Source organism: Chroicocephalus ridibundus, chromosome 21 (assembly GCF_963924245.1).
Source record: "Chroicocephalus ridibundus chromosome 21, bChrRid1.1, whole genome shotgun sequence".
In the NCBI taxonomy this organism is placed as follows: Eukaryota; Metazoa; Chordata; class Aves; order Charadriiformes; family Laridae; genus Chroicocephalus; species Chroicocephalus ridibundus.
Genome location: NC_086304.1, coordinates 1,600,057 through 1,727,914, shown reverse-complemented (window position 1 = coordinate 1,727,914; position 127,858 = coordinate 1,600,057). Strand labels below are relative to the sequence as shown.

At 61.0% G+C, this 127,858-nt stretch overlaps 9 protein-coding genes across 10 annotated transcripts; 5 read left to right on the top strand and 4 right to left on the bottom strand.

Annotated features, from left to right (window-relative positions):
- Nucleotides 1-6,256: 6,256 nt before the first annotated feature.
- Nucleotides 6,257-23,527, bottom strand: IQGAP3 (IQ motif containing GTPase activating protein 3). Its single transcript, XM_063357051.1, has 37 exons — nucleotides 23,446-23,527; nucleotides 22,481-22,637; nucleotides 22,060-22,137; nucleotides 21,813-21,889; nucleotides 21,576-21,643; nucleotides 21,218-21,331; nucleotides 20,198-20,376; nucleotides 19,790-19,877; nucleotides 18,943-19,106; nucleotides 18,662-18,749; nucleotides 18,351-18,514; nucleotides 18,039-18,199; nucleotides 17,709-17,833; nucleotides 17,355-17,518; nucleotides 16,691-16,781; nucleotides 16,413-16,580; nucleotides 15,588-15,730; nucleotides 15,337-15,507; nucleotides 14,935-15,018; nucleotides 14,042-14,113; nucleotides 13,421-13,490; nucleotides 12,866-13,074; nucleotides 12,454-12,606; nucleotides 12,183-12,346; nucleotides 11,794-12,018; nucleotides 11,566-11,706; nucleotides 10,973-11,057; nucleotides 10,461-10,693; nucleotides 10,238-10,370; nucleotides 9,820-9,922; nucleotides 9,516-9,660; nucleotides 9,277-9,364; nucleotides 8,352-8,564; nucleotides 8,086-8,249; nucleotides 7,812-7,913; nucleotides 6,982-7,090; nucleotides 6,257-6,715 (listed from the first exon to the last, which is right to left on the bottom strand). Exons 1-37 carry the CDS (start codon nucleotides 23,508-23,510, stop codon nucleotides 6,602-6,604), a joined length of 4,872 nt encoding a protein of 1,623 aa, XP_063213121.1. The 5' UTR covers nucleotides 23,511-23,527; the 3' UTR covers nucleotides 6,257-6,601.
- A 3,773-nt stretch (nucleotides 23,528-27,300) lies between these two features.
- On the top strand, nucleotides 27,301-30,625 carry TTC24 (tetratricopeptide repeat domain 24). The gene is made up of 8 exons (XM_063357610.1): nucleotides 27,301-28,033; nucleotides 28,113-28,325; nucleotides 28,406-28,534; nucleotides 29,557-29,678; nucleotides 29,797-29,941; nucleotides 30,173-30,246; nucleotides 30,370-30,502; nucleotides 30,570-30,625. Exons 1-8 carry the CDS (start codon nucleotides 27,301-27,303, stop codon nucleotides 30,623-30,625), a joined length of 1,605 nt encoding a protein of 534 aa, XP_063213680.1.
- A 2,554-nt stretch (nucleotides 30,626-33,179) lies between these two features.
- NAXE (NAD(P)HX epimerase) lies at nucleotides 33,180-36,039 on the top strand. The gene is made up of 6 exons (XM_063357305.1): nucleotides 33,180-33,427; nucleotides 34,641-34,749; nucleotides 34,840-34,950; nucleotides 35,077-35,190; nucleotides 35,276-35,423; nucleotides 35,506-36,039. Exons 1-6 carry the CDS (start codon nucleotides 33,258-33,260, stop codon nucleotides 35,706-35,708), a joined length of 855 nt encoding a protein of 284 aa, XP_063213375.1. The 5' UTR covers nucleotides 33,180-33,257; the 3' UTR covers nucleotides 35,709-36,039.
- Nucleotides 36,031-38,516, bottom strand: LOC134525966 (G patch domain-containing protein 4). Its single transcript, XM_063357304.1, has 7 exons — nucleotides 38,394-38,516; nucleotides 38,015-38,088; nucleotides 37,836-37,928; nucleotides 37,528-37,635; nucleotides 37,246-37,349; nucleotides 37,067-37,117; nucleotides 36,031-36,933 (listed from the first exon to the last, which is right to left on the bottom strand). The coding sequence occupies exons 1-7, from the start codon at nucleotides 38,467-38,469 to the stop codon at nucleotides 36,381-36,383; spliced, it is 1,059 nt and encodes a 352-aa protein (XP_063213374.1). The 5' UTR covers nucleotides 38,470-38,516; the 3' UTR covers nucleotides 36,031-36,380.
- A 7,226-nt stretch (nucleotides 38,517-45,742) lies between these two features.
- UBQLN4 (ubiquilin 4) lies at nucleotides 45,743-58,254 on the bottom strand. 2 transcript variants are annotated; one of them, XM_063357647.1, is made up of 11 exons: nucleotides 58,037-58,253; nucleotides 55,693-55,844; nucleotides 52,956-53,161; nucleotides 52,361-52,623; nucleotides 50,959-51,117; nucleotides 50,022-50,247; nucleotides 49,533-49,672; nucleotides 49,004-49,087; nucleotides 48,260-48,375; nucleotides 47,437-47,614; nucleotides 45,743-46,975 (listed from the first exon to the last, which is right to left on the bottom strand). In XM_063357647.1, the coding sequence occupies exons 1-11, from the start codon at nucleotides 58,193-58,195 to the stop codon at nucleotides 46,823-46,825; spliced, it is 1,836 nt and encodes a 611-aa protein (XP_063213717.1). In that variant the 5' UTR covers nucleotides 58,196-58,253; the 3' UTR covers nucleotides 45,743-46,822. The 2 variants fall into 2 exon arrangements, with proteins under 2 accessions (XP_063213717.1, XP_063213718.1); XM_063357648.1 differs by lacking the exon at nucleotides 49,004-49,087 and having other exon boundaries at nucleotides 58,037-58,254.
- A 1,123-nt stretch (nucleotides 58,255-59,377) lies between these two features.
- On the top strand, nucleotides 59,378-62,000 carry LAMTOR2 (late endosomal/lysosomal adaptor, MAPK and MTOR activator 2). The gene is made up of 4 exons (XM_063357095.1): nucleotides 59,378-59,571; nucleotides 61,153-61,315; nucleotides 61,449-61,538; nucleotides 61,844-62,000. Exons 1-4 carry the CDS (start codon nucleotides 59,378-59,380, stop codon nucleotides 61,898-61,900), a joined length of 504 nt encoding a protein of 167 aa, XP_063213165.1. The 3' UTR covers nucleotides 61,901-62,000.
- Nucleotides 62,001-62,264: 264 nt separating this feature from the next.
- LOC134525822 (ras-related protein Rab-25-like) lies at nucleotides 62,265-67,339 on the top strand. The gene is made up of 5 exons (XM_063357073.1): nucleotides 62,265-62,784; nucleotides 63,778-63,973; nucleotides 64,107-64,300; nucleotides 64,463-64,543; nucleotides 66,503-67,339. Exons 1-5 carry the CDS (start codon nucleotides 62,343-62,345, stop codon nucleotides 66,631-66,633), a joined length of 1,044 nt encoding a protein of 347 aa, XP_063213143.1. The 5' UTR covers nucleotides 62,265-62,342; the 3' UTR covers nucleotides 66,634-67,339.
- Nucleotides 67,340-68,410: 1,071 nt separating this feature from the next.
- LOC134525813 (ras-related protein Rab-11A-like) lies at nucleotides 68,411-74,071 on the top strand. Its single transcript, XM_063357050.1, has 5 exons — nucleotides 68,411-68,531; nucleotides 72,269-72,464; nucleotides 72,542-72,735; nucleotides 72,822-72,902; nucleotides 73,146-74,071. Exons 1-5 carry the CDS (start codon nucleotides 68,492-68,494, stop codon nucleotides 73,283-73,285), a joined length of 651 nt encoding a protein of 216 aa, XP_063213120.1. The 5' UTR covers nucleotides 68,411-68,491; the 3' UTR covers nucleotides 73,286-74,071.
- Nucleotides 74,072-87,897: 13,826 nt separating this feature from the next.
- On the bottom strand, nucleotides 87,898-101,077 carry MEX3A (mex-3 RNA binding family member A). Its single transcript, XM_063357206.1, has 2 exons — nucleotides 100,598-101,077; nucleotides 87,898-89,012 (listed from the first exon to the last, which is right to left on the bottom strand). Exons 1-2 carry the CDS (start codon nucleotides 101,064-101,066, stop codon nucleotides 87,907-87,909), a joined length of 1,575 nt encoding a protein of 524 aa, XP_063213276.1. The 5' UTR covers nucleotides 101,067-101,077; the 3' UTR covers nucleotides 87,898-87,906.
- Between the last annotated feature and the right edge of the window lie 26,781 nt (nucleotides 101,078-127,858).

The following is a 127,858-nucleotide window of genomic DNA, read 5'->3' as shown; positions in this document are numbered from 1 at the left end:
TCGCAGGACTCCTGCTCCAGCCCCCGAAGAGTTAACGCAGGTCTCTGGTGCTGCTGTGGCTGCTCCGAGCAGATCCTGGTCCCCAGGGACCTTCACCCACCCCCTGACTGCTGTGCCCTGGGGATGCCGCGGGGCACAGGCGGCTCCTGCTCTGACGGATGTCAGCGCTCGCACAGCTCCCCGGGAGGGACCCTGGCAGCATCGCCATCTCCCCGAGCCCAGTCTTGGCCCCTCTCCCCTCCCCTGGTGTGCCCCCCACCCCGACCCCATCCAGGCTCCATCCCTCCTGTCCGCACAGGCAGAGGCCACCTCCAGCCCGGAGCAGGGAGGAAGCTACGGGAGACAGAGCAGAGTTTAACCCTGCCTGCACGACGCCACGCTTTGGTGCCCCCGCTAGAAGAGGAATGATTCCGTTCCTGGCTGGATGCGGGTGCAGCCCCGGCGTGACCTGACGCCCCCGCAGCCCCTCCTGTGAGCTGTGCCCGCTGCCGCGCCGCAGCAGCCAGCCCTTCGCCACGCTGCTGGCTTTGCTGCCTTCCTTCCGGACCAGAAGGAAGGGGATGCCAAGCCCAGACGCTCCCCGTGCCCCTGGGGACCAGGACCTGGCTGCTTTCCCCACGGGCAAGGACAACCCGAGGACCCTAAAGCCGCTCTGCTTTTACTCGTCTCAGACCCGGGTCCCTCTCGGAGGATGCCGCGGCCGGGGGTGCAAAGCCAACCCCCGCCCCAGGCTCACCCAGGAGGGGGCAAAGGTGACCCCCATCAATCCCCCTGCCCCAAAGCCCCCCTGTCCCCGCCGGGGGCTGTCACCGGGCCGGCAGCGTCGCCCCACGGAGCCCAGCCCCGGCTCCTCGCCACGCAGCGCTGGTACCCGCCATGCTCCAGCCTGGCATGTCTTCCCAGGGTTGCCAAAGCAACGGCGGAAACACAACAAACAGCAACAACACACAGCAGACAGTCGGCAAACATTCCCCTCTTATTTTCTCCCCGGTTCGGTTTGTGCTTTTCCCCCTTCTCCCACGAGGAAGCTGCTGCCATCGGAAGGGAACAACAATATTATTCTCAAGCGCGTGAAGCCTGCGCCATCCCAGCAGGAGCAAAGCTGCCAGGAAAGCGCCGGCTTCTGGGGAGGAACCTGAAAACCCCCATTGCTGAACCCCGAGTCCCAGCCGGGGTGGCCGGAGCCGCTCACCTTACCTGCCAGGTGCCGCAGGCCAGGTCTGGCTGTGCCGAGCAATCGGGGCTGTGCCCAAGCCAGGTTGGCCGAATAAAGGGAATTCCCTCCTCCTTGGGCAGCCGCCGGTGTTTTCCCGGCCCGTTGGGGACCTCGGGGCTGGGATGCAAGCGGTCCGGCGTGACTCTATCCAACAGTGTGTTTTTTGTGTGTGTGTGGGGGGGGGTCGTCCGGGGCTCAGCACCCTTTTGCACAGGGCGGGGGGCCCAGGAGCATCCTCGAGGCTGAAGCAGGAGCGGGCGGAGGATGCCGGAGGCGGAGGGGCCCTGGGTGCGCGGACACCCCGGGGCTCGCCGAGGCAGCGCCGCAGCCGCCGTGGCGAAGGGGGATTAACGGGCGCAGCGTGGGGCGCGGGCTTTCAAAACGGGATTAGCATCGCCGCGGCACGTGACGCCGGGGGAGAGCGGCTCTCCGGGAGCGCTTGCCTTCGAGCCAGCACCAAACAACCCCGGCACCCGCTCCGCCAGCTGGGCAGCCCCCCAGCCGGCAGCATTGAGACGCGGCAGCAGCTTTCTGAGCCCAATTTAACAACTTTTCATCCTTTTTGGGTTTGTGGGCTCCTGCAGGCGTACTGGAGTAGGCAGAGGATGCTCCCAGGGCAACCAGCTTCCAGCCATGAGCCTTCCTGTGATCCTCCATCTCATCCCATCCCGTCCCGTCCCGTCCCGTCCCATCCCGTCCCATCCCATCCCATCCCACCTCTCTCTCCCCAAATCTGGGAAACCCCAGACCCAGCAGCCCCTTTCCCAGCCCGGAGCAGCCCCAGGCTGGGTCTGGTGGCACTTCTCCCCACTGATTACACTTGGCAGCTGCCTCCAATCTCCTTAACTCCGGCAAATGCCGAGTGCCACGGGATGCAGGGCTCTCTCAGATGCCCCGAGATCCAGCCTGATTAGACTGGAAACACTTCACGCATATCCCATACCCCGCGCCACTTTTCTCTCCCTCTCGCACACACGTGAACACACATGTGAATATACTTATACTTCTGTTAACCCTCTCTCATGCCCTGTAATGGCATCAACTGGCTGTTACATGGGTGCACAGCACTGGATGTGGCATGGGTGCAAGGTGCTGGGTGGTCCATGGGTGCATGGCATTGGACAATGCATGGGTGCGTGGCGCTAGATGGTGCATGGCTGCAGGACACTGGTAGGTGCAAGGCACTGGACGGTGCACGGTTGCATGGCACTGGATGTTACATGGGTGCATGGCACTGGACGCGGCATGGGTGCAAGGTGCTGGATGATGCACGGTTGCATAGCACTGGACGTTACATGGGTGCATGGCACTGAATGGTGCACGGGGACAAGACACTGGAAGGTGCAAGGCGCTGGACGATGCACAGTTGCATGGCGCTGGATGGTGCATGGGTGCAGGACACTGGTAGGTGCAAGGTGCTGGATGATGCACGGTTGCATGGCACTGGATGTTACATGGGTGCAAGGTGCTGGGTGGTGCATGGGTGCATGGCATTGGACAATGCATGGGTGCATGGCGCTGGATTATGCATGGGTGCAGGACACTGGTAGGTGCATGGCACTGGACAACGCACGGTTGCATGGCACTGGCTGTTACATGGGTGCACAGCACTGGATGTGGCATGGGTGCAAGGTGCTGGGTGGTGCATGGGTGCATGGCATTGGGCAATGCATGGGTGCATGGCGCTGGATGGTGCATGGGTGCAGGACACTGGTAGGTGCAAGGCACTGGACGATGCACGGTTGCATGGCACTGGATGTTACATGGGTGCAAGGTGCTGGGTGGTGCATGGGTGCATGGTGCTGGACGGTGCATGGGCGCAAGACACCGGAAGGTGCAAGGCGCTGGATGAGGCACGGTTGCATGGCGTTGGATGGTGTTGGAAGGTGCTGGATGGGACCCACCGGTGCTGGATTAGGTGAAACAACGAGCCACAGGGGGAGCCCAAATCTCTCCCTTTCTCCCCATCCCCAGATAACACCTTTCAGGACGGTTTTAGGAACAGGTTGGGGCAGGACCTGACTTTCCTCCCTGTCCCCTTTGGTGTCACAGTCTGGGCAAGCACCACACTGCCCCAGCGAGCCCAGGGCCCTGGGGAAAGCCCACAGGGCAGAGGAGAGCCCAAGGGCTGTGTGTGCGAGGACAGGCCCCTGTCCCCGGGTGCCTCGGTCTCCCTTTGTCCCAGATTTGGACTGTGCGCCCTGGGATCCGTGTGACCAAGCTGTCATTCCAGCCTGGGCTACACCAGGGGGCCAGCAGCACGGTCACATCCAGGCCCCCGCGGCAGGAGGCTGCTGGTACCTGCAAAGAATCATAAAATCACAGAATGGTTTGGGTGGGAAGGGACCGTAAAGACCATCCCGTCCCACCCCCTGCCCTGGGCAGGGACACCTCCCACCAGCCCAGGTGGCTCCAACCCCGTCCAACCCGGCCTTGAACCCCTCCAGGGATGGGGCAGCCACAGCTTCTCTGGGCAACCTGCGCCAGGGGCTCACCGCCCTCGGAAGAAGGAATTTCTTCCCCACATCTCATCTCAATCTCCCCTCTTTTGGTTTCAACCCATTCCCAACGTCCCGTGGCTCCCCTCCCTGCTCCAGAGTCCCTCCCCAGCTTTCCCGGAGCCCCTTGAGGGACTGGAAGGGGCTCCAAGGTCTCCGCGGAGCCTTCTCTTCTCCAGGCTGACCCCCCCCAGCTCTCTCAGCCTGTCCTCCCAGCAGAGGGGCTCCAGCCCTCCCAGCATCTCCGGGGCCTCCTCCGGCCCCGCTCCCACAGCTCCGTGTCTCTCCTGTGCCGAGGCCCCGGAGCTGGAGGCAGCACTGCAGGGGGGTCTCCCCCGAGGGGAGCAGAGGGGCAGAACCCCCCCCCTCGCCCCCCTGCCCACGCTGCTGGGGATGCAGCCCAGGCTGGGGGGGGGTTCTGGGCTGCCAGCGCCCGTTGCCGGCCCATGGCCAGCTTTCCCCGCCCCAGCACCCCAGGCCCGCCAGGGACCGATGCTGCAGGGTGCCCGCAGCACCCACGGCCGGGGCCGGGGCTCCCTCTGGCCCCGCCGCTTTCCCCCAGCTCACGCTGACATCTAGTGGAGCTGCCTTGGGAAATCGCTCAGCCCGACATCCCTCCTTCGGCAGCTCCAGGGCTCCACTTCCCCCTCCAAATCCCTTCTGGAAAAGGTGTGGGGAGGAGGCCAGAGCCAGCACCCCATTCCCGAGCCGGGGTCACCATCGCACAGCTTTCCGGGAGTCAAAAAATCCCTTTTTCCACAGCAACGCCGAGTCCCCTCCAGCCCATGCTGAGCCTCGTGCAAGGTGTCCGCTTATCGGAGAGCTGGGGGTGACCGCCGTCCTGCAGAGCCGTACATCAGGCTCACCCTCCATCCCCAAAATATCCCGAATAAATGGTTCCAGGGCGTCAAACGCTGCTCCCGCAAAGCCGACGGCTGCCGGTGGCAAAGAAACCCCACCGAGCCACAGCTGGGGAAGCGACAGTTCCTCCCCTGAAGGTGAGGAAGGAAAACAAGAAATATGGTAACCAGAAGAAAGAAAAAAAAGCGGCAACGCGTAAAACACACCAGCAGCTCCCAGGGACCACGTCCCCATCGACGGTGTGGCACCCAACAGGTTAACGGCAGGCCGGGTTTATTTTAAAACTGGAAAAGTGCTGCAGCTCGCTCCCGCTTCGTTCCTTCAGAGATATAATCATAGGCTTTAGGAGAAGTAATCATAGTATTTATTTAAGAATTAAGCGCGGCTGAAAGTGGCCTAAATTCCCCTTGCAAGAGCTGAGTCGATGCCTCAGCGCCTGACTCAGCCCTGCTTCGAGGCAGCCAGGCCCCGACGATTCCCCTCGGGAACGATGATTCCCGACAGGGTGCTGGAGGAAAGGCCAACGCGGCGCTGATTCCCATAGGGAATGACGATTCCCAACAGGGTGCCGGAGGAAAAGGCAAGAGCCCGAAAGCACCCAGTGAGTGATGGGGGTGGTGGTGGGGGGGGAAGCTGGTTTAAGGAGAAAGGACCCTTCAGAGCACTTCTGTATTTTCTTATCCGTATTTATTGAGAGTAAATGAGCGGAGGTGGCACAGCTGGACCACGGCACAGCTGGACCACGGCACCCTCGGTGCGAGGGGTAAGCGGCGGTTGCAGCTTTGAAGTGACAGAAAGGAAAAAAAAAAAAAACACAAACAACCCAAAAAATACATAAAAACCTCACGAACAAACGTCACCTTCCGAAGACAAGACAGAGGCCAAGACATCAGGGTAGCGCTGAGCTGCCAAGGCGGTTACCGAAGCAGCGATGGAGTTTCCCATTCAGGTCTCTTCCCCTCCCCCCCCCCCCCCCCCCCCAAAAAAAAAAAAAGCTCCTTTACGGGGCAGGTTGGAGACCTGCTGCTCCTGCGCCTGAAGGAGACGGGGCTGGGAAGAGGCTTGGGACCATCACCAGCTCCTTGTCCCTCCCGTAGAAAGCGTTTACGGGGAGGAGAAAGTGCCTTAAAAACAGCCATGGCCGCGCTTTAAAAAATAATTAAGCGTCAGAGCAGATCAACGGGGGAGGGAGCAGCTGCGGGCCTGGCAGAGCCAGGGGCTCGGGGCTGCTCCGCACCCGGCAGCGACATGGTCCGGATGGGAGGAGAGGTCCCCGCTCGGGTCCCGCCGCAGCATCCCCGGAACAGCAGCGGCTCTGAGCCGCTATTTCCGCCCCCAGCCTGGCTGGAGAGCAGGCAGGGAAACTCATTTTTAAAGAACAAAATTCTCTCCTATCGCACCTTGGTTGAGCGGAGAAGAGCCCCTGGGTGTCGTCAGGAGCCGTTATCGCCTCTGGGTTCTCCCTCTCTCCCTACCCCGACATAAAGCCCGATTCTGACATCTTTGACAATCACCTGACACCTAATTCTGACATCATCTTCCCCACGTTTAGTGGGAGGAAGAAAAAAAAAAATATATATATTAAAATATACCTTTATTTCATCACTAAAAACCTGTGTAGTGTCCAGAAATCCGTAGCGTCCCCCAGCAGCCGGCCGTTAGCAACGCGGGAACTAAACAGCCAAAATACCCACCAAAAAACCCGAGAATTTTTTTTTTTTTTTTTTCTCCCCCAGAAGCTACGTGCTCTGCAAAAGCTGCGGCAGCCGCATCCTTCCTGCGGGGAGGGTCGGGTCCCGGCTCACGCCTGCGCGAGCCGCAGGGGTTGGGGGGCGGGGGGGCTCCTGGCCAGCCTCTAGCCAACACCGATTCGGGGTTGCCCAAGGCTGAGCTCCGAACCCGCTGCTCTCCCCAGCCGGGCGCCGGCTGCTGCGGCTGCTCAAAACACGCGGGATGGGGGCAGGAAAGCTTCGCTTTGGCAGGTCTGTCCCACCCCCCCATAACCCCCTTTCCCCCCCCAACCCCGTTACTTCTTGAAGAACTTCTTGTTGAGGAGGAAAATGAGCAGGTTGACGTTGACTTTGGCCTTGTCGAACATCTTCATGACGGCTACGCCCTCGTATTGCAGCTGCAGCAGGTCCTGCGGGAGAGGTGGCCGTCACCAGCCTGGGGATGGGGGGGACGGACGGACAGACGGACGACTGTCCCACCCTGAGCACCCAGCTGCAGCATCCCCCAGGGCAGCGGGGAGCCAGCGCAGAGCTGGGTTTGCAGCAGGGACGCGCTGGGTGAAGCTGTCCCCAGCTTGGGGCAGGGGGTCCCCCCATGGGCTCCAAGTCCCCCCAAAACCAGCCAGGTGGGGAGACACCAGCCACCCCCCCGGCAGCCCCAGGATGGGCTCCCAACCTGGTAGTGCAGCTGGAACCGCTCCATGTCAATCCCCATGAATTTGGCTTTCACCTGGAACCTGCCCGATTCCTCGCACGGGATGATGTCGAAAATCACGTTCCTGAACCTGAAGGGAAAGGAGCCGCTGGCTACCAAAAGGGGCTTCACAGCTTTAATGCAGCCAAGGAGCAGGTCACCCACCCGGCGCAGCCCCTTGGCACACACGAGGCCAGACCCACAGCCCAAAAGCCCCCTTCCAAATCCCAACTCTCCCATGTTCTCCTGGTAATCATGGAATTCCAGAATGGTCTGGGGGGGAAGGGACCTGGAAGACCATCCCGTCCCAGCCCCTGCCCTGGGCAGGGCCACCTCCCACCAGCCCAGGTGGCTCCAAGCCCCGTCCAACCTGGCCTTGAACCCCTCCAGGGATGGGGCAGCCACAGCTTCTCTGGGCACCCTGGGCCAGGGGCTCACCGCCCTCGGAAGAAGGAATTTCTTCCTCACTTCTCACCTAGATCTCCCATCTTCCAGTTTGAGGTCATTACCTCTTGTCCTACCACTCCATGTCCTTGTAGAAAGTCCCTCCCCAGCTTTCCCGGAGCCCCTTGAGGGACTGGAAGGGGCTCCAAGGTCTCCGCGGAGCCTTCTCTTCTCCAGGCTGACCCCCCCCAGCTCTCTCAGCCTGTCCTCCCAGCAGAGGGTCTTTAGCCCTCTTACCCAAAACAACTCACCCCATCCGCAGAGTGATGATGGTGGGCCCACACACACCCTCCTCCCAGGCTATTTTCCTCCGACCCGCCCAAGCTTTGCTCTCCGGTAGCTCATCCCACGGACCAGTGGCTACGTACTGGCTGAGCGGCAAGTCCTCGATCTCCAGCAGCACCCCCTTCTCGAACAGCCGGGCCGCCGTGTAGTGCAGCGACTGCAGCTTCTTGTTCTTCCCGCTGACCCTTGAAGAGAAGGGACCACGCGCTCAGAGCCTGTCTTCCAGGCACACGCAACCCCTCGGAACCATCCCCCCCAACATCTCCAGGACCCACCACACGCAGATGGCAGTTAAAAAAAAAAAAAAAAATATTTTCTTAAAAAAAAAATTTTTTTTTTTTTTGTAAGAAAACATACTTGTTGGCTGCCAGGTTGTCGAGGCAGGTCTTGATGTACTGGTTGTAATAATCAATTTGCTCCTCGTAAAACAAGGTCTTGGCGTTGAGGCCCTCCAGGGTCTGTCTCAGCTTCAGGAGCTCCCCTTTGCGGTGCTGCCGGTAACGCCTCTGGTTGCGGATGTCCTGGAGGAAACAAAGCCGTCCAAGAAAGCCGATATAACTCATTCTGAGCTTTATCGAAGCACCAGGGAAGGTTTAGAGAGGTGACCTCCCGACCCAGCCCACCTTGGCCAGCTCATCGATGAGCTCCTGGTACTGACGGGCAGAGTCCACCAGCCCCAGGCTCTCCAAGCGCCGCAGGTTGCGGATGATCTTGCGCTTCTTCTCCTCCATGGACAGTTGGCTGTTAGCAGCCAGGGAGCGGTTGCGTTTCAGCTTGGCAGGGGTCTGGGCGTCCCGCAGCGCTCGCCTGTGCATGAGGTGGTCATGGGACGCTTCCTAGGGACAAGAAGCATGGAATGGTTGGAGTTGGAAAGGACCTTGAAGACCGTCCCGTCCCACCCCCTGCCCTGGGCAGGGCCACCTCCCACCAGCCCAGGTGGCTCCAAGCCCCGTCCAACCTGGCCTTGAACCCCTCCAGGGACGGGGCAGCCACAGCTTCTCTGGGCAACCTGGGCCAGGGGCTCACCGCCCTCGGAAGAAGGAATTTCTTCCCCACATCTCATCTCAATCTCCCCTCTTTTGGTTTCAACCCATTCCCAACGTCCCGTGGCTCCCCTCCCTGCTCCAGAGTCCCTCCCCAGCTTTCCCGGAGCCCCTTGAGGGACTGGAAGGGGCTCCAAGGTCTCCGCGGAGCCTTCTCTTCTCCAGGCTGACCCCCCCCAGCTCTCTCAGCCTGTCCTCCCCGCAGAGGGGCTCCAGCCCTTGGATCACCTCCGGGGCCTCCTCTGGACTTAAGCCTTGCACACGGCTGGAATGGGACACGAGGAGATGGAGCAATCAAACCCCCCTCACACACACACTTTGATATGAGTCTCTCCTGGCCCAAAATACGTGATTTCTCTGAAAAATGGAGCCCAGCCACTGCTGGAGCATAAGAGCAATGGCCAAGCCTTCAAGAGGAACAGGGCAGCTTTTAGCTGAGGGCTTGTTTGACACTTGCCCGAGGATTTTTTTAGTTCATCCCCAGCAGCCACCTCATGCATCCCACCTCATGCTCCGAGGCCTGTGTCCACAGGATTTCTGTAAGGGAATCTCCAGGCTGGGACTGGATGATGTCCACCAGCATCTGCTTGGTGCTAGAGACCAGAGGGAGAGCTCAGGCGTCCGCTGCGGACCACCCACCACCCTCCTCCACCACAGCAGCCTCCCAAGGGTTTCTTGCCCCCCTTGACCATCCCAGCTGGCACACCCCAACCCCCAGGAAGCTCCCCCAAAGCCCATCCTCACCTCAGCAGCAAGCTCCTCGCATCACTCTCCTCACTGCTGGCTGCTGGGACCAGCTTGCTGGTGAGGGTGAGGGACATCTCCATTTTGCTGAGCTGGGAGAGCGCCTGCTCGGCGCTGCCGTCCACCGGGCTGGCCACGCTCTCCCCTGCGAGGGCAGAGAAAGCCCAAGTAGCCATGGGGGGGATCAGGAGAGCTGGCTTCCCCATGCCCAAAGCGATCCAGCTAGAGCTTCATGCAAGGAAACCATCCTGATCTCCACCCTCCTCCTGCCGGGGTGGGTGGTGGGCCCCAGAGCTCTACCTACCGACAAGGGACTGGACCGTAGGAAGCTCCTCAAGGTCTTCCAGAAGCTCGTGCAGGGGGTCTCCGTGGTCCGGCGCAATGGAGTCCTGGTGCTCAAGCAGGAGCTGGACGGTGCAAGGGAGGAGAGTCAGTGGCAAAGGGACACACAAAGAAACAGGGAGCAGAGGCCAGTTGGGAACAATGCGGTGGCCTTTGCAGCCGAGAGGGGACTGCAGAGCTATGAGGTTCAGGGCAGGACAAGCAGCAGAGAACCTGCAGAATCTGCATTATTTCCTTGCTTAAAAAGGCAAAAGACCAAGGCCAGGAGGAGCTCTGCTGGTGGTGGGACAGAGCGGAGTGTGATGAAACCCAGCAGAAAGCCCAGGAGGTGGGAGGAGAAGTGGAGCCTGCTTGTTTGGGGATGAGTTTTACGCTCTTACTTTGTGCGTGTCGACGAGCTCCCCCACCGTGATGTAGATGACTGGTTTGGCCACTGCCACCATCTCCGAGTACTCGTCCATGTTAAACCTCTCTTCCGGCTCAGGGACACAGCAAGCAGCAGAGATGAACCTCCTGCAGAGAAGGACCTCTTTGGTCAGCTCCAAAAACCTTGCCACCAGCTCGTAGTTGCCCTCCCACCCCAATGCCATCCCCGGTGCCCACCTGAACTTCTTGTGGGTGTCCTCCAGGTACCGGTTCACCCCGCAGAGGTGCGCGTTCTCCCCATCAAAGGCCTTGTGGGCAGCCGCGTGCTGCAGCACTTTGGCAATGGAGCCCAGGTTGCGGCGGTGGTCGGGATGCAGGCTCACCCCAGCCGAGATGTCTACGATGTCAAAGCCGTCGGGGGCCACCACCGCCGGGTTCATGAAGCGGTAGTAGAGCAGGTTCCCCACAGTCTAGGGCACAAGACCGGCTAGGGAGCATGCAGGCTGGTGCCCCAGGAGGTGGTAGCTCATCAGGGAAGGGTGTTTTGTCCTGGTGGGACCCTCCCAGAGGGGACAGCAGCACAGAGAAGAGCCCAACCACTGGCATTTCCTTGGTGGCTCAAGGAAAATGTTGACTTGAAGGCTTTTTTAAGCCAAGAGGGCTTGACCTTCTGAGGAGGGATACTGGCCCTTCCCTTGCTCACACAGTTGAACACCACCAAGCCACAGAGACCCCCAGCCCCATGGTACCTTGTCAATCTCCTCCACCGAGGCCCTGGGGAATTTCTCAGCCAAGGATGTCCTCAGGATTTTGGCCACATAACGCATCCCATAGCTGAGGAGAGTGCAGGAAGAGGTCCATTAGTATGTGGGGCAGCACCAGGCTTGGCCACCCTGCCCCCTCCCTACTACCCATCACCCAAGAAGCATTAAGCCCCCAGCCTTGGAGTGATGGAGGAGCCCATGGGAGAGGCTGGCGACCAAAGCATGGCTCAGCTCCCTCCCACACCCCGCCGCCAGCCCAGACATCCCCAGAGGAAGCCTTCATCCTCCAAGATTACCACAAAGCTCAGCTTCTTCCTTGCAGACACCTCAACACCAGCAGTAAAGCACTCAGAAGTGGAGTGACAAGAGGAGCCACCCCCCCCCCCAGCCAGGGGGCATTGCTGGAGGAGCCGAAGCAGAGGCGCCCACCGATCTTTGGGTTTCCCCTTGGTGACAGTGCAGTAACTCAGTCCTGCAGCAGCTCCCATCACCCAACCTCCCTTTCTAAGGCCTGGCTGAAGCCACCTTCAAACCAACAGCGCTGCAGGGGTGCGCACACAAACCACCCAGATACGTACGGGATCTTGTCTACGGAAGAGGTGATGGCAGAGACGAACTTGTCCGTCATCATGAGGAGGTTGCGGACAGAAATATCCAGCCGCCTTTGGACCTCAGGGTGGCTGAGAGCCTGCTCAGGGCTGACCTCGTACGGGAGCTTGCTGCAGATGGAAGACAAGGTCCCCCATCACCATCCCAGTGCCTGTCACCCTGGTGGTTGGGCTGAGCCTCCTTGCCCAGGGCCTGACCTTTTCTGCCCGCTCTGTGACTCGGTCTGGTTGATCCATGCCTTGTAGATGTCCACAGGGTTGGTGCGGATGCTGAGGGTCTTGTCCTGCAGGACCTCCTGCACGGGGCCACCCAGGATCTGCCGCAGGGCATTCTGCCCGCGGGCGTTGCGGTAGAAGCTGACCACCAGCCGGATCACCGTGGCGTTCCCCGTCAGGATATCATGGACGTGATCCACCTTGGACCTGGGCAGAGAGACAGGATGGATGGGATGACGGGGATGGACTAGTGTGTTTGTTCTCCGACACAGGACACAGCAGCCAGGGGAGACAGGTGCATCCAAGTTGGTGGTTCTGGTCGAGCCTTTTCCTAGACCTTCCCCCAAACTGGGGCACCCACGGCCACCCACCTGATCTCCTCCTGCAGCGCTGCTTTGAAGAGCTGGAGCAGCAGGTAAGCCTCCCGTGGGTTGGACGCATAGTTGTAAAGTGTAAAGATCACCGACTCCATGAACTTGGTGGACTTGTTCTGGGGCATCTGGAAGATCAGCCTGGCCAAGTACACAGGCTGGGTCTGCAGGGATGAGGAACACCAAGCTAACCCCGAGTGGCGTGGGCGGGTGGGGGTGGCAGGGTCACCGCGCTGCTCCCCCAGCTGTGGCAGACACAGCAAAGCCCCACCTGCAGCAGGTAGAAGAGATGCTGGTAGGCCTCCAGCTTCTGCCGCTTCTCCTTGCTGAGCGACTTGAGCCCCTTCTGCTTGTCTATGGACATCATCTCAGAGAGCTGCTCCTTGTTCTTCTTGGTCAGCTTCTTGCAGTGGGACACCACCTCCTGGAGCCGTGCAGGCAAGGAGAGAGAAGCGCTGGGGACTGCCGGCAAGCTCCGCCGTTCAGCCCAGCTTCTGGGGAAAGGGAGTCAGAGGCACCTCAATGCTCTCCAACCCTTTCAAAAGCCAAGCGGAGAGAAGTTCTGCTCGAGCCATGCTGCCAAGGAGGGCAGGACCAGCTCTGTGCTGGCCGAACAGGCTGGGGCACCACGGTAGAGCCACACGAGGCGGACGGGGTCCGCCCACCACCACCACGCTCCCCACCTGCAGCGTGATCCTGTTCTTGACCAGCAGCCCGATCTTGATGTCCATGAGGTCCAGGTCACTCTCCAGCTGCCGGCTGGCGCGGATCCTCTTCACCACCTCCTCCTGCAGCCGCAGCACCTCCGACTCCTCCCAGAAGTCCTGCTGGCTCTGCTCCAGCAAGTGGATGAAGCGCCGGACGATGCTCAGCGGTGGGTTCCTGGCGTGGACTGCAGCAAGGTACGGCCCCGCCATGAACGCTCGTGGGGAAGGCTGAGCGGCCACCATCCCCGCCGCGGGCCCCCAGCATCTCGCCAAGACACCCCCCATCCTCCTCCCCAAAAAAGCATCTTCTTGCGGCACCGGGGCACAGGACAAGACGGTGCCGTGCTCTGCAACACCTCCCCGGGGACGCCAAGGGGCCACCAAGCCTCTCCCACTCCTGTGCTTGCCATGGGGACGCTGGTGGCCAGCCTGCCACCGCCTCCCCCCCACGCAGGGCCAACGAGGGAGGAGGCTGGGTCGCCTTCCCAATTAATTATAACCACTTCGGAGCAGAGACAAGCAGGCACTTACCCAGCATCCTGTAATCCCCACGGGCCTTGTTAGCTCGCACGAAAGCCTGGATTTTAATTACAGCTTTAATCTGCCAAGACAAACAAGGGGGTGGGGGATGTTTCCCCACAGCGACCCTGGAACAACGCGGGGAGAGCTGGCCTGCTCCCACCGCCGGGAATCTGCCGATGCCCGGGATGAGGGTCTCCACAATCCAGGAGAGGGATGTCAGGATTTCACCCTCCTCCATGGTGGTTTCCCCTCCGCTTGCCGGATTTCCCATGCCGCAGCAACTCCAGAGGCGCGGCTTTGCTTCCCGCAGCCCATACACCCCTTTCCCCCCCAGATTTCCTTCCTCTCTAATGGCCACCTTGAAGCCCTTGTTGGTTTTTGATGGGACTGGAGTGCTTTGGGGTTTTTTTCCCCTCTTCCTCGCACTTCACAGAGCCTGAGAGTTTGGCTTCCAGACCCATCGGGCAGCTTTTCCTTCCCCTTGCAAGGATGCCCCGATTTCTCCCTCCAGCTGCTCCACAAGCACGCGGGGGCAGAGCTCCCTCCGCACGCTCAGGATCGTCCCCTCCCGTCCCCGCTCACGGTGATGCGCTCCCAGGAGCCGTTTTGCTCCCCCGTCCCGTCACTCACGTTCTTCCTGAAGTAGCGCAGCCTCTCCTGGTACTTTCTCCGCGCCTGCCACATCCTCACGCCTGCCTGGATCTGGGGGAGATGGTCAAGCGGTTGGATACTGGCAGGACTCACTTGGCCGAAGCAAGTGGGTGGAAAACAGGGAGAACCACGGGGATTTTTGCAAGACATCAGCCCAAAATCATCCTCCCCCAGCCCCAATCTCCCCCATGCCCAGCCTTGCCCTGGTCCGTATTCTCCCCCGGCTGCCTCTTTACTGGGCGTTCAGCTTAGCTCCGGTCACCCTGATTTCAGCGGAACCGAACAAGCTCACGCAGCGCTATTTAACTCATTAAGAAGTCACGATCAGGCTGATTTATGCAACAGGCAAATCCACGTCCCTTACTGAGCCTGCAGTCCAGCCTTAAAAATGGAGACACGTGCATGTAGGGTTGCCCGTACAAACCGAGTTAGTGGAGAAAAAAAAAAAAAAAAAAAAAAGATGGTGAGGCAAGAGGAGACCATATTAAAGCAGTAAAACAAGCGCACGCTCGCACGACTGTAGTTTTGGAGCCGTGGTACGCTGCCTGTGTCCTGAGTGTCGATTTTCTCCCCGTTGCCATAAAACAAAACCCAACGGGCAGAGCTTGGGAGGAGACGGTGTGAACAGGCTGGGCGTCATTTGAAGCGCTGCTGGCTGGGGATGGGGGCAAAGGGATGAACAGAAGCACAAATCGCCCGTTCCCAGTTTTCCCAAACTCTACCGAGGTGTGGGGGTGGGAGTGTCACCTTTTTTCTTTCAATACTTTCCTCCCGGCTACTGGGACGTGCAGGGAAATGCCACGCTCGTTGCCGAGCAAGCCGGTGGCCATGCCCAAGGCAGGAGCAAAGGGTGAAGGAAGAGTTTTCCAAACCTTTACGGCAGCGTCTGCGTTGGCGTGCAGGTAGCGCAGCCTCTCCTGGTAAGCTCTGCGCTGCTTGTACCCTCTCCAACAAGCCTGGCCGGGAGAAAAGACAACCAGCTACCACCATCTGTGGCGTCTGGTTGGTTTTTTAGAGAGCGCACAAGAAGAGATGATAACAGCACGGTGAAAAAAAGAGAGGAAACGAGCACCTAAAGCGGCTGCTACGAGAAAAACAAGCCCCAAAATATCTTCTGCAGCACCTTGGGTGAGTCCTGGCTATTAAACGTATGGAGCAGCAAGCACCGGTGCTCCCTGGAAGATGCTGCGAGCATCCCCCTCGTGGTTTGCATCCCCCTGTGGTTTGCATCCCACCCCCTCCCGCAGAGGAGACACGGATTCTGGGTCTGTCACCTGGATCCTGATGGCAGCCGGCCACTGCTCCCGCAGGACATGCCGCCGCGCCGCGAATTCCCGACGGACCAGCCAGCCCCGCAGCCGAGCCTGCAGCCTCACCACGAAGGCAACGTTGGACACCCACAGGCGCTCCCGGTCGTGCGCCGCGGTCACTCGGGTGATGACCGACTGCGGGGACACGACGCACCGGCTCAGCCCCGGCAATGCCACAAGCGCCCCCCCCGCCCCAGCCCCATCCTCCCCGTAACCTGGATCTCCTCCCGGCTCAGGTGCGTGGTGTTGAGGCCGCCGTCGCGCGGGCGCTGCCAGCTGCCCTCGAAGGTCTGCAGGCTCAGGTAGAACTCGGCACCATCCGGCAGCTTGTGCTGGATCCAGCACGGCTTCGCGTTCCCTGCACGCCGAGATAGAGAGGGCGTCCTGGGGGGCGCTGGGGGATGCTTCTCCCCCTGACATGGCTCGGGCAGGGGTGCACCCCAGGCTCCTGGGGGGGAAGGTTTTGCAGCCCCCCAGGCTTTTTGTAGAATCCTAGGATCCTCAGAGCACGTCATAGAATCCTAGTAATGGTGGGAACCCCCCCTGCTCAAAGAGCTGGCTGCAGTCTCCAGTGCCCGGGAAGCCCCCGTGTCTCTCCAGCGAGCGCAATTGATCCAAAACCCGGGTGCTGATGGCTGGGAAGGGGCTGTGCCAGCTCCTGCGGCCACGCACGGGGCTGACGGAGAGCAGCCAAGGTGCCTCCAGTGCATCTCAGAGTCACAGAATGGTTTGGGTGGGAAGGGACCGTAAAGACCATCCTGTCCCACCCCCTGCCCTGGGCAGGGACACCTCCCACCAGCCCAGGTGGCTCCAAGCCCCGTCCAACCTGGCCTTGAACCCCTCCAGGGATGGGGCAGCCACAGCTTCTCTGGGCAACCTGCGCCAGGGGCTCACCGCCCTCGGAAGAAGGAATTCCTTCCCCACATCTCATCTCAATCTCCCCTCTTTTGGTTTCAACCCATTCCCAACGTCCCGTGGCTCCCCTCCCTGCTCCAGAGTCAGTCCCTGCCCAGCTTTCCTGGAGCCCCCCCGCCTTTTACCTGCTTGTCTCTTGGTGGCCATCACAGCCGCAAGCTGCTCCTGGTACGCCGCGGCGCAGGCGCTCACCACGCCGCACAGGGCCACGTCGGGGTTGTGCAGCACCCGTAACGTCTGCGTCGCCTTCCCCTCCTTGATGGCCTGGTTGATGGCAGCGGTGCCCAGAGCCACTGCGGGAGCAGAGGGGGCTCACATCAGCCCCTTCTCGCCTCCCCCCCCACTAGCAGCGCCCTGGCCAGGGGTGGGGGGGACCAGCACCCACAGTGGGGCAAGCACTCACTCCTCCTGGCTGCCACTGTGTCCTGGTTGGCCCTGCAGACCCCTTCCTGGATCTCCTCCCACCAAAGCACAGCTCCATCATCCTCTGTGGCCTACAAGATGGGGGGAGACGGGGTTTAGCAAGCTGTGCAGCCCCCCAGAAGAGCTTCAGCCATGCTCGTCTTGCACTACAGCCCCCCTCAAGCACCTTCTGCTTTGCAGGGTGCCAGGCTGCCAGGGGGATGCCACGCCACTAAGGGAGCGTACTGCATGGACACGGGGGATGCCGCACAACCAGGGGGGGTTCTACACGGTCGGGGGGGATGCCACGCCACCAAGGGAGGGTACTGCATGGACAGGGGGGAATGCCACACTGCCAAGGGTGGGTACGACATGGCCAGGGGGATGCCATGCTCCCAGGGGTGTGTAGCCATGCTCCCAGGGTGGGGGTACCATATGGCCAGGGGGGATGCCACACAACAAGGGGGGTTCTGCATGGCTGGGGGGGGATGCCATGCCACCAAGAGAGGGTACTGCAGGGACAAGGGGGGTGCCATGCTGCCAGGGGGGAATGCCACACTGCCAAGGAGCAGTACGACATGGCCAGGGGGATGCCACGCTGCCAAGGGTAGGTAGCCATACTCCCAGGGTGGGGGTACAACGTGGCTGGGGGGATGCCACCCCACCTGGGCTTTCAGCCTTCGTGCCCGGGCCAGGACGTCATGGTAGCGCCGAGCGGTCGGGAGGGCGACGTCAGACAGGGCGGCCGCTGGCAGCAGCAATGCCGCCAGCGTCTTCTCGGGGTCCACCTGCGCCAGCGCCTCGTTGATCAGCCGCACAGCGAGGACGCCTGCACGGGAGAGAAGGGACACACGGTTCAGCCCCCCGCCCCGATGCTCCAGGCACCCGGTGGAGTCGCAGCCCAGGGTGACGCGAGGTTCTCTAGTGTCTCATTGGGGCTGGGCTCCCCGTGCAAACTCCCTCCTGGAAAAGTTTGCAGAACCCCCTGCTCGAGCAAACGCCACGCAGGCAGGACTCACGGTCGTTTTCGCCTTGCACGGATGAATTGGTGTTGGTCACGCTGTCCTGAATGTCATTCCAGCTCAGGAACTCGGCTCCCACTTCCCGAGATTGGCCTTTCAGCTGCAGTAAGTCCTCAAAATACCTGCAGGAGAGACAGAGGGCAATGGCTCGGTGCATTTTAAGCAGGATCGGTGCCTGACAGAGGGCTTTCCAGAGGGGAAAAGGCAAGGCATGGGGCAGAGGGGCCGGTGAAACAGGCCCACAGCGAAGCCCAGGCCCCCTGACCACCCCCTCCCCAAGCGATTTCTCCACACCGTGGACCCCAACCACAGAGAGCAGCTTCTTACCGCTGCGCATTTCCATCCTCGACACCCGCGAGCCCCAGGGCAGGACTGACCAGGCTGCTCCAGAGCCCGTCGGCATCCCCGGCGTCCAAGGCTCGGTTAACCAGCGCCACGGCCGAAAGCATCTCCACAGCCACAAACAGCTCCTCCTGCACCAGCTCACCCTGCACGGGGCAGGCAGAGACGCTGACCCTCCCTTACGCCCAGCCCCAGACACCCCCCGAGGCAGGGGGGGAAGCACCCCCACTACCTCAGCAGAGGCACCGATGCCCCCGCTGCCGATGGGACCCCGAGCGCGTCCCCGGGAGCCCTCACCCGTGGGTGCTGGTGCTGCAGCAGGGCCAGCTGGAGCTGGTACAGGGGGGCGGCGAGCGGGTACACGGCGGGCAGCTGCGCTGCCGGGTCCATCAGCGCTTCCAATGTTTCGGCTGGCATCCCTCGACGGATGGCCGCGTTGATCCGGCTGACGGCCCCCAGCACTGAGGGAGAGAGCAGGCTTGCAAGAGGCGGCCGTGCCCCATGTCCCTCCCCTGGGGCACTTGGCCAGGCAGCCAGCAGGGCCACCAGGCAGCAGTACCAGGCAGCAAAACCTGCCGCAAGCCCCGGTGTCCAGCCCGGCCACTCACTGGCTCGCTCCTCCTCGCCCTTCTTGTTCGCCGCGAGGATCCCCGCCTCCACCTCCTCCGGCTCCAGCAGGTCCACGTAGCCCAGCTCCTGCAGCGGGCAGAAAGAGGGGCTTCTGGTCTCACGCCAGACCAGCCACGCTCAGACTCCTTGCCGAAAGCTGCTGATCTGCAGAACAAACCCCTGCCCAAGGAGGGGGGGGACCCTCCTGGGGACCCCTGCAGTCCTGGGGTGCCACCCCAGCATGGGTGCCCTGCACCCACAGGCTCCTGCCAGCCCCTACCAGCGCCTTCTGCTCCCGGTCCATGCTGAGCTGCTCCAAGTAGCGGTGGAGGTTGTCCCGCTGGAGGCAGCGCAGGGCCAGGACGGGGTCCTGCAGCGCGCGGTACAGCGCCGGAGCGTCCTGGCTCTCCAGAGCATCGTCCACCTCCTCTAGAGCCCCGTGCACTAGGAGAGAGACCAGCCCCCAGGGAATCACAGAACGGTAGGGTTGGAAGGGCCCTCTGGAGATCATCTAGTGCAAACCCCTGCCAGAGCAGGGTCACCCAGAGCAGGTGGCACAGGAACGCGCCCAGGCGGGTTTGGAATGTCTCCAGAGATGGAGACTCCACCACCTCTCTGGGCAGCCTGTGCCAGGGCTCTGCCACCCTCAAAGGAAAGTTCCTTCTCATGTTTAGGTGGAACGTCCTATGGTCAAGCTTGTGCCCGTTACCTCTTGTGAGCAGGTAAATCATCCCACGGCCCCGGGGAGCAACGGGACCTACAGCTGAAGCCTGCATGCCAATAAGTTTAATTTCTCCTTGGAAATGCACACCCAGCCCGGCTCCTCACTGGCTCTGAAGCTGGCCTGAGCAGACACAGCCCCTTTCTGCCGCACCCACCACCCTAGGCAGGATCCCCCCGCTGGCCTGGGGTACCACGGTCCCACTGATAAGCTCATGGGCAGGGACACCTCCCACCAGCCCAGGTGGCTCCAAGCCATCCAACCTGGCCTTGAACCCCTCCAGGGATGGGGCAGCCACAGCTTCTCTGGGCAACCTGGGCCAGGGGCTCACCCCCCTCACAGCCAAGAATTTCTTCCCCACATCTCATCTAACTCCCCCCAGGTGGGAAGCCGCAGCTTTGCTCACCATTCGCTTTGTTGATGTTCCCTTGGATTTCAGCCTGGGTCAGACACTGGTCGTAGATGTCCTCTCCCTCGGGGATCACCTGCAGACACTGGAATGGGACTCCCCACTCTGAGCTTTCCAGCCAACCTCACCCCAGCAGCACACAGGGGGGGGCCCCTGCCAATGCCTGGGCTCATTTCCCAACCCCAAGCCCGGGGTCAACCAGTCCCCAAAGAGGAATCATTTCCCCACCACATCCCCCCCATCTTATGACCAGCACAAGGGCTCCTGGACTGTGTTTTACCCCCCAAGCCTGGGGACGGTCTCTGACCCAGAGGGACCCCTCCAGCTGGAAGCACCCACCAGCACACCAGCTAAGGGGCTGATCCTCTCCCAGCCCCCCCCAGGCCCCCTCAGTGCCCTCCTCACCCTGTTCCTGGCATTGCTGCCCTTCTCCAGCTTCGCCCGGTGGAGCACCTCCTGGTAGGCACCCGCCAGAGCCTCACGCAGGTCGAGGAGCATCGCGTTGGGGTTGTGGAGGGCCACCATGGTCTGGGCCACCACCCCCCGATCCACTGCTTCGTTGATGGCCAGCACCGCGGCATGGACTGGAGGCAAAGCGGGAAGGAGGGAGGTGAGATGGGACACGGAGGGCTGCGGTGGACCATCCGCTACATCGCTGTGTGTGGTGGGACCAGCCACGCCATGCTCAGTGGTGGGAACCCCCCTGCTCAAAGAGCTGGCTGCAGTCTCCAGTGTCCGGGAAGCCCCCATGTCTCCAGCAAGCCCAGTTGATCCAAAACCCGGGTGCTGATGGCTGGGAAGGGGCTGTGCCAGCTCCTGTGGCCACGCACGGGGCTGAGAGAGAGCAGCCAGGTGCCTCCAGTGCATCTCAGAGTCACAGAATGGTTTGGGTGGGAAGGGACCTGGAAGACCATCCCGTCCCACCCCCTGCCCTGGGCAGGGACACCTCCCACCAGCCCAGGTGGCTCCAAGCCCCGTCCAACCTGGCCTTGAACCCCTCCAGGGATGGGGCAGCCACAGCTTCTCTGGGCAACCTGCGCCAGGGGCTCACCGCCCTCGGAAGAAGGAATTTCTTCCCCACATCTCATCTCAATCTCCCCTCTTTTGGTTTCAACCCATTCCCAACGTCCCGTGGCTCCCCTCCCTGCTCCAGAGTCCCTCCCCAGCTTTCCCGGAGCCCTTTGAGGGACTGGAAGGGGCTCCAAGGTCTCCGCAGAGCCTTCTCTTCTCCAGGCTGACCCCCCCCAGCTCTCTCAGCCTGTCCTCCCAGCAGAGGGGCTCCAGCCCTCCCAGCAGCTCCGGGGCCTCCTCCAGCCCGGCTCCAATCTCCCCGTTTGCTGGCCCCAGATTTGACTTTTGGGAGCTGACCCAAGCTCTCGCCACAGGCCGACGCACTGCGCCGCTCCCCCCATGGGCGCCCATTACCTGCTGCTTCGTCCACCGAGAGCTCGTTGGCCAAGATGCCCCCGATCTTGCTGAAGGCAGGCAGCTGCAGGCCGTACTTCTCCAGCTCCCGCTTCATGTTGTTGATCTCCTCCTCTGGAGCGGAGCAGAGGATTCACCGCTCACCACCGGCGCCCAGCGCCGGAGTGGGGCCAACCAGCAGAGCTCCCAACCCGAGGGGTGCGGAAAACCCCCACGCCGGGGTCAGCATCACTGAGGAGGCTTTGGAAAAGCTTGCCCAAGGTCTTCGCTCCCCACATCCTTCCCACCGCAGGGGTCGGAGCTGGCAAACCCCCCCCCTACCTCGCAACCCCCCGTTTCCCCCCGCCCGGTGCCGTACCCGTGAAGTCCACTTTCCCGTACAAGTCCTGGATCTGAGGAGCCAGCCCCAGCTTGAAGAGGTACAAGCTGAAAGACGAAGCAGACACATGCCATGACGCTGTGGCTTCTCCCTCCCGATTCTTCTGCAATACCCCGGGCCATCACCCCACCCCTGGGGTGACGCCACCAAAGGGCTTGCGGCCACAAACACAAGCCACAACAGTTTTGGCCCCGGGGTGGGACCAGGGACCCCCACCTGAGCGCGTGGATGCAGTAGATGACGCGGGGCATGTTCTTCTTGTCGTAGATGTCGGTGGTCTCCGGGTGGAAGATCTGCCGGCAAGAGAAGAGACGGCTCAGGTGGAGACGGTCCATGGGGAGGACGGTGCCCCAGGGCGGGGGGACAGAGACAAAGCCCCCCTGTGATGCCAGCCGAGCTGGTGGCATGCAGCCCCAAGTGTCCCTCGGCCCCGAGCAGAGGAGGGGAGGACGTGGGACGTTACCGAGGGAAGCCCCACGTGGCTCATGGCGTCGCGCCAGTGGTTGATGTTATCCGTGTGCCGAAAGTGAAGGCCGGCTGCCTGGAAGAGAAGAAGCCGGGGTGAGGCCGAACCCCACCGTCTCCCATCCCTGGGGTCCCCCTCTCCCCCAGAACCCACCCCCAACCCCCCCCCAGCCAGGGCACGAGGTTAAAGACAGAGGCAAAAACCCATGACCCCCGCCCCGGGGCAGCCCCCATTTGCAGCCCCGCTCTATTAAACCATCCCTTAACGATTGCGATCAGCATCGCCCCCCCCGCCCCGTCCCCCTCTCCCCCAGACTTCGCGTTCACCAGCGCTGGGAAAGGTCCCTGCGAGTTTTGGGGCGCGCCCTGAGGAACAGACACCCCCCCCAACTCCCCCTCCCCCAGCACCACAGCCGTACCTTGTACCGCGTCTGCTGGCGGTCGTAGATCTTCTTCAGGGGGACCACGGCGGGGGCGAAGCAGTGGCCCAGCTTGGCCAGGAGCACCCCGTTGCGCAGGTTCTCCTCCAGCTCCGTGGGGGGGGGCAGCTCCTCGCTCAGGCAGCCCTCCATCCAGCTGGCAGGGCGAGACGGGGGCGCGTTGGGCACCCCCCCCCGCTACCTCCCCTACCCAGAACCCTTCCGCAGGGGGAAAGGGGCACCCAAAGGAGATACCCCCCCGAATCCCCATGTGTTACCCCCATGGCAGGGAGACGTCATCCCCCCCATTCCCATAAATTCTGCCCCCCCATGGCAGGGACAGGTGACACTCCCCACCCCACCCCCCCCATGGCAGTGAGAGGTTATACTCCCCCCCCATCCCCATAAATCCCCCCCATGGCAGTTAGAGGACATATCCCCACCCCAACCCCATAAATCCCCCCCAAGGCAGGGACAGGTCATATCCCCCCCCCAAGCCCATAAATCCCCCCCATGGCAGGGAGAGGTGACTCCCCCCCCCCATAAATCCCCCCCATGTCAGGGACAGGTGACTCCCCCATCCCCATAGATTCCCCCCCATGTCAGGGAGACGTGATCCCCCCCATCCCCATAAATCCCCCCCCATGTCAGGGAGAGGTGACCCCCTCCCATCCCCATAAATCCCCCCCACAGCAGGGAGAGCGGTCGCCCCTCCACACCCCTTTGCTGCAGGGTTTAGCAGCACATCCCAGCACACCCCCCCCGCCCTCCCCCCCCAAAAAAAAAAATCAACCCCTAAAACACCTTTTAAGGGCCAGAAAGTGCCAGGAGGCGGCAGGATTTCGCAGCGTTAATCCTTGCAGCCTCCCCCCGCCCAGACCCCTGTGCCTTATTCCCCCCCCGCCCAAAGTTTGCACGCCTTTCCTCCCCCCCCCGCCGAGACGGGAGCTGGAGGGGGTCCCCACCGCTTGGCTTCCTCCAGGTGACACAGGTACTGGTAGGCGACGTTCTGCCTCCGGCGCTCGTCCATCTCCTCGGCGGTCAGGCGCTCGTCTGGGTGAGGGGGACACGCCGTCACACCCCGCCATGCCGGGGGACGGGGGCTTTTTTTAAGCCCCCCCCTCACCACGCAGATTCAGGTTTTTGCCAAGGAAAGGCGGGTTTTCCAGCCCTCGCGTGGGTGGCACCGAGAGCGACGGTGACAGTGACACCAGCCAGGCCCTTCTGGCGCTTGGAGGGAAGTTGCCAATTTCCCTTTTTTCCCCCCAAATAACTGCCATGGGGGGGGGGCCCAGAGCCAGCACGAGGCAGGGGAGGGGGGACAGGGCTGCAGGTTCAGGGTCCTTCGGCACCACTGGTGCAGGTGGCCCCCAGGGGTGCGGGGTGGCCCCCCCCTCCCCCCAGCAGCACCCCCACCAGCCACCTTCCCCAAAACACGTCCCCTCCAGCTGGAAGGGACCTCTGTCCCCCCCCACACCCCCCTGCCCCCCACATCCCCCCGCACTCCAACCCTCCTGCTCCCCTCATTCCCCCGCACCCCCAGACCTGCCTGTTCCCCCACATCCCCCTACACCCCACACCCCCCTGGCACCCCCAGACCTGCCTGACCCCCACATGCCCCCTGGGACCCCCAGACCTGCCTGTCCCCCATGCCCCCCAGCACCCCCAACCCTCCTGCCCCCCCCCACCTGCACCCCAATCCTTCTGCCCCCTACAACACTGCCTGCCCCCCAACACCCCCTGCACACCAATCTCCCTGCCCTGACACACCCCCCCGGCACCCCCAAACCTGCCTGGCCCCCCACAGCCACCCAAATGCCTACCCTCCTGACCGCCCCCCCCATCTGACAGCCTCAGACCCACCTGTTTCCCTCACCTGCACCCCAACCCTCCTGCCCCCCACCCCACTGCCTGCCCCCCAACACCCTCCCGGCACCCCCACACCTGCCTGTGCCCTCTCATCCTCCTCTACCCAAAACCCCCTGCCCCCCAACAACCCTCCTGCACCCCCAGACCTGCCAGCCCCCCACATGCCCCTGGCACCCCCAACCCTCCTGGTCCCCACACCACTGCCTGCCCCCCAACACCCCCCCAGCACCCCCAGACCCTCCTGTCCCCCACATCCCTCCGGCACCCCCAGACCTGCCAGCCCCCCACAGCCCCCTGACAACCCCAACCCCCTGCCCCCCACATCCCCTGCACCCCCAGACGCGCCTGCTCCCCACATAACCCTGCACCCCCAGACCACTGCCTGCCCCCCAACACCCTCAGAGCACCCCCAACCCTCCTGCCCACCCCCCGACACCCCAACCCTCTTGCCCCCCGCACCGCTGCTCACCCCCCAAATCCCCTGGCACCCCCAGACCTGCCTGCCCCCCTACGTCCCCCTACACCCCACACCACTGCCTGCCCCCCAACAGCCCCCCGGCACCCCCACATCTGCCCGTCCCCCCCCCACCCTCCTGCACCGCAACCATCCCCCACCCCCCCCGGCACCCCCAGACCTGTCCGCCCGTCCCCCCCACCCCCCTCTCCGGCACTGCCTCCCACCCCCGAGGCCAGCGCGGGGCCCCCCCGACTCACAGCGCCCCGGGCCCATCCCCGCTGCCGCCATGGCTGCGGCCGCCGCGGCCCCACCCGCGATTTGAATCTCCCGCCGCCCACGTGGGGCCGCGCGGGGGATGCCGGGAGTTGTAGTGCGGGACGGGCGGGGGTGGGGTGTCACACGGGGGGACACACACGGGGCTGTGGGCGGTCCTACGGGTGCGGGGGTGGCACACACATGGCGGGGGGGTCCCATGGGTGCAGGGGGGGGGCACACACCGGGGGCCAGGGGCGACCATGGGTGGGGGGGGTGGCACACACTGAGGGGCGGGGGTCGGGGGGGCTTGGGGGCGGCACACACCAGGGTGCAGGGGGTCCCATGGGTGCGGGGTTCACACACACCAGGGAGTCCCATGGGTGCGGGGGTGGCACACGCCAGTGTGCGGGGGTCCCATGGGTGAAGGGTGGGGGCCACACACTGGGGGGGGGGGGCGCCATGGGTGCTGGGGTGGCACACACCAGTGTGCGGGGGTCCCATGGGTGAAGGGGGGGGCACAAACTGGGGGGTGGGGGGGTCATGGTGGCGGGGGGTGGCACACACCGCGCGGGGGCGTCCCGCGGGTGCGAGTGGCACACACTGGGATGCGGGGGGGGGGCCCTGGGGACGTGGGAGGGGGCACACACTGGGGGGAGCACATGGGTGCGGGGGGGTGGCACACACTGCAGTGGGGGGGGGTCCCATGGGTGCGGGGGGGGGCACACACCGGGGTGCAGGACATGGGCACCAGCGCCCTCCGGGTGCCAGACGCTCAGCGCAGATGGGGACACAGGGGACACGGGGGGGGCTCTGCACACCGCAGGGCTGTCAGCGGGGGCACACCCTGGCCCCACCAGCCTCTGCCCACCCCCACGGGGGCTGCTGGGGGGGCCCTGCACCCCCGGGGTGCCCTTCGCCCTGGCTGCACCGTGCCCCCACCCCAGTCTGCTCCAAACCACCAACGTCCCCCCCCTGCCATTAAACGTGTCCCCACGCCTGTCACGGCCTCTCCGGAACCATCCGGCACACGGCTCCCACCCCGGCGCTCAACCAAGTTGCCATGGCACCGTGCACCGGCCGGCGACGGAGGTGAAACCGGAGCCAGCGGGGCCATCGCGGGAACCTGCCTCCCCCGGGAGACCTGGCTTTGTCCCAGTTTGTCCCTGCTGCGCGCGAGCCCGACGTCTTCCTGCCCCTGGGAATCTCTCTGTGCCCCAGCACCAGGCACCGGCGACCATCACCCGGGGGGGGCTGCGACCCGCTCTCGGTGCTGGTGGGACTCGGAGTCCCTTCGGACACCCTCCATCCCCGTCCGGAGCCCCTTCAGACATCCTCCATCTCATCCGGAGCCCCTTCGGACACCTTCTGTCCCTGTCCGGAGCCACTTCAGACACCCTCCATCCCCACTAGAGCCCCTGCGGACACACCATCCTCATCAGCGCACCATCGGACACCCTCCATCCCTGTTGGAGCCCCTTTGGACACCCTCCATCCCCACCGGAGCCCCTTTGGACACACCCCATCCCCACCAGAGACGGTTCAGACACCATCCATCCCATCCGGAGCCCCTTCGGACACACTCCATCCCTGTTGGAGCACCATTGGACACCCTCCGTCCCTGTTGGACCCCCTTTGGACACCCTCCATCCCCATCTGGAACCCATTTGGACACCCACTGTCCCCGTCTGGAGCCTCTTCGGACACCCTCCATCCGCACCAGAGACGGTTCAGACACCATCCATCCCATCCGGAGCCCCTTCGGACACACTCCATCCCTGTTGGAGCACCATCGGACACCCTCCGTCCCTGTTGGAGCCCCTTCAGACACATTCCATCCCCACCGGAGCCCTTTCGGACACACTCCATCCTTGTCACAGCACTGTTGGACACCCTCCGTCCCTGTTGGAGCCCCTTCGGACACCCTCCATCCCCATCCGGAGCCCCATTGGACACCTTCTGTCCCCGTCGGAGCCCCTTTGGACCATCCCCGTCCCCGTCCCCGTCGCGTGGTTCGGGGCAGCGTCGCAGGAGGCAAGCGCCGAGCACAGAAGCTGGGCTGGGATCCTCCGTGGAAAGGCCCTTTTCCTCCCCAAAGCTTTAGCAGCCAACGGGCTACCAGGCTTTTCTCATTTTATTTTATTTATTTATTTTTTACAAAATAATATCAAATAACGCTGCTCGTTTCAAGAAATCCCAGGACGGCGCCGGCTCAGCTGCCAGCAGGTCGCTCGCCCGGCCCATGGCGCCGGAGGAGGATGCTGACCTGGGGGCGCAGCCCGTGGTCCCCGCAGCCCCCGCCGGTGGGAAGAAGAGCCGGAAAAAAAGGAAGGAGAAGCCGGAGGCCGGAGACGATGCCCAGGAGCGGGGGAACGAAGCGGCGGCGGAGACAGAGGGGCTGATGCGAGCTGGGGGGCGGGCGCTGGCGCTGGGCGACGCGCGGGGGGCCGTGGGGTGCTTCAGGCGGGCGCTTCTCCCGGTGGGGGGCACGGCCAGCCCCCGGCTCCGCAGGGCTTGTGCCTTCAGCCTGGGGGCCGCCTACGTGGAGACCGGGAAGCCCGAAAAGGGCCTGGAGTTCCTCCTGCAGTCCCAGCCCTCGGAGGGCCACGGCGGGGAGCGCTGGGGGGACCTTTATTTCAACGCCGGAGCGGCTGACGAAGGGCTGCGGGATTTTCCGAAGGCTCCGGAATGTTTTGGACGCGGCTGGGAGGCGGGGGCCGGCGGCCGAGCGGGGACGCGGGTGCGGATGGGCTGCTGCTACCTGGGGATGCGGGAGCCGGCGCGAGCAGCGCGATGCTTCCTGGAGGCCGCGCGGGGCTACGCGGCGGCGGCCAGCCCCGAGGCCGCCGCCGTGGCCCTCAGCAGGGCCAGCACCTCCATGCTGCAGAGCCGACGCTTCGGGGCGGCGGAGATCGCGGGGGTTCTCGCTCAGTGCCGCTCGCTCTGCGAGAGCGTCCCCGACCCGGCCCTGCGAGGTAACGCCGCGCCGCAGCCGTCCCTCCCGGCGCCCGGCGCCGTGGCACCCGCACCCAGCGTTTCCCCTCCGTCCCGCAGGGAAGCTCTACAACGCCATCGGCCTGGGCTACTCCCAGCTCCGCATCTTCTCCCCGGCGGCTGAGAGCTTCCAGCGGGCCCTGGCGCTCTGCGGCGGCGAGCGGGACCGGCGCGGGGAGGCCGCGGCCCTGCAGAACCTGGGTGCTGCCCACAACGCCCTGCGCAGCTTCGGCACGGCCCTGGGCTGGCACCGGCGAGCGGTGGCACTGCACAGTAGGTCACGCCGGTACGGATCGCTCCGGGCACTGCCGGATGTGCCGGGCTGGGATGGAGCCCCGTGTTCCCCATTCCAGGTGCTCTCGGGAACCGGCGGGCGCAGGGAGAGTGCTTCGGGAACCTGGCGTACGCCTGCGGCCGGCTCGGGATGCACCAGGCTGCCGCCGAGAACTACCTCCATGCCCTGCAAGCCTTCCGGGAGGCGGGTAAGGGGAGACACGGGGAAATCATCCCTGTGCTGCCGGGCAGAGTCCAGAGAGGTGTGCACCAGATCCAAAGGGATCATAGAATCACAGAATGGTTTGGGTGGGAAGGGACCTTGAAGACCATCCCATCCCACCCCCTGCCCTGGGCAGGGACACCTCCCACCAGCCCAGGTGGCTCCAAGCCCCGTCCAACCTGGCCTTGAACCCCTCCAGGGATGGGGCAGCCACAGCTTCTCTGGGCAACCTGGGCCAGGGGCTCACCGCCCTCGGAAGAAGGAATTTCTTCCCCACATCTCATCTCAATCTCCCCTCTTTTGGTTTCAACCCATTCCCAACGTCCCGTGGCTCCCCTCCCTGCTCCAGAGTCCCTCCCCAGCTTTCCCGGAGCCCCTTGAGGGACTGGAAGGGGCTCCAAGGTCTCCGCGGAGCCTTCTCTTCTCCAGGCTGACCCCCCCCAGCTCTCTCAGCCTGTCCTCCCAGCAGAGGGGCTCCAGCCCTCCCAGCAGCTCCGGGGCCTCCTCCGGCCCCGCTCCCACAGCTCCGTGTCTCTCCTGTGCCGAGGCCCCGGAGCTGGAGGCAGCACTGCAGGGGGGTCTCCCCCGAGGGGAGCAGAGGGGCAGAATCCCCCCCTCGCCCCCCTGCCCACGCTGCTGGGGATGTAGCCCAGGCTGGGGGGGGTTCATGGGCTGCCAGCGCATGTTGCCGGCCCATGGCCAGCTTTCCACCCCCACCCAGCGCCCCCAAGCCCTTCTCTCAGGGCCGCTCCCCATCCCTCCATCCCCAGCCTGGGCTGGCACCGGGGGCTGCCCCCACTCCGGGGCAGGACCCTGCTCTTGGCCTGGTTGAACCCCATGAGGTTCACACAGACCCACGTCTCCAACCTGTCCGGGTCCCTCTGGGTGGCATCCCATCCCTCCGGCGTGTCACCGCTCCACACAGCGTGGCGCAGCAGCGATGCTCCCTCCCCGGGACCTCGGCTGGGACGTGCTGGGCCAGCACTGACGCTGCCCTTCTCCTCCCAGGGGACGTGCAGGGGCAGTGGCAGGCGTGCGAGGGGCTGGGAGCAGCCTGCTTCCACCTGGGAGACCCCCAGAAAGCCATCGGGCACTACCAGGAGGCCCTGACGTTGCTGTCCCACTGCCGGGTAAGACACACCGGGGAAGCCCCCGAGGCCGGACTCCCCCCGTGCGTCCCGGGGCGACTGTCCCAGCCCTGGGGACAATCCCCCTCGTCCCAGCCCGTGTGGGCTCTCTCCTGCTCAGGACACCCCCCGAGCTGCCCGCCAGCGGGTCGTCCGCAAGCTGACGGAGGCCATCCAGCAGCAGCTCTGCCTCCACGGCCACGGGGGTGGCTGGGCGCCCGCCCCGGCCCCGGTGAGCATCACCCCGGCGGCAGACCGAGGGGTTGGTGGAGGGAGGCAGCAGGGTTTTGGGGGAAGAGGGACACCCCAGGCCACCCGTCCCTCCTAGCAGGACCCCGGCCAGCCACGGCTTCGCTCCACGCTGCCCCACGCCAGCGGGACACGGCTGCGAGGAGGCGAGGCGTGAGTAGGAAAGCTGACGTCACCTCCACCCTTCCTCCGTGGAGGAGTTTTCCCAGCGTCACCCATGAGATAAACCTTCTTTCCTTCGACCCCAGGTCCTTCGGGGGGAACCCCCAGCCCGGGGACGAGCTGTACGGGCCTGCACCGGCACCACGTCCTGGCCGTTCAGGTAAGAGGGAGGGAAATAAAACCCAAACAAATTAATGAGCCGTTAGACCCCATTTCTGCCCGAGCCAGGGCCCCGGCGCGGGCCGGTACCGCACTCCTGCCTGTTTGTCTGTCCTCCCCGCAGGCACAGCAGCCGCCCCGGCTGACGGCCCCGCACCGCAGCCCCGCGACCCACGCGGCCGCCTGGACGTCTCTGGGGAGGATGAGGATGGTCCCAGGGCGGCTCCAGGGTCTCGCAGTCAGCCCCGCGCTAACGGGTGAGTGGGCGAGGGGGGCGCGGGGTGGGGGCACCCCAGTAATCCTTGCACCCACATACCCCTGCAGGAGCAGCGGATGGAGTGCAGCGAGTGGCATCGCCCTCGGGGGCTTCTCGTGGGTGAAGGTGAAAATCCAGAGATTTTAAAAGATGCGTCATTTCGAGGAGCACGTTTTGGGGGAATTCAAGCTGGAATTCGGGGAGGGCTCGGTAACGATGTGATAGGGGAGAGTTTGGCACGCTGGGAGAGCTGGGGGGGGTCAGCCTGGAGAAGAGAAGGCTCTGCGGAGACCTTGGAGCCCCTTCCAGTCCCTCAAGGGGCTCCGGGAAAGCTGGGGAGGGACTCTGGAGCAGGGAGGGGAGCCACGGGACGTTGGGAATGGGTTGAAACCAAAAGAGGGGAGATTGAGATGAGATGTGGGGAAGAAATTCCTTCTTCCGAGGGTGGTGAGCCCCTGGCGCAGGTTGCCCAGAGAAGCTGTGGCTGCCCCATCCCTGGAGGGGTTCAAGGCCAGGTTGGACGGGGCTTGGAGCCACCTGGGCTGGTGGGAGGTGGCCCTGCCCAGGGCAGGGGGGGGGACGGGATGGTCTTTATGGTCCCTTCCCACCCAAACCATTCCATGGTTCTCTGCTCTCCATCACCTCCACATGAGCCATCGTCTCTGCTTTGCTCCCAGGAAGCTGAACGCCACCCGCCCGCGCCCAGACCCACCACCCCAGCAGCCAAGTAAGTACCAAACTCAACCAGAGCTTTGCTTCCCCGGCGAGCCGGGGGGGGCTGCGGTTCTCACGCTGCGTTTCACAGGGCATCGTCACCGGCAACCCCCCCGGCGGAGGTCCCCGGAGCGGTAGGTGATGCACCAGAGGAGCGGGCAAGGGAGCAGATGGGAGGCCTGGGCTCCAGGGTGTCCTCTGAGGGGAGGGTTCAGGGACAGACACCCCCGGCAGGGCTTGGGACACCCCCTCTCCTCACAACGGCCGTGTCCCCAAGCCCAAAGCCACAGGGACTTGGCATTTTGGCACCTTGTAGCCAAGCCCAACACCCAGCCCTGTAGATGGGGCAGCAGATCCGAGGGTGGATTCAAGCACCCCTGGGTGAAATCCCTGCCCCCCGCCCTCTTATTCTGCATCCCACCGAGCACCCCCACACCCCCTAACGCCTCGGTGGACTTGCTGCCCCCCAGCCCCACCGCCAACCCCGCTGCCAAGCCCCGCACGGGGAGCAGGACGTTGTCCCTCATCTGCAACCTCGTGTGACGACGGAGGACACCGGGGAGATGGCCGCATCCCCCAGGGGTCGCCTGGCAGCGTGACAAGGCTCCAGGATCCTGCCTGGACCCACGGGGCAGGGACGAGCTGCCGCTGGGAGCCCCTTCGCTGTGCTCCAGTCATGGAATGGTTTGGGTGGGAAGGGACCTTGAAGACCATCTCATCCATGGGCAGGGCCACCTCCCACCAGCCCAGGTGGCTCCAAGCCCCGTCCAACCTGGCCTTGAACCCCTCCAGGGATGGGGCAGCCACAGCTTCTCTGGGCAACCTGGGCCAGGGGCTCACCGCCCTCGGAAGAAGGAATTCCTTCCCCACATCTCATCTCAATCTCCCCTCTTTCAGCGTAAAACCTCATCATCATTTACCCTTTTCAATGAATATTTCTTTCCACATACGGGTATACTGAAAGGACTACGCTGTCACTGGCGCTAACGTCACGGAACTCTAGAAGGCAGGTTTTGACTGTAGGAATTTGTTTATTATTAATCCAATAACTATTAATTCAACAATCATTAATTTTTGAATTAATTTATTACTGGGGGAGAAAAAAGCCATGGTAAATGGATTGAACGGATTGTGTTTCATCCTAAAAGGGAACATATGATAAAATTTTGTCCTGTATTCAGCGTAGAGTCAAATCTGTTGCTAAAGCCTTTTACTGCTAAAGCTCATTCTGCTGTTCAAAAGCGACCTCAAAAGAACTTCCCAAGAAGCTGTAGTTTATCGTGGGGAAGGGGAGAACTTTGTAGAGTGGGGTTGATGGTTGGACTCGATGATCCCAGGGTTTTTTTCCAACCTGAATGATTCTATGGCTCCCCTCCCTGCTCCAGAGTCCCTCCCCAGCTTTCCCGGAGCCCCTTGAGGGACTGGAAGGGGCTCCAAGGTCTCCGCGGAGCCTTCTCTTCTCCAGGCTGACCCCCCCCAGCTCTCTCAGCCTGTCCTCCCAGCAGAGGGGCTCCAGCCCTCCCAGCAGCTCCGGGGCCTCCTCCGGCCCCGCTCCCACAGCTCCGTGTCTCTCCTGTGCCGAGGCCCCGGAGCTGGAGGCAGCACTGCAGGGGGGTCTCCCCCGAGGGGAGCAGAGGGGCAGAATCCCCCCCCTCGGCCCCCTGCCCACGCTGCTGGGGATGCAGCCCAGGCTGGGGGGGGTTCATGGGCTGCCAGCGCCCGTTGCCGGGGCGTGTTGAGCTTCTCACCCCCCAGCGCCCCCAAGCCCTTCTCTCAGGGCCGCTCCCCATCCCTCCATCCCCAGCCTGGGCTGGCACCGGGGGCTGCCCCCGCCCCGGTGGGTTCACACCCCTGCGAACGTTCACAGGCCGCACCCCGGGTCTCTCCCCGCTCCGTCGCCTTCCCGAGCCGCGGACCGGGGGCGGTTCGAGCGACGGCGGCTCCGCCCCGGGGCCGGCCCCGCGCCTGCTCCGTGCCGAGCGCCGTGCGGGGCCTTACCGGGCCGAGCTCCGTGCGGGGCCGTACCGGGCCGTACCCGCCGCATGCCGGGCCCGCGGGCGCTGCTGGGGCTGGGGCTGCTGGTGGCGGCGGCGGCGGCGCGGGGGGGCGGGCGCTGCCCGGGCCGGGGCTGGGGCTGGGAGCGGAGCTGGAGCCGCCCCCACCGCGCCATGCACCGCGCCGGGCCCGGCCCCGCGGGGCTCCGCTTCCTCGGGTACGGCGGCGGGGGGCGGGGGGGAGTGCAAAAGGGTCGGGGGTGGGACATGGGGGGGGTGCGGAGGGGTTGGGGGGGACACGAGGGGGTGCAAAGTGGTCGGGGGGACACAGGGGAGGGACTGAGGAAGGACATGGGGGGTACAAAGGGGTCAGGGATGGGACATGGCGGGGGTGCAAAGGGGTTGGGGGGACACGGGGAGGTGCAAAAGGGTCGGGGGTGGGATGGGGGGGGTGCAAAGGGGTTGCGAGGGACACGGGGGGGTGCGGAGGTGTTGGGGGGACACGACGGGGTGTGCAGAAGGATCGGGAGGACACGGGGGGGTTCAGGAAGGACACGGGGGGTGCAAAGGGGTCGGGGGGACGCGGGGGGGTGGCTGAGGAAGGACGTGGGGGGTGCAAAGGGGTCGGGGGTGGGATATGGGGGGGGTGCAAAGGGCTCGGGGGTGGGATATGGGGGGGGTCGGGGGGACACAGGGGAGGGACTGAGGAAGGACATGGGGGGTGCAAAGGGGTCAGGGATGGGACATGGGGGGGGTGCAAAGGGGTTGGGGGGACACGAGGGGGTGTGCAGAAGGATCGGGGGGACACGGGGGGAGTTTGAGGAAGGACATGGGGGTGCAAAGGGGTCATGTGGGATATCGGGGGGGGGCGCAAAGGGGTCGGGGGTGGAATATGAGAGGGGTGCAGAGGGGTTGGGGGGACACGAGGGAGGCGCAAAGAGGTCGGGCAGGACACAGGGAAGGGGACGAGGAAGGACATGGGGGGGTGCAAAGGGGTCGGGGGTGGGATATGGGGGGGTGCGGAGGGGTTGGGGGGACACGGGGGGGTGCAAAGTGGTCAGGTGGGATACAGAGGCGTGGAGAAGGGTCGGGCAGGACACAGGGGGGTGGCTGAGGAAGGACACAGGGGGTGCAAAGGGGTCAGGGGGACACAGAGGGGGCTGCAAAGGGGTTGGGGGTGCAGAGGGGTGGGGGGGAACACGGTGCGGGGGGATGCAGAGGGGTCAGGCAGGACTCAATGGGGACTCAGAGGTGCACGGGGGGGGGGGGGGGGTTCAGCATGGGAAGCCTGTCCCCCCGCCCCGGCTCCATCCCCGCTGGTGCTCCGCCGAGTCAAGGGGAGCACAGTTGCCCCCAAACCCCCAGGGCCAGGGTCCGGACGGGTCTGGAGGCCCCCGGGGGTGCCACCCTTTCCCTCCCCCCCCACCCCAGGCAGGAGGAGGCCCAGGCCATCGACCAGGAGCTCTTCACCGAGTACAAGTTCAGCGTGGACCAGCTGATGGAGCTGGCGGGGCTGAGCTGCGCCACCGCCATCGCCAAGGTGGGCCCAAGAGAGGCGGGTGGTGGTCCTGGGGACGCGGGGGGGGTCCCCCTTCCCCAGCATGACCCCACGCCTCCCGTCCCACCCCAGGCCTACCCGCCCAGCTCCTTCACCACCAGCCAGCCCGCCGTGCTGGTCGTGTGCGGGCCGGGGAACAACGGCGGCGACGGCTTGGTCTGCGCCCGGCACCTGAAAATGTTTGTGAGTCTCTCGTGCAGGTTCCCCCCACCTCCCGCCGCCCTGTCCCCGTGCGCCCCCGGATCCACAAGCTCTGGGGTTCCCCCTCCTGCCGCCAGGGCCCTGCTCAGCTCCCTCCTGCTCTTGCAGGGCTACGAACCGACCGTGTATTACCCCAAGCGCCCCAACAAGCCCCTCTTTGAAGGTTTGACCACCCAGTGCCAGAAGATGGACATCCCCTTCCTGCCCGAGTTCCCGGCCGAGGTGAGGAGCAGCCCCCGGCCAGGGAGCAGCCGCCCTCAGAGCCATGGCGGGGGCTGTTTGTCACCCATCGCTGTCCCCGCCGCAGGCTGCGCTCATCGATGAGCTCTACGGCCTGGTGGTGGACGCGATTTTCGGGTTCAGCTTCAAGGGAGCGGTGCGGGAGCCCTTCGGCAGCATCCTCAGCACCCTCGAGCGCATCACGGTGCCCATCGCCAGCATCGACATCCCCTCGGGTGAGTAACAGCCGGACCCGCCGGAGGAAGGTGCCCGGCCGGGGTTTTCCTGGCTCCAGCGTGTCCTCGGGGCTCGTTGCAGGCTGGGACGTGGAGAAAGGGAAGGCGGACGGTCTCCAGCCCGACATGCTTATCTCGCTGACGGCGCCCAAGAAGGCGGCGATGCATTTCGCTGGCCGCTACCACTTTCTGGGGGGCAGGTTTGTGCCCGCCGCGCTGCAGGAGAAATACGCTTTAAACCTGCCGCCGTACCCTGAGACAGACTGCGTCCTGCAGCTCACCTAGGGCTGGAGCTCGGCGGGGGCTTGGGGTGCAGCAGATCAGGGCCTAATTCTGCCAAAGCCGCAGCGCTCTGCTAGGAGGATGCTCGGCACCTCACTGGGCTCCAGTCCTACCCAGCTCTGCCAGCGGGATCGAAGTGCGCTGCAGACCAAAGCCCCCGGGAGCTTTTTGGAGCAGGGCGGGGGGCTGCCAGGCGGGCGGTGTTCGGGGCCGGTGCGCGATCTGAGCGCTTCCAGGCGTAGACGCGACCCAGGATCCCGGGGTCTGCCGCATACCTCGCACTTCAGCATAGTTTCACTGCAATAAAGGTTTATTCATGCCCTTGAAAAAAATATTTCCATTCTCTGTGGGGTCTGTCCCCGCTGTGTCCCTCTGCGACAGACCCGCAGCAAATGTGTCCCTGCCCCAGGGCCTTGGGGGGAACTGGGGTCAGTTCCCATCCTCCTGATGGGAGGAAGGCTCAGGGAGTGAAATAAAGCTGGATCCAGCTCCAGCCCAACCAGTCCCAGCCCAGCATCCCCAGGCAGCGAACACGCAGCTGGGCCACGGCGCTGGGCTCCACCTGGGAAGAGCCCGGAGCATCCCTGGGCACCCGCCAGCGCCAGCGGGCAGGATGGGGACCCTCACAGCCGGGTGGGAGCAGCAGCCGCGCAGCGCAGCAGCCTTGGCCCTTGATCACTCTGGCTCCCTCTTCCTCTTCTTCCTGGGGCTGTGCCCAGCCTGATCTGGTCCATCTGTGTCTTCTAGAGGGATCTCTGTCTCAGCCGGCTCTTCTTCGTCATACTCCTCCTTCTTCTTGTCCTTCTTCCTCCTCTTCTTCTCTTTCTCTGTCTCAACTGGCTCTTCTTTGTCCTCCTGCTTCTGCTTCTTCTTCTTCTTCCTCTTCACAACCTTCCCTTCCTCTCCCGCCACCTCCTCTTCTCCGCTTGGCTCCTGGTTCTCCTGGTTCTTCTTCTTCTTCTTCTTCCTCTTCGCAACCTTCCCTTCCTCTCCCGCCACCTCCTCTTCTCCGCTTGGCTCCTGGCTCTGCAGCACCTCGGGATCGGCTCCATCCCTGGACAGTTTCCTTTTTTTCTTCTTTCTTTTTTCCTGCCTCCCCGCTGGGGGGCTGCTCTCCGGGGGCTGCTGCCGCTGCCGCTCCTTGTGTCGGTAGGTGGCCAGGAAGGCTCGCTCCTGCTCCTCCAGGCGTGCCAGCTTGGCGCTCATGGTCAGGCCGTGACGGGCACCCCTGCAATGATGGTGGGCAGCCGGGGTCCGGCACCTCCCTGGCAGGGAACGTGCCCCCCAGCCCAGCCTGCTCGAAAGCCCCTGCCAGGAGGGGGGGGAGCCCAACTGTGCAGCAACCCCCCCCGACCACTTACTTGTGCGCCGTGCGGCCCCCACACGCTCGCATCAGCTCCTCGTCCGTCAGTCTGCGGGACACAGACAGGACGTGTCACCCCCAGCATCGGCACGGGGGGGGAGCACGGTCCGGAGCGGGGCTCCCCCTCACAGCCCTCGTCCCTCCCCACCGCCGCATGCACCGCTGCCCCAGCCTCGCCTCCTGGCCGAAGAGAGGTCCAGCTTCTCCTCCTCCTCCTCGCTGCTCTCTGAGCCGGCGGGCAGCTTCGCGGACTCCTCCCCGTGTGCTGTGAGCGTGGCTGACTGCGGCGGGGAGAGGCAGAGGGGCCGTGAGAACGGGGGGACACTGAAAAGGGGGCCCTGGGGGCCACAGCAGCGACGGGCTGGGGAGGCTGCGCTGGCAGGGGCGGTGTGCGGAGTTCACAGCAGCCTTCCCAGAGATGCCAGCTGCTCCCCAAGCCGCGTCCCCAGGGCCGGTTACCTTCACGAAGCGGCCGTACAGCATGCTGCCAGCGCCGCCGGCCTTGCGGGGCTTCTTATTGCTGATCCCGAATCCCTGCTCGGAAAGCGTCTTCACGGAGATGCCATCCTGGGAGGGGGAGAGAGAGAGACAAAGGGCTCGAGAGCGTCCTGCCCAAGGGGCTTCGTCCCCTCCAGCAGCACATCTCTGCCACCGCAGTCCCCGTGGAAGATGCTGGAGGGACAGGCAGCGGCAGCGGGCTCTACCTGGGACCCCAACGCCCTCCCCTGCCTTCAGCCCCATCCCAGCCCGACCCCCAGCCCTCCTACCTGCCCGGCCTCCACGGCGACGTTGGCAGCCGCCTTGTTGAAGACGTGGTCCCACCAGTGGAAGGCGAACGGCTCCGCCGCGTCGTGTCCCACCTGCGGGGCGCAGAGGAGCCACCGAAATGGCCGCAGGCGGCGGCGGCGGCCGCGGGGGCCGAGCAGGGGCAGGGGGCTGCGCTCACCCCCGCCGTGTCACACTTCACCTTCACCCGGATGGCCTCGGCGATGCCGTCCTGCCGCTTCCCCAGGCCCTGCCCTGCGGACAAGGGCACCCGTCACTCGCCGCAGCGGCTGCCCCGGCGGCCACCGCGGGGGGGGCTGCTGCGAGACCCCGAGCGTGGGGGGCGAGGCCGACCCCTGCTCCTCCGGGAAGGGGGCTGGGGACGCCCGGGGGGACGGGCCGTGAGAGCGGGGAGGGACGGGGACCGGGGGGGGACGGGGCCTGCGGGGAGACGGGGCCCGGGCACCGCAGGGGGCCCTCCGGGAGGAACAGGGGATGCCGGGACCGGCCGCGGACGGGAGACAGGCCGGGCCAGGGGGACCCCCCGGGGCGGCCCCCACCTCGCCGCCAGCCGTGCCGCCGCAGCTGCCTCTCGGCGAAGCCCATCCCGGGGCCCGGCGGCTCCGGCGCGCTCATGGCGACGGGTCCACGCCGCCGCCGCCGCCGCCTCCCGGCAGGAAGCGCCCGACGCGCATGCGCGGGGCCGAGGGGCGGGGCCTGAGGGGGCCGGGTCTGAGCAGGGGGCGGGGCCTTAAGGGGCGGGGCCTGCGCGGGCGCACTGGGCCGGCGGCGGGGCGGGGGCTGTGCGCGTGCGCGGGCGGCGGGAGCGCGGAGACACGTACGGACACACGGACACATGTACGGACACATGTACACATGTATGGACGCATGTATGGACACACGTACGACACATGGACACACGGATGGACACATGTACGGACACACGTACACATGTATGGACACACGTATGGACACATGGACAGACACATGGACACATGTATGGACACATGTACGGACACACATACACATGTATGGACACACGTATGGACACATGGACAGACACAAGTACACATGTATGGACACACGGACAGACACATGGACACATGTATGGACACATGTACGGACACACGTACACATGTATGGACACACGTATGGACACATGGACAGACACACGTACACATGTATGGACACACGTACGGACACACGTACACACATAAAGACTCTCACACTCACACACACACTGTCACACACACACACACACTGTCACACACACACACATACACTCACACGTGCCCGCCCAGCCCCGCGCTCGCCCCCGCGGGCTCTGGGGACCCGACCCCGAGCCCGTTCCCCCCTCCCCGGAGCAGCCCGGCCCCCGCCGCGCCGCGTCCTCGTCCCTCCCAGTCCCGGCCCTGCCCCGGCCGCCGCTCACGCTGTCACCGAGGCCACCTCCTGCCCGGCCCGGCTCGCCACAGGGCTCCCAGCCGTCGGCAGCTGCCGGCCTTGGGCACCCCGGCCTCGGGCAACCTGGGCCTGGCCCCCCCTTGCCCCGCTGTCCGTGGAGGGGGCGGGGGGGTGTCTGTCCGGGGGGGTGCCACAGGGATGGGGACACGCACCGCTGTCACCTCCCCTGGAACTCCCTCGGCTCCAGCGACGCTGCGCTGCCAAAGCGGGGGGAGGACGTGGTGCGGGGTGGGGGGGGAGGGATGGTGGCCCCCCACAAATGGTCCCCGCACCCTGCTTGGGCTGGGCAGGGGCAGCCCCGAGGTGCCACCAGTGCCACCAACTCCTGGGCGTTACCGCGGCTCCTGCCCCGCTGGGGAGGACGGATGGACGGACGGACGGTCCCCAGGTGAGCCGGGGGCGTGAGGTGTGTGATGGGGTGTGGGGTGTGTGAGGGGGTGCAGTGGGGTCTATGGGGTGTGCTGTGCAATGGGGTCTACAGGGCGCATAGGGGTTCTGGAGTGCAATGGGGTGCATGGTGGGGCATGTGTGGGGTGTGCAGTGGGGTGTACAGGGTGTGTACTGGGCAATGGGGTGCATGACGGGGCGTGTGTGGGGTGTGCAAGGTGTGCAATGGGGTCTACGGGGTGTGCGCGGGGTGTGCTGCGCAATGGGGTGCACAACGGGGTGTGCAATGGGGTCTAGGGGGTGCACATGGGGTCTGCTGTGCAATGGGGTGGGTGCATGGTGGGACGTGCGTGGGGTGTGGGGCGTGCGAGGGAGGCAACGGGGTCTACGGACTGTGCATGGGGCGTGCTGTGCAACGGGGTGCTCGATGAGGCGTGCACGGGGCGCACGGCGGGGTGCGCGTGGGGTGCGCTGTGCAACGGGGTGTGCACGGGGTGTGGGGCGTGCGAGGTGTGCATGATGGGGTGCGCGTGGGGTGCACACAGGGCGCATGACGGGGTGCGCATGGGGCGTGCTGCGCAATGGGGTGCGCTGCGCAATGGGGTGCATGATGGAGCGTGCACGGGGTGTGCAGTGGGGTCTCTGGGGCGCGCGTGGGGCGTGCTGTGCAATGGGGGTGCACAATGGGGTGTGCAATGGGTCTATGGGGTGTGCCTGGGGTCTGCCGTGCAATGGGGTGCACGACAGGGCGTGCGAGGCGTGCAGTGGGCGTCTATAGGGCACACATGGGGTGTGCCCTGCAATGGGGTGCCCGTCGGGGTGCGCGTGGGGCGCACACGGCGTGTGGTGCTGCGCACCCGCATCCAGCCAAGGTGCCAACCCCATGCTCCGCGCGACCGTCGCACGCGGCAGCGGCGTTTCGCCGTGGCTGAGGGGGCCGAGAGCCACCCCCTGCCCTGCTCCGGCCCCCCCCCGGCATCGCCCCTGCACCTCCTCGCGCTCCCTCTCCCACCCGGCCCCAGCACCCGCTGCCCTCTCCCCCCGGTACGAGCGCGGGGGGCTCATCTCCAGGGTCGCGCCGCGCTCGCGGGGCAGCAGCCCTGACCGCCCCCGTATTTCACCGCGCGCTGCTCTGTCTGCCAGGATTAAAATAAGCCGCAATAACCTTGGTGGAGGAGCCGCCTGACGGCCGCACCCCAGACGGGTCTCCCGGGGCAGGGGAACGCAGGAGGACGGACGGGGACGTTCCCACCGGGACCCCCAGGAAAGCGGGAGCAGGGCAGGACTGAACACCCTGGCACCGCGAGAGCTGCCCAACGCAGAGACCCTTCCCACAGGATGCTTCTCCTCCGTCCACGGACACCCCGGGCTCCCAAACAGGAGATCGGGGCTGAGCTGGGGCTCAGACCCATGGCTGGCACTGGGGGGGGGGGGGACGGGCCATGGGGCACAACCACTGTCCTTTGCGTCACTGCTGCCAGCCCAGGGCTGTTCTCCGGCACCCTGGACCCTCTCCCGGTGCGTCCAGCGGGTTCCGCGGGTGACGCAGCCCCTCGCGCACCCAGGGGCGCATCCGCCAGCCCCAACCCAACCCCGCATGGGGCCAGGCAAGGGCAGGCGCGGACCCGGGGTGGGGGGACAGGAGGTGCCCAAACGTCCCCCCTCTCCCTTTCTCTCTCCCCAGGGCAGCTCCGACAGGGCTCTCCATCCGCCCCTCGGCCGCCCGCGTGCCCTTCAGCCCCGGGGCAGGCTGGAAGACTTGTGATTGTGTTGTTTCCAATGTCAAGGGGAGCAAACAACAAATCCCAGTCTCCGGCCTGCCCCGGGCACGGGCTCCCCGCCGGCGGGCGCTGCCGACCCCGGGGAGACGCGGCCAGGACCGGGCAGGGAGCCGCAGGGAATGAGGTATCGAAGTGCCAGAGAAAATTACAAATAAACCCAATCGGAGCAAGGTGAATTCGGACGTGAGAGTGACACGGTCAGGGCCCGCTGGCCGGCAGCCGAGCGCCGTCCCAACCCCTCTCTAAATCGTGGGGTTCCGCCCCAAAACGCCACGGGATTGAGCAGAGAGGCTGAGGAGCATCATGCGGCCGGCTCCGCCGCGCGCCCTCCCTCACGGCTCCCCTGGCCGAGCAAAGAGCAGCAGCTCAGCGCACACACACATACGTCCATTTTTCCAAGTTATCCCACTCCCTGACCTCCGAACCCCTTTCCCCACTGACCCCCCCTCTTGCAGCACGTTCATTGACAGGGTCAGCCTGAGCTCGCACCCCCGTAAATCAGGGCTGGGGCGGCAGGTAACGCCACGGCCCGGGGACCTTAGTGCGAAAAAACAGGTTTTTTCAAAGAAATTTAGATGTTGGTTTCCTGCCCTATCTCCCTCCTCCACATCGAAGAGGTCGGGTTTCCAAGTTGAAAGTGTTTTTTGGGAAAAAAAGCTGCGGTTCTTCTCCGGGGAGGGGGAAGGAATAAAGTGAATATTTTGACAGCAGCAATCTCTCCAAATCCATCAGCCGGATTCACCGCTACCTGCTGGGGAAAGCGCCCCTTCCATGACATTTTAATTCTATTGATCAGGAAAGAAGGAGAGGGAACAGTCAGCAAGGAACAGCCTGGGGCAATTCCTCGGGGAAGGAGAGCGACGACAGCGAGAAAGTGCAATTGTTCCTTTGAAAGAGGGTTTCCGACCAGCACATCACCGGGATTAGGGAAAGCTCTCTGGAAGGGATTCCTGTCTCCCTAAAAACCTCTCTCCCCGCCACTCTCCAAAGCCGCTTTTTCCTCCCCAGCCCGGGCCGGGCAGAGGTGGGACGCGCTGGGGAGCAGGGCTGGAGACTCCATCCCAGCTCCGTCCATCCCAGCTCCATCGCGTCCCACCCGGCAGCCCCCTCCTCCTGCCACGCTGCTGGGGAAGCCCCAAGCCCTCCGCTCCCGGCTCTTCTCCCCTGTTTTGAGACGGGGTCTGGGGCTGGGGGGGGACGCTGCTGGTCCCACATCCCTGCCCAGAGCCGAGGCCAGCGGCTGCCCGGGCTCCGAGCTCAGCACTTCGCCCCAGCGCGCGGGACCGGTGCTGTGTAATGGCTTTGTGGGCAACGTGATCCCATGAATCCCCTGTGGAATCCCACCAACAGTGGGATTGAGGGTGCCCTCAGCAAGTTTGGCAACGACACCACGCTGTGCAGAGCGGTGACACGCCGGAGGGACGGGATGCCATCCAGAGGGATGGGGACAGGCTGGAGAGGTGGGACCGTGCCAATGTCATGGGGTTCAGCAAGGCCAAGTGCAAAGTCCTGCCCCGGGGCTGCCGCAACGCCAGGCACAAACCCAGGCTGGGGATGGAGGGAGGGGGAGCGGCCCTGAGGGAAGGGTTTGGGGGCGCTGGGGGGTGAGAAGCCCAACACGCCCCGGCAACGTGCGCTGGCAGCCCAGAACCCCCCCCAGCCTGGGCTGCATCCCCAGCAGCGTGGGCAGGGGGGCGAGGGGGGGGATTCTGCCCCTCTGCTCCCCTCGGGGGAGACCCCCCTGCAGTGCTGCCTCCAGCTCCGGGGCCTCGGCACAGGAGAGACACGGAGCTGTGGGAGCGGGGCCGGAGGAGGCCCCGGAGCTGCTGGGAGGGCTGGAGCCCCTCTGCTGGGAGGACAGGCTGAGAGAGCTGGGGGGGGTCAGCCTGGAGAAGAGAAGGCTCCGCGGAGACCTTGGAGCCCCTTCCAGTCCCTCAAGGGGCTCCGGGAAAGCTGGGGAGGGACTCTGGAGCAGGGAGGGGAGCCACGGGACGTTGGGAATGGGTTGAAACCAAAAGAGGGGAGATTGAGATGAGATGTGGGGAAGAAATTCCTTCTTCCGAGGGCGGTGAGCCCCTGGCCCAGGTTGCCCAGAGAAGCTGTGGCTGCCCCATCCCTGGAGGGGTTCAAGGCCGGGTTGGACGGGGCTTGGAGCCACCTGGGCTGGTGGGAGGTGGCCCTGCCCAGGGCAGGGGGTGGGACGGGATGGTCTTCAAGGTCCCTTCCCACCCAAACCATTCTGTGATTCTATGAAAGCCCCTCGGGAGCGGGAAGGAGGAGAGGGGGGAGGGTGGCAGATTTGCCAAAGTGCCCGGGGGAAGGTGGAGAGCTGGTAGCTGAACATCAGATGCAAGCAGAGGCTGCACGCTGAGATAGCAGCCTGCCCCGTTAGCTTTATTTTAGCACCTTGGCTGGTGGGCTGGCAGCAGGTGAGGAATGATGTCAAACTGACATAAGAGCGGATGCTGCGACGTGGAGAGACGGGAGAAATATGTTTCCCTGCTTAAACGAGCAGCGAGACACTGGGGACTGAACGGCCTGGGAAGACTCAGCATTTCCCCCTCCTCGCTTCTCCCCCCCGACAGACGACAACCGTTACCCTCCCTCTGCGGGAAGCGCTGGGGAATGGCTTCCACCCGCTTGTTCAGAGCCCCCTCTACAAAAGCAAGACCTCAGCTTAAGAAAAAAATACCCGAGGAAGAACTTCTACAAGAAGCAGATTAATCTTCCTCGGTGGCTGCCAGCAGCCTGCCCACGCTGCCAGCAGGAGCCCAGCGCCACGCAGGTATCGCCAGCCAGCTTCGCTCGCAGGCACCCAGCAGCTCAGCGCCAGCATCACCCCAGCCCTGCCCAAGCGTCACTGCCTGCTCCGGCCTGGCAGGAGCCCTCCCTCGCGCTGGGGTCACTGCTTTGGACCCACCGGACCCTCCAAAGTCCCTCCAGCATCCGAAGGTGCCCGCAAGCAGCGCGCCAGCTCGCCCGCCGACGCAGCCGGATCCCTCGCGTTGGTGTGATTTACACCACATCAGCACATCTCGCTAACGCCGAGGAGGAGGGAGCTGGAAGGGCCGCGGCTCGCCACAAACAACAGGGTTTGGGACCAGTTCTGCTTTTCGAAGAGGCTCAAAGGCAGAGCACAACCTTACGGCAGAGACGGGGGGGCTGCCTCCGCTCCCCGCGACCCAGCAGCGCCAGCCACCTTCTTTGCTCCCCGTCGCTTACCCCGTCACCCCGTCCTCCTCTGCAGGAGCTGGCTCACGTGGGGACAGAGCCTTTGCAGAGACAACCAGACCTCAGTGCAGGCAACGGACATCTGCCAAACCTAAGAGATCACAAAGGACTGCACAGGCCTTTTTGTAAGTCCATTTTTAGCTGCAAAGGGGCCGATTAACATCAGGAAGGAGCTCTGAGCCTGCCGGGGCGATGAGGAACCTCAGCACCCATCCTTACACAACGCTCTGCAAATTCGTTCTAGGTTTGAGGAGGAGGCTGCACAAAGAAATCCACATGTATGTGCACGGCCTCCAAGAGGAGAGATTAAGGCGAGGCTTTCCGAATCCTCCTCTAAACCGCCCCAGTCTCGTTGCGATGCGCACACACAGAGGCAGGCATGCGCGCGCTCCCGTGTTTTCTCAAGCAACTGCTGCTCCACCTACGGTCTCCGACAAGCCGGGGTATTACTGATAGATCCCATCTCCCACTCAGAAGCAAGCTGGGCGCAGCAGGTTTTACAGGTACACAAGAAAGCAGCGTGGGGATTCCTCCCGTTCCCTCGCGCTGCCCGATCCTCCCTACAAAAAGAAGCTTTAAAAACAAAATAAAACCAGAACGCTAACACCCAGCTATCAGCAAACACTGGTGGCTACAGAAAAGCAGGGGTAAAATCCATCGTGCACTGACCAGCCGCCAGCAAATGCCTCGGGGTCAGCAGAAGAACCCGCTGGGTTCTCATATACCGTGCATCAGGTCATCCAAATACCGCGGAACTACAAGTCACTGTCGGTTTGTCCTACGCATGCTCCAGAGTCCCTAATTCAAAGGAAGCTTTTCCAAACGGGCACGTTTGGGGTCAGGTTTGGGGCAAACCTTCAGCATTTCCGAAGTATTTCAGCATCCAAAAGGTTTCCTGCCACAAGAGGGAAGCGAGCCCGGCCAGGTGGGGAAGGACGCCCCACGCCGTCTGCACGGGGTAAGGATGGGGGACAAGACAGATTAATCACAAATAACTAGGGGAACTCAATCAGCGTCAATGTGGCAATCAAGGAAGATACATGGAGTGCAGGGAGACAGATGGTTGTGCGCATTTATTTTTCTTTGATAAAAATGGTATGCAAATTACACAGCCATGGAGGCTCTTGGGAAAATATCACCCTGCTGGTCCTTGGGGAGTTTCTTGGAGAGTCATAACATTCAAACACACCAAAATGGAGGGGGGGGGGGGGACGGGACGAGGGATGGATCTAAACCGGGAATAACATGAACTTCAACATTTTCCAGTGAAGCGAAAAGATTGTTAACGTATTTTTTTTCGATTTCCTTTTTTGTTTTTACACTTTCAGGAACGAGCCTACTGAGCACACGAGTCAACAAACCCCTGCCACCACCGCGCGAGAACTACATCGCTCGGGCAAAAACACACCTTTCGAACACGTTCTTCTACACGGCACTTTCAACTCAAGTTCAAGAACAGCAAGCCTGATCCCCGAAGGCATCGAGGCTCCTTTACACCATCCCAAGAGCGTAAAGAGGCCATACTTCAACAGTCATTTTCATGCACGTTAGCCCTCTACCAGGAGATCAGAGGCACCTGTACGCGAGGGACACAGGCTCAGTTCATCCAATGGAACATTAAGACAAACGACATCAGAAATTTCCAGGTCATTTCAATTTTTCTTTTGATCCATTCCCAATAAGATGCTGGGAGAAATAACCAAAACCCAAACGTGGCTCAAGTTTTAAATATTTGCCTGAAAGGAGGGCTGGGGGAGGGAATCATGTACAGTTAAAATCAAGCTACTCAAAACACAATCATTCAGGTAAGTAACTAGAAGTATCGCCTCTACCATCTAGAGAGAGAGAGAAGAGTGTCTGAGACAGAGGGCATATTTAGGAAAAAATACACATCTGAAGTCTCTGTGGCCACGATGAGAACTGGAATCCACATACAAGCCAGTTAAAGAGCATTTCAACATGAAATCTTAACTTAGTAGGAAGGTCAGGGGTTAAGCTGTTTCTTTTTGTTTTAAATACATGGACAGCTGTCAGATATGAAAATGATGGTGGGCTTTCCTGAAAGATCCCCCTGTGCATGTGTATGGATGCATGTGCTGACATCTGTGGGGCAGCATGACAAGAGTTTAGGAAGGCTGGGAGCCCAGCAGTCTCTCAATAGCTGCATTGATGTCTCCACCAGTGGCTATAAGCGCCTGGAGGTTGGCCTCACGATTAATGAAGCCCATGGCGTTCAGCTGCTCCAGCTGCTGTTGGAATCGCACTTCAGGACTCTGCGCCTGCAGAGGGAAAGGACAAAGACCTTAGAGTCAGACAGCAGAGAGCAACAGCAACACGGGCAGGGCCAGCGACGGCGGCTGAGCGGGACCCTGAGCTCAGCTTTAGGGGTACTGAAATACGCCAGGCTCCCCACATCGCCGAAATACTCCCCGCATCGCCACGGGCTTTGGCACAGCAGCCACACTGCACACGGTTAGTCCAAGTTCTGTACCTACGGTGAGAGCAGCACTGCGGGGAGAATCCCTGCCGCTCTTAGCTTCAAACCTGCGCAAAGGGTTACCACACCCCAAAGAACCAGCCAGCCCGAGACACCAAACCCGGCATAAAGCACCACAGCCAAGAGAAACCTGTTGGGGACCACATCCCTAGAGTGGGAGGGGGACGATCGGAACATCCTCTAGCTCACCCTGGAGATGTCCCTCCCCAGAAAAGTATCGGCATGCAGCTGGGCATTACATACTTGAGAGCTTCCTCCGGCCAGCAGCTGGATCATCTGCTGCATGAGCTGCTGTTGGGGGTTACCACCCCCAGCTGGAGAGGCACTGGCCGGCGTTGAAGCGGAGGGAACGGGGTTCTCCGGGATTGTGCTTCCTCCTGTGGAGGACGGGGGCATTCGAGGCATGCCGAAGGAGCCGAGGCTGCAGAGGAAGGGAGGGCACGCTCAGAGGCAAGCTGGCACTTCTGGGTGTCCCCCGAGTGCCGGGCAGCAGGGTAACCGGCAGGCTCTGCCAGGCTGGCCCTCGCTGAGGCCCGTACCACCGGACAGCTTTGTAAATGAAACTGGCTGCGTCTGTACCCTGGTCACACACGGTGCTGGGAGTACGCAATCCTAACAGAGGCGCAGGCCTGAAAGGAACTGCAGAGACTGAACGTGACCCACGCTGCCAGAGGAGAGAGGGCCTGCGGGCTGCCGGCAGACCAGTCCGCCCCAAAGCACCCACCCAACCTTGTGGCTGCGCATCTCAGACTGCTCTCCAGAGATAAAATTCTTGAGTTCAGCCAATACCGAATACAGCAAACAAAAGACGAAGGAGGGACCAAGTGGTTTCCAAACCTTGTCTCCAAAAAGAAAAGGTCAAGGACTTCCCCGCGTGAAGTACAAACAAGCAGAAAGTGCTAATTAGCTGGAACGCAGAGAGGCCTGCAGGCGCACACATACACAGAGAAGTCCCCATGACAGAGAGCCCTAAGCAGATCTCCTCGATGAATCAACAGCTAGTTTGCCTGCTGCTATCAAGCATGTCATCTCTGCCTGCAGAAACCCACTCCGAAGCGCTCTTTACCTTGGCACTAGTCCTGGGGCCTCCGTTTGCAGCGTCTGGAGTCCCTGCTGGATTTGGAGGAGCGCCTGCATGGCGCGGGGGTTGGTGAGAATGGAGAGGGAGTCTGGGTTCTGCATCTGGGAACAAAGGCAAAAAAAGACACAGCGGTACCAAACAGCGAGAGCTTCGGCAGCCAGAGATCCACCAGTTTTAAATCCGAACAACGATTAGCACAGAGCTTCGCCTCTCGCCCTGCAGCCAGAGCAAACCTGCGAGTCTGGTTCCTCCTTCAAGTCTCCAGACTGCAGGGCTCATCATCTACAGATACTCAGAGAGTTCAGATCAAATTTCCTAAATGAACTAGGTGAATCAGATTAGAACTGGGGGCCCATGCCTTTGGAATTAAAGTGATTTTATTTGATTTACCTGAGTGAACCAGCTGCTCTAGCACAATTAGCTCGTTTAATTTTTGTAACCTCATTACAGTGAGAGGCTGTCCACACAGGGGTTTCATGTAGCTTAACTAGTCTAATTCGAAGCCCACCTTTAGGTAGATTACTTAATTTAGATTGCCTCGTCTAAATAAGCTCTTCCTTTCTCTCTCCCCTGTGCAAACCCCTTTCTTTCACAGCCCAGACCACCCGAGCCCACATGCTTCCTCATCCACTTGACTAAGCAGCCGAGCTACTCCCTCTCCTACAGAGGATGGAAAAGCTCTGGAGCCTGGGGGCCGAGAGCAGCACAGGGCCAGACAGGGGCCTTTACCTGCTGCAGGAAGACAGGGAGCTGAAGGCGGAGCTGTTCTTGAAGCTGTGGATTCCCAGCAAAGAGGGGGACATTTACCATGATCTAGCAAGAGACAGCACACGTAGGTAGGGTCAGAGGGTTGCTGCCACTGGCTGTTAAGCCCTACATAACTAAGCCATGAAGAACAAGTCAGTCATGCCCCTGTCTCCTTCCCTGGGCTTTTCAACACGTTCCCCTAATGCTAATGGGGACTGAAACAGGACAGCTCAATTCCTGGCAACAGTATTGAACAGGGACCACTTGGCCAGGGGAAAAAGGCGGCTCATTCCCATGTCCCTTTGAAAGCCACTTTTTTTTCTTAGGGGCTCTGCTAAGACACAGGGTTCAGTACTGCGACTGCCTTCAAGCTACCAAAAAACACAACGAAACTCTACATTCACTCAGCTCTCTGGTTTTTGCAAGAGGAAGCACTCCAACCACAGAAGCAGATCACAAGCATTGTGCTCACGGCCAGCCTGACAAGAGAAGACAACTGTAACACTTTTACCTGTGCTGCAAAGTCTGGGTTCTGAGCAAGAGTTTGCATCATGCTCCGCATATAAGGGGCAGAGATCATGTTCTGCATCAGCTGAGGGTTTTCAGAAATTTGCTGCAGGAGGCCTTGCATCTCTGGGCTGTTAAACATGCCTGCAAGGGGAAAGGGAAGAGAAGAGAAAGGAAAACCTGAGTGCTGCCTGAAATACAAGACGACATATAACACCAATGCCTTTACTTCATCCCCTGGCCAACAGGGAATATCGCTGTGGACAGCAATGGTAGTGCTTTGCTTGCCGCTCCCCCATGCCCTCGAGGGCTGCAGGGACCTCAGGGTAACCCTCCGACAGGCACACATTTGTGCTTGCAGCCAGGCTAGATTCATTCATTTGGAGAGCAGCCACTGGCAGGCACTCAAATGCCAGAGGAAACCGCCCTCCAAGGAAGCGTGGGTGACCTCTTCAGTCAGCAGCACCCTCCGGTTCCTCTCTTGGTTACGTACCAGCCCCAATGCTAGCAGCATTCAGCCCAAAGGGGTTGGATACAGTCGGTGTGCTTTGGGTGGTTGCTGAGCCGGTGCTCCCTTCGCTGCTGGGTGCCTGGCTCTGGGAAGCAGGGGGCGTGGGGCTCCAGGGGTTCGGTAACGGCTCTCTGTTCTCCGTCCGCAAAGGCTGAGAGCTTGAGCTATCAGAATTCCCCGTCAAGGAAGAGAAAGGATTGTTGCCAAACTAGGGAAAAAGAAAAAAGAAATAGCCGTAATCAGTGAGCCCCAGTAGAGAACGTCAGACTAACCCCACCACTGTGTGAGCTAGGGAACAGCCGATCATATTCATCCAGGCCCAGAATTTGCTAAACACACGCCATAATTTGCCTCCTGAGAAATCTGTAATCCACAACACACCTCGGTCAGAAAATCACCAGGCTCAAGAAGTGGCCACAGCCCTAGATTTGGCTCCCAAATGCAGGCCTTCAAAACATCCATGTAAAATCAGCACCCGGACATACCAGTAGGTAATGCTAGACTGGAGTATGTCTGCACGGCCTTTTGCAGACAGACCTGTGCTCACTCCTCCTGCGCTTCGAGCCAGCTGGATCTCAGCCAGCTCCAATCCAAAGGCGTCAGGCTCCAGCTAATACAGTAAGCCGGGCTGAGAGCAGAGGGCTGCGCTAACGAAGCTATGGGGCCTTTGCATCGGCGGTGGCTGGCATCCAGCCTGCTTGGAGACCAAAGGAGGGAGGGCAGGTCTCTGCTCAGATACACCGAACCGCGTAATAAAACCACACGACGGGCACTGCCCAACATTCTCATTCATCATCTAGAGCAGGAGGGGTTAACAGCCACGCTTGGGGAAGGCTGCCCCGTTAACACAGGGGTCGGGGAAAGAGCCCTTTCCCATACTCAGCACACTGCAACCCACTAACGGGATTTCAGTCCGTACCTGCTCCCTGGCTGCACTAAACATGGGCTCCTGGATGTCCGTGTACATCCGGCGCAGGGCGTTGTATCCTCCTGGAATGCTCTCGAGGTTACTCAAAGCACGGTCCTGGTTCCGCATCATCTCCTGCATCATGGCAGGGTTACGAGCCAATTCCATTGTCTGGGAGAAGGAGGAAAACATGGAAAGCTCAGGCCCATGTGCACCACGGGAAGGCCGGAGTGGATCAGAATTAGCAGCCCAGCGGTATTCTACTGATCTACCAGCCAAGCACTGAAAGAGTTAAATCTCAGCTCCCAGAAGAAAGAGTATAATTAAACCCGTTTCACAGCCAGAGAGCAGAGAGATCATTTATCCAAGCAAAGAGAGCCCAGGGATCCTGGCTCCTCCCATCCTTGCTCAGCTCTCTTCCTTCTCAACCTCAATTCAGCTGGATGAGATTGTTTTGTTTCTAAGCAGTATCAGGACATCCAAACATTTAACACCCATATGTTCCCACTCAAAGTAGATGGACTGCATTCAAAAACTGAGAAGGTGGAAGAGATTGGATCCTTCCCATTTCAAGAAAACCCACAAATTCACCCTCTCCAGACTTCCGATGGGTCTCCCTGCACAAAGAACATCCAGATCTCGTTTAAGTACGGACCATTCACAATTTAGTCCTGCAACTCTGGAATTTCATGTATGGCCGACACAGTTGAAAGAAAGATAACCAAGAAGCAGATGGAAACTAGGCTCGTTCAGCAACGAGCCAGAAAGACCTCCTGACAAGTCTTCCTGGGGGAACAGCAGAGTCCTGTCAAAGGCTATTTAACACTCAGGCTCTCACTCATCCCTTATGCTTCCCTTCCGATGAACCTTCGGTCTTCCAGATAGCCAGTCCTCTAGGGCGTGGGTCCTCTCTGTTCTGGGACTGTACAGAAAATTGAGACCTCTAGGATCCCGGCCTACGACTAGTGCTCTCCACTGACACAGGTAGTAAAATACCGACTGTACAGCTCTGTAGCCTATACTTAATCTATCAAGAGAACGAGAGAGAAACAAAAAGCTTTCACAGTAGCTTCACTTCTCCATGACTGCTTTTACTCCCCTTGCTGAATCAGAACACAGTAGCCTCGTATTCAGCACGCTAGGATGATCCCAGCATCCCTTTTTTGCCCAACACCTGATGGATTCAATAGCCCTGAAAGGGAAATAAGAGTTGCAAGTATGTGGGTTGAGTAACGAGTATTCAGATAACTCAAGACCACCATCTGTTTGTGGGGGGCTTACAGCAGGAAGGAAGAGATGTCTAAAAAATCACTGATCTGGCATTCACACACTCCCTTTGGAGAGCAGACACTGGAGCTGGTCCACAAAGATTCTCCTGAACATGCTTTAAACAGGCCCTGGCGTGCTGACTCACCTGCCTCATGAGCTCCGGGTTATTCAGCATGTGGCTTATCTCTGGATTTCTCTCCATGAGCTGCTGCATCTGGGGATTGGCCATGATCATCTGTCTCATGAGGTCAGGGTTAGACATCATGTTCTGCACCAAGGGATTCTCCATGATCTGAGAAAGCATCTCTGGGTTGGACATCAGCTGCCGCTGCATCTGCTGCTGGAGCTCCATGAAATTGGCAGAGCCCATCCCAAGGTTGCCCAGCCCAGTGATGCCACCAAAGCCAGCTGGAGAGGGAACAACACACGGGGAGAGAGGCGTGAGTCAGTAACTGTCGGCAGCTGCAAAAAGAGGACAAGCACGTCAGCTGAGCTGCACCCACACGAATCTAGGGGTATCCTATATTCCTACGGCAGCCAACTCTGAGGGAGGACACCCCCTACACATGCTTCAACAAGGGCCTTGGCATTATCCTGAGCAGGGAAACTGAGGTACGCTGGTGGAAACGACTCATGCAAAGCCTACAGCAAGCAGAGATAACTGCAGGGGTCAAGAACTCCTTGGTCTAATCCTAGGAAATTCTTCTTTCGGGCCACACCTTCTCGCAGCTGTCACTTACACAGGATGGATGTAGCACTATTAGGGCCTCCGTCTCCAGGACCTCCCATGGTCCCTGACCCACTGCTCCGTCTGCTGCCGCTCCCTGTGTCAGAACCGGCGCTGCTGGATGTGGAAGGCTGAGACGGGGCAGCAGGAGAAGAAGGGTTTGCAGTGGGGGCAGAAGCAGCATTGGGGGCAGAAGCAGCAGATGTTGAATCTTGGACCCTGCGAAGAAACAAAAGAAGGCATTAAACTCGTGAGATTCAGGAACGGTGAGCAGAGGCCTCTGTGGGGGACACAGGACAGTGCAGCCCACACCGACCGAGCCTCCCTTCGCGCCTCTTGTCCCCACAGCAGCCAGCCCTGGCTGCTTCCATTCCTGCCTGGACGGACGCACAGCTGTGCTCCCAGATGCCTTCCATCTGCTGGAATCTGCCTCCCAGCCTGATGCTTAACAGCCCCGGATATTTTATGCTGGCCCACACAAAGTGGCTTGACTGGTCTTACCCTGAGTTGTATGTAGCTCTTCCTTGAATCGCACTGAACTATTTACCTCAGCTATATCCTTGAGCAATGAGTTTGCTCCAAACAGGAAAATCCTCCTGCTGCTCCCACAGAAACCACAGGAGGTTACAGCAGGGCTAGCGCATGGAGTAAACAAGAATCTGCTTTTCTGCAAATCCTCCCATGCACTGAATATTCCTATCAGTGCTCCTGGGGGCAAAATTAAGTATCAGCATTGCTCTACAGATAGGGAAACTGAGGCAGGAGGCAACCAGCATCTGCCCCATGAAGCTACAGAATGTTTCTGGCCGGCTGGGCTATGAATTCACATCTCGCCACACCTTGCACACAAGGCTTCTCCATCCAACACAAGTTGACTAGAGCTTCTTTTAATACACACGTGCAGACACTGCGCCATAAGCCACAGCGGAGCAGATGCTGGACGTGGGCTTTATTGAATAAACCAACCCAAGCTAATACCTTGTAATCACAGTTCCTCCTTAGGCTTTTTACTGGAATTTGAAAGAGAACATTTAAAGATTCTCTGAAGCACCTGCAGTCATGACAGTTGAGTCCTGGACTAGTGCTGAGGAGCTTTCACATGAAATTAGACCACAAAACTCACTTTACTTGCCTCAAATAATGCTATTATGCCACTGACAAGTAAAAAAGAACAAACATTTCCTGATTATTTTTTTTTTCCAAAACAAGAAAAAGTCCTTTCTCTAACTCATTTTCCTTTTTCACTCTTATTCTAGGACTTTAAAAATCAAACCTGAAGGTCCCTGTCCACTTTCCAGACTCACCTGACTGCTGCTGCTGAAAAGCAGCAGCCACTGAGAGGGAGGCAGAGAGTGGGGAAACAAAGCAAAAAGGAAGCTGAACAAAAAAGGAAGAAGGAAGCTGGAGAAAGGTCACTTGGTTTCTCGCAGCACAGGAAGAGGCTGTAATGTCTTCAGTAAGCACTTATCTATGACTATTAGCAGGGGAAAAAAAAAATGAGCAACCCGGGACAGCTCTCTTGTTTACCCTTTGAAATGGTTCACAAGTACCGCAGTTTGCTGTGGAGACAGTGGTAAACAGCATCAGGCTATCAGGCTACCTGGAGATGCACAATCCAGAGAGAGGCCTCCTGCAGAAGCCGACAATACACTTGCTTGTCTTTGCAAAAAAAAGAGAAGGGGGGGATAAAAAAAAGCAGTAATCTTGACTAAGCCAGTAAGGCAGCTCTCCCAAGGGACAGCAGAACCGCACAAAGAGACACAGCCCCACTAGCTCACCGGGAGTCCCATCAGACTGCAGCAGGGAGCCCGAGAAACAGTTGCAAAGGGGGTTTCGAGATCAACGAGACACGGCTGCGCCTGAAGTATACCAACCGTTCCCAAGAGCCTTCCGTGCCCGCTACTCCATCGGGCAGCACTGGGAAAAGCCTGCAGGACCTTGCGGTCAATCCTGCGTCCCTTTCTCAGGCCAAGCTACACGGTGTAGATGGACATAAGCGAGCCGTGTCCAAGCTGGGAGCCACCCCAGGGTGTGCCTGCAGTACTATACTTGACCTAACAACCACACCGCTGCGTGCACGTGGTCATACATCCCGAGCCTCCGCACACTCCCACTGAGGTGGAGCACCCACCTGTCTGCACCTGCCCATGCAGACATACTGTAGGTACCACACAGAAACACCACTCTGCCCTACAGTTAGTGCTCTGTACGTGCAGCATGCCTCCCGTGGCACCCAAGAGAGCGTGAGCACAGGCTCAGAGCAGAGAATACGACAGGAAGCAAAAGAAAAACTGGGTATTGGTTTCAACTTCAACACGAATTCATTGTGAAAGTAATTTCAGTTAACAGCACCTTATCTTTGTTAGACCTAGTATCAAGTTCCAATGGGTTCTTTCACGATTACTAAATTATAAAGGCTCAAAATACGCAAAGCCACATACACGAGTTGTGTTAAAGAAGAGTCAACTCCCTCAGGTACTTGCCACAAACTTACAGCGCCGTGTAACCTAGGGAAAAGACAGGGCAAACGATAAACGCCACAGCTGCACAGCAAAGCCGTGGCAGGGAGAGCGCCTGGGAGAGTTCTCCTGCCAGATCACCGCTGCCAGACTCACACGCACCCCAAAACCGGCACTCAGGCCTCACGCAAGTACTCCGCTTCAGTCGCCAACCGCGCAGAAGTGCTCCACCACTGTTTATCCGCATCATCCATTTATCCTCAGCCCCCCCAAGATGAAACAGCTTCTTACTTCTGTGGAGTCTTAATGACCAAGTGTACAGTCAGCCCATCTTTGATCCCATGTTGATTCAACGTGTCTCCATCCTTCAGGATCTTCCCAGCAAAGATCAGAACCAGCTGATCCTGTTTGGCTTTAAACCGCCTGGAAATCTCTTCTTTGAACTGAAAAACAAACAAAAGCATTTTTCAGGCAAAGGACCGAGACCAGAAATTTAAAGCTAATACTCCAGATATTACATCCACTATGCAAACGGCATAAGGAACTGACAGTCCTCCAGTACCTCACCCAAAAGCAGCCCATGCAGGTACCAATTCAGTCACCAGTTGCTGAGGATGTCTGAGGTGTTAAGAAAAAAAAAACAACACAAAGACAAGCTCTGCATTTACATAATGCTGAGTAAATTTCTGAAAGAATAGAACGATTACCTCACGAAGAGGTGAAGGCTTCCAAAGCCAGACCAAGTGTGTCTCTTAGGTCTAATCCAAATACACCATTTATCCTCTGAATGACTGAACTTTTTTTTTTTGTCTCTGCTCATTTGATTTTTTTTCCTAAGGAAAGCCCAACTCTGATTTAATACAGGACAGAGCTCTATGCAAAAGGGAACAATCCTTTATCAGCCAATGGAAATAAACTAGGTCTTCTCCAATTCCTATTTCTGCAACTGAATTCCCTATGAGCATGCCACGCCACGTAACACGGACACCTCTTCTTTACTCTGTGATGGGGTGGGATTAACACCTGCCAATACGATTGTCATTGCTAGCCCAGCTGGGACATTTCCAACCTGAACTGTAAGGAAAAAGCCCTGCGTTTGGAAGCCACAAACTAGAGGAAATCAGAGGGAAAGGCCAGGACGGAAAGAGAAGCACACACCTGCCCCAGAGGAGCTCACAGCCTTCGCACTAGAACCCTCAAAACCAGTGTCTGGGAGAGCGCAGCCCTGACCCCAGGTCATCCTGGTCACAAAGCTTTGTGCCCTCCTCTGCACAAAGCCCCTCACTTAACATCACACTTATACCCACAGGCTCTCAGGAGCCAACCGAGAAGGAGCAGGAGGGCCACGCGTCCTACAGCCCCTGCCTACCCCACAACTCTGCTCCCCACAGATCTCCGTCAGGTCCTTCACACCGCAACCTCGTGCCCTACACCCCAGATCAAAGCATGCAGCAAGCCACGAAGCCGAAAGCCGTGCTGATGACACCTTGTCCCAGTGGGCACAGCCACTTCCAACAGCGCTTGAGCCAGGCCTTGCAAATTCCAGCCCCCTCCCGCTTGCCCCATGCCACCGTGCCCTGTGAAGCTCCCTCGCAGGAAGGGCTGATGTTCCCTTTCCTCTGCTCCATCCAACCTTTGACCCAAAAGACTTGCCCAGCGCCCCTCCTCTCGCCCGAGGGATCTGCCTCCCAGCGTCCAGACCCACACCACCAGCTGCTTCCCCACAGGCAGCCTCATACACACTCCTCCAGCTCTGCCCCCAAAGCCACTTCTCCCCACTGCAGCACCCTTCCCAGACCAACCGCTCAAGGAACACCTTCCCTCCAGCACCCCGCGCAGCCCAGCGCGCAGGCCGAGCCCCCAGACCCCCACCCCAATCCTTCACAGCCCTCTCCCCACAGCCACCATCCACCCCAAAGCTCCCTTCCCCATACAGCCACTCTCCAAGCCCCTCACCCCCCATCCCATCCACGAACCCTCCCACATATTAGCCCAGCACCATCCTGGCCCCTCCCCACCGGGACTGTCCCCATCCCAAGTGTCACCTCCCCACTCAAAGCCCCCCGCCAAGCCCCTGCCCTCACCCAGGTCTCCCAGCTCCCCCGAGCCTGGCTCCCACAAGGCCCCAAAGGCCAGGAGTGCCCCCCAAGCCCCCCCAGCTCCCCTGCCAACCCAAATCCAGGTCTCCCAAAAATCCTCCAAGTCCCGCTAGCCCTCATCTCCAACCCAAAGCTATGTTCCTCCAATTCCAAGGGCCCCCCGGCACCCGCAGTTCCCCTCCAAAGTCCTCCCCGCCTGCCTAAAGCCAGGTCCCTCCCCCAAAAGCCCCTGCATTCAGATCCCTAGTCCTTTACTCCCCGCAACCGCAGGCCTCCCCGGGTCCCCTCACCCCACCAAAACCAGGCCCCTCCAGGCCCCCTCAGCCCCTCATCCCCACAAAACTAGGCCTCTCCAGGTCCTCTCAGCCCCTCACCCCCCCCTAAAACCAGGCCCCTCCAGGTTCCCCCAGCCCCTCACACCAAAACCAGGTCCCCTCAGCCCCTCACCCCAAAGCCAGGTCCCCCCAGGTCCCCTCACCCCAAAGCCAGGCCCCCCTCGCCCCTCCACACCCCCCTAGGCCCGCCCCCGCCCCCACCTCGCGCACGGAGGCGCCGTCCGCGATGACGATCTCCTCCTTGTCCTTAGGGGTCTTCACCGTGACGCGGATGAGAGCCCCGCCGGGGCCGCCCGGCCCCGCCTCGCCCTCCCCGCCGGGGCCGGGCCCGCCGCCGCCGCCGCCGCTCGGCTCCGCCATCTTCGCCGCCCGCCCCGCCAGCCCGGGCCGCCACCAGAGAGAGGCGGCGCGCGCCGCCGCGCGAGAGAGCGGCGCTCCGGCCCCCCCCCTCCCCCGCCCCCGCGCCGCCGCTTGCGCCCCCTGGCGGCCCGGCGGGGACCTGCTGCAGCGCCCCGAGCGGGGCGGGGGGGGGTGTTAAAGGGGCAGGGAGAGGGCAGCTGCCTGCCGTGCGGCCCCCCCAGCAGCATCCCCAGCGGCTCCCCCGGGAGACCGATCCGTCCTGCACTCCCTCCTAGTAGCTGGCTTCAGCCTGGACCCCCCCTGGGTTAGCTGGGTCTGTCCCGCACCGCGCTCCCCCCCCCCCCGCCCCCGCCTTATTAGCTGGCCCTAGCCTGGATCCCCCTCATTAGCAGGGTCCGTCCTGCACCCCCTTCATTAGCTCGGTCCATCCTGCAGCCCCCTTATTAGCTGGCTGCAGCCTGGATCCTCTTGGTCAGCTGGATCCATCCTTCCCCCCCAGCCTCATTAGCTGGCTCCAGGTTGAACGCCCCCCTCCTTATTAGCTGGCTCCAGCTTGGATCCCCTTGATTAGCTGGATCTGTCCTGCATCCCCCTCGACCCCCCCCTCATTAGCTGGCTCTACCCTGGATCCCCCTCATTAGCTGGATCCATCCTGCACCCCTCTTATTAGCAGCCTGGATCCTCTTGGTCGGCTGGATCCGTCCTGCCCCCCCCAGCCCCCCATTAACTGGCTCTACCCTGGATCTTCCTCGTTAGCCGAACCCATCCTGCACCCCCCTCATTAGCCGAATCCATCCTGCAAACCCTTCCCTCATTAGCGGGATCCATCCCGCACCCCCCGCCGCCCCGAACCCCGGCCCCCCCATCTGTGCCCCCTCCCTTTGCTGAAGCCACTCTAACGGCTCCATTTTTGACAGACCCCCCCCTTTCACACTTGGGCTAGCGGTGGGGACCAGGCCCCCTGCCGCCGTGCCACGGCCTTTCCCCGGGGCTGATCCAGGCCCCGGTGCCACCGGGGTGGCCGAGGGGTCGGTTTGGGGGTGTCCGGCCGAGGGCCCAGTTCGGGGGTGTCCAGCTAATCCCCCCCCCCCTCTGGGCGGGCTTCCCCTTGCCTCGTCCCTCTGGGCGCGGGGGCAGCACCCCGGGGTGTCCCGGGGGCGCAGGCCACCGTCAGCGGGACGCATGGCGTCCCCGGCACAGGGACTACATGTCCCAGCGTGCTCCGGGCAGAGCATGGCCTCGCTGACGGAGGAGGCCTGCTCCGGCCTTCCCCGCCATCGCAGGGCCCGGAGCGGGGCGGCGGCGGCCATGCTGCGCCCCAAGGCCCTGACGCAGGTGCTGAGCCAGGCCAACACCGGCGGGGTCCAGAGCACCCTGTGAGTAGGGGCCGGGGCGAGGGGCGATGGGGGCGGCAGCGGTGGCCGGCTCGCTCCCGCTCCCCGCAGCGACACGCGCCTGCCAGGGCACGCCGCCTTCCCTCCCTCCAACCTCCGGCCCTGGAAATGGCCCCCCGGGGCGCTGAGGGGCCCGGCCAGGGCTGTGCACGGTGCTGGGGCCCGTGCACGGGGCGTGATGGATGGTGCTGGGGCCGTGCAGGGTGCACGGCGCTGGGGCCCATGCACGGGGCGCGATGGATGGGGCTGGGCCACGCGCAGTGCTGGGGCCATACACGGTGTATGATGCACGGTGCTGGGGCCACGCAGGGCGCGCGGTGCTGGGCCATACACGGTGCACAGTGGACGGTGCTGGGGCTGTGCACGGTGCACAATGGATGGTGCTGGGGCTGTGCATGGCGCACAGTGCACAGTGCTGGGACCATGCACGGTGCCGGGTCTATACATGGTGCTGTGCTACGCGCGGGAGCAGGACCATGCACGGTACTGGGACCATTCAGGGTGCTGGGGCCACGCAGGGTGCACGGTGCTGTGCATGGTGCCGAGCCTGTGCACGGTGCACGATGGATGGTGCCGGGCTGTGCATGGTGCTGGGCTGTGAACGGTGCCGGGGCTCTGAACGGTGCTGGGACCGTGCACGGTGCACAATGCATGGTGCCAGGACCAAGCACGATGCATGGTGCCAGGTGCATAGCGCACGGTGCTGGGGCCATGCAGGGCGCATGGTGCTGAGCACAGTGCCAGGGCCATGCACGACACACGATGGACGGTGCTGGCGCCATGCACAATGCATGGTGCTGGGGCCGTGCACGGCACACGGTGGACGGTGCTGGGGCCATGCATGATGCAGGGTGCTGGGGCCATGCACGGCACACGATGGATGGTGCTGGGGCCATGCACAATGCATGGTGCCGTGGCCATGCATGATGCAGGGTGCTGGGGCCGTGCACAGTGCCGGGGCCACGCACTCTGCGTAGCGCATGGTGCCGGGGCCATGCACTGTGCACGATGGACGGTGCTGGGGCCATGCACGGTGCTGGGGTCGTGCACAGCGCACGATGGGTAGTGCTGGGCAGGGCATGGTGCACGGTGCTGGGGCCACGCATGGTGTCAGGACTCGTGCGTGGTGTCGGGGCTGTGCACGGGTGCCGGCGCCACGCACGGTGCTGGGGCTGTGCATGGCGCTGGGGCCATGCGTGGTGCTGGGGCCGTGCCGGTGCGTGGTGCTGGGCGGTGCGTGCTGCATGGAGCTGCGTGGTGCCAGGACTGTGCGCAGTACCCAGTGCCGGAGCCATGCACGGTGGTTGCCCGCCAGGCTCGTGCCCGGGCTGCAGCCGGCACCGCAGGCCCACCACGCTGCCCTGCTCAGGGTGGGGGCACCCCGAAGCTTCCCGGCTTTGAAGCCCCCCACCCCTGCCCAAATCCCCTTCAAACCTGGGGTGTCCTGGGTGGGGGACTGGGCTGGGGATTTTGCTCTGCCCCCGGCATGCAGCAGGGTCTGGTGCCCCACTGGGTTTAGAGGCACCAATTCGCCCCCCTCCCCCCCCCCCATTTCATTTCCAGGCTCCTGAACAACGAGGGGTCCTTGCTCGCCTATTCGGGCTACGGGGACACTGATGCCAGGGTCACCGCGGCCATCGCCAGCAACATCTGGGTGGCCTACGACAAGAACGGGCACCAGGCGTTCAATGAGGACAACCTCAAATTCATCCTCATGGACTGCATGGTACGTGGGGCTGGGGGCTGCCCTCCCCTCCCCAGGCAGCCGGGCACCGCCGTGGCCCTGGGGGTCCCCCGGGACCCTGCGGGCCGTCCCTGCCAAGGCGGGGGTGCGACGGGTGCTGTTTCTCCCTGGGCAGGAGGGGCGAGTGGCCATCACGCGGGTGGCAAACCTGCTGCTCTGCATGTACGCCAAGGAGACGGTGGGATTTGGGATGCTGAAGGCCAAGGTAACGCCGGTGGGGAGGGGGCCGGGCGCGGGGGGCACAGGGCTGCATCCCTGCTGTGGGGTGGGAAAGAGCTGTTGAGGAGGATGAGGATGGGAGTGGTGGAGGAAGCTGCCGTGCCTGGGACACTCCTGGGACAGAGTCCTCCTTGCAGAGGCTCCTCCGTCCCCTGTGCCAGCCCAGGCGCCGCACCACACCTTTTTAGGCTCTAAAAGGAAATAGAAATGAAAACGAGCGCACGGGCGGGGTGTGCGCGTGCGGGTGGCACCGTCCAGCCGGGCCCCGCTCACGCCGCTCCCCGCTCGCAGGCGCAGGCGCTGGTCCAGTACCTGGAGGAGCCGCTCACGCAGGTGGCCGCATCCTGAGCTCGCGTCGCAGGGCTCGCACCTGCCGCCGCCCAAACGCCGTTTGCTTCGACGCCGTCACCGGTGCTGAGGGTGCGGGGGGGGTAGGGGGGGGTGAGCAGCCCCACGGGCATCTTGGAGGTCGGTCCTGCTTTGGCGCGGCCTTTAAAAATAAGGTGGGGGGAGCGAAAAAATGGGTGGGGAATAAAAGTGTGTCTGATTCTTGTGTCCTTTTGTGTCTCGTGTGGATAAAAGGAGGAGCTGGGGCGGGGGGGTCATGCCGGGCTTGGGTGGTGCTTCGGGGGTGCCCGTAGGGCCACGATGGGGAAAAACAAGGCAGGGGGTGTGTGGGGTTCATGTCAAGCGGGGACAACAAAGCCCTGGCACCCCTGTCCGGCTGCGCTGGGATAGCGCGGGGCGGCGGGAGCTCCTTCGCTTCCCCAGTTTCCCCGATTTTCACACGATGGCAGCAGAGGCGAGGGAACGCGTTCTCAGCCGGCGTGAGCCGGGGCTGGGCTGGGGGTTCTGGCCCCGCAGCCCCAGCCTGCCCCGCGCCGGCCTCGGCACCCAGGATCGGGCCCCGGCTCCTCCTCCCGTGACGGTCCCAAGGGTGACACTACCTGCCCAACCTGCGCTGCGACACCCGGTCCCACCCCTTGGGTTAACCCGCCGCGCCACGCCGCCAACCCCGCTGGCCTCGCCGTCGTCGCTCCCCCGCACCCCGCTCGCTCCCCCGCACCCCGCTCGCTCCCCACCGGAGAGGAAACTTTGTCCCCTCCGTCCGCTCCCTGGGTGCCCCTGGGCGCCCGTCCCGCCCTGCGCCGTCCGCTCGGTGGGAAGGAGGAAACCCGGCGGCGGCGGCGACATGGGCAGCGCCGAGGAGGATTATAACTTTGTCTTCAAGGGTGAGTCCTGGGCTCGATGTCGATCCCCCTCCCCAAACGGGATGGAGCTGGAGGCCGGGGGCTGCCTTCCCCCCCTGCCCCCCGCCCAGGGCTGCCGTGTCCCAAACTGGGATGTTGACCATCGCTGCAGCTCTGATGTGTGCAGGGAGCTGCGAAGGGTCGGGGGATCGGGGAGCAGGCACCGGCCTCGGCCACGTCCCCGGGCTGATGGCGGCGAGGTCAGGGCTAGTGAATGGCACGGGGGGCACGGGGACACCCATGCCCACCCCAATGCCACACGCGTGGGACGCCGGGCGAACGGCGGGCAGTGGGGGCTGAGACAGCTGGGGTTGAGCGTGCGAGACGTAAATACCGTGCGAGCCCATTAACCCCTGAGAGCAGCGGGCGTTTAAAAGTCATTTGGCTGCGGTGACCTGGGCGGTGGCACACGCAGAGGACGCGGGGGGGGTCAAACCGGGGCTGGAGAAACGGGGGCAAGGCCTCGTGCCCACCCCCCCAGCTTGAGCTCTGCAGGTTGTTGCCTCAGCCGGGTGCTACCGGCCGGACCCCGCTGGACCTCGGTGCTCCCCTTGGGCAAGCGGAGATGGACGGGCTCCACTGTGCCACCAGTCCCGGGTGCCCACCGCAGTGGGGTGACCCGTGGCCAGGGCAAGCATGGTAGCCGTGACCCCCCCAGACAGCAGATGGGGAGCGCGGCCGGGCTCAGCCGTGAGCTGAGAGCTCATGGAGCAGGGACGGGACCCCCGTTTGCTGAAGGAGTGACGGTGCCAGGTCCTGCGTGGCCTCGGTGCCCGGGTCAGGGGGTCATCAGGCAACGCGGGACCCCCGTGCACCCCGTGCCAGCAGCTGGGGCGGTCCGGCTGCCACACGGGCAAGGCAAGGAGCTGCTGGCTGGTCTGGCTCAGGTCAGAAAGGGTTGTTCGAATTATTAAGTGTTTTGGAGCTGCCCTCTCCCCTCCCCCATGTCTCCAGCGGGCTTTCTCCCTTCCGCAGTCGTCCTGATCGGGGAATCCGGGGTGGGCAAAACCAACCTGCTCTCCCGCTTCACCCGCAACGAGTTCAACCACGACAGCCGCACCACCATCGGCGTGGAGTTCTCCACCCGCACCATCCTGGTGGGAGACGCCGTGGTGAAGGCTCAGATCTGGGACACGGCCGGGCTGGAGCGGTACCGCGCCATCACCTCCGCGTAAGGACGGGATGCCCGAAATCGGGGATCCCCCCTGGCACCTGCCTGGTGATGCCCTCGTAGTTGAGCCCCACGGGGGAGGACACTGTGAGGGGTGTCCGGAGCGGGGGGTGATGGTGGGGTTCTCCCGTAGGTATTACCGGGGAGCCGTGGGTGCCCTGGTCGTCTTTGACATCACCAAGCACCAGACGTACGACGTGGTGGACCGCTGGCTGAAGGAGCTGTACGACCACGCCGAGGCCAGCATCGTCGTCATGCTGGTGGGGAACAAGACCGACCTCGCGCAGGCTCGGGAGGTGCCCATGGAGGAGGCAAAAATGTTTGCAGGTACAGGCTGGCACCCTGCCCCGGGGCTGGGGGCCTGGCGACCTCCCCGAGAGCAGGGACCCGCACCACGGCGGGCACCCTGACACCTCTAAAGGGGCTCGGAAACGGAGCCCGTGCCCTCGCCGGGGTCTGCATCGTCTCGGGGGACCCCTCTCGTTGCAGACAACAACGGGCTGCTGTTCGTCGAGACCTCGGCGCTGGATTCCACCAACGTCGAGCAGGCGTTTGAGACCATCCTGAAGGGTAGGTGCACCGACGCCATGCTGCAGCGGGGTCCCGGGGGCCGGGGCATCGCGGGGTCCCTTACCGGGGACGCAGGGCCGGGCAGAGGATGTGCGGCGCATCTCTCCTCTGCCCTGCTCCACCTGAGCTCTCTGGGACAGGTTTCGGCGTCGTCTTTCTGGCTGGTTTGGTTTCCGGCCTTTTGCACTGGGCGTTTCGCTCTCCGCGCCCCATGGCTTTGTTCCCGCGGCCCCTGGGCATCCCCGAAGCCCCGGGGGCTCCTCCTCCCCCTGTAATCCCTGGTCCCCTTCCTGTTGTCCCGGGCTCCTGACTCAACGTCTCCAGCACCCTGCCCGACCGGCCGGGGGCACCTGGGGGCAGGGGGATGGTCCAGGAGCACCTCTCCGGGAACGGCAGCCGGCAGCACCCGGGCAGGAGCGCGGCGAGGTGTGCCGTGCCGTGCCATGCCATGCCATTCCGTGCTATCCTGTGGCGAGCCGTGCCGTGCCATGCCGTGCTATCCCATACTGTGTTATCCCATGCCGTGCTATCCCATGCTGAGCTGTGCCATGCCGTGCCATTCCGTGCTATCCCGTGCCGAGCCGTGCCGTGCCATGCCCTGCTATCCCATGACAAGCTGTACTATGTCGTGCCATGCCAAGCTGTGCCATGCTGTGCCATGCCGTGCTGAGCCATGCTGTGCCATGCTGTGCTATCCCATGCCGAGACGTACTGTGCTGTGCCATGCCATGCTGTCCCATGCTGAGCTGTGCTGTGCCATGCTGTGCTATCCCATGCCAAGCTGTACCATGCCGTGCCATGCCATGCTGTCCTATGCCGTGCCATGCCGTGCCATGCCATGCTATCCCATACTGAGCTGTACCATGCCGTGCCATGCCATGCTATCCGATGCCGAGCCGTACTGTGCTGTGCCATGCCGTGCCATTCCGTGCTATCCCATGCCAAGCTGTGCCGTGCTGTGCCATGCCATGCCGTGCCGTGCCATGCCATGCCATGCCATGCTATCCTGTGCTGAGCTGTGCCGTGCCATGCTGTGCTATCCCATGCTGAGCTGTACCATGCCGTGCCTTGCCATGCTGTGCCATGCCATGCCGTGTCATGCTGTGCTATCCCATGCCAAGCTGTGCCATGCCATGCCATGCCGTGCCATGCCATGCTATCCTGTGCTGAGCTGTGCCGTGCCATGCCATGCCATGCTGTCCCATGCCGAGCCGTACTGTGCTGTGCCATGCCGTGCCATTCCGTGCTATCCCATGCCAAGCTGTGCTGTGCCGTGCCATGCCATGCCATGCCATGCTATCCCGTGCTGAGCTGTGCCGTGCCATGCTGTGCTATCCCATGCTGAGCTGTACCATGCCGTGCCATGCCATGCTGTGCCATGCCGTGCCATGCCGTGTCATGCTGTGCTATCCCATGCCAAGCTGTGCCATGCCATGCCGTGCCGTGCCATGCCGTGCCATGCCATGCTATCCTGTGCTGAGCTGTGCCGTGCCATGCCGTGCTATCCCATGCTGAGCTGTACCATGCCGTGCCTTGCCATGCTGTGCCATGCCATGCCATGCCGTGCCATGCCGTGCTATCCCGCGCCGAGCTGTGCCATCCCATGCCGAGCCAGCCCAGCCCGGCATGCTGCCAGCCCCGTCCCGGGGTGAAGCACTAATCCCAGGTTGGGCAAGAGGAAATTGCCCAAGCGCAGGGTGTTCCCCGGGCACCGCGGGGATGCAGCATGGGGGAGCCGCTCCCTTGTCACCCTCAACTCGTCCCCTCTGCTGCATAAAGGGCAAGGAGAGCCACTAACGTGCCAAGCCACGGGCCAGCGGGCGAGCAATGGGGGCCAAGCCATGTGCTAGCGGGAAAGCAACGGGGGCTGCGGGCTCGAAGCTGTCCCTGCTTCCCAGGGGGGCCCTCGGGTGACGCACAGACACCCCCCCTACCCCCCCGGCACCTCTTGCTTTGCAGAGATCTTCCACAAAGTGCAGAAGCAGAAGCAGAGGAGCAGCCAAAGCAACACGGTGTCCCTCGGCAGCGAGAGCCCGGGGAGCACGGCTCCGGCGCAGACGGAGAAGCGTCCGTGCTGCGTGGCCCTCTGAGCTGGCCGGGCACCCCGGGGACCCCCGGGGACCCCCGCAAACCCGGGACACGCCAGTGGTGCCGAGCTGGGTCTGCCTCTGCGCGGACTCGTCTGGCCACCGGCACGGGCTGGTGTCACCCAGCCTGCGGTGCCACCCCCGTCCTGGGGCAGCGGGGACCAGCAGCCCGGGCAGTGGCCAAATTCTGCCATAAACGGTGAGAAGCGCCAGTGCCGGGAGCTCTGCTCTGTCTGCTTCGTTTTTGCCGGGCCTTGATCAGCATCACCACCGTCCCGCACGGACCCCCCCAGCCCCTCCGGACCCCCGGTGCAGAGGACTGAGATACCCCCCAGGCACTGCTGGGGAAGGAGCCAGGAGGTTCTGGCCACGATGGTGCCAGCGATGGTAGCCACTCCGATTGTGTCTGGCCCTGGGGTTGCTCCCCTGCGGCCAGCCTGTGCCACGCGCTGGGGATGTGGCGGTCCCCACAGGTCTCCGTCCCCACCGGGGACTGCTCTGGGGTCACCCCAAGCCCTAAGGAGCGAAGCGGCAGCGCTCAGCCCTCGGCGCATCTCTGTCCCCATCCCAGACACGGGACAAACGTGATGGCGGGACCCAGCGAAGGTCGCTCCCGTCCGCGGGGTGGGATGGGGCCGGTGCCCGGGGGCCCGGGAGCAGCTCCGTGCCCAGCGCAACCGGTGACGCAACCATTAAAGGACTTGCGAAATGCGGGTTTGCTGAGCTGGAATTCCTGCGTGTTTGTGGTCCCGTCCCCTGGTCCCCACCTCTGCGAAGCGCTGGAGATCGCGGTCACCCGAGCAGCCCAGCCCGATGCCACCTACGACCCCTCCCAGCCTGATGCCACCATCCCCCTGAACCCCCTCCCAGCCCGATGCTATGGCCCCCCTGTGACCCCTCACAGCCCGATGCTGTGGTCCCCCTGAACCCACCCCCAGCCTGATGCCACTGTCCCCCTGAACCCCCTCCCAGCCTGATGGCATGGTCCCCCCATGACCCCTCCCAGCCCGATGCTGTGGTCCCCCTGAACCCCCTCCCAGCCTGATGCCACAGTCCCCCCATGCTCCCTCCCAGCCTGATGCCACCGTCCCCCTGAACCTCCTCCCAGCCCGATGCCATGGTCCCCCCGTGACCCCTCACAGCCCGATGCCACCGTCCCCCTGAACTCCCTCCCAGCCCGATGCCACCGTCCCCCTGAACCCCCTCCCAGCCCGATGCCATGGTCCCCCCGTGACCCCTCACAGCCCGATGCTGTGGTCCCCCAATGCCCCCTCCCAGCCCAATGACGTGATCCCCCCATGTCCCCTCCCAGCCCGCTGCCACAGTCCCCCTGCGCCCCCTCCCCACACAGCCTGTCCCAGCCCGTGTCCCCACGCCCTCGCTGGTTTATAGGGGACAGCTGGCGGTTTATCAGTCCAAGCCGCGACGTGGCCTCAGCCAGTTCCTGAAACCCCTCGGGAACGTGAGAATCGCTCCGGATTCTCCGCATCTTCCTCTAGTTCCGGGCACTCGCTTTCCCTTTGCCCAGCTCCCATCCCGTCCCAGTCCCCACGGCAGTGGCCGTGGCTGTCCCCATGGCTGGCACAGGCGGTGGCCTTTCCCTGCTGCCCTGGGGTGCCCCAGGCCCCGGGGAAGGCACCGTGGGGCTGAGCTGGGGCCCACGTACCTGCCCCCCCCGCCCCTTACCTGGCCCAGGTGAGCGCACCTGGGCGGTGACGGGCAGCCCTGGCCACCAATGGGCACGGAGGAGGAAGGGCTGTGGCCACCAATGTGTGCGGAGGTGACAGCCCCCGCCAGGGCTGGAGAGGGCCCCGGAAATCCCAGTCGTCCCAGTGGGAGTGGGGCTGCGGTGCTGGGCGAGATGCGGGGCAAGGAGGATGAGTACGACTACCTCTTCAAAGGTGGGTCTCCTGCCCTGCCATGCCTGCGATGAGCTGTGCTGGGTCTCAGCCTGCGCCGCTCTGGCCATGCCCGCAATGAGCTGTGCTGGGTCTCAGCCTGCTGCGGGTGGGTTCTACCTCCATGCAGCACCCTCGGGATGGAGCTGGAAGCCGGGGCTTTGGCTTGCACTGGGATATAAACACAGCTCCCAGCGCTGGGGATCTGGGGGGGCGGTGGTGTTGGGGGGGCTCCTCCGTGCTGGGCAGAGGTGGGGTGGGTATCGGTGGTGCCGGGGCTTCAGGGTAGAGGCTGAACCGCTGCCATGGCCCGAGGGTTGGCAAAGAGCTGGTCTGTGTCTGTTTGTGGCCCTAGCGCTAATTAAAGCAGCTCGTTACTGTTGGGGGGGGGGCAGTCTGGAGCCCTCACCTGGGTGCAGCAGCCAGGGGGGTGGTGGCCGTGCCCCGGGCAGGGTGGGGGGAGGCAGGGGCCGGGGGGAAGGCAGGTCCCTGCGGGTGCTGTGCCGGCCCCTGAGCCCCTCGGTGCGGGGGGGCGGTTTGGGGGCTCCCCTCTGCGTGGTTGGGGCGGGGGGAGCCGTTCTGGGGCCTGAGGGGAGCGTTCCCGAGAGGAAAAGCTGCTGCTCTCCCGGCTGCGGCGAAGGGAGAGGATCCAGGGCTCCGGGGTTGTCCTTCCCGGCGCTGCTCGTGGTGTGACATCTCCGGTGTGCGAGAGGGGACGGGGCTGGGCCCTCGGGGACACAGCGCCGGTTTTACCGGCTGTAGGAGCCCAGCATCCCCGTCGGAGCCGCCATCCCGGCCGTATGCTGGCTTTCCCTGCCTTTAGCAGCTCTGCCGGTGTCCCGGGTGGCTGGGGGAAGCCAGGGGACAACGTCACAACCTCCCGAGCCATAAAACCCGGGGAGTGAGATCAGCCGGCGGCGGCCGTGAGTCAACCTCCCCGGGCAGCGCTGCCCGAAAGGCCCCCAGTAATTCCAGCCACCGACAGGCCGGTGGCCCCCGGCTCCTCGCACACCTCCCCTGGCTCCTGCCCAGGAAAATCCTCCTCTCCGGAGTTATTCTGGGACCCGGTGAGGGGGAAACTCTGATGCAGCCGGAGCTGGGTCGTGCCTCCGGCTGCTGTGTCCTTCCCTTCCCCAGCAGCCTGGCTCTGAGGTGGCCCCGGCGTGTTGTCCTCCTGCGGTCCCCGTCCCTTCCCTGTGATCTGTCAGGAGCCGGGGCCGGGAGCAGCTCCACGCCGGGCTCTGCGTTCCCCTCCTCGGTCTCATGGTGATCTCTGGAGTCCTTCAAATAACAAGAGAACCCAGTTTTGAACGGCAGGCCTGCTCATCCCTGCTGAAGCAGGAGCAAAGTCCGAGGCAAGACGCGGTGTTTAGGGGCCCGGGGCTGGGCCAGTGCTCTCGGGGGTCCCATGGCTCTGCTGAGCCCAGCCGCTCCCCGGGGAAATGGGAGATGGTCACCGCTCGCAGCGGCGTTATCCCGATTTCCACCGAGCCGGGAGAGTCAGCTGCCTTCTCCGGATGCAAAACATGGCGCGAATTCCAGCTGCGCTCATGGGAAAGCCCTGGGTGCTGCTGGAGGGGCTTGGGATAGATGAGAAACGGCCCTGGGCACGGCTGCTCCGTGGACCCTTCCCTCAGGCCCCTCTGCGGAGCTCCAGGCTGTTTCCATCCCCGCCGCTGCGGTGGGCCGTGATGCGGCAAGGATGTTTCCCCAGGATTCACGGGATGCTTTGAACCGTGCGCGCGGAGGCAGTGAGGACCCAGAGCGCCCTTGTGCGCGGGGTGGAGGATGCCGCTCGAGTCCCTCTTGCCCTCCAAGCTCGGGGGGGTTGGGACTGAGCACGTTCCCCTCTCTGCATCGCGGTGCCGGATCCATCCATCCCCCTCCCCACATCCCTGGCGTGGTGCGAAGCCCGCAGGAGCGTGCCATGGCCAGGGGGGCTGTGTGAGGTGTGCCCGGCACGGGCTGGCTCCGCTCCTCGCCGCCTCCCCCAGCCCGCTTTCCCCAGGCGTTCCCCTGCTGATATGGGTTTTGCCGGCTGCGGGGGTGCCGCAGCACGGCACGCTCCTGCCTCAGTTTCCCCTGGCCGTGCTCGGTGCTGGCTCCTGGTGGGCCGGGCGCTCGCAGGCTGCGCTGCCCTCCCGTCCCCGGGGCTGCAGGCGGCAGGAGCGCGGCACTGCCGGCACGGGGGACGCAGCGGTTGAGCCAGAGGAAGTGGCAACTTCCCGTTGTTCAAACGCCGAGCCGGGATCAAAGCGGCGAGGCTCGGTAAGCGTTAACGAACCCAGCTCATCACCGGCCTGCATTTTTCTGCTGGTTCGTCCAGGGTAGCCCTGGCTGTCGTGGTCCTCCTGGGCCTCCACGTGGCAGGCAGTGGCTTTCAGGGCTGCGCGGAGGAGCCGCCATTGCCTCCGTCGCCTGCTGCCCCAACATGGGGATGGCCATTGAGGCTCCGGTGCCTTCCAGCCGCCCTCGGTGATCACCGGGAGCTGCCCCGACATGGGGATGGCCATTGAGGCTCCGGTGCCTTCCAGCCGCCCTCGGTGATCACCGGGAGCTGCCCCGCATGGCGTCGGGCTTCGCGGAGCAATGCTACGTGCTGCCTGTCCGGCACCGAGGGTTTTGGAAGGGGGTGGCTGCGCTGCTGGAGGCTTTGCATCCCAGCCCGCGGGAGGGAACCGAGTCCCTGGGAGCGGGAGGTGCTGGGGAAGGGGTTACCCAGGACACGGAGCAGCATTCCCGGGGGATGGCGGCTGCTGGGCCTGCAGTGAGTGCAGATGCCTCTTGCCGCAGAATTGCAGCCCTGGGGACGCGCGGCGGCGCGGCTGTGGCGTAGCCGGGGGTCCCTTGCTGCTGTGGCAGCTCCGGGGGGTCTCCCAGAGCCGTCGCTGGAAGGTTGTGAGCTCAGCCCTGCTGTTTGGTCCTGGGGAGGGGTGGGGGAGAGGCGTCCGTCCCCCCCCCAGGCTTGGTGCCGTGAGGGCGGGCGGAGAGAAGCGGGGCCGCGTTACACAGCGCACCCGGAGAACGAACAGAACCGGCAGCGGGGGAATAAAACGATGATAGTAATAATTAAAAAAAAAAAAAAATAAAAAAAAATCCAAACCTGTTGAGTCATAAACTCAACAAACTCGATAGGGGAGCCACGTGAGAACGCCTGCCCGGAGCCTGTTGCGCCAGGTTTTACGGGAACCAGCCAGATCTGGGACAGGCAGAAAATGCACTTAAGGAACCCACACCCAGGGACTTCCCTGCTCTCGGTGGCGGTGGAGGAGGAGGAGGAGAAGGAGGAGGATGATGCTTCCTTTCAGACCATGTCCTTAAGTCCTCTTGTGTGCCCTCAGGGTTGGAGCTCGGGCTGGCAACAGGAGACCCAGCTCTGCTTGGCCTCTCTGGCCCGGCCGGTTTCCACACAGGCTCTGGTTTTCTGCCCCTCGCGGACCTTCGGGGGCGCAAGAAACCATCGCAACTTCCAGGCGATGGCAGGAATTTTCTTGCGGGGTGTTCACAGGCAGCTGCGGTGCCGCCGGGACGAGTGGAGGCTGCTGGTTCCCCCACCCCGAGGGCAGCGTCGCGGCCCCCTCGCCCGCCAGCTTCTCCCCGGGGGTGGCAGAAGATGGGGAGGTGCCCCCCCCCCAGCCAGTCTGGGCTGTGGGGTTTACTGGGACGGTTGGCGCTGTGGGATGCAAATGCCTTTGCTGGGTCCGGGGCGGGGGTGACACTGTGCTTGTCCCCCCCCGCAGTTGTGCTCATCGGGGACTCCGGGGTGGGGAAGAGCAACCTGCTCTCGCGCTTCACCCGCAATGAGTTCAACCTGGAGAGCAAGAGCACCATCGGGGTGGAGTTTGCCACAAGGAGCATCCAGGTGGACAACAAGACCGTGAAGGCTCAGATCTGGGACACGGCCGGGCAGGAGCGGTACCGGGCCATCACCTCAGCGTGAGTTTCCTTCTCCCCCACCCGCCTCCCTCGCCCGGCGCCCCGCTGTGACCCTGTCCCCTCGCTGTCCCCCCCAGGTACTACCGGGGGGCGGTGGGAGCTCTGCTCGTCTACGACATCGCCAAGTACCTGACGTACGAGAACGCCGAGCGCTGGCTGAAGGAGCTGCAGGACCACGCTGACGCCAACATCGTCATCATGCTGGTGGGCAACAAGAGCGACCTGCGGCACCTGCGGGCCGTGCCCACCGATGAGGCCAAGAGCTTTGCAGGTATCGCCCCCGTCCCACCCCGTCTCCCCCCGCCCCAGGGCGGCTGTGGCTCAGGGTGCCCACCTGAGCTCGCCCTGTCCTTGCAGAGAAGAACGGGCTCTCCTTCCTCGAGACGTCTGCCCTGGACTCCACCAACGTGGAGACGGCTTTCCACAACATCCTCTCGGGTAAGGGGCAACGGCGGAAAGGGGAGGGATGACGGATGGAGATGGTTTTGGACACGGTGTCCTCCCAGCACCCCGCTGGGGACGTTCTGGGGTGGGATCCTGCTCCCCGGGTTGGGGAGATGTGGGCCTCTGCACCCCTGGAGCCGTGTGTTTTGGGAGGGGGCAGGTCCCCCGCTGAAATAGAAACTTAAAGAACATTTTTTTTTTTTTTTTTGGCGCTCTCTTCTCTCTCCGTGCTGGCAGAGATCTACCGCATCGTCTCGCAGAGGCAGATCGCCGGGCAGCCGGAGGCCGAGTTTGGCCCCGCCACGACCATCGAGCCCATCCGGGTGCTGCCCACGCAGCAGGAGGGCAGGCAGGCGCCCTGCTGCCAGAACATCTGAGCCCCCCCCCACACCCCGGGGGTGCCCCAGCCCTGACACCCCCCCGCCACCCCCCAGCGCGTGGTGGCATCACGTTTCTCACCCTCTACCTCTGCTCGCTGCAGCCCCCCCAGGACAGGGCGGGCTGGCGGCTGCTTCTGCGCTGCTCTTGTGCGCGCCATCACGCCGCGCTCCCCGTGTTTATGTAGGACCTACACAAATGGGGAGGGGGGCAGGGAAAAGCATCAGGGTCCCTCCGCTCTCTCCCCACGGCTTGGGACACGCCATCCCCTCGTGTCCCTGCTTCCTCCAGCCCTGAAGGGGTGTCACTGGGTGACTCAGGGTGGCACCGAACAAGCCCGAACACCGTGACTCCCTTGTTTGGTGCCACATTTCCCGCGGCACCCCTGGGTGCAGCACCTCCGGGGCAGGGTGTGTGTGTGGGGGGGACACAGGCAGGGTGCACCCTTCTCTGGCCCGGTGAAGCGAGTGCGTGCGCCCAGCCTTGCCCCCGCGGCACCCGGGGCTGGCTGCGCCTCTGGGTGCAGCGGGGGCAGCTCTGGGACACCCAGTGTGGGGTGCGGGGGGGTGACTCCCCCGCTCCTGCCTGCTTTTCGTGCCGTCAGCCCCCCCAGGCGTCCCTGCAGCACAGCCCCGGCAAAGGGAGACGCTGCACCTCTGCCACTGCTGCCCCAGCGCGGGGGGACATGGCGGGGGGGGCATGTCCTTTGGGGGACCCCCCCGGGAGGGGACAAGGGGGTCCCGGGGCTTTAGTGGGGTGAAGGCGGGGATGGGGCGCTGAGGGTGGGCACCGCACGCCTCCCCGTGTGGTGGCCGGGACCAGCACATGGGTCCCCTCGGCTGCGAGGAGCATCCCCCCCCCCCCCGTGACTTGCGCCCGCTCCACTCGAGTGTTTTGCCACTGGTGACAGCGTGGCCCGGCCGGGGGACACGGCTGCCACTAGATGGAGCGGCTGCTGCACCTACAGGGTGACAGTGGCCCCGTTCCCCCCCCCCCACCCCCCCCCCGGCCCGGGGGACAGTGGGTGCCCCCCAGGGTGGACGTGGGGACAAGGTGCTGGGACAGGCTGGGCTGAGCCCAGTGCCCCTGTCGGGGGGTGACTGGGAGGGGTCAGTCAAGAGGGGTGCGGGTGCCGCGGTGGCCTTCCTGGGGGACGCCGTCCCCATTTAGCCCCGATGCTGGGAGCGTGTCCCCCATCCCAGCGTGGGCTTTTTTGCGGGGGGGGGTGTGTCTGTCTCCGTGTGGCTGCCCCCGCTCACCCCACCCCACTTGGCCTGTGCCGGGGTCTTGCCTTGGGGAGCCATTTATCGGCGAAACAGGAATTTGGGCAAAATCCCCAAATAAAGTTGCTGCTGGATGTTCTTTTTCTCTCTGCCAGGGTCTGGCCTGGAGGCCAGGAACTACCCCAGCTCCGGCCCCGCGCCTCTGCCCACCTGGGCACGGGGCAGCATCCCCCCGCGACGAAGGGCGAGGAGGAAGAGGGGTGGGGAGGAAAGTGGGACCTGGGCAAGGGGGTGACTTGTCAGGAGATTGGAGGGGAAAAGCTTGAAATTGGGGCTCGGAGGGGCGGGTTAGATCCTGCCGCCCTGGCACCGGGGCCGGGGTGCATGAACCGGGCGCAGAAATGGCCGCGCCGCGCGGGTGCCAGCCCCCTTTGGGCTGAGGTTGTCCCTTTTTGCCCAACTGCCACCGCAGCCCCGGCAGCATCGTGACCTCGGCTCGAGCCACCCCGCCGCAGCGTGTCCCTGCTGTCCCAGGGGCAGCCCCATCGTCCCTCAGCTGGCCGGACCCATCCGTGGCCACGTCCTCGTTGTGTCTGACCGTGGCCGGAGGCTGTCCCCAGGCCGGTGACAGTTCCTACCCCACCCGGCCGGACTCTGCCCCGTGCTGTGAGCGGCACGGCTCTATGCAGAGCATCCGGACCGCTGCCAAGTGTGTCCCCCCCCGCCCCGCCATCTGTCTGCACCAAACGCGGTGCCAAGAGGTGATGTCAGCCCCCAAAGGTGGGTGCGGGGGGGAAGGACGCTGCCCCCGGCCCCGCAAAGGGACAAGGCTCGAGCCAAGCGTCCCCTGGGGCTCGCTGCTGCCAGACGTGCCACCCCGCTGGCACGGGCACCCGGGGCAATGAGCTCATTTGGGCTCACGGAGACGCTTTCAGGCTTGGTAGCTCCGTTTCGTTCCAGGTTTTCCAGCTTTTATACGATTTCTGGCGGAACGAAGCCGTGGGAAGGGTGCAACAAGGCACGGGGCTGCACGCAAGGCTCGGGGATGCGGGACATTGCTGTCACCGGGACTGGGACCGGCAGCCGGCGGCAGGGGAGCTGCCAGTCTCGCAAATGAAACTCCTTCGCTCGAACGAACCCCGAGAAGTGTCGCCAACGGCGTGAAACTCAGTGGGGGAGACCCATGAGGGGTGGGAGAAGGAGGTTACGGCCCCCCCGACCCCCCCCCGGGCTCAGCCTGGCCGGGGGCCCCTTCCCAACCGCCCCCTCCCAAAGCGGGGATAGAAACCCAGAGCAGACACCAAGTTTCTTAAGTAATAATACTTTAATAAAATTAAGTTCTTAATGTAATTTAGCACATTTAATACATTAACCCTTTCCCTTCTTTGTTTTCTACAAGTTGTGCAACATCATTATTTTAATTTTTTATTTTATTTTAATTTTTTTTCCTTCTCCCCTTATACTATATGCCTCAAAACTCAGACAACGAGCCTAACTCTACTTCTATGTTCGGTTATATCTCTCTCTCAGGCCTTTATTTTTGCGTAACGCCGGAGAGATGAAAATACCTGGATGGAACATGTGATCGGTTTCCAATAGTAACAATCCCGACTACAGGTTTCCTATGACGTTAAAAGAAAAGAGAGAGAAAAAAGAGAGAAAAAGAAAAAAAAAAAAAAAAGAAAAAAAAGCAAACACAACGTAAGAGGGAATGGACTTTAAATGGAAGGGCCACACAGTCAGGACGGCCGGGCTAACACCGGGCAACTCTGTGGCCAGCTGGCTCAGCGCGAGGTTGGTGGTACCGTGGAGTAGGACCGTGTGCTTGCACCCGGATCCGGGGAAAGCGGATACACCCAAACTTGTACGGCGACTGTTTGGAGCGAGGACGAGAGAAAGCTGAAACGCTACTTGGTCAGGAGAAAGCCACGAAGGGCTGGCGGAGGGCTGCGCTCCCCCAGAAGCCACCGCCGCCACGCGGCTATCGCCGACATCGGCTGCCGAGGGTCCCCAGTGGCTTCAGTTTGGCTCACGTCTTCCATGGGAAATCCCACCGGAGTCCCAGCGGCAGCAAGCCGGAGCCCAAATCGCTTTGATAGCGGGGCAGAGCCGGAGGAAACCCTCTGCAGCCCCACAGGCTCCCGGCCGTGCCGCCGGGCACCCGGGGGCTGCTCCAGGTATCCCTGGGGATTCCCCTGGCTGGGATCGGAGGCGGCTCTGTGGCACGGCAGCGTGAGCGGGTCCTGCAGCGCCCAGGGCTCTGACAGACCTGCCGGCTTGGGACTCCTGCCCGCTGCCTTTCGTGTTTGCTTAACACTGCTTCGAACCCAGGAGCAAATCCTCAATGGCAAAACAGGATCCGGCCCCTGATTTATTTTTTTTCCCCCCCCTCTTTTTTTATGATTACTTTGAGCAGAATTCCTAAGGAAAAAGGCGGGGGGGGGAAAGAAAAGTGCTGATTGTTTCACAGCCGAGCCAAGCAGCCTGCGACCGCGTCTCTCCGTCCCGGCTCCTGGGAGCCCAGCGAAGACCCCTGCGGCCACGAAGCGCTGCTCTGTCTCGCCGCTCCGTTTCTCTGCAAGTTGTTTGAGAAGCACCATCGCCAAGGCCGAAGAAAACACATTCTGCCGTCAGCTGCCCGGTAAAGCGGTGCCACCGTCGTCGGAGGGTGACTTCATTTTTTTTCATGCCTGCGCAGACACCCGTGGACCCACTCCAGGTTTGACATTAGTGTCACTTTGCTGGGGGTGACTTTCAATTTGCTCCGTTAGCAGCCCCGGAGCGACGCTGGAGTGGAGCCAGTGGTAACGCAGAGCTGCCAGGGCTGAAGCGGCTTCCGATTCCAACAGAGTAACCCCATCGAAACGGGGGCGTTACGCGGGGAGGGAAGGCAGGAGCTGCCCCACCTCCGCCGTCTCGAGCCGGCACGGCACGGGCCAAGCCCGGCGTAATTACGGCTGAATTTTTCACCGGGTCAACCGACAGCAGAACGTGACTTCCGAGTTTCTACAGTATGTGAAAACCCACAGTAAAATACAGAGATTGCTCCCTAATATCCTAGAAAGGTTTTTGGAAGAACCAGCCCCGTCCTGGCTCTGCTCCTGCCGATGCTGACACCGAGGAATCCTCGCCGCCGGCTCGGCAGAGGCGGGATGGGACCCCGCTATCCGTATACAAGTTACTATAAAGTGCATCCACTCTCCAGTCCAGGGCATCACTGTACAATGTCAACCACTGACTCTTCTTCAAGTATTCAAACCAAAAAAATGAGGTAAAAACAAAAATGAAAGAGCAAACAGGCCGCCTCGCCGCCCCCGCCAGGGAAGGACCAGGCGCTTGATGCCACCAAGCACGGAGCCCTCCCAAAGCGCGGGGGGACGTTGTGCCCTGCTTTCCGACACCCCCAGCCCCACCACCCCCCCCCCCGCCCCTCCCGGGCCTGGCGGGGAGCGTCCCGTGGGGTGAGCTCTGATTCACAGTGCTATCCGCAGAAACCGACTGAGAACTGTCTTCGCTTTCCTGTCCTAACCTAATTGCATGGCTTTGCTGAAGGAATGCTGGTTGAGCGGCCGCCTCGGCCCCCCCCGCCCCCGCCCAGACGCCGGAGAGGGAGCGAGGGGCAGCCGCCGCGTTTCTCGAAGGCTTTGGGATCCTTGTGGATGCTCCCGAACTGCAGGACATCCCTGGGTTCGCTACGGCTGAGCCACGACGCAGAGGACAGGAGCAAAAGCTAAACCCAGACGCAACCACCTTCCAAGAGTGTTTTCTTTGCAACGCTCCGCTTCCCTAATAATAACGGAGTTGACGCTAAGTCATTTATTTTCGAGTTATATCGTGTAAACGGTGATTTTGGCGCAGGGAAAAGCAGTCACCAACGCTCCGGAGAAAAGTGCTGGCCTGGCTCCGAAACGTTAAGGACCAGGGTTTCACCGGGGGGCGAATCCTGCCCCGCCGCCGGTGCCGGGGCCGCGCTCCCCTGCCCTGAACCGCCCAAAGTCGATCTGCCGGCAGCGGAAAAGCTCTGTGCGAACGGACCCGCCGTCCGGCCTCCGCATCCAAAGGCTGCTCCGCCAGCCCAGGGAGCCGGACCCTCGGCACCGCAGGGACGCAGAGCCCGACGCGCGGCACCGACCGAGAACAGCCGCCGCCTTGGCTTTCACAGCCAAAAAACCAGGCGCTCGCGGTGAAATGTCACCGTCCCAAGAGGTGACGGCGTGGGACCGGCCATCGGGAAGCAGAGCGGTGGGATCAGGGATGCCGTGGCCCGGCACTGCCACGGGAAGGACCTCCCAGGCCAGCAGAGCCTTTTGCCAACATTTCACCCGCGGCTCCGGCGCTCGCACCCGATGATTTGAGGCTGAACAAGAGCATCCGGCGCGGAAAAACCACCCAACGAGGCAAATCCGGCATCCCGAAAGACGCCCGGTTGCTAAACAACTTGGTCATCCCAAGGCGCACATTGTCTCCCTGGTGCAATGATTCAGCGGGTCGAGATATAACGAAAAAAAAAAAAAGAAAGAAAACAAAAAAAAAAAGGAAAACAAAAAGGGAACAAACCAACCCTAATGTCCTACGTCTACCGCCCGGCTCCGGGGGCAGAAAGCCTAATTCCCGGCCACGCCGGAGGAGCCCCGCGCCTTCGCACCAGCACCTCGCTGCCTTCCAGCTCTGTCCGTCACGTTACAGAGGGGAGTTCATCCAATTTTCCTTTCCTTTCCTTTCCTTCACCTTCCCACCCAGGAAGGGTCCCACCGCGGGGACCTTCCCGCCCCCGCGCTGTTCCAAAAGCGAGAACGGCACCAGAAAAGCAACTTTTTAACATGTCTTTTTCGGAAATTTCCCGCTCCGAGCCCAAGGCCGGAGGTCAGAATAAGGCAAAAACAATGGCCTAAAACGTTCTTATTTTGTTCAGTGACTAGCCAAATCTTTATATTTTTATTAAAAAAGCAACATAAAAACCCAAACGTATCTTTTTAAAAAAATACATATTATTAGATCCCTTTTTTTTTTTTTTCCTTTTTTTTTTTCCCCTCTATAAAAATAACTTCGGGACTTTGATTGACGGAAGGTACCAGTCGGTGGCCTGTTATTTTGTTAGGCTTTCGTTCGTTTATTTGTTTGCTTCAGAAAAATAGTACCAAAAAAAGATGGAATTTCTGGGGAAGTTAAAAATGATAGCTGATCTTGTTTACAAGTTTTGTTTTACATTCTGCTCTGTCTGGGATCACTTGGATCTACTATAGATTAAACAATATGGATAGCATCTACTATTTGAACTAGTTAATTTTATTTTAATCTTTACTCTAGGATTATATGAAATAAATTTGAATGTTTATTATTATTATTAACTTTTTTTTTAATACCCATCAACGCAAACTTTTTTTTCTTTTTTCTTTTTTTTTTTTACTTCTCCTTTTTGGTTAAAAACAAACAAACAAACAAAAAAAAAATTATTTTTTTTTTTCCTCTTCTTTTAAAATGCTTCTTTGAAAGGCAACAGAGCAGAAGCTTCCCCCCCGCCCCCCACCATCGTCTTCCTGCTGCTCTGGGGAGGGGAGCGGGCCACGGGCTGGCTCCGGGGTGGGGGTCCGGGTCCCCCAGCCCATGGGGGGACGTGGGGGTGGCTCAGCCCGGCTGCGAAGCAGCTCCTTGGGCCGAGATCCTGCCAAAGGCTCGGGGATGCAGCTGGAGCTACGCGCACGCTTAAGTGCTTTCCCGGATTAAAGCACGTGCTTTGCAAGCTCAGAGCCTCACCCGCTAAAAAGGGGGGCAACTCCGCTCGCTCCAGGCTCTCCTTCCATCAGTTGTCTTGCACGAGCCGTGCCCGTGCTGGCTTGGGGGGAGCGGAAAGGGGAACATGTACCGATCTCGGAGGGGCGGAAGCTGGCCAGGTCTCACCCCTTGGCTGCTCCGAGCACCAGGAACCAGCCCAAAGCAGCTGGAGGAGGACACGGGTCCTGCACAAGCCCTTCGGTCCGAAAGGACGATGGTGGATGTTTGCAAGAGCAGGCCTGGCCTGAACGCTGGGACAAAATACTCCTGTCCCTGCAGATCGCTCAACCACGGAAAGAGACGGAGCCCAAAGGGAAGCAACGGACGGCAACCACCACCCTCGGCCGCAGAGCCGCCCTGCGACCGCACTCCCGTCCCTCGGCTGCAGAGACGCCCTGTGACCGCTCTCGCATCCCTCATCCGCAGAGCGGCCCTGCGACCACGCTCCCGTCCCTTGGCCCCAGAGCCACCCTGCGACTGCGCTCCCATCACTCGGCCGCAGAGCCACCCTGTGACTGCACTCCCGTCCCTTGGCCACAGAGCCACCCTGCGACCACTCTCGCATCCCTCAGCTGCAGAGCTGCCCTGCGACCATGCTCCCGTCCCTCGGCTGCAGAGACGCCCTGCGACCGCTCCCGCATCCCTCATCCGCAGAGCCGCCCTGCGACCACTCTCGCATCCCTCGGCCGCAGAGCCGCCCTGAGACCGCTCTCACAACCCTCGGCTGCAGAGCCGCCCTGCGACCACGCTCCCGTCCCTTGGCCCCAGAGCCACCCTGCGACCGCGCTCCCATCCCGGGGACACCCAGGCTGGCGGTGGCTGGCGGTCCCTCCCGTCAAGGCTGCGGGAAGGACCACAAACCCTCTCGCCTCCCACACGAAGCGGTTTTACACTGGGCTCTCCGAAACCCTGCCACCAACCGAATCGATGGCAGGACTCGGCCGGCTCGCTGGGACAGGGTAGGGCCGGGAGGAAAACGAGGAGGCTGAAGACGGGAGGAAGGCAAAGCTTGGCTTTCCGAGAGCGCCCGGACGCCTCCCAAGCCCCCGTGCTCCCCACCGAAACCACAGCCAGAGCGAACTCCATCCTGCTCCAAGAGCCCCCGGAGCGTCGGGATGTGCCGAAGCGCCCGGCGGCAGCGGGGCCGGCGTTGGGCGCCGCTGCCCAAAGACCCCCCCAGCCCCGGCCCGGGGGGGGGTCGCTGCAGCCGGGGCCGCATCCTGCCAAGACATTTCGGCGCGCTCAGAGCCCGACCCCTCGCGCAGGGATTCACTAGCCAAGGGCAACCACAGGACGGGGGCTTCGAAACGACCGCACGGGCTTGGATTCATAGTGGTTTTTCTCTTCTACGTCTCTGGTTTTTAATTAACCTTTTTTTTTTTTTAAATTTTTTTTTTTTAAATACATCCAACTGTGTTAATTTCTTATTTCTGGAAAGGGCTATCTGCACCATAACTATCACCTTTTACATACACACACGCACACACAAAAAAGGAAACATATATTAAAAACACTTTTTAAGCAATACTCTGGATACAAATGTATTTTTTAACCTACATATATTCTAAACCTTCTAAACTTTTAAGGATCACTTTATCATAAAATAAAATATCCTTTTTTCTTATAATAAATTACCTAATAAAAAGTATTTTTATTAGCCCAGTTCCTTGCTACATTTACATGTAATAAATGCCTTTATTAAAATAGAATATTAAATTATAAAGAAATGTTCTAATTTTAAAATCTTAGTCTTTTTTTCCCTCCTCTCTCTCTCTTTAAAAAACACCAGTAAATGCATCAAAATAAACCCTTCAAATACCAAATAAACAGGTTGGAGCGTTTTGATTTAAGAGGTTCACAATATTAACAGTCTGAGCCTTTGTATGTATGGAGATTATTTTTTTTTTTTTAAGAAAGAAAGAAAAGAGAAAAAAATAATAGATATCCCTCCAGCTGAAAAATACTTTTGCAAATGGGAGCTAGGACAAGATATTTTTATAGTATCTCCTCATTAAATATAAATCCAATTTTGGTTCTTTTTTTTTCTTTTTTCTTTAGTTATGTATTATAATACACACTATTCTCTATATAATTTATGTCCATGAGGATGACATCACAGCACGGTATTACTTTCTCCCTCCGTTTCCCTTTGTTATGTTTCGTCACCCTCTCCCCCGCATCGTCCCTTCTCCAGGAGTCCCTGTCCCCGCCGCGGCAGACGGCGAACACCGAAGACGCAGCGGGTTTCGGGGGACGGAGCAGAGCAGCGCCGGCATCACCCCGAAACCCCCCCTGCCCGGCACCCCGCTGCCAGCCCTGTCACATCCCAGTGCCAGGAGCGGGGAGCCCCGGCTCCCGCAGCCCCGACGCCGTCTCGCCTCTGCCCGGGAGGCCAGGTCCACGCGGAAAGGTTGCAGGATGAGTCCCAAATCCAGCAAAGCACCGGAGCCCTCGCTCCTTGGTTCCAACAAGCGCCGAAATCGGCTGCAGTCTGGCAAAGCCCGCGCGGAAATCCCAGCGGCGCTGAACTGGGGCATCTGGCACCAAGTCGCTCTACTCCGTCCCCCCGCGGCTCTGATCCTGCCTGCACCTGGGAGCCTCCCGAGAACAGCTCAGCACCTTCTGAACGCGGCGATGCTCTGAGCCCCCCAGGTTTTTGGGGACCTGCCCTCCATCCCACTGCCTTGCGGAAGCACCGCGACGCTGCAGGATGAGTGCCCAGGGGAGACGGCCACCACCATTCACCCCCGGCCACGGCAAGTCACAGTCGGGTCCTCGGCCGCGTCCCCACCCCGGCTCCACCATCCAGATGGAAACACTCAGGGACAACCCGCTCCCGGAAACCAGCAGCGCCCATTTGCCTTGGGCCACCACCCGCGGTCCCATCCTGCCGGTGCTTTGCTTTGCCGCTGCCAGGAGCCGGCCCGATTTTGGTGGCCCGCTGGCTAGCCGGAAAGTGAAGCCCCCATGGGATTTCCAGGATGGGCGTCTTGAGGAACAAGCTCCTTGCGAGGGTTTTGCTGCTCCTAAACCACCTAAACCAGAGGGAGGGAGAGCCGGGTGGCTCGGCGAGACGCGGCTCCGGGTGCCGGGTCCCGGCACCGTGTGCCACCCTCCTTCCCTGCTGGCACACGTAGGGTGCCCCCGTCTCAATCCAGCACCCCGAAGGGTTATCCCGCTGCGTCCTGGGAGGGATGCTGAGGGCAGCTGAGGTTTAGGGGCTCCTATCGCAAGGTGGGTCCCCAAAGGCAGCCCCGTGGGGACGGGGGAAAGCAGAGGGAGCCCCGCCGGGACCCCGCGGCGGAGCCGGGCAGGGTGCGGGGAGGAGGGGTCTGTCTTTAGTTAACGTTATTGCTGGTGAATTAGACCAACAAGCCATTTTTAGTCACCTATCAAGGAAGATACAAGTCAGAGCAAATAGTTAAGGTCATGGGCATTTTTCTTGTTTTTTGTTTTTATTTTATTTTTTTTTTTTAAGGTTTTTATATATATACATATATTTAAAAAGAGAGAGAAAAAAAAAAAAAAAAAAAGTTACGCAAAATTTGTTGTTGAAGCCCCCGCAACCGGGCTCCCCATGGATGCTACCGGGGACTGCCCCGCTCCGGGTGGGGAACGGCCGGGGGGGGGAAGGACGGACGGACACTGCGGCTCTCCCGCACTGCCCGAGCCCCCCCCCCCGCCATCCGCCCCCCGTGCAGCCCCCTCGAGGGCCAGAGGTAGCTCTCGGTGGGTTTACAGCGCCTGTTTTTCTTTCTTCCAAAGTTGCTACATCAAAATATGGAGTTGGGGAGGTGGGGGGGGGTGGGGGGGGGGGCTGGGGGAGCGGTATGGGGGAAAGCAGGGGAAAAAGGAGAAACCAAAATAAAACAGGGGCCGAAATACTTCTATTCATTTTAAACTAGAACTGCTACATCAAGCTTTCTTTTAATATATATGTATATGTATATATATATGTATATATATATATATATATAAAGGTTATTGGAACTGAAGATTTTATTAAAGGCCAACTTGGAGACTCGAGTGGGAACCTCGTCTGCGGAGAGGGGCAGCCCCCTCCGGTTCCCATCAGCAAGCATGGACGTTTGTTTGGGTCATTATTCCTTTTTTTTGTTGTTGTTGTTTTGTTTTTCAAATTTTTTTCCCGTTTTTTTTGGTTTTTTTTTTTTAAAAAGAAAGGAATTTTTTTCTTTTTTTTTTTTTTTTTTTTTTTTTTTCTTCTCTAAACATTTTTTTCAGCATGCAGGAGGCTTTTACATCGTTTTCGCTTGTTAAGGTGAAGGGAGGAGATAAAAGGAGCAGAGAAGAGCCCCCCGCCCCGTACCGTCCCCCCTCCCCACTCCCTAGGGTCAGTGCTAGAATAGGTCCCCCCCACCCCAGGCCCCCGACACGGGTGTCTCCTTCCCCCCTCCCCGCTCCCACCCACCTCTTCACAACCTGGCAGCAAATAGACACTGATCAAAAACTTGCTCACATTACCACGAACAGACTTCACTCAGCCAAGAACGACTAGTCACTCAACTAACATATCGGCCCCGGGGGACTCGGCCGGGGGAAGCATTTTGCCATTTCATTTTCCAGCTAAATCCCCTCCGTTACCAACACGGACATTTCCGAACGCCCCTCCGAAGGGTGGTTGGACCCTCCCCGCACCCGCTCCCATCCCCCCCCCGCCCCAGCTCTTGCCCCAACCACTCTCTCGACATCAGCGGGAGAATTTTGCACAAGGAACGGTTTAAAAATCCAACCCTGGGGTGGGGGGGACGGGACGGGACGGAGGAGGAGGTGGCGGAGGGGAGAGGTTACTGCCCGCTGAACAGAAATGTTCCCCCTCTCCCTTCCCCTTCTTTTACTGGGAACAAACAGAAGCCAGATTTTGAACGAGAACTGGGCCAGTTTGAGAAAGGACGTGGCCAGGGCTGGCCGGGGCTCTGAAGCCTTTGCCGAGGCCACGCTTCCACGAGGGGATGGCTGTCACCGCGCTCGGGGACACCCTGGGCCGGGGGGACTTTGGGAGTCCGGCTGCAGCACCCCCAGCCCACCCTCGCCCCGCGGCACCCACACCGGCGGGTCCACAACGCGGCGCCTTCCCCCGGGAAGCGCCCGCATCCCGACCCGCTCCCGGGGCCAATGGCTGCGACCGCCCCAGGGCCGGGGGAACCGAGCGGCCGGAGGTTTCTTAAAGCTTTGGGGAGGAGGTGAGCACAAATTCCACCTGACAGCGTCCCTTTAGCACAGCATTATTTCTTTTTTAACTTTTTCCAAAACATCAGCATCCACTACAGAGCCTAGGAACGTCGTCCACCCCTCCGTCTACCTCTTGCCCCTACGTAATATTTTACCGTTGATGCAAAACGGTGGAGGCACCATCGTTTCACGCCCCTCCACCCGCTATCTGAAGATGGAAAAGCGGATCTTTATCGACGCAGAGCACCGGAGCAGCCTGCCCCGAGCGTGGCAAGCTCAGCCTCTCCTCCGGCGGCCGAGGATGGCTCGAGCAGACCATGCCGGGGCGGAGGCGGCAACCGGGAGCAAGCGGCAGCAAAACGAGCAGAAGAGGGGATGTTCCCAGGAATATTATTACGATGAAAATAAAGTCTCCTGTAACTGAAGGGAAAAAAAAAAAAAAATCTCAGGCGATTTTTGTGTGCGTGTGTGTGTGTGTGTGTGTGTTTGCTGTAGAACTGTCTCTGCCAAGTTGTGAAACTTGTTGGTTCAGTTCTAAATCAGGGTCCAGGATCTGCGAGAAGTCGAGGGGCAGGAAAACGGGGAAGCAGTGGCGGTGGGAGAAAAATTATGTATATATATAATTTTATATACACATATATATATATAGGTGCTTGATGAGTTAAGTGCCCATATATATATACACATATATTTATAGATAGGTATACTGGTACTCGACAGGTTAACCCAAGACACATCTTTACCATCACAGCATTTTGGCATCCAGAGGCTGGTTGGACAAACCTGACGGCGTTAAGATGCTGGCTGGCATCTTGCGTGCGTTGGCACAGAAGCCAGACTCGAAGCCCATCCTCTCCCACTTCCCAATGGTTTAAAAAGTATCTGATTTAACAAAACCAGGAGTCTTGAAACGACTAAAGGATGTTCGACAAGGCAATTATTTTTTTTTTGTTTTGTTCCGTTCTGAAAAAAATATAATATATAAAAGTGGCCAACCTCAGGAAGATCCAGGTAAAGGACAGCTGAAGAGGTTTTGGTCCATAAAGAAATACTTTTTTCTTCTTTCTTTTTTTTTTCCCCCACTCGGTTTTGGGTAACAAAAGTTTTGGTCCAGTTTAAAAACGACGACAACAAAATTATATATATAAACTCGGGGTTTTTTTTTTTTTTTGCTTTCTGTTGGGATGCATGTTGGTTTCGTATGGGCTCATTGCCTGTATTGCATGATCGTCTTTCTTAGGTTTTGGTGCGATATATATATATTTTTTTCTAAGAAAAGAAAAGCACAATGTTACGTGTGTGCGTGTGTGCGCGCGTGCGTGTTGTGTGTAGCTGCAGCTGGCATCACGTGGAAAAAAGGATGAAGAGTGAACTACGGAAACGCGGAAGTCGGTACACTCCCCCCATGGATGGGAACTCAGGACCGCTTTTGAAATACCCTGTTAGTGACTCCTGATTCGTCTGATGAACAAATCCCTGCTCGGATAAGGAAAAAAGAACAAAGTTCCAGACTCCACGGTGGCTCAGAATAATAAAATAAATGCTAATCGCCCAGTGTGATTCCAATAGGTTCTTCCAAACCTTCTTCAGTTTCACCGGCGCCATTTTTATTTCTTCATCTTCTTCTTTTGATTTTCTTTTTTTTTTTTTGTGTTTTTTTTTTGTTTGGTTTTTTTTTAGAAAAAAAGGAAAACAATAAAAGTTCTTTAGCTGCTGTGGTTTTTTTTTTTTTTGTTTAAATCTTTGAGGTAATACAGTTGTGCCCTCGTTCTAACAGGTTCCCAGAGGTTGATGGTTTCTTTCTTGTTTTTTTTTCTAAATCCCCGACATCCGTTTTCCTTTCTTCCTATTTGTTTCTTTCTGAGCTCCCAGTTGGGCTGCCATCCCTGGGGGGGAGGAGAGTAGGGGCTTCAGACCAAGACGAAGGTTGAACGTGGCTGGAGAAGAAAGGCTGGCAGGGCCCTCCCCGCGTCCCTGCTCCCTTCCCCGTCCGATCGCGATGGCCTGGCTTGGTCAATGCAGAGAAGTCCCAATCTCACCACCAAAAAAAACTGAACTAAACCGCTTTGCTTGCGAGATCCGAGTGTGCGTTCAGAGTACTTGTTTTAAAAAAGACATTGCAGGCTGGAGCATCATTCGCCCTTCAAAATTTCTGGCTTTGCTATTCATTTTAATTTTATTATTCACTTTTTTTTTTTTAAAAAATAACATACATTGCTTGTAAAATAATTTCTTTTTTTTTTTCTTCTTCTTCTTCTTTAAATTAATTTATTCTTTCATTCATTTGTTTGTTCTTCAGATGTCATTATTATTATTATTATTATCATTATCATTATTATTATTATTATTATTATCATCATCATTTTTCTTTCCTGGCCCCCCCCCACGCTCCCTTCCTACCCCCACCCCCCACCCCAATGCCCTGCTCTGTCTCTTTAGGAAAATATTCTAATGGCCTGAGTGGCTGCAGCGTGGCAAACCGGGCACTCCGGATCAGTCCTCTCGCAGATCCTCACGGCACACTCCATGCAGAAGAGGTTGTGGCCGCACGGCACCAGAGCTGCCGTAACTTCGCTTTCGAAACACACCATGCACTCGCGGCTGCTGGAGACAGACGTCCGGGCAGCGGTGGTCGTCCCCAGCTTGGAAAACCCTTGGAGCGGTTCCCCCTGCGACCGCCTGGGGAGACCGGAGAGATTGGGCTCTTGGATGGAGGAGGACGGGGAGCGATGTGAATTTGGGTGGATGGCGCCGGTACTGCTGGACCGCTGCTGCTTCGAGAAGAGCACCGAGACGGGGTTGGTGTTCTCCTGCCCAGCCCACATCGGGGCACCCGACTCCGGCACCCCGTAATACAGATCTTGCTTGTTCACGCCATAGTTGGGGAAGAGGTAACCGTAATTGAAGTCGTTTTGGTCGTTCAGCCGGGGGGTCTCGTAGACGGGGTCGACGGAGCAGTCGCCGATGCACCCCAGGCTGTTCTGCCGGAAGGTGGAGAGGGGCTTGCAGCCCGGTGCCGGTGTATGGACCCGCCAGGCCTCCGAGTAGCGGTTCTCCATGCCGGAGTCAGGGCTGCTGGAGAGGAAGTCGTTCTCGTTGTTGTACTCCAGGATCTTTCCCGTCCTCACCGCGATGTGGGTCTCAATCTCCTCCCGGGCGCGCTCAACGTTGCCCGGCGCGCCGGTGATTTCGAAGACGGGGTCCCGGTCCCGGCTGGGCGTGATGATGTAGGTGTTGGTCTGCTGCTGGATCCGCTTGATGGTGGCTCCTTTGGGACCCACCACCAAGCCCACCACGCGGTAGGGCACGCGCACACGGATGGTGACTTGCCCCGGCAAGGTGGGAGCGCTGCCGAAAGTGGTGCCAGCCTTGTTGCGGGAGGCCCTGATCATGGAGAAGTGCTCGGCCGCGGAGATGATCTCCCGCCGGGCCATGGCCACGTCCTCCCGCCGTCCCGTCACCATGAAGACCGGCTCCTCACCCCGCACTGGAGTCTTGATGTAGGTGTTGGTCTTCGCCCGCAGGGCTTTGATCTTGCAGCCTTGGGGAAGAGAGAGAAAACAAGGCAGGGAGGTTAGAGAGGCTGTCCCGCCGCCCTCCCCTCTCCTCAGGAAACCAGGCTGCAGCGCCATGCTTGCAGCAGGGCCTGCACCACGCGGCAGCCACTGCCCGGCAACCTAAAATGAGGGAAAGGCCCTTTCTTCCCCGCTAACCCTGACAGGAGACATGCCAGAGGAAGGTTTCCTCCCCTCACCATCCCAAGAGAGCTCTTCCCTCAGGAGCTCCCAGTCCCTCACCCTCATGAGGGTGTCGCCATTTTGTGTGCTGCCCCCCACCACACAATCCCCCTCAGCCGCCTCCCCTCAGAAACCAGCCACCCCTCAGCAATCACCCCTCAGAGATCTCCCTGTCTCACACCCCCAGGCACCAAGGAGCCGCGGTGGAGGGGATTCAAGCCCTCTGGTCCCTGTGAGGAAGCCCGTCCCCACTGATGGCCAGGTCCCGCCACGTTGCCCCTCAGAGAAGATGGCTGCCCTGGCTCCCCTCTCCTCAGAGGGCACAGGATGGATTCAGCTGACACACGGGGCCACGAGAGAGGCTGGAGATGACAGGAAAAAGCAGGGGGATGCCGAGTCCACAGCCAGGCATGGCTGATGCAGAGCCCCTTCGCCACCCCGTGCCAGCTCACGGGGAGCACGAGGGGAGACTGCCATAACTCCAGAGAGTGGAGCCTTCCATGGGGACTTCTGCCCCGCTGCGGAGCTTTTGGGGTGAATCGGGTGTGACCTGGCCACTTCTGGGGAGTGAAGTTTGGGCAGGGTTAGCGGAGATGCAGCAATTTGGGCTCCCCACCTCAGATACGGCAGGACCCCAAAGGTCTGTACTGCCAGGAGGCCGGGGGGGCGTCGCAGGATGCCAGTATTTGCTTTGGGGTCAAACCAGCAGGAAATGGGGCAGGGCTGCCCTCCCGTGCCCACGTGAGCCCCGCCGCAGGCTGTGAGGGGGCCTGGCTCCTGGCGCTCACCGGGAGCTGCAGCGACAGCACGGCCATGGCTGCCCGGGGCGGGGAGGCCATGCAGGCGAGGGCTGCGTTTTGCCCTCGACTCTCCCTCCGGTGTGTCAAACAGCGATGGCCACAGGCCACCCCACCACCCCGGGCACCCGAGCGGGCGCTCGGACCCTTTCCCGAGGTCACTTGCCATACCAGTGCTTTTGCGTATCGGTATCCACCTCCCTGGAGCCCACCAAGCCTATTCCCCCTGCTCCGTACGGCTCAGAAAACATCTTTCTGCTTTTCCAAAAAAGGCAAGAGAGTTTTCAGTGTGTTTTGGCTTCCAAATCACTTTTTAGAGGGGTTTAGAGCCAGCTGTGTAACTCCAGGTTTCTAGAAGACACTAGGATGCCACCAAGCAACTAAATGTTTTTACAGATGTGGCACGGTTTTCTAAACTACTTCTGGCAGCCCTCCCTGCTGCTGTCCCTCTGACCCCTCTCTCCAAAAGCCTTCCTCGGTGCCTGAAGGCATTTTCAAAGCCTGGCACCAAGTTTCCGTGCAGACTGCAGCTTCCTCTGCGGGGAGGTTTGCTCCAAGTTCAGGTCCCTAAGAAAAATCAAAAACCGTGATTTTCCATGACATCGTGTTTCTACTTGTGCGGATGGAGTACGGCAAGCGTTTTGCCTTGGTTTCCCAAGGATTCAGGTGTCTGACTCGGGGCTCATGGAAGAAAAGGATCAGGATATGGCACGGAACCCTCTGTGAGATCCCCCACCTCCTCCCCATCCCAAAAGGAGCCCATCTCTTGTCCTCTCCTCTGACCATCTGTTTCCCTCAACTTACTACTACACTGCCATCATACTTTAACACAAGGTGACCTGCAAACGATGCTTCTGCAACCCAGAAATTAAGATTCCGCAGCTGGTGGGCTGGAACATTATTATTTACACAGATCCTAATAAATAACAACACCTCTCCCAGCTGGGAGTTCAGGGCTGCCACTCGCTTCATGCTGCCCCTTATCTGCAGCTCATCTCATGAGACACCGACTTGTGACACCAGGGTATTTACAGGAACGTAACGATCCCACCACCACGTATCATTAGCAAGAATCGAACCCCGCACCTTCAGTGATAAAAACAGAGCCTGGTGCCACGACAGCTGACAAGAATAATTCCCCGCGCTCGCAGCGGTGGCAGGCGCCGCACACGGTACGACCAATAGTCAGAGACGGCACAAAGCACGCTCAGCCTGACGGGTCGCAACTCGCATCTCGCGACGGCGCGTGGGCACCGGGGTGCAGCCTCCTCAAACTGCGGGAGACGGCGCCAAGGCGAAACCTGCCGGCAGTGCTTCGAAACCCCACCACCCGTCGGAGGGTCTTGGCGTTGGTGTAAGACACGTGCTGGTAAATCCTGACTTCGCTCTCGACTCCCAGTGCGACTTTTAACTCCTCGGCTCTCTGAGCCTCAGTCCCCAGTTCGTGCAACGGGAAGAATTGCTCTCTCTTGCTCTGTGCTACTGCAAAACTTCCTCTAATACTTAGCATTGCGATGCTGCTGCATTAGACCCATCTCTAAGCCACTAATTTCATGTTCCTGCGGAATGGAAATGCTAGACCTGACCCAGAGAAGGAGCTGGGCAAACCCCCAAAATCCAAACCAAATCCACCCCCTGCCAAGTCCAACGTAGCTCACATGGTACTCCCCACCAAGTTTGCACCCTGGAGTATATTTGCAACGCTTTGTTCAGTAAAGTTTCTAAACAGCTGATGTGGACGGGTGGTCACCTACCGTGTTCTATTATTAGGACTTGGGAAACTCAAAGAATAAGACTTTGCGGGGCTGGGCACGACACAACTGTAGAATAAAACCACGCAGACACAATCCCAGAATAAAGGTTCATCCCAAGGAGGCCGTGGAGGGCGGGATAAAAGCGTGGAGGGGTCACCTCTGCCCTCCCGCAGCCCCAAGGCAGGGCTGGCTCTCCCTGACCCGTCCCTGGCAGACATTTCCCTGCTCCGCTCCTATGCCGCTCGCTCCAAAGATGGAGATTCCATCTTAGGAAGATTAACCGAGATGCCACCATTTCCCCAGGGATATCACCGGAGTGTCGCGTGGAAAGAAAAGGGGTGTTAGCGGCAAGCATCTGCGCTGAAAACGACTCCTGTGCATCACCCCAGCCCCAAGCAGCAATCGCCAAATTCCTCGGTGACCCATGTTCTGCCTCCCAGCAGCGCGAGGCTTGCTCTCCTTTGCAAAAGGACCTCAGGTAGGCGTTCGTCAGGGCTGGGGCTGGGGTTCGGCGTTTTTCTAAGCCACGGGACAATGACTGCGTGTCAGGGGAGAGGGATCTGAGCCCAGCACGAGAGGGAACAATCAAGGAGGCGACACAGAGGGTCAGGCAAGCAGAGCAGTGACAAAGGACGGGGGCTCCATGCTGGGGACAGATGGAAGGAAACGGTGGCAAGGAATACACATGAATGAGGGCAAACGTAAGCGAGTTACACGAGAGGGTGGGAGGGAGTTAGGGATGGAGGAAAGGTGATGGAAATTCAGGGAGAGGCATGCTGGGATCCCTCGGAGGCAGGAGGAGAATTAGGGGTGTGGAGGCAAAGGAGAGACACCCCAAAACGGCGAAAGGGAGACGGGCAAGGAGAGAGCGTGGCGAGAGGGGGAGGGAGGATCGAGAAACGGACAAAAGGACGCATGGTGCAGTCGATGGTGTGAGAAGCAGGGGGAGGAGGAGGAGGAGGGAGGGTCTCCGTGCAGGCCTGCAGACAGGAAAGCCAGCTTTGCAGAGACAGACAGATGGGGGATCCTGTGCTTAAAAACTGGAGAAAATAACCCCACAGGAAATTAGACCAACTCCATCAAGACCAGCAGCCCAGCAGGTCCAGTGGCCCAGATCTCTAGCAGCTCTAAACTGGTGCAGACAACAGGCCAAGCCATCAGCAGCATAAATCCAGGTAACTCCACCAACTTCCGAGAGAGCTGCGCTGATTTCCATCAGCTAAAATCAGGCTGGGCTTAAATCTGATTTACCCACCTCGTGGCGAGGCTCCCAGCCCACCTCAGCCCCATCCCTGACCTTGCTGCGCACAACTAAATAGGGGCTGAGCCTTCTTTGACACCGCTCCGCTTCTGACAGAGCACAGCCAGATCAGGATGCGGCCCCTTACACCCCGGCCGGATGAGCAGCACAGTCCTACGCGCTTTTTCCAAACGAATTCTGTCCTGTACAGTTTGGGGGTTTTTTAAATGAAAGGCCTGCTTCATGCGTAACTGAAATTTGAAAACAACACGCAACAAACAGCTTTACTCCGTGGATTATTAAAAGGGGAGAGAACTGCTTAGTAGGTGGTGTGAAAAATGTAAAACTAAGAGGAGAAAAGGACCCGTAGAAACTATAATAATATCTAACTTTGCTGTTGCGTTCTACTCTTTAAAAGGCAGTGTGCAGACATCAGCTAATTGATCCCTGGCAGACTCCTGCCAGTTAGATTTTGATATTAGAGAGAGAATTAAGCCCTTTCTTGTCGTGTTTCCACTACCTAGCTTCTATTATTCTGGTCTTTGCCAATAACACAGATCCCAAAGCATTCTGCAAAGGAGGCTTCTATGATTATTTCCTCCCCCCACCCCTTTTTCTTTTTAACTTCAGTTAACTGATTGCCAATTGACTCAAAGTAAATGTGTTTGCAAATTACCCTAGTAAGCCACAAACCTTAACACACAGGAACAAACCCTTGAGGACTGCCGCGCCTCCGGCACCCAGACCAGTTATCTAACTGGAATTAATCCGCAGAGCAGCTAGCTCTGGCTAAAAAACAAATAAATAAATGGAGTCTAGACATTGGCAAACTGGGGAGGGGTAGGGGAAGATTTGGATGCAGCGCCCCATTCTCCTCTCCGCTTACCCCCGCATCAGGGGGAAACAAATCCATCACAACCAACGGAGAAGGCTTCGAGAGCACGGTCCAGCGAAGGCTCACGAGGGCACCAAGGGCGTAAGACGCATCTGATCTGGCTGCTTTTTACTGCGCAGGAACCCATCCCAAACCTTGTCTCACTTCAGAGCGGTGTAAAACCACCGCGCTTCCACGGGACATCCCTGCGGTTTGCAGCCCGGCTCCGGAGCACTGCTCCAGCAGCAGGAAAAGGCCGGAGCAGCGCACGGGATGGACGTGCACTGGACGTGCCCACCTCACCCCGCACGGTGTAAATGCCAGCAGAAGGACAGCGCGATGGAAGACGCAGCCATGCCTACAGAGTATTTTCATCGGATATTTTACTTTAGTGTAAATTCAGAGTTAAACCCGCTGACGACCTTCTCCTTACTGCCTCTGGAAGGCCGGATCCTGCCCAGGGACACACTGGTGCAGTCTAGAGGGTCCTACCTGGCGCACACCAGCACACCTCCGCCACGTGCCAGTTTACGCCCAGCAGTGCGGGCTTCCCCGGAAAGCATCGGAGGTGCCGTACCAGCTCCCAGCAAAGAGCTAAAGACCCAGCCCCGAGGTGGGGTTTTTTTTTTTGTTTGGCGGGGGTTTTGTTTTTGTTGGTTTTTTTTTTAAAAAAAAAAAACAAAACACACCACACAAATCACTCCAGGTCCTTGTATTTCTTGTTTTCAGATACAAAATTATCTTTACAGACAAAAGATTTTTAGGCCTCTTCTCATTTACACTAACGCACCTTTACACTGCCCGGGTATAAATTACACCTGCAAATACCCCACTGAAGACATTTTGACATTGCTGGTGTGGTGTAAGAGAGCCTGTGGGCAAATTAGGACCCAGTCTTTTTTCTGTTATAGTCATAAAATTAAAGAGGACCATAAAATAAACAACCCTCAAATATCTCTGGTAAGGTGGGGCATTCTTTTTCCATTTAAGATGAAAGCCATGTTAAAAGACGAGCACACAAAGAACATCACAAATAAACCCTCCCGAATATCTGTGGAGTGAGATTTTTGCTGCATTGAAAAATCTGATGAAAGTGGTGTCAAAAAAAAAACCAACCCCAAACACAAATGCACACAAAAGGACCACAAACAAACAACTAAATCCCTTTGCATTGAGGTTTTATTGTACTGATGATGCAAGTTGTGTTTACAAGAAGGGGGGTGTGTGGGGGGGGAAAACCCCAAACCCAACGCACCGTCACGCCACGAAAATAAGCAACCACCTCATTTCAGCGCAGCGATTTTAAGCGTTTTCATGCGGCGACGAAAGTTGTTTATTAATTAAAAAAAAAAAAAAAAAGGAAAAAAAGAAAAAAGCAACCGACCCAAAAGCAACAACCCAGATGCCACAGACAATCGTCGCCTTGTTGTGCGGCTTGAGGTGGGGGGGGGAAAGTTGGGAAGTGGGGCTGGAAGCCCCCGGTGCTGAGCAGCCGCTCTCCGGCAGCGATGCATCACACCGGGGTGGGTGTGACCGCGGACCCCTGCATGGCACAATCCTGCGCGGCACACGCTGGGAGCCGGACGGCGCGGGGGGGAACGCGGGGCCCGGCGAGCTGGCGGGGAGAGGGGGGGATGCAGGAGGAGGGGGCTGCCAGACAAAGACAAGAACGGGGTGGGGGGCGGGGGCCCCCACCCAACGCCAGCGCGCTTTCCCACTGCCCTAGATTCCAGCCGGCTGCTCTGCGGCGCGGTTCACTCGGTCAGCGCGGCATCCAGCAGCCGGATCCGATGCGCGGGGCGTGCGTGTCTCCCTAGAAAATTCCCTTTGTCTCTCTCCCAGACCCATTTTCTCCTCCCACCTCTAGTTCAAACCGCACAAAGTCGATCCCGTTCCGCACTTTTCCCTGGTGTAAATTCAGATGGATTCTCATTAACACTTTATAACAATCTGACACCCACTGCAATTTCTCTCTCTCCCTTCAAGGCCCGTCTCCAGCTGCTTGAGCGGCGGACGGAGGTTGGTTTTCAGGCCCCACCGGACCGGGTGCCTTTAGCTCCAAGATTTACGCGAAGCCAGCAGACAACAGGATCTGACCCCCTCGCTGCTTCTCGGATGCTGTGCATCCACCTCCACATGGTGGGTGGGGGAGCTGCAATCATCAGACTTCCTCAATGAAAAAAGGCTTCCTTGGACTATTTTTAAATGCTGAAAGCGTTAGAGCATGTTTGGAGCTACACAAAGAGCCCAATCACCTGGGGTTAGTGGGGCCTCTTGTTATTTGACTTCACCTTGCCAAGAAAGAGCAATTTATATTAAGCTCCTCTCTCACATAATCTCATTCCTGGTGACAACGGGCTAGTTGGAGCAGGCTGGGAGATGCTTCATCAAAGGGTGTCTCCGGGTACAGGTGACAATGGCTGCTACTATTGATGATGAGAGCAAAAATACTCTTACTGGTGCCTGCTGGGAGCGGGCGGCTCGCCCTGTTGTGGTCCACGCAGCAGGAAGCCAAACTGACCCGCTACCTTCTCCCCATGGCCGCAACACAGCAGGCACACAAAGAACCGCGACCGTGTCTCCCTAACCGTGTCTCCAGCCTTAAACGTGCCCCGCTTCGAGCCCAGCAGCCTCTTCCCTGGCTCCACTGACAGCAGCCCAGTTTGGCACTGGGAGCAGATCGAACACTGGTGGAAAAGTCTGATACGCATCTTCACCAGGCTGGTCTACACCCACCGCAGGTGACTTCCAGGCAAGAACCTGGACATCTCGGTGGCTGAGGATTTCTGCCCCTTTTTCTGAATTCACAGTCTGAACGGCCGAAGCACAACACCTTGAGACGCTCTCCCAGCATCTCCCCCATCCCAACCCACACCCTTGGCTTGCAAGAACCTTCTCCTTTGTGACTCCCTTGGTGCCCCACCATCTCCTCAAAAATCACCTGCAAACCACTTCTTCCGTGCTTTGTCTTTACACCCCGGCAAATTTATCCGTGCGGCCCTGAGAACACACGTGGTCACGGAAAGGGTGTTGCAGGGAAGACGCCCACAAGAGCTGGCAGGAGAAATACAAGAGCCACCAAGCACCCCAACGCACCACGCAGGTCCGGAGCAGCTCCAGAAGAACCAGGGAGCACCATGCTCACCACGCCACCTGCCAGGAGGTTCAGCCACCCAAACTCAGCACGGCTGGAGTTCACACACCGAGGGAAAGGGGAACGATCTGCAGGAATCGCGACGGAGGCAGAGACATCCGCGCTCCTCACCCTCGCAGCAACAGGAGGGCGTGCATGGAGGTCATGGCTCCACTTCCAGCCGGGGAAGGGAAGTCATTGCCAACCATGGCCAGGGGCAGAGTGGAAGAGGTCACAAACGTCAGTCAAAGGGACTGTTAGGACTTCATCCCCTCATCCTTCCTTTTTCAGTCTCCTCTCCTTCAATTTGCAAAGCAGTCCTTGGCGCATCCCACCAGCCACCCCGCTCTCACCGCGGAGGGCATCCCAGTGGAGACGCAGCTCCCAGCGCCTGTCCGGCCAATTCCCGCAAAGTCCCTGATCTCGTCCCAGCGAGTCCCCCCATCCGCTAGTCCGGCTAGCGGTGGTCGCGCTGCTGAAGAAGCGCCGCTCGAATCCAGCGCACAAACCGGCACCAGCGCAAACTCGAGCGGGGTTTCCAGCACGCGATTGGCTCCATCCGCGAGGGCACGGTCCCAGCTCCCGGGGAAAGCGGGGAGCCGCCGCGCATGGGTTTCGCTCCCGCAGCATCTCTCCTTCCAAGCGGAGCCACCCCCTCCGCCACAATCAAACCTCTTCGCAAATCACACTTACAAACGTTCCAATAAAAATATATGGGGCTTGAGCCTTATTTATACTCAAGTGCCTTTCCGCTCTTCCGGAAAAGTAAAGGGCAGGTGGAAATCCCATCGCCGGATGCACATAAAGGGGCCCCCGTGCCCAAATCCAGGCCTTTTACACACATCCATGACAGTAAGGTACACTTTCAAAGATGGTAGATAGTCTTTTAAAACCATATGAAGGAACAGTGTGGCGCGTCAGATCAGAAAATATGAAGTTGAAGAAAAAGCTCAACCCTGTTACCCATTAAAGCCCTGAAATAATTTTTATTCCACTGTTACATCTTTTTTTTCGCTCTCTTTTCCAAGATGTTCATCACCCCCTTCACAAGTACCCATAAAACACTCCTTTCCTTAGAAAGCCACCGGCCCCGTGAGCGGTATTACTGGGGGGGGGGGGACAAAATCTGCAGCTCCTGGGTCCCCCCCTGGGATTCCCGCTGAGGCACCCATGAGTGCGCAGGATTCGGCCCCTTAGGGTGCCCTGCACCCAGCTCCACCCTCATAATCCGGCCTTCCGCCCAAAACAAGGACCCAGGAGACATTCCTATAGGCCTTTAAAAATAAGAAGCGTGGGCCATAACCTCCGCTGGAGTAAAGAGCTGGGGCTGCTCTGCTCAAGCCCCCTCGGTTTCCACCGGCGCAGGATCCGGCCCGCCCGCCTCTTCCAAGGGGCACGGCTCACACCGCCCACCCCACCAACTGATGGAGCCGGGGCTCGGGCCCGCTGACATTTCCCAGTTTGCCCCCATGTGGGAAAAACCCTCACACAACGCTAAAAATGGTGGAAAAAAAAAAATAAAATAAAATAGAATAATCCAGGTCTCCGCGTTCCTCTCCATCACTCCGGCCACGCCGCTGCGTACCGAGCACATCGAAACACACCCCCTTCTCGGGAGTTTGGGGCAGCAGCCAGAGCCAGGGAGAAAATCGCCCGAGCGCCTCCCGCATCGTCTAACGTTTCCCCTCGATTCCGCCTGCCGAATCCTCTCTCTTTTCTAACTTTATTAAACAAAGGGGGCCTGATTCTCCACGGCCTCGCACCCGCCAGCGCCGGGTTGGTGCAGCCCCCGCCGTTTCTGGCCGCGCTCAACCCGCAGCGGTGTAAAAGCATCACGGGGAGGATCAGGCCCTTCACCCCACTGTGTCCCCAACATCCCTGGCGCGGTGGCCACCATCCCAGCGTGGCGGCCGGGGCGGGGGGGGGGGGGAAGCCAGAGCAAGAGCCGTTCCCTCCGCTGCAGACACCGCGAGTTTTGGGGGAGGACAGGCCCCCCCCACGCACTCTCCATCCCAGCGTGGGGACCGGTGGGAGAGAGCCGAGCCACCAGCTCCATTGTTCCCATCCCACGCTCCAGCGGAAGGATGCAGAGCCATGAGCCACTCGTGTCCCCTTCCCCGGGGCCTCCCCTTGCCCACCTCGGCCTCCCTACTGGGAGCACTGGTCCCCAGGAGCCTCCCCCCGACCCCCCCACCACCACCATGTCAAACTGCAAACCCCCTGCTCGGGCGATTTCAATTCCCGAGCCAAGAGGAAGCATCTGGCTTTGGAGCCGCAGTCTCTGCCCGTCACACTTCCAGAGCGTCAAGTTACTTGCTTAGAGAAAGAAAAAAAAAAAAAAAAAAGAAAAAAAAGAAAAAAAAATCCCACTTAGCCACACTATTATTTTTTTTTTCTTTTTCTTTTTTTTTTTTTTCCCCCCCCTTCTCCGCTGTAAGCGACACGAAACTTCTCTCGCCAGCCCCACGCCCGAGCCCCCGCCACGGCTCCCGCAATGCCCGCGGAGCTGCCCGCACCGCACCGCGCCCCCCCCCACCCCCATCCCCCCCCCCCGCCGCCCCCCGCACACCCGGGAGCCCGGAGCGGTGGGGGTGGGCGAGGGGTGACTTAAGAGTGGGTGTGGTGTAGAGAAAGAGAGAGAGAGATATAATTTTTTTTTTTTTTTTTCCCTAAAGCCCTCCTCCATTCCACCTCGCTCCGAACGGAGCCGTAAGGAGAACAAAAGCATCCCTGTGGCGGAGCGCGGGCAGCCGCGGGGCCGGGGGGCGTGGGGGACCCACGCGGGACACCCGGGTGGCTGCTGCGGGGGTCCCCGCCGGTCACATGGCGGCAGGAGGAGTTCAACTCCCATTAATCGCCCGCTTGGACCCGCGCTAGGCCCGGCAGCTCGCCCGGTAGCCCCGGCACAACCACACCCCCTCGCTCCGCCGAACCCAACAAAGGGGATTTTTCTCCCCACGCCGGGAGCCGGGCTCCGCCGGCGGCCAGCCCCGCTCTCCTCCTTCCCTTCTCCCCGCGACCCCGCTTTATTTTCTTTTTTTTTTTTTCCCTCCTCTTTTTCCTTTTTTTTTTTTTTTTTTTTTTTCCCCCCCTTTCCTTTCCTTAAAGGAGGAGGGCGGGGAGCGCGGTTCTCTTTCGCGGAACCGGCGGAGCGACGGGCTCGGTGCCCCGGTGCAGCCCGCCGGAGCAGCCCACGCGAGCATTCCTATAGATTGCCCCCCATCCTCCCCAAAAAAGCTACACCCCCACACACACCCCGCGACCCCTCCGCAGCCCCGGGGAGCCCCGCTCGGCCCGGGGAAGGCGGGGAGTGGCGGGGAGGTGGGGGGGGAGGCGGGGTGTCCCCTCCGCTTTGTCCCCGGTAGGGCTGAGCCGAGCGGGGCGCGGGTGCCCGCCGGGCCCCGGCCCCGAACAATGGGAGGGAGGGAACGGCGGGGGGCGAAGCGACGGGGGGAAGTTGGCGGGGCGGTCCCCGACCTCGCCGGGATGCCGCGGGGGAAGTTTCCCGAGGAAGGAAGGATGGATGGCGGGGGGGGGGGCGGGGGACACACCGGCGGCCGGGGAGGGGGTCACGGTTGCCCCGGCGCTCACCTTGCCGGCCCACGATCTCGGCCACGTGCTCGGAGCTGGGCACCGGGACGCACTCGGTGGTGTTGGAGCTGCTCTTCAGCCTCAGCTCGGCCTCCTTGTACAAAGCGCACAACTTGGGTTCCGCCGCCCCGGCGCTGGGAGCCGACGAACCCTTCGGGGCCGGGGGCGGCGGCGGCGGCGGCGGCGGCGGCTGCTGCTGCGGCGGCGGCGGCGGCGGCGGGGGCTGCTGCGGCGGCGGCGGCGGCGGGTTATTGTTGTTGTTGTTGCTGTCCTCCACCAGCACCACGGCGGAGGAGGAGGAGGAGGAGGAAGGCTCGCCTAGCCCCAGCAGGCAGAGCTGGTCCAGGGCGAGCTGCAGCGCCCGGTCATCCTCCAGCAGCGCTCTGTCTTTGCCGCTCCCACCGAAACAGCCTAAATCGCCGAAACCCCCGTTCCTTTCCATTATCCCTGGTACTACCAGGCTAGGCATGGCTAACAAAGACTTGAGAGGGGGTTGGGTGGTGGTGGTTGGTTGGGGAGGGGGGGGGGGGTGTGAGAGCGAGAGGAGGGGAGTGGGGGGGGGGGGACACAAAGAGCTCGGGAGGGAGAAGGGAGAAAAAAAAAAAAAAAAAAAAAGGCAGAGGGAGAGAAACAGAGAGAGAAAAGGACCCTCCGCCCACCTCCCCTCCGCCTGGCCAAGCCCCTTTCTCTCTGTAACCCGAGCTCCCTCGCCCAGGCACTTCCAGCCCGCCGGGGTCCCCCCGCCGCCGCCTCCGCCCCCGGCTCCCGGCCGCCGGCGGGGTGTGCGGGGGGCCGGCGGGGCGCGGGGCGGCGCGGAGCCCCGCGGGGGGAAAACTCTTTTGTTTGAAGGCGGCTGGGCGCAGCGGGAGGCTGCCCCGGCCCGCGGGCTGCTGGGGGATGTAGTCCCCGGCCGCCGTCACACCCCCGCCGGCAGCGACCGCGGGGCGCCGGGGGAGCGGCGGGACGCGGGTGGAGGGGTGCGGGGGGACCCGCTGTGACACGGGTGGAGGGGGCTGCAATGGGACCCACTGTGACAGGGGTGGAGGGGGCTGCAATGGGACCCACTGTGACATGGGGGGTGTGTGGGGGGGAACCCAAGTGTGACAGGGGGCTGCGATGGGACCCGCTGTGACATGGGCGGAGGGGCTGCAATGGGACCTGCTGTGACACGGGTGGGGGCTGCAGGGGGACCCGCTGTGACAGGGGTGGAGGGGGCTGCAATGGGACCCACTGTGACAGGGGTGGAGGGGGCTGCAATGGGACCCAGTGTGACACGGGTGGGGGGGTGCGGGGGAACCCAGCGTGACAGGGGGCTGCAATGGGACCCGCTGTGACATGGGTGGAGGGGTGCGGGGGGACCCGCTGTGACACGGGTGGGGGCTGCAGGGGGACCCGCTGTGACACGGGTGGAGGGGGCTGCAATGGGACCCAGTGTGACATGGGGGGGGTGTGTGGGGGAACCCAAGTGTGACAGGGGGCTGCGATGGGACCCGCTGTGACATGGGCGGAGGGAGCTGCGGGGGGACCCGCTGTGACAGGGGTGGAGGGGCTGCAATGGGACCCAGTGTGACATGGGGGGGGTGTGTGGGGGAACCCAAGTGTGACAGGGGGCTGCGATGGGACCCGCTGTGACATGGGCGGAGGGAGCTGCGGGGGGACCCGCTGTGACAGGGGTGGAGGGGCTGCAATGGGACCTGCTGTGACATGGGTGGGGGCTGCAGGGGGACCCGCTGTGACAGGGGTGGAGGGGCTGCAATGGGACCTGCCGTGACACGGGTGGGGGCTGCGGGGGGACCTGCTGTGACACAGGTGGGGGCTGCAGGGGGACCCGCTGTGACAGGGGTGGAGGGGCTGCAATGGGACCTGCCGTGACACGGGTGGGGGCTGCAGGGGGACCCGCTGTGACAGGGGTGGAGGGGTTGCAATGAGACCTGCTGTGGCACGGGGTGGGGGCTGCAGGGGAACCCAGTGTGACAGGGGACTGCAATGGGACCCACTGCGACAGGGGTGGAGGGGGCTGCAATGGGACCCAGTGTGACATGGGTGGAGGGGGCTGTGGGGGGACACACCGTGACATGCATGGAGGGGGTGCGGGGGGACCTGCTGTGACGCGCATGTGGGGGTGCTGCACGGGGACCTTCCACGCCATGGGTGGAGGGGGCTGCGTGGACACTCGCTGCGCACGCCCCGGGCATGGAGGGGCCTCAAGTGGAGGAGGAGCGTGTGGGGACCCAGCAGCACCCACCCTGTGCAGGGGAGCGGGGGGTGGAAGGGGTCTGCAGGGGGACCCACCATGGGGGGGATCACAGGTGGAAGGGGGAGCTGCCTGGGGACCTCTAAACGTGCACCCCACCAAGGAGGGTCTGTGTGGGGACCACTGCCCACCCGGGGGGTGCTGTGGAGAGGTCAAGGGTGGGGATAGCGGGGACCCTTGGGAGAAGGGGTGGCTCGGCAGGGACACCTCAAGGTGGAACTGCTTGGTCCACGGGCTGCCACCGGCTCCAGAGTCGTGGGGTAAACGGGGGGGAGAAGGGGGGCGCTGGGTGCGATGGGGCAGGTCCCAAAGGGACGAGCCCACCTCCCGTGGACGGGTGCCTCCGTCCTCGTGTGAAGGGGCACAGGGCCTTCAAAGAGGTGCTGGGTGCCCCCCAAACGTGGGCTCTCCAATCTCGTGATGGGAAGACGCACACACACACCCCCACATCCCCCCCCCAACCAAAATCACAAGCGTTTGAGGGGCTGAAACCGCGTGTCCAGCAGCTCTGGGAATCAGGGAACGAGGGGAGAAGGGGGAACCCCCCGGTCCCCCAAGGCCTCCTGGTGGCTCCAGGAGCAGCCGGGCTCCATGGGGCTACAGGGGCTCGCCCCCCTCCAACCAACCTTGGCTCCCTGCCCCAGCAAAACCCCCCCCTCGTCTGCAAACTGGGGATGCTGGGGGCGAGCCATGGGACACTGTCCCTCGCCTGGCTTTTCTCATTGAAATGAGGAGCGCTTTAACGCAGAGGGAACCATGGAAAATAGCTTCCCTGCTCCTCGAATAGCTTCCCTGCTCCCCGCCAGCGAGGCCGGGGCCCTGCGTGTGTGTGCGTGTGTGTGCGTTGTGTGAGCGTGCGAGCGCGCCTTTCTCCCCTCTTCCCCTTTCTTCCCTCTGAATCAAACCAGATGTCTCTCCCATGAAATGAGATTTGCCGGCGCTTCCACTGGAGAGAGACAATGCAGGAAGATGCGAGAGGCTCCCCGGCGAGCCCCATCGCGCCGCAGCTCTGGCAGAGGCGACGGCTGCGGCGCTGGCTGGGGACGGAGCCAGGGGGATGGTGGCCCTGATGCCTCGTCACTGAGGCAGGAATTTTTCTAACCCCCCCCACAACACACCGTATTTTCTTTGATTTCCTCTCTCTGGCTCTCAGATCCTTGCAGCAAGGTTTCTCCCCCCCCAACCCTCCCTCCCCTTTCTGGGTCTCCAAGCAGAAGATCTCAGCTTGCAGATGAACTAAGCAGATGGGGCACCCAGCACAAGGAAATGTCTCATCCACTGACTCAGACGGTAAGGTGTTGCTGGTGCAGCTTTCCCCGCAAGTTTGCCCAGGCGCTCGGGGAACGGGAATTCTGCTTCCGTTTGGTTGGGGCGCCCAGGTTTCCCCATCCCCAGGGCAAAGTCAGGGAGACGCTGGGACGGGGGCCGGGGGTGGCAAGGTCCTGCTGCGGCACCCGGCGCGGGGACGCTGTGGGGTTGGAGGTTTGGGCGTTTGTCTGGTGAAAAAAAAACGAAGAAAAAGTCTAGCTAAGAACAGCAGGACCCGCCTCACGCTGTTGCATTTCATGTGGGTCGTCTTGGTCGTGTTTGTAGAACAGCATCTTGAATTACTCGCTTTTTTGTGGGTTTTGTTTGTTTTGTTTTGTTTTGTTTTTTTTTAACCTTGGCGCGGTGATGGCACTCGTGAAAGTCTGGCAGTTTGGGGGGGTTTTTTCTTTCGTCGAAGAGGTGGCGTCTGGTTGCGCCGCGATGTGATGGATGGCGGCTCTGGGCGAACACAGGCATCGCGCGGAGGGTTTGCTTAATACGGGCACGCTCGCGTGTGTGCCACACGGAGATTATCCGGACAAAAACGTGCGTGTTTCCCGCACGGGGACGTTCACGCACGCGCTGCCTGTGACTAACGGCTCGCTCCCGCGCTTCACACCGTGTAAAAAGACCGCGCGTGTCCGTGCAAGCGTGTGTCGCGGGCACGGGTGTGCAAAACACGAGCACACGCGGCAAGCGTGGCCTTGAAACGCATACATAAGCGGCAAATATATTTTTACACAGAGTGTTTTTGCGTGCACGCGCGTCCCTGTGCAGGCGTGCCCGTGACGCGGGCGGTCTCTCCGTGCGCGTGCACACGTGTGTGCACCCAGCGTGGCGCGGGATCGCCGGGAACCCTCGTGTTCGGTCCTGTAAATTACAGAGCGACGTTTTCACCTGTCAAAAGTTTCATCTGGCTCGTGAAGCCAATCAAGATGCCCCGTCACGGGTAGCATGTCATTTTAGGGCCACAGTTTTGCTTCCAACCTCCATTTTAAATCCTGGCCTGGAGCTTTCAGGAGCAGAGAAGTGCCCCTCGGAATCGTAAAGTGAAAAGAAAAGCGAAAAAGACAGCTCCGAGCTTGCAAAGAGCACAGCTCGGGCCCAGAAATCATAAAACTAACTAAAAAAGTTTGCGTGACTCCACAAAAATAACCAACGCGGGGCTTCTTTTTCATTTCCCTTCTCCCGGGGCTTTCGGATTTCACCGGAGTTACATCACCTCACTTTTCCGCATGGCCACGAGGGCTAGAAACCTAACTTTAAAAAAAAAAAACCTGAAAATTCCTCCTCGCGCATATATTCACATGACTCACGGAGCTGGGAATTTCGGGCAAACGTGAACGCTCCGAGAAAAAACTGCAAGAATTGGCAACAGGGGCAATGACTAATCCTGATGGGTCCCTGATAGCGCCGTTTCTCCGTTTGTACGATATTTTTGGGGGCGTAGCTGGGCTCCAACCAAGGCTTTGATCCTCCTCAGGGCGATAGCAACTGCGGAGGAATGATCTTACCCACCGTCTGGCACCGGTGCCCCCTGGGGAAGCTGTATTTCAATAGCAATTCAGGTTAAAGTTAGCGCTGCCAGGCGGCTTGAATTGACTTGATGAGCTGGAATAGATCGCCGGGGCTCCCATCACGGGATTCTCGGAGGTTTGAATGTTCGCAGCTCCCCGGACGTGGGAGTAAAAGGTTATTTTTTGGTTCCAGGTCGTGGGGCGGGATTGGGAGCCGAGAGCCCTTTGCTGCGGGTGCAGACTCTTGCACAGCTCCATCCGCTCTCCCAACGGCCCGACCGAGGGTTCGGCAGAAACGCGGCATCTCTAGTTAAAAAGTTGGGGTTTCCGAATGGTTTAAAATCCACGTCCCTGAATTACCGTCCAAAAAAAAAAAAAAAAGTATTAATTAAAACCAGGGGCGACGGAAGACCGCGCCAGGCGGAGAGGTTGGGATCGTGTAGCAGCGTCACGTGCTCCTCGCCCCCTTCCTCGGCAATCGGTGGCAGAATGATCAAAGAAAAGGGAGAAACTGCAAACTGCAACTGCCGCCGATGCCAGAGCCATCGGGGAGGGGAGCGCGGGCACCGCGGCTTGTAATAGAAAGCCCTTTCGAAGGCCAGAATAAAGCTGACATTGACTGAGGTGGTGCCAGCAGACTGTCCTGAGGCAAAACAGTAACTTGCATTCATCATCAAGAGCGAACAGAGGAAAGAAACTTTCTAGGTTAATTTGTGTCATCAACGCGAAGCGAAGTTTGGCACTTCCCAGCGCCGCGTCCCTCCGCCGCCCGAAAGTACCTGAGCCCGGGGGGAAGAGGTATTTGAAAGACGGCAGCTGCTAGAAAAGCTCGAATTCTGGGTGAGGATCCCCGTTCCCGCAAAGTGCTGTGAAAAGCCAGGGCGGTTTGGGCAGAGGGGAGGCAAAAATGCTGCTTGCGATCAGGACGCCTTCTTTAGGCTTTTCTTCATTTTCATTTCACGTGAAGGTGGAGCTGGGGTAACAGCCCCCGCGAGAGCTCCGAGACATCACCTCCCCATCCCGGGGCAGCTCGTTTCAATCCCTGCTCAGCTGCAAGCGAAACAGGACTATCCCAAACCCTGGAAAGGTGGAAGGGAGCGTAGAACCATGGAATGGTTTGGGTGGGAAGGGACCTTGAAGACCATCCTGTTCCCACCCCCTGCCCTGGGCAGGGCCACCTCCCACCAGCCCAGGTGGCTCCAAGCCCCGTCCAACCTGGCCTTGAACCCCTCCAGGGATGGGGCAGCCACAGCTTCTCTGGGCAGCCTGGGCCAGGGGCTCACCGCCCTCGGAAGAAGGAATTTCTTCCCCACATCTCATCTCAATCTCCCCTCTTTTGGTTTCAACCCATTCCCAACGTCCCGTGGCTCCCCTCCCTGCTCCAGAGTCCCTCCCCAGCTTTCCCGGAGCCCCTTGAGGGACTGGAAGGGGCTCCAAGGTCTCCCCGGAGCCTTCTCTTCTCCAGGCTGACCCCCCCCAGCTCTCTCAGCCTGTCCTCCCAGCAGAGGGGCTCCAGCCCTCCCAGCAGCTCTGGGGCCTCCTCCGGCCCCGCTCCCACAGCTCCGTGTCTCTCCTGTGCCGAGGCCCCGGAGCTGGAGGCAGCACTGCAGGGGGGTCTCCCCCGAGGGGAGCAGAGGGGCAGAATCCCCCCCCTCGCCCCCCTGCCCACGCTGCTGGGGATGCAGCCCAGGCTGTCGGGGGGTTCATGGGCTGCCAGCACATGTCCTGTGCCGAGGCCCCGGAGCTGGAGGCAGCACTGCAGGGGGGTGTCTCATGAGAGCAGAGTAGACGTGGAGCTTTGAGGAGCCCCCGATCTCATCCGGCAGCTGCTGGATCAGCAGCATCCCCATGCGCTGGCCCTTCGCCGCCGATCGAGGTTCAGAAATGAATCTCCCGTCCGCGGCGGCCGATCCACCCCAGGGAACACCCCAGCTGCCGCTGTCCTTACGATTCATTTGCTGCCCCTTGATTTTAAACCTCTTTGCTTTGTAGACGGGACCGACAGCAAGAGGTATCTTGCTTTTCCGTGCGGGGATCCTGAAGTGCTTTGCAAACATTTGTTAATTAAGCTCTTCTATGAGATAAGTAAATTACCGCAAAGCTTTGATCCAAAGCTTCTGGAAGTCCATTGGTTTTGGTGAGTCCGGGTCCATGGGATCAGGCCCAGGAGACCAGATTTAAAAACCCCTCAATTTTGTTAAGAGCTCAGCATATTGGCTGCAGATGGAGCGCTAAGCTACGGGGACAATCTGGCGCTGGGACCAGCGGTGCTGAGCCACTTGCAGATTTGATCGCCATTGTAAGAGTGGAGGTTTCGGACTTTTGGTCATGAGGTTTTTTTTTTGGAAAAACTGCCCTAAGGTTGTTGAAGAAATTCCTTCAGCTTGAAATTTGGATGATTTTAGGTCTGGGCTCGAAAGGGGGTTTCAGTTTCAGGGTCACGCTCTCCCCTTGTTCATGCTGCTTATACATGTGGTTCGTTTTCCAAGGAATACTTTTTCTTCCCATTGGAATCCCATCTTCTGCAAGCAGGTAATTCCTGATTTCAATTTATAGAACATCAGGATTACCATACATTTCCTTGGACATGCCCTCTTCTAAATCTTGGCTGGGGGCGGGGGGGGGGGGCAGAGTTAGGGTTTTGGCCTCTTCTCTGGCATTTCTGAATCTACACCAGCCCAGGAATCCTGCCGTAGCAGATCCACACGCGCGGCTGGGCTCCTCGGGCATCGCACCATCCTCTGCTGGGATGCCACGGGGCACATTCCCCGCGCGCGCTCCCACCCTGGCGCATCCGCAATAAGTCAAGACGCTTCCTGGCCATGTCAAGCCCCCGAAGCTCATGTGCTGGCCAGATGGTCCGCCTGTGCCCGGCAAATCCAACACCTCCAGGATGTGTTGGATTCACGGCACGTTCCTGGTCAAGCTGTGCAGCACATGCGCGTGTTATTTCCATCCAGGAAATCTCATACGGAAACACGGCAGCCCCATCCAAGGGACTTACCTGTCTCCTGTTACCCTAACAAACGAGCGCAGTCTTTACCGGCCCCCGGGAGAGGGGGATGTGCTGTATTTCCAGTTTCGGGATGAGGATCTGAGTGGTGGAGTCAAACCAACTTGCGTCAGGGTTCAACCAGAGCAGCTCATCTATTTTCCTGAGCGCTCTCGGCACAATAACGTCTTCCTGCTTGGAGGCTCGGTGTACCCATGGCTTGGATGCTCTCTCCAATAATAGGTGATTTTAACTGAAAACCCGAGTAACCTGGTCTAGTGGGGAGGTGTCCCTGCCCATGGCGCGGGGTTGGAGCTCGATGGTCTTCAAGGTTCCTTTTCCAACCCGAGCCATTCTGTGGAAACAGGGAAGGTTCATAGCCGGGGGTGAGGTCCGGTGACATCCCAGTGGCTTTCAGGGACATGGATGTGGGCGATGGGGCTGGCTGCAGTCATGGGGTTTTCTGCCAAACAAGGCCAACCAAGAGCTCAGCAGCGCGGATGTGGATATCCGTGCATGGAGTGAAAGACCATCCCCGCTGGCTGTGCTGGAAAACGGTGGCGCTGATCATTCACAAAGCGCTCTCAACGCACGACGTTCGATAGATGTAAAAGAGATTTTCTTTTCCCTTCAATCTGGGTGTTTACTTGTAACCAGAGCAGTTTATAAATCTCAGGCAGCGTTAGCGTGTGTGATCCTTAAGTTTTTTGTGTCTTTGTTAGCAATTTAACCAAAATCATACAGTGTGCCCATGGCACAGCCCAGCAGAGCCAAGGTCCTGTTTTTCTCCTCTGGACAAACGCTATGGCTCCGATTTTGCGTAGGAGCATCTTTCTCTTTCTCCCTTCCTTACCTTTCCCCATCGCATTCCACAACGGTTGTTGCACGTTGTGCCAGAGACGAGGAAAGTCATTACGTTGCACGTGATGCCTCCTTTCCAGGGATGCTTTAATCACCCCGGCGTACTCCGGAGCTCTTCCTGTCGCTACTAATTTTAGTCTCGCGGGGGAAGTCGCAGCGCGGTGTTTGGGGCCGGCATGGGGGCTATGCCACGCAGGTGTGTCGCCATCACTGCGACACGCCTCTTCGTGCTGCTCCGGCGTCCCGGCTATCAGACCTCTTTGGGGAAAAGCCCCAAGAGCACGTCCTGCAGCTTTTTGTAGGTGCTTTGAAGGTGCTTGTGCAAGGCCAGGCGTGGATGATGCCCCTCCAGAGCCTCAGCCCTGACAGCGGGGACCCGCTTTTCCAAACAGCTCGGTTCTCATGCAGGCACCTAAATCAGGGCCAGGGTTTCCTGGAGCATTCGCCTCTCGGCTCTGCCTGACTACGCAGACTCCTGCGGGAGCCCTGAGCAATTTTGAGTGAGCTGGTCCTCGCTACTGCTGTGCAAAGAAGACCTTCTCAGCTGGCTGCACTCAGCAAAGGGACTTTTGGCACAAACAAGCAGGTAACGCTGTCAGGACTTTGCATTTATTTGCTCTCTGCAATTCCAGATCCTTTTGGAAGCATCTCACAGCTTGGAGAGGCAGGGCTTCCTGAGAGAGGCAAAGTCACACCTGATCCCAGGGCTTGAACCTGTTGACCAGCCTCAACCGAGTTTGGCAGAGGGATGCCTCAGAGGTATAAAATTCATAGAACCATGGAATGGTTTGGGTGGGAAGGGACCTTGAAGACTATCCCGACCCACCCCCTGCCCTGGGCAGGGACACCTCCCACCAGCCCAGGTGGCTCCAAGCCCCGTCCAACCTGGCCTTGAACCCCTCCAGGGATGGGGCAGCCACAGCTTCTCTGGGCAACCTGGGCCAGGGGCTCACCGCCCTCGGAAGAAGGAATTTCTTCCCCACATCTCATCTCAATCTCCCCTCTTTTGGTTTCAACCCATTCCCAACGTCCCGTGGCTCCCCTCCCTGCTCCAGAGTCCCTCCCCAGCTTTCCCGGAGCCCCTTGAGGGACTGGAAGGGGCTCCAAGGTCTCCGCGGAGCCTTCTCTTCTCCAGGCTGACCCCCCCCAGCTCTCTCAGCCTGTCCTCCCAGCAGAGGGGCTCCAGCCCTCCCAGCAGCTCCGGGGCCTCCGCCGGCCCCGCTCCCACAGCTCCGTGTCTCTCCTGTGCCGAGGCCCCGGAGCTGGAGGCAGCACTGCAGGGGGGTCTCCCCCGAGGGGAGCAGAGAGGCCAATGGTGTGAGGTTCACCAAGGCCAAGTGCTGGGTCCTGCCCTTGGGTCACACCAACCCCATGGACGCTCCAGGCTGGGGGCAGAGTGGCTGGAGAGCTGCCCGGCGGAAAAGGGCCTGGGGGTGTTGGTCGACAGCCATCTGGACGTGAGCCAGCAGTGTGCCCAGGGGGCCAAGAAGGCCAACAGCATCCTGGCCTGTACCAGCAGGAGTGTGGCCAGCAGGACCGGGGCAGTGACCGTCCCCCTGAACTCGGCACTGGTGAGGCCCCCCCTCAGGTGCTGTGTCCAGTTTTGGGCCCCTCACTCCAGGAAAGACGCTGAGGGGCTGGAGCGAGTCCAGAGAAGGGCAACGGAGCCGGTGAGGGGTCTGGAGCAGGAGTCCTGCGAGGAGCGGCTGAGGGAGCTGGGGGTGTTCAGCCTGGAGAAAAGGGGGCTGAGGGGAGACCTCGCTCTCTACAGCTCCCTGAAAGGAGGGGGTAGCCGGGGGGGGGGGTCGGGCTCTTCCCCCAAGGAACAGGCAATAGGAGAAAAGGAATGCCCTCAAGTTGTGCCAGGGGAGGTTTAGGATGAATATTAGGAAAAATTTCTTCACCAAAAGGGCTGTCAGGCATTGGAAGAGGCTGCCCAGGGCAGTGGTGGAGTCGCCATCCCTGGAGGGGTTTAAAAGCCGGGCAGACGCGGTGCTGAGGGACGTGGGTCAGTGGGGGTTTGGGCAGCGTCAGGTTGATGGTTGGACGCGATGATCTGGAGGGTCCCTTCCAACCTCCACCATTCTGTGGCTCCATGATCCTAAAATGGTCTTTGCCTTTCTTGTGGGGGCAGGCTGCAGGATGGTGTCGCAGGTGGCGGTGCCCCAGTCTGTGGGGTTTGCTCCACGGAGAGCGGGGGGACAGCGAGGGCATGGCCAAGGCAGAAAACTAAGCCCTCAGAAAAGCTAATTCGAGCACGTCGAAGGTTTCTGAGAGTTCTCCTCGCCTCTGCCTCCCAGGGGTTAAGGATCCTGACAATACCTCTGAAAAAAGTGGGAAGAAGAAAGGCTGGGGACGCAGGGCCTCGACCCGTCTTGCTTCTGCCCACAGAGACGCTCCCGGGGGCGCTGGCCGTGCCAGGCTGCGCCCACCGCCCTTGCGAAGCAGATTCAGGCCCTGAGCCAATTTAACCCTTCTTCTTATCAGTCTAGACATCCTCATTATCCAGATAAATGTCTGATCCCCCGCTGAATCCCGCTAAGCTCCCGCCTTTACGGCGCGGAAGGCAGAGGGCACTCGGCCTCACCCGGGACTCCCCTCGGGTGGGAGATCCTGCCCCGGCCCCTGGCCCTGTGCCGGGAGCAGGCCCTGTATTATTAGGAGCGCTTTACCAATTACAAGTCATTACGAATGCCTTCATTACTATTATTTAATAGATCGTGTTAATTATTATTGTTCATTTGCTTTAAAAGAAGCGTTTCCATGGCAACGGGGAGATGTGCGCTGCTTTTCAGGCGCGTCAAGTGGACACATTCCCGGCCTCCTCCCAAACGGGCTGCCAGCCCACCGTGGGGCAGGGTGGCCCAGTTGGGAGCCAGGACTCCCATGAGGTCCCCGTGGGGACCGGGACCCGCAGGACCATCTGGAGAAGGTGACAGCAACGTCTCTGTCACTGAAAGGTCCCTTGTGCCGTTCAGAAGTTCCTGCTGGCTGTAGATATTGCGCTGAAATGTTGAGGTTCCTCTAAGAGAGCAGAGCTGGTGCGATAACCTTCATGTGTGTGTGTGTGTGTGACCCAGGAATGAGGGCACCTGCTGTTAATTATTGCATCGCTGAGTGCCCCGGACTCCAAGGCTCTCTGAGAATGTGCCTTGTCTCCTTTTGTATTTTCCAGTCAGATGCGGAAGGACCAGGACTTGGAAGTCAGGCGGAAATCCAGCCGATCTGGCATTACCTGGCTGCGGGATGCCGAATCCCCAGGCTGGTCCTGAAGAGGTCTGCGGTGAGACGGGAATCTGCTGCCGGGACACGGAGGAGGCTCCGAGCGTCTGCCTGCTCCTGGGGATGAAGGGCCGTCCATGCACCTGCTGCTCGGAGGCCACCTCCCTGCTGCCAGGCGGTGGCCGGGCTCTGGTACGGGTAAGCCTGTGGTGAAAGGGCAGCGTGGGGGGACGGCTCTTCGAGGGTGTTTTTAAGGCACCACACATTTGCCGAGGCTGGAGAGGGAACCCAGGCATGCTGCTTCCCCCTGGCCTTGCAGGTGAGGTATAAACACCGACTCGTGTTTAAAGTTAGTCTCTGTCTTCTCCGGTCCGGCTCACACCACACCCAGCTGGCCTTCAGTCAGCGCTTTGAGATCATCCGTCTCCTGTAAAGCGAGATGAAGGTCTCCGGGGAGACCTTGGAGCCCCTTCCCGTCCCTCAAGGGGCTCCGGGAAAGCTGGGGAGGGACTCTGGAGCAGGGAGGGGAGCCACGGGACGTTGGGAATGGGTTGAAACCAAAAGAGGGGAGATTGAGATGAGATGTGGGGAAGAAATTCTTGGCTGTGAGGGTGGTGAGCCCCTGGCACAGGTTGCCCAGAGAAGCTGTGGCTGCCCCATCCCTGGAGGGGTTCAAGGCCGGGTTGGATGGGGCTTGGAGCATGGTTTGGGTGGGACGGGATGGTCTTCAAGGTCCCTTCCCACCCAAACCATTCTACGATTCTATAAGCAAGACCATCACAGGAAGGTTGTGCCTCCCACCGTAGCTTCTGGGGGGCCGAGGGGCTGGAGGTGTGAGCAGGCTCGGAGTGGGGTCACCCTGTAGTTCCCTGGGGACAACATCCACCAGCAGTGACAGAGATAACGGCGTGTCGGGGCTGTAAGCTGTGTCCTCTGGAGAGGAGTTTGCAGCAGGGGAGACACAAGCGGGCACGGTGAGGCTCAGCTGGGAGCGGTAGGGCTGGGGCACGTCCTGAGCCCCCGGCGTGACCAGCGATAGCTCCGAAATGAGCTGGTGGTGCACTAATTGGCACCTTTGCTGGCAGCCTGAACCCCGGGCCCAGGGCTGGGGAGCCCGTGGGGACCACAGCTCCCGTCTGCCCGACCTCGAGGGTTTACCCGCGGGGCTGGAGCGAGACACGCTGTCGCCTCGTCCCGGCTGGGTGACGGTGGCTGCTGGCCCCGAGGGTGGCACCGGGAGCACACGTGCCACCGACTGGGTCCCCGGCATCCGCGTCGTGCTGGCAGCTCATCCGCAATTGCATTTCCCCACATTTTCTGTGTTGTCAGAGCAGTGGGAATCGGTTCGTCTTCATGGAGGGTACGGCCAGAGGCGGTTGCTCAATCCAGCGACTCCTAAACAGGGGTCTGAAAGCTGCAGCCTGAAGGGAAACCAGCGGTGACGGCCCAGGCGAGCCGCCACGCTTAAAAGCACTTGCTGTAACACTTAAAAGCAGTTGTTCGGTGGCAGCATGTCCTGCGTTGCGCTGATTTACCCCGGTGCCTGCCTCCGCTCTGCAGGGACGGTGGCTTCCCCAGGGCTGCGGACGCTGCTCAGCCCTGCGTGTCCCCTGGGCATCGCGGCTCCCGCCAGCGCTGTGGTTCCGGCAGCTCCGGGTCAGAAATGGGAATGGCAGGTGGCTTGGGGATGAAGCACCGTGTCACCCGCCTTGGCGGCCCGCAGCGTCCCCGGGGTTTGGGGGGCTGCCCTGTGCGTGGGTAAATCAGGTGCAGGCAATTATGTCTAGACGGGACCCGCCGGGAGCACGGTGGCCTAATGGTCCCACGGGGACACCCGTGCAGCTCCGCGCTGCACAAAGCAGCCTTAAGAGCCCGCGCCTCCCCCTGCTCCTCCGAGAAGTGGAGAAACACAAAAGAGAGAGGCAGGAGGGGCTGGGAGCGGGTGGGAGCCAGGGAGGGAGGGAGGGAGAATCCCCCCATGCCCGGCAGCTAATCCCAGCTCCGCTCCGAGAGGGATCTCGAATAACAAACGTCCGTGGTCGAGGCCAGATGGATTTGATTTAATAACAAAGCAGGGGGGCTTGGGATCGTTTCGGAGCCTGCCAAGGGGCCGGATCCTCTGCAAGCAGCAAAAGGGCCACCCGGTGTAAATCCGAGCAGACGGCTCGGACGCTCCCTGAAACGCTGGGATTGCCACGGCTGTGGGAACATCCTCCCGCCCCTTGGGAGCCCCCGGGGTCCTGGCCACCCGCGGGGCACAGGGCCCTGCCAAAGGCACAAGGGCTGCGGGTTTCTCACACGGACGAGGCCAGGAGGTAGAAGGCGAAGGCGAGCGGGAGGCAATGGCCAAGGTTCGCGCAGCCCCCGCCTGGGACGTCTCACCTCAGGCAGGGCCCAGCGCTGCCTTGGGCTCAGACCCCTCTATGGGGTGGCAGCGAGAGGAGCAAGGGCAGCCCTTGGCCCTGCTTTTGCAAAGCCCGAGAGACCCCCCCCCACCACATCCCATGGTGGCCAAAGCCGCCCATGCCTTGGTTTCGGCATCTCGGAGGCAAGGAGGTGGCTCAGGGCTCTGCCATCCCGTCCCCGTGACATGCCAAAGGAGGAGGCAGCGGGTCAGGTGAGGGAGAAGCAGCTGGCGCAGCGGTGCTGATGCTGGGTTTTACCCCGCTCCTGCCTCAAACCCCGCCCTGCCTTTGCCTTGGCGAGGGTGGGTGGCCAGGGTTGGCCTCCCTGCCCAGTGGGGGGCCACGGGGAGGTGTTTCTTGCACATGGCACAATTCAGCGCTTTGGCAAAGAGCCACCCAGGTGGCCGAGCCCCTCTAGGACACGTAGGGCCCCATCCTAGATGCCGGTGACAGGAGACGCCGTGGGCTCCTCGCGCCACGCCTGACCCATCACCTTGCTTAGAGGAGCTGGAAGGTCGGTGTCAGCGGGACGGACGCCCGGGGCAGCGTTGAGGTGCCGGGCTGGGGACCGAGCTGGCTGTGGGCAGCACCAAAACGTTCTTTACCAGGCAACGCTCCCGCGGCAGGCAGGGTCCCGGGGCAGCAGAGCGACACCTCGCTGCCCGGCCGTCCCCACCGCGGCGTTCGCCACGTTCTGCCAGTTGGTGCCCGGGCCAGGCAGCCTCCCCCGGAGATCTTGTTTCTGGAAACCGGAGAAGCCTTGGCGCTGCCCCCGCCACCTCCCCGTGCTGCTGTCGGCCCAACACCTGCAGCTCAGCCCGGCTGTCAGCCTGCTAACTATTCCCGGCCAGATCGCTTGGCGCTCTGCCTCCGGAGCAACGAGATCCTGGCGCCAGCGATGTGCCAGCAAGAGCAGAGGAGGGGTTTGCGCTCGGGGGGAGGACGCCGGGGCCGCGCAGCTGGGCTGGAAGGGCGCTGGGAGGCAGGAAGGACCCTGGGTCCATCCCAGAAGCAGGGAGCCCAGCTCTGTGTCCGGCGTGCTCCGTGCAGAGAGGCGGGGATGCAGGAGCCATCGCTCGCATCCCGAGTCTCCAAAGGGCCCTGCTGTCTTTTTGGTCCAACGCTATGAGTTTCGACCTGCGCAGGGCACTGTGTTCATCTTCATCCCCGTCCCACCCGGGCTGTGGTGGCACCACCGGAGCTTGCTCCGTACGGGGGCCCCAGCTGGTTTCCCATTCCTGCTGTCACCCAGCAGCCTTGTTGGCAGCGTGTCCCATCTCCTGGCTGGCTCACCGGGACTATCTGCTATCCGGGAGCCTTGTTCCCCCTCTCTCCTCCCTCTGCAGCGTGCCGTTGGCAAAGGGCCTGGAGGCAGAAACGAGCAGCGTGGGGCGGTCGGTGCTCGGGGAGAGGGGGGTGAGCTGCCATGACACCACGGGGGTCAGGACACGGTTGTGTGTCCCCACACCAGCAGCAGGTGGAGACAAGGGGGTGCTCCCCACAACCCAGGGCTGCGTTGGGTGCAATGGGCCAAGCGCCGCAGGCAGCGCAGACCCCCGTGAGGGATGTCTCCCCTCCCCGTCCCCTCTGCATCCCTTGGTAGGACGCCAGCCCGTTATGGGAGCTCAGCACCATTTATCACCAGGCTCTGCTCGTCTGATGAGAAGCAGTTTCTCGGCCCTGGCGCCGTGCCTGTACAAATGAATCCGTGCCTGTGCTGCCGCTGCCACGCGCTGTGCCGCGAGAGCAGGGATCTGCGGAGCCGGCTGGCATAGGGCAGCGAGGGGGTGGCATCCCCGGGGGTGAACACCCCCAGAGTGCTGGGAGCCTGAAAGCTCTGGACGGCAGGCGGGTGATCCCCACGCCACCCTGGGTCTCCAGGCCGGGGACTTCTCAGAGACAAGTGACATCTCTGTTGTAGGTCCCAGCCTTCTCCAGAAGGCGCCGGGTGAGGGTGGCTGTGACGCTGGCAGCTCCCAGAGCCCACCCAACTCGGGGTCCCTGGGAGATGAAGAGAGGACCTGCCATGGACAGTGTTGTCCCAGAACTGGACTCACCTCTTCTGGACTAACAGCCTGGAGAGATGGGCGGAGAGGGACCCAAGGAAGTTCAACAAGGGCAAGTGCAGGGTCCTGCACCTGGGGAGGAATAACCCCCTGCACCAGGACAGCTTGGGGCTGACCTGCTGGAGAGCAGCTCTGCAGAAAGAGACCTGGGAGTCCTGGTGGGCAACAAGTTGCCCATGAGCCAGCGATGTGCCCTCGTGGCCAAGAAGGCCAATGGTGGCCTGGGGTGCGTTAAAAAGAGCGTGGCCAGCAGGTGGAGGGAGGTCATCGGCCCCCTCGGCTCTGCCCTGGGGAGGCCACAGCTGCAGCGCTGGGTCCAGTGCTGGGCTCCCCAGTTGCAGAAGGACGGGGAACTGCTGGGGAGAGTCCAGCGGAGGCCGCGAGGATGATGAGGGACTGGAGCATCTCCGTGCTGGGGAAAGGCCGGAGCCCTGGGGCTGTTCAGCTGGAGAAGAGCAGGCTGAGAGGGGATCTCCTCGACGCTCAGCGAGAGCTAAAGGGCGGGGGGCGAGAGGATGGGGCCGGGCTCCTTCCAGTGGTGCCCGGGGACAGGACGAGGGGCAACGGGCACAAACTGGGACAGGGGAAATTACTCTGAGGGTGGCAGAGCCCTGGCACAGGCTGCCCGGAGAGGCTGTGGGGTCTCCTGCTCTGGGGATATTCCGAACCCGCCTGGAGGCGACCCTGCGCGACCTGCTCTGGGTGACCCTGCTCTGGCAGGGGGTGGGACGAGATATCTACTTTGCCCCTCTGCTCTGCTTGGGGGAGACCCCCCTGCAGTGCTGCCTCCAGCTCCGGGGCCTCGGCACAGGAGAGACACGGAGCTGTGGGAGCGGGGCCGGAGGAGGCCCCGGAGCTGCTGGGAGGGCTGGAGCCCCTCTGCTGGGAGGACAGGCTGAGAGAGCTGGGGGGGGTCAGCCTGGAGAAGAGAAGGCTCCGCGGAGACCTTGGAGCCCCTTCCAGTCCCTCAAGGGGCTCCGGGAAAGCTGGGGAGGGACTCTGGAGCAGGGAGGGGAGCCACGGGACGTTGGGAATGGGTTGAAACCAAAAGAGGGGAGATTGAGATGAGATGTGGGGAAGAAATTCCTTCTTCCGAGGGCGGTGAGCCCCTGGCCCAGGTTGCCCAGAGAAGCTGTGGCTGCCCCATCCCTGGAGGGGTTCAAGGCCAGGTTGGACGGGGCTTGGAGCCACCTGGGCTGGTGGGAGGTGTCCCTGCCCAGGGCAGGGGGTGGGACAGGACGGTCTTCAAGGTCCCTTCCCACCCAAACCGTTCCACGGTTCTACGCTCCCTTCCACCTTTCCAGGGTTTGGGATAGTCCTGTTTCACTTGCGGCTGAGCAGGGATTGAAACGAGCTGCCCCGGGATGGGGAGGTGATGCCTCGGAGCTCTCGCCCAGGGCAGGGGGGTGGAACGGGATGGTCTTTAAGGTCCCTTCCCACCCAAACCATTCTGTGATTCCGTGATTCTACGATCTCCAGAGGTCCCTCCCAGCCCCTCGCACCCAGGGCTCTGGGGTTCTGCACCGCACCCCTCAGACACCAGGTGGAGCTGCCGTTCGCTCCATTCCCTGCCTGGGGAACCGGGCTGTGCCCGGCCTCCGACCTTCTCCTGCCGGGAGCGCGGCCCCCCCGGCTGCTAATCCCTCCGGGGGGGACAGAGCCGCTGTCACCCGCGGGGTGTGACACCCTGCCAGCGCTTCCCGGAGAGCTGGCAGCTCCCCTCGGCCGTCCGCTCCCCGGCTCCAGAAGGACGGGGAACTGCTGGAGAGGGGACAGCAAAGGGCTATGAAGATGCTGAGGGGACTGGAACACCTCTCTGATGAGGAAAGGCTGAGGGATTTGGGTCTCCAGTCTGGAAAAAAGACGGCTGAGGGGGGATCTTATCAACGCTTATAAATACTCAAAGGGTGGGTGTCAGGAGGATGGGGCCAGGCTCCTTCCAGTGGTGCCCGGCGACAGGACAAGGGGTAACGGGCACAAACTTGACCATGGGAAGTTCCATCTCAACACAAGGAGGAACTTCTTTGCTGTGAGGGTGGCAGAGCCCTAGCACAGGCTGCCCAGAGAGGTGGGGGAGTCTCCGTCTCTGGAGACATTCCAAACCCGCCTGGAGGCGTTCCTGTGCCACCTGCTCTGGGTGACCCTGCTCTGGCCGGGGGTTGGAGGAGACGATCTCCAGAGGGCCCTTCCAACCCCCACCGTCCTGTGATTCTGTGGGTGTAAAGCTGGGGGTTATGGTGTCCATGCAGTAAGAGAGGGGTTTGTGCCGTGTCTTTGCCAATGCGGAGCCCCACGGGGACGGCTGGCCGTGCCGCCTCTCACGGCCAAGGGAAGGGAACCGGGATGGACCCGGCCATGTGTCTGCAAAACCACGGGGCTGGTCAGACCCTGGGTGATGACACTTGCCTGGCAGAACTGAGAACGGCGCAGAGACTGCGGCCTGGATGATGCTGTATAATCAATATTAATCTGTGGCTTTATTTGTGTTATGGTAGTTTCCAGCATCCTCAGATGAGAGCGGGGCTTGGCCTTGCTGTCTGCCGTGTACATATGTCCTGCCGGAGGGGGTGCCTTACTGGACCTGATGGTCACCAACACGAGTGAGCTGATCGGTGACATCAGGACCGGAGGCGGGCTGGGCTGCAGGGATCACGCACTGGGCGAGTTCACAGTCCGGAGGGGTGTGGGATGGGCAAAGAGTAACGTCAGGACCCTAAATTTTAGAAAAGCAAACTTAGAGTTCTTCCAGGAGTTAGTCAGTAGGAGCCGCTGGGAAACTGCCCTCAGGGACAGGGGAGCAGAACGGAGCTGGCAGAGATTTAAGGACGCTTTCCATGCAAGAGCTCTCGATCGCCAGGTGTAAGAAATCAGGGAAGGAAGGCAAGAGACCGGCATGGCCGAGTGGAGACCTGCTGGTCAAACTAAAGGGCAAGAAGGAAGTGCACAGGCCATTGAAGCAGGGACAGAGATCCTGGGAGGAGTGCAGGGACGCTGCCCGGTTGGGTAGGGATGGGGTCAGGAAGGCCAAGGCACGGCTGGAGCTGAACTCGGCAAGGGGCACAAAGAAGGTCTTCTGCAGGTACGTCAGCCAGAAAACGAAGGTCAAAGAAAGTGTGCCCCCCATGATGAGCCAGACCAGCAAACTGGTAACAATGGGCGAAAAGAACAACTTCTTTGCTTCAGTCTTCGCTAGCAACCCCTCTCCTCACACCTCTCGAGCGGACAGACCTCAAGGCAGGGACAGGGGTAGCAAAGTCCCACCCACTGTAAGAGACGATCAGGTTTGAGACCACTTGAGGAACCTGAACATCCAGAAGTCTATGGGACCTGATCCCATAGTCTCCAGCGAATTGCTGGATGCAGTTGCCAAGCCACTCCACATGGTGATTGAAAAGTCATGGCTGCTCCGGTGAAGTCCCTGGTGACTGAAAACAGGGAAACATTGCAGCCATGTTTAGAAAGGGGAGAAAGGAGGACACTGGGAACTACCGACCCGTCAGCCTCACCTCTGTGCCTGGGAAGATCATGGAACAGATCCTCCTAGAAGCTCGGCTAGGGCACGTGGAGGACAGGGAGGCCATTCGAGACAGCCAGCGTGGCTTCACCAAGGGCAAGTCCTGCCCGAGCAATCCAGTGGCCTTCTGTGGTGGAGTGACTACAGCAGGGGACAAGGGAAGAGCTATGGATGTCGCCTGTCTGGACCTCTGTAGGGCCTTCAGTCCCCCACAGCATCCTTCTCTCCAAATTGGAAGGATATGGATTTGATGGGTGGACTGTTCAGTGGATGAGGAATTGGTGGGATGGTCACATCCAGAGGGTAGTGGTCCACGGCTCAGTGTCTGGGTGGAGATCAGTGACTAGTGGTGTCCCTCAGGGGTCCATACTGGGACCGGCTGGAGCCCCTCTGCTGGGAGGACAGGCTGAGAGAGCTGGGGGGGTTCAGCCTGGAGAAGAGAAGGCTCCGGGGAGACCTTGGAGCCCCTTCCAGTCCCTACAGGGGGCTTATAAGAAAGATGGGGCCTACTTTTAGTAGGACCTGTTCCAATAGGGCAAGGGGTAACGGTTTTAACCTGAAAGAGGGGAGATTTAGACTAGGTATAAGGAAGAAAAGTTTTATGCTGAGGGCGGTGAGCCCCTGGCCCAGGTTGCCCAGAGAAGCTGTGGCTGCCCCATCCCTGGAGGGGCTCAAGGCCAGGTTGGATGGGGCTTGGAGCCACCTGGGCTGGTGGGAGGTGTCCCTGCCCAGGGCAGGAGGGGGCACTGAGTGGTCTGTAAGGTCTCTTCCAATACAAACTATTCTGTGATTCTATGATTCTGTAGGCTTAAAGAGACCATCTCTATCCAGAGAAACTCCCAGGTGAAGAGCTAAGATGGGAAAAGGCTGGAAGAAGGCACTTACCCCAGTCTGGCAAATGGAGAAACCGAGGCCTGGACCATCACCTTGGCCAGATGAGTTTCCAGGACCCCATGGCTTGCTGGGGGGTAGAGGGATCATTTTCGGGGTGGGCTGAGCACTGCAGATCTGACAGGCCGGCGCCGGGGGCCAGGCTCGGCACAGAGAAGGGCAAAGGTGGAAGCGGAGACAACTGGAAGGGGACCCTCAGCTCCGGCGCGGGGGCGGGAGGGCGGTTTGGACTCTCCGTCTTTGCTGCCCGAGCCGAGGGCGTTTCCTGACTCCGTGAGTCGCTCCCGCTGGGGTCTGTCCTCCAGCCCCTCTTGAGCAGTGGTTCTCGGGGGCTCGTGTGTGTGACCAGCGCCCTGCGCTCCTCCTGGGCCCGCTGGGGCGGCTGATGCTCGGTACGTCCACAGCCTCCATCCTCGTGGCTCTCTGCAGCCATTGAGGTCTCCACCGGTGCCAGCATGGCCAGCACGGCCCCCTCTCCTGCTACCACAGGCTCCATCCTGCCCGGTCCATCCAGCCCTCTGGTTTCAGCTCTGCCGTCCGGTCCAAGGCAGGGATCTCCCTGGCTTCCCCCGTCCCAAATCCCCTCGGCGAGTTCGAAGCAGTGCCTGAACCGCGGGGCTTGCAAATCCCAACCCGCAGCCACGGGGCACTTGGCAACGGGCAAACAAACAGCCCGGCGCTGAGCTCAGCCGCTGGGCTTCGTCACACCGCAGCCCGTAATTAATAGTGAGGACAGAAAGGCCCGTTCGACTGCTTGGCCCCTCCTGCCTGGGACAAAACCACGACGAGGCACTTTTACATCACATTTCCCCTTTGATGTTAATCTATTCAATTCCAGCCTCCGCTGCCATTTACGTCCAAGCCCCATTAAGAGAACTCCTGTCGCTCCTCCGCCCACGTACCCAGAGATGCTGCAGGATCAGCTCAGATCAGCAGCGCCCACGAAACTCTGCCTCCTGGGTGCTCCGCAAACCTCTGCTGCCTGGGTGCTCCGGTGTCACCCCGCCTCGCCGTCCTGCGGCTGCCCCGGCAAACCACCGCCCAGGCACTCCTGGGCCCATCCTGGGGCTCCGGTGCCTTCGTAGAACCACAGAATGGTTTGGGTGGGAAGGGACCTGGAAGATCGTCTCATCCCCCCACCTGCCCTGGGCAGGGCCACCTCCCACCAGCCCAGGTGGCTCCAAGCCCCGTCCAACCTGGCCTTGAACCCCTCCAGGGATGGGGCAGCCACAGCTTCTCTGGGCAACCTGGGCCAGGGGCTCACCGCCCTCGGAAGAAGGAATTTCTTCCCCACATCTCATCTCAATCTCCCCTCTTTTGGTTTCAACCCATTCCCAACGTCCCGTGGCTCCCCTCCCTGCTCCAGAGTCCCTCCCCAGCTTTCCCGGAGCCCCTTGAGGGACTGGAAGGGGCTCCAAGGTCTCCGCGGAGCCTTCTCTTCTCCAGGCTGACCCCCCCCAGCTCTCTCAGCCTGTCCTCCCAGCAGAGCCAATACGCGGAGCTGCCCCCCACAGGGCAGATTTGTTCACCCCGCTTTGGGGAAAGACTTTTTTTCCACCCACAGCGTAGCCGAGAGCAGCCCCGGGGTCGCTCTCCCCCCGCAGGGGCTGGGCTGGAGCGAGCAGGCGGTAAATCCCGCACCCCCTCCCTCGGCAGGTCTGCGCCGTCCTCTTCGTGCAACGTCCTGCTCTCGTTTCTGCAAGCGAGCCCGTTTCTTTTTCTCCTTTAATCTGCGGGACTACCCCACCGCTTCCGTTTTGCGCTATTTTGGGTGCGAGTTGGGTTTGGGGTTTTTTGGGGTTTTGTTGGGTTTTTTTGTGTAGTTTGTTTTTTTTTGGTTTTTTTTTTTTTTTAATTTCACTTTTTGCAGCACTGAAGCGTGGCAAAGCGGCCAGCCCACATCCCTCTCCTCTCCCGCCCCGGCAGAAAAGCCGAGCGGGGTTCTGGGAGGGAGAGGTTGGTAGTAAAATAGCAGGAAAACACCCCTGTTGCAGAAAGGTGTGTGAAGGGAAATGAATGAAAGGCTGACGCAGCCGTCTGGGCTCGCTTGGCCGGCGCGGCTTCCCCCGTCGATGGGTTACGGGGAGCGATGGTTCATCTCCAGGAAATACAGAGGGCGCAGCGGAGGGAAGGTGCTCGGCTGCCAGTGGAGTAACTCCCACCATCCAGACCCTTGGCACGGCTTCTGTCCCCTCCTGCTCCCATCCCCGCACTGGGAATTTGCAGCTCCGAGCAGCTCTCCGCTGCTGGGCGGGGGGAACCCAGGGGATGCTCCACACACCAAGTGCCAGGAGAGCGTGAGTCAGGCCTTGGGACCAGGAGATAAATCACCCTAAATGCTGGTTTTTTCCCTCCGGATCCTGCTCTCCGAGCTTTTCAGCATTGCTCAGCCACACTTTTAAGTTGCCTCCGCAGCGGGCAAGGGTTGCAGATTGAGGAGGAAAGAAGGGAAGAACTGAGATTTCCGTATCCCTGTGATTCCGAGCTGAACGAAGCAAACACTGGATTTTGTATGAGAAAATGTCTGGGATGTTTCTCGCAGCGTGTGATGACACTGAGGGGTTCATTGCCGTGGGATCCAGGGTGGCCAAAAGGACGAAGAGGCTCAGGAACGGGATGAGAAGGTGGTTTTTGGAGGACTAGTGGCCTTAATGAAGCACCTCTGGCGTAAGAAGTCCTCGAGCTGCCAGGAGCTGGATGTGCTGGGGCTGGATTTCCTTCTGCCAGCGGGTGAGATGGGTCATTCCCTCTGCTCCCGGCTGGGCATGGGGACCGGCATCTGGAGATGTCACCCCTTCTGCGGGGAGCTGCCGAGAGGTGACAGGAGGAGCCGTCCCCTGCTGTGAGATGGTGGCACCCGCCCAAGGAAACGGAGCCGCGTGGGGACCGCCGGGGAGGTGGGGATGCTGCTGGGAAACACGGGCTCTCGCCCATCTGTGCCGAGGATGCCAGGAGGGACGTGCCGAGGCCAGTGTGCGCCGACACGCACAGGCCATCCCTGGTCTCTCCCCCGGTTCTCCCTTTTAAATGCAGCAAAAAGGGATGTGAATATCTGCACAGCGGGCGTGGGGCTCCGGGGGGTTTGTCCTGGCACCGTCCCAGCTCATGTGCCTTGTCCCTGTCCCCGTCCCTGTCCCCGTCCCTTCCCCGGGGCTGCAGGGGTGAGTGAGCGATGCCCGGAGGCTGCTCTCCGGCACAGGGCAGCCTGGCTCTGCACGGCCCCCAGGAAAAAGGGGGGGTTTTAATCCCTGAAGCTGCCCAAAGAGCAGGAACAAAGGTGCTGGGCTGGGCGTTGTGTGTATGGGAAAATGTAAAAGCAGGAGAGGTCACCTTAAAGGCAGGATTAATTCATCCTGAAACCACCCCTGGGGATATTTGTCCCGTGGGATCCTAAAAGCCCCAGGCAGCAGAGACCTGCGAGCACGTGGCTGTTTTGCCGTCGGAGCAGCGCCAGCCCTCGGCTGCAATTCCTTGTGCCCGCAGCCGTCCACCTTGGGGCTTCCCCGGGGACGAAGGAAAGGCGCCGGGAGCGCTGCCAACCTGGGGACATTGTCCCCGAGGCCAGGTTTGGGGCTGGGCTGGCGTGGCGGAGGATGCCGGGGAAGCTCACGCGGTGAGCCCTGGAGGCAGGATGGCTTTTAGCCACCTTTCCTGCGGGCATTCAAGCGAGGCAGACGGGGAGGGCTGAGCGCCGCCAATGTCCTGGATCTTCTCCAGCTCCATCCTGCACAAACATCCCCATCGGCACCTCCACTGCCCCGCGAGGAAGCTGGTGAGATGCCGCCCAATTTCTCTGGCCTGGGATGAGGGAGGCAGATGCGCATCCTGCCGGACTTGCCAGGGCTCGGAGGCTCCGGCGTTTCGCACGCCAAGGTGAGCTGATGCAGCCTGCACGGGAGGAAAACCTCCCCGGCCCTGCAATCCACATCCCTGCCCGCGCATCCCGCAGGCTGGGCGAGAGGCAACACCACGGGACCGTCCTCAGCCCAGCTCGAGTCGTGGCCGGGGGGCTCAGGAGGGACCCCCCCAGCCCTGTGCATTGACACCACAGCCTGGTCGCAACCAGCCCATCCCTGCCCGGGGGTGTCATGAGGGCTGTGGCTGCTTTAGACCTTTTTATAGCAGAAATAGGAAGAAATTCTTGGCTGTGAGGGGGGCGAGCCCCTGGCCCAGGTTGCCCAGAGAAGCTGTGGCTGCCCCATCCCTGGAGGGGTTCAAGGCCAGGTTGGACGGGGCTTGGAGCCACCTGGGCTGGTGGGAGGTGGCCCTGCCCAGGGCAGGGGGTGGGATAAGACGGTCTTCAAGGTCCCTTCCCACCCAAACCATTCCGTGATTCTATGGTAAACAGCGAGAGTGGCCGGGAAGAGCCGCCTGCAGCTCTGCTTTTTTGATTCGCAAAGCGCATCCACCGCGGGAGATCCCCCAGCTCCGCGCCGCGGCCGAGATGACTCTGCTGCCGCCTGTGTGGGAAGCAGAGATTAATTTCCAGCAGCACCAAGGTTCCCCTAATTTGCCCCAGGTGTCTGGGCAAAGCGCAAAGGCATTTTTAACCCCTTCGAGCCCCCCCGCTCCGGATCCGTGGGGGTGAGCCAGGCTCCCGGGTATGGGTGTCGCTCCCGAGGCGGTGTTTAACGGGGCACATCCCCGGCTGGCGCGTGTCTCCGTGCCTCCGTCCTCTACCCCACGCCGGCCTGGGCTGGCGCCAGCCCATTGTGTTCGCTTTTCCTGCGCGCGCCAAGCTTGGTGGGGGGCGGGGGGGGGAAAGGTGATTAAAAATGTGAGCGTGACCCCAAACCCAGCCGCGCCAGGGGGTTGTGGGGAGCAGAAAACTGGCTTGCTCAGGATTTTACACTCAGAAATTTGCTTCTTTCGGCAAAATGGGATATTTGGGGTGGTTGTGCGCGTGGCCAACTGACTTCATGGAAAATCGGCTGATCCCGCTCTATAGGAGCGACCCTCAGCGAAGCTGGGAAAGGGGCAGGAGGGCTCAGCATCCCGTCCACGCCTGGTACGGGTTGGATAACGGGGCCAAAAAGCAATGCGACGCCAAAACAGCTTTTCCTTTAAACCCCTCCCCTCGCGGGGAAGCCACCAGATGCATTTTCCATTGGGCTGCCTGGAGCGGCCGCATCTCCCGCTCGGCAGCCCAGCGGCTCCTGGGGTCGGGGGAGCTGCAAACCCTCCGCGCTCCCCCCGGCCCCACCACTTTGGGTGTGCTCCTCTCTCTGCCCCAGCACCCATGGGTTCCTGCACCCTTGGGTCCCTGCTGTCCTGCTAAAGGGGGATCCAGAGGCTGGATGTTAGGGATGCTTTTGCTTCCGAGAGTGAAGCACGGGACTTGCGGGGGGGGGACGCAGGCATCCCCTCGGTTGTCACTGTGGGGCAGACGCCTGCCCCAGCCCAAGCAAACAGCGCTGTTCCCACCTCAGGAGCTCAGCCAGAGCAGGGGTGACTTGTTCCAGTGTCCCCGAGGGACACGGCGGGCATCCCGTGAGCCGGAGCCTGCGCCGGTGGAGCCCCATCCTCACGTTTGGCGTGTCCATCTGTCCATCTGCTCTGGTCACAGCGCGGTCGGGGGGGGGGCTGGCGGCTCCCAGGCTGGCCCGGGCAGAGGGGCTGGAACAGGATTCGTGCCGGAGCGGCTCTGCGGCCGCTCTCCTTTCTGCTGTTGGCATCTGAGAGCATCGTCAGCGCTGCCCTGGCTGCCGCTCGCTGCAAGTTTCAGCTCTCTCAATAAATACAACTGGTAAATCTATTAATTTTACAGCTCTAATTGACGTATTGCTGTAATTACCTTTTATAACAAGGCAATTAAACCCTATTAAAGATTATTAGCTAATTAAAACTCCTCTATGCACACACACCAACCCCCTTATGTGCACAGATTGTTGGGGGGGGGGAACTGGAAGCCCGTCGCGGTCAGGGCCTTGCGGGTCAGCGCGGTGCGTGGCACGACGCCATGGGCTGGGGATGCTGGACGGAGAGACGCGGGTCCCGTCCCTGCCTCTACCACCGCGTCTCTTCATCCTCGGGGATGTCACTCGCTGCCAGGGCTATAAGGGAGGGGGGATGGCTGCGTACACCCAACGCAGTGATTTTCGGCTGTCTGGGATCAGATGGGGAAAAAACTTGGGAGGCCGGGATCTTCTCCTCCTGGTAACGGGGTGGTTGGGGACGCAGGGTTAACGGTGCTAAGTCTTGTTGGCCAGAAGAGAGGGTTGGAAAGGGAAA

Excerpts from the sequence above, each read along its gene's own strand:
- UBQLN4 (XM_063357647.1), bottom strand. The coding sequence starts at position 58,195 with ATGGCGGAGCCGAGCGGCGGCGGCGGCGGCGGGCCCGGCCCCGGCGGG. Across the intron at positions 48,376-49,003 it reads TCCCTGTCTTCCTGCAGCAG|ATGCAGAACCCAGACTCCCT; the intron begins GTAAAGGCCCCT and ends CTTTGTTCCCAG. Across the intron at positions 47,615-48,259 it reads GCCCCAGGACTAGTGCCAAG|CCTCGGCTCCTTCGGCATGC; the intron begins GTAAAGAGCGCT and ends CTTCCTCTGCAG.
- LOC134525822 (XM_063357073.1), top strand. The coding sequence starts at position 62,343 with ATGGCAGCAGAGGCGAGGGAACGCGTTCTCAGCCGGCGTGAGCCGGGG. Across the intron at positions 63,974-64,106 it reads TACCGCGCCATCACCTCCGC|GTATTACCGGGGAGCCGTGG; the intron begins GTAAGGACGGGA and ends GTTCTCCCGTAG. Across the intron at positions 64,544-66,502 it reads GTTTGAGACCATCCTGAAGG|AGATCTTCCACAAAGTGCAG; the intron begins GTAGGTGCACCG and ends CTTGCTTTGCAG.
- LAMTOR2 (XM_063357095.1), top strand. The coding sequence starts at position 59,378 with ATGGCGTCCCCGGCACAGGGACTACATGTCCCAGCGTGCTCCGGGCAG. Across the intron at positions 59,572-61,152 it reads GGCGGGGTCCAGAGCACCCT|GCTCCTGAACAACGAGGGGT; the intron begins GTGAGTAGGGGC and ends TTTCATTTCCAG. Across the intron at positions 61,316-61,448 it reads TCATCCTCATGGACTGCATG|GAGGGGCGAGTGGCCATCAC; the intron begins GTACGTGGGGCT and ends CTCCCTGGGCAG.
- NAXE (XM_063357305.1), top strand. The coding sequence starts at position 33,258 with ATGCCGGGCCCGCGGGCGCTGCTGGGGCTGGGGCTGCTGGTGGCGGCG. Across the intron at positions 34,750-34,839 it reads GCGCCACCGCCATCGCCAAG|GCCTACCCGCCCAGCTCCTT; the intron begins GTGGGCCCAAGA and ends GTCCCACCCCAG. Across the intron at positions 35,191-35,275 it reads TGCCCGAGTTCCCGGCCGAG|GCTGCGCTCATCGATGAGCT; the intron begins GTGAGGAGCAGC and ends TCCCCGCCGCAG.
- TTC24 (XM_063357610.1), top strand. The coding sequence starts at position 27,301 with ATGGCGCCGGAGGAGGATGCTGACCTGGGGGCGCAGCCCGTGGTCCCC. Across the intron at positions 28,034-28,112 it reads CCCCGACCCGGCCCTGCGAG|GGAAGCTCTACAACGCCATC; the intron begins GTAACGCCGCGC and ends TCCGTCCCGCAG. Across the intron at positions 29,679-29,796 it reads CGTTGCTGTCCCACTGCCGG|GACACCCCCCGAGCTGCCCG; the intron begins GTAAGACACACC and ends TCTCCTGCTCAG.
- MEX3A (XM_063357206.1), bottom strand. The coding sequence starts at position 101,066 with ATGCCTAGCCTGGTAGTACCAGGGATAATGGAAAGGAACGGGGGTTTC. Across the intron at positions 89,013-100,597 it reads CGAGATCGTGGGCCGGCAAG|GCTGCAAGATCAAAGCCCTG; the intron begins GTGAGCGCCGGG and ends CTCTTCCCCAAG.
- LOC134525813 (XM_063357050.1), top strand. The coding sequence starts at position 68,492 with ATGCGGGGCAAGGAGGATGAGTACGACTACCTCTTCAAAG. Across the intron at positions 68,532-72,268 it reads GTACGACTACCTCTTCAAAG|TTGTGCTCATCGGGGACTCC; the intron begins GTGGGTCTCCTG and ends CCCCCCCCGCAG. Across the intron at positions 72,465-72,541 it reads TACCGGGCCATCACCTCAGC|GTACTACCGGGGGGCGGTGG; the intron begins GTGAGTTTCCTT and ends TGTCCCCCCCAG.
- LOC134525966 (XM_063357304.1), bottom strand. The coding sequence starts at position 38,469 with ATGAGCGCGCCGGAGCCGCCGGGCCCCGGGATGGGCTTCGCCGAGAGG. Across the intron at positions 38,089-38,393 it reads GCGGCACGGCTGGCGGCGAG|GGCAGGGCCTGGGGAAGCGG; the intron begins GTGGGGGCCGCC and ends CCTTGTCCGCAG. Across the intron at positions 37,350-37,527 it reads TGTACGGCCGCTTCGTGAAG|TCAGCCACGCTCACAGCACA; the intron begins GTAACCGGCCCT and ends TCCCCGCCGCAG.
- IQGAP3 (XM_063357051.1), bottom strand. The coding sequence starts at position 23,510 with ATGGACGAGCGCCGGAGGCAGAACGTCGCCTACCAGTACCTGTGTCAC. Across the intron at positions 8,250-8,351 it reads TCATCGATGAGCTGGCCAAG|GACATCCGCAACCAGAGGCG; the intron begins GTGGGCTGGGTC and ends TGTTTCCTCCAG. Across the intron at positions 6,716-6,981 it reads GGTTCCAGCTGCACTACCAG|GACCTGCTGCAGCTGCAATA; the intron begins GTTGGGAGCCCA and ends CCTCTCCCGCAG.